This window comes from Phocoena sinus, chromosome 2 (genome assembly GCF_008692025.1).
Source record: "Phocoena sinus isolate mPhoSin1 chromosome 2, mPhoSin1.pri, whole genome shotgun sequence".
NCBI lineage: Eukaryota > Metazoa > Chordata > Mammalia > Artiodactyla > Phocoenidae > Phocoena > Phocoena sinus.
The window spans coordinates 13,086,380-13,230,558 of NC_045764.1; the positions used below are offsets into that span (position 1 = coordinate 13,086,380).

At 39.2% G+C, this 144,179-nt stretch overlaps 3 protein-coding genes across 9 annotated transcripts; all 3 read right to left on the reverse strand.

The window, feature by feature from the left end:
• Window positions 1-7,559: 7,559 nt before the first annotated feature.
• SPAG6 (sperm associated antigen 6) lies at window positions 7,560-83,485 on the reverse strand. Of its 2 annotated transcripts, XM_032623497.1 has the most exons (11): window positions 83,338-83,485; window positions 83,163-83,258; window positions 65,276-65,442; window positions 60,138-60,321; window positions 45,170-45,375; window positions 44,107-44,280; window positions 42,165-42,317; window positions 30,742-30,933; window positions 23,948-24,064; window positions 21,884-22,029; window positions 7,682-7,996 (listed from the first exon to the last, which is right to left on the reverse strand). In XM_032623497.1, exons 1-11 carry the CDS (start codon window positions 83,360-83,362, stop codon window positions 7,927-7,929), a joined length of 1,530 nt encoding a protein of 509 aa, XP_032479388.1. In that variant the 5' UTR covers window positions 83,363-83,485; the 3' UTR covers window positions 7,682-7,926. The 2 variants fall into 2 exon arrangements, with proteins under 2 accessions (XP_032479389.1, XP_032479388.1); XM_032623498.1 differs by lacking the exon at window positions 21,884-22,029 and having other exon boundaries at window positions 7,560-7,996; window positions 83,338-83,362.
• Window positions 83,486-97,543: 14,058 nt separating this feature from the next.
• Window positions 97,544-108,092, reverse strand: BMI1 (BMI1 proto-oncogene, polycomb ring finger). 5 transcript variants are annotated; one of them, XM_032623738.1, is made up of 10 exons: window positions 107,476-108,092; window positions 102,511-102,641; window positions 102,067-102,163; window positions 101,400-101,455; window positions 101,262-101,312; window positions 100,993-101,101; window positions 100,867-100,912; window positions 100,337-100,435; window positions 99,892-99,972; window positions 97,544-99,801 (listed from the first exon to the last, which is right to left on the reverse strand). In XM_032623738.1, the coding sequence occupies exons 2-10, from the start codon at window positions 102,620-102,622 to the stop codon at window positions 99,472-99,474; spliced, it is 981 nt and encodes a 326-aa protein (XP_032479629.1). In that variant the 5' UTR covers window positions 102,623-102,641; window positions 107,476-108,092; the 3' UTR covers window positions 97,544-99,471. The 5 variants fall into 5 exon arrangements, with proteins under 5 accessions (XP_032479629.1, XP_032479634.1, XP_032479630.1 ...); XM_032623743.1 differs by lacking the exon at window positions 107,476-108,092 and adding an exon at window positions 106,999-107,106 and having other exon boundaries at window positions 97,962-99,801; XM_032623739.1 differs by lacking the exon at window positions 107,476-108,092 and adding an exon at window positions 103,400-103,493 and having other exon boundaries at window positions 97,962-99,801.
• An 846-nt stretch (window positions 108,093-108,938) lies between these two features.
• COMMD3 (COMM domain containing 3) lies at window positions 108,939-112,943 on the reverse strand. 2 transcript variants are annotated; one of them, XM_032623744.1, is made up of 8 exons: window positions 112,750-112,943; window positions 111,313-111,424; window positions 111,143-111,206; window positions 111,017-111,051; window positions 110,596-110,656; window positions 110,444-110,500; window positions 110,292-110,351; window positions 108,939-109,310 (listed from the first exon to the last, which is right to left on the reverse strand). In XM_032623744.1, exons 1-8 carry the CDS (start codon window positions 112,886-112,888, stop codon window positions 109,251-109,253), a joined length of 588 nt encoding a protein of 195 aa, XP_032479635.1. In that variant the 5' UTR covers window positions 112,889-112,943; the 3' UTR covers window positions 108,939-109,250. The 2 variants fall into 2 exon arrangements, with proteins under 2 accessions (XP_032479635.1, XP_032479636.1); XM_032623745.1 differs by lacking the exons at window positions 111,017-111,051; window positions 111,143-111,206 and having other exon boundaries at window positions 112,750-112,914.
• Window positions 112,944-144,179: the final 31,236 nt, after the last annotated feature.

Genomic DNA, 144,179 nt, shown 5'->3' on the forward strand with positions numbered 1-144,179 from the left:
TCTCATTAAAATCAGGTATAAAGATGCCCGCTATCAGTACTATCCTTTAAAATTATGCTGAAATAATTCTGACAAGAAACAGAAATAGGTAAAATATTGAAGGCAGAAGAAAAGTTACCTTTATTTGCAGATGATACTTTTGCCTAGAAAACTCAAGACATAATTAAAGAGCTATTATAAAATAACAATTAAAAACCAGTAACTTGGGCTTCCCTGGTGGCGCAGTGGTTGAGAGTCCGCCTGCCGATGCAGGGGACACGGGTTCGTGCCCCGGTCTGGGAGGATCCCACATGCCGCGGAGCGGCTGGGCCCGTGAGCCATGGCCGCTGAGCCTGCGCGTCCGGAGCCTGTCCTCCGCAACGGGAGAGGCCACAACAGTGAGAGGCCCGCGTAACGCATAAAAAAAAAAAAAAAAAAAAAAACCAGTAACTTTTCCAGATCCAGTAATAACCTGTAGGGAAATATGTATTTTTTAAAGATTCTATTAAAATATAAATAATATTGGCAACACCTGGAAGGGATTGATACAAAAAAAGAGAGAAGAGAAAAAGCATGAAAGCAAAAAGATTTAAATAGATTGAGAAATCTGTTATGCTTCTAGATAAATGTATCTAGTCCTTTGTTTGTGATTTTAACCCAAATTCTAATAAGGTATTTTTTAAGTTGAAAAAAATTAATTTCTGTTTGGAATAAAAAGCAGGAGAGTAGCCAGAATACTTTTGAAAAGGAAGAATGATAATAGGAGAGTCACTGTACCAGATGTTAATACATGTTATAAAGCCACAATAATTACAATGATTTTGAACTACTGAGAAAAGCTTGACAAATAGATTAATAGTTCAGAAAAAGCCCTGAAAGAAAATTTAATATGCCAATAAATGAAGCATCACCAACGAGGAGGACATAGATTATTCAAAACTGGCCAGTAATTTAGTCGATTAGATGCTCACTTCATACAATTTACTGAAATACATCCCAGATGGGTCAAAGGGACAAATGTAAAAACGAAACTGTGAAAGAACTAAAAGAAAATATGAGTCCCTTAAATAAGGGATTTTGAGTGGGAAAAAAACTACGAAATACAAGATATATAGATGTATCTGCATAAACATTTAGACCATCTGTATGTAAAAATTACAAACAATATTAAATTAAAAGTCAAGAAGTAGAAAGATATTTGCCGTAAGAGTTAGTATTTACAACAAGGTCCTTAAAAGGTCCTTTTCAAAGAAGAAACCCCAACACCTTTTGGGTCAAAACAGCATCACTGTATTATGGGTTATGTCTTATATGAGTTCAGAGGGAACCACTCTGCAGAAGAGAGTTCATTCGGAAGAATCACTTGTCCCAGTTTTAGAATGCAAGGTTTTTGCTTTTGGTATGTTTTGTTTTGTTTGTTTGTTTCCACCTCATTTCATGCGTACGAAGTGATATTATTTGGATTACAAATGCTTTTTTTTCCATTTTCTTTTTCAAAAGCACCCCTGGAATATTGTGCTTCCCTCTCTACTCTGAAGGGGTTCACTTGATTTATCTCATTGCAAACGCAGGGGTAGCTACTCTTACTATCCCCATTTCCCAGATTAGGAAAGATGTATCTTTGTGGCTTTAAGTACAAATAGGCAGCAAACTGAAACATCGACATAAACAAGTCATTAGAGGAGAAGCGACACCGAGTGAACACGATTTAGAGAAAGAGAGGCAGTTGTTAAAAGTACCTGCCGATCCTCAAATGCGTGTGCTCGACCAGAAAGGATTCTTACGTTCTGCCCCGTCTTTGGCTGTCACAGACCACGCCCAAGGGATACAACCTAGCTTTCTGCAGTGCCTGAATTGAGGACAGGTCACAGAGGCCCCGCTGGAGAGAGGAGGCTGTGAGGAAGTTCACAGATGCCTGCACTTGTGCTAACACCTTCTGGGGGCTCAAAACAGAGACTGTTTTGAGCATGTACCGACTGCACAATATGCACGAATTGTCTCATGTAACCATCACCAAACAACCTCAGGACTTAGGTACTTTTACAGTCTCCATTTTCCACATTAGGAAACTGAGGCACGGAAAACGTTAAGCAGCTTGCTGAAGCTCACACAGCAAGGGAGTGGTCGAAACTGTATTTGAGCCAGGCAGCTGGGGCTGGAGCCCAAACCCCTTGGCCACAAGTAACCATGTATAAAGCCCTTTCGTCCACAGGAGCACATTTGTCCTCCCTCACAACTTTGTAAGGAGGTCAGGAAATATTCTCCCTGATTTACACCAAGGCAGTGGGAAGCCAGAAATGGGTTACTGGAATTAGTCATCTTTTTTTTTTATATATATACTCTGAAGAGCGAGCATGGATGGACATGTGATAAGGAATGACTGGAGGGAAAACAAAGACTTAGCAAGGCTTGGATCAGAGAAAGAAGTGCCCTAAACTTTAAGTAGATTAAACACAACGGAGGGGAAGCGAGCTGGGGAACAGGCAAGGGGAGGTTATCCTAGCATGGGGAGAATGAAAATCACTCTAGCTCACCAGCCATCAGGTCTGTCATGATGCTGGATGATAAACAGTGAAAGAAATCACACCCACAGCATTCTCATCATGTCGAACTCGTTTACCTTCCTGAAATACTAGCTCTACTCTATGTCACTATTTGTCTAAGAATACTGTTGTTAATTCATGTCCCTGTTTACTTACCTGGTCTTCGTTCGTTAACAAGACTAGAAGTTATGTCTAAACAGCCAAAATGAAGGTCCATTGCACGATAGGATTTCCATGTAGTTTTAAAATACAATCATGGTAATAGAGTTTATGCAAATACTTTTAGAATTTGCTCTCATAGAACTAAAACAGTATTAGTTAACCTCTGAACTTGTTGCTTGTTTTTTGATCACCTTATTTCCCAGTGTTGTGAATACAAAGGAACTTTGCAAGAAACTCTCATGTTCTGATAAACTTACATCTATAAAATGATCCATGTTAATTAAATGCACCGGAACTAACTCTATTTAAAAGTAGGAAAATAAAGAATCCTTTTACTATAAGACTGTTGCCCACTCATTTATCTGTTTTTGTTCATCTCAAATGATAGGTATCAGAAAATATATACTCTATACTCATTTCAAAATGTTCCTAAAATTGATACGTGTCATCAACTGCAAAGGGAATTCTTTAACCTATTGTAAATTACAGCATTAACCTCAAGTTGCATGTAATATCAGTATAAGATTTATCGTAAGAACATTGTCTAAGTACAAACGTTTTCATAAATAAATTTCCATCTAAATCCTCTCTCAAAAGTGAGTAAATTTCATGTAATAAGTCCTTCCTAACTTCCTTTTCCTGCTCCAAACCCACATTCTTTCGTTCTATAACTCTTGGCCATCAAAATCCTTCAGTGAGCTGTAGCCACCAAACAGGTTTCCAGGATTTGATCTCAAATAGTTTTTAAAAATGGGGGGATTGTTCAAACTGAAATATTTGGCTATGCCTCAGGGGAAAAAAATAAAAGGCACTCTTAATCCATGGTTCTGACAGCACTGTTCTGATTTTTTTTTTTTAATTGCCGGTGCTGGCATGAATGAAATATAGAATGATTAATCCAATGAGAATTTTTGAATGCTGGTAGAAAACTGTACAGAAAATCCAGGTGAGTTGAAGGAGAAAGAGATCAGGGACTTGTGAGGAAAATGCAATCAGAAAACAAAAAGAGAGGTTCTATGAACGCAGGCAAACAAACATAGCAGGTTTGAACTCTTAATATTTAAAGCCTGCTAAAGGCCAGTGACAGATGACACCAGGATGGGAGAAGAGCCAAGGGTGAGAAGTTTCTAAGCTGACTGTTAAATAGATGTAACTCACTGATGAGAGTGCCCATGTGGGATTTTAATTACTCAGACATCTGTTTAGCAAAGTGTATAGTAAATAGGGATCAAATACAGAGATCAAATTATGTGGGGAAGAGAGTGGAGATGACATTCATGACTCAGAAAGGAGAGCTATCAGTCAGGGGAAAATCAATCCCGGCTTTACATCTCACCAACAGAGAAGCAATTATTTTAGATGTGGGGCTGGTTAGCATCCTAGGTCATGAATTTAATTAAATAACCCTCGAGTGGCAGAAAACAGAACAAACCACTGTATTTAACTGTCAGTAAGACATGCTGCAAATCAATGGTCCAAATTCCTCCTCTTCTCCTTCCCTCCTTACAGCTGTCAGTGACAAACAAGGTAAAAGAAGCTAATAGTTGATGTAACAACATGGATGGACTTGGAGGGCATTATGCTATGTGAAATAAGTCAGACAGAGAAAGACAAATACTGTATGATATCACTTATATGTGGAATATTAAAAAAAATAAAGAAATAAATACAACAAAACAGAAACAGACTCACAGATATAGTGGTTACCAGTGGGAAGAGAGAAGGGAGGAGGGGCAAGTTAGGGGTAGAGAATTTAGAAGCACAAATTACCATGTATAAAACAAATAAGCTACAAGGATATATTGTACAGTCAGGGAAGATAGCCAATATTTTATAATAACTTTAAATGGAGTATAATCTATAAAATTATTGAATCGCTATGTTGTACACCTGAAACTAATATAACACTGTAAATCAACTATACAATTTAAAAAATAATTAAAATAAAAGCCAGTTTAAACCTAAAAAAAGTCAAAAGTGCCTTAACCAATGGGTAAATGTAATAGTTACAATTAAGATGTCATTTGATCCTTTTAATCTCTGAAACAGAAGAGCTACAAACCGGTATTTTCTATACAGTGAATTTTGTGGCAAAATAAGCCACAGTATACACAAGCCTCAACATTTGCTAGCACCTTACTTAAAGTTAGATGATTTGAAAACACAACAGACAAATCCTTCACGCTTTCAAGGTCAGTTTCTAAATTTGACATCTTAGATTGGAGATGGCCTTACCCAGGAATTTAAGGTCAGGGTTTATGAATTTAAGGAAAGGGCTGGAGATCTAAAAACACAACAGACAAATCCTTCATTCTTTCAAGGTTAGTTTCTAAACTTGACATCTTGGATTGGAGATGGCTTCACCCAGGAATTTAAGGTCAAGGTTTATGTTAAGCAGGACCTCAAATCAAGTTTAGAAACTAGCAAATCTTTAATCCTGTCTTTAAGGGGATAGTTTGAGAGAAAAGGTTAGAAAAACAGGTCAACCTCCTGTAACTATGAGGTTGTCATTTGTTTTTACATACTGAATGAAATATGCCTGTTTGGTGTTCAGTGTCTTGTGCCTATTTTATTCCCTGTGTCTGGGCAAATGTGTTTATATTAGAAAACTCCATGAGGGCAGGAAATTTAGCTTTTCTTTATAATAAATCATCTGGAATAAACTCTACTGATCTAAGAGTATGGGGCCTGGTGTGCCCAACTGCCGTCCAAAATGTGTAATCTGTCACTGGCTGTCAGATTGCCCAAAATCACGTATTGGTTTGCACAGAAGAGTTTACAAAATTGTTATATGCATCATTGCAAGTTATCTTCATAGGCATCTTATGAGTCTGCTGAGCAAGTATTATCACCTTTACTATTTAACAGACATGATCAGAACCCAAACTTTCACCATCTCCTTTCAGGTACCACTGATACACAACAGGTGAACTGAATGAATAATAATAAGGTTCAACCAATAATAAGATTCAACCATTCTATTCCTGAAATGATAAAAATAAACTGTTGTTCATGTAAGCTAAATGAGATATCCTAATGATAGTTGAATTTTAAATAAACTGCAGGGGGTGGGGAGGGGAAACAGAGGATTGGAATTGACAAAATCCAAACCAGGAGTGAAAATAACAAAGAATACCATCAGTGAGAGACACTATTTTTCCTCTAGCACAAATAGAAAATATTTTTTTTAAAGTCTCATAATAGACTTCGCAAAGAATAAAGAAAGTTTCATTTTGCTTTAAGTGTTTTATGTCAAGAAACATTTCATAGCATATATTTTCCAAATTGCATATGAACAACTTAAAGCACCCATTCAAATTCCTCTAAATATTTTTATTTTTCTTAGCTTAAAACTATTTGATAAGTATGAAATGATTTAAGAAGTGAAAAATTTCAAATACAACATACAATAGCAAGAAATACATAACAGGAAATTCACCATTCCCATAACATTTGAGGAGGTCTTATAGCAGATGGACTAATTTCTGTCATTATTAATGAAGAAAGATGGAAACCACCTTTATTTTCTCAGTTTGTTCAAAGGTTCATAAGAGAAGCTGGGCAGGCAGGAAGGAGAGAAAGGGAAGCTACAAAACTGAGGATAAAGATTACATTTCCTTATGCAATGGATCTAAGAGATTACTGCAAGGAAACAAAATAGGCCCTTTTCAAAAAAAAACTGCAGGCAATTCTAGACTGATACAAGGCAAAAAGAAATGGGGTAATCTTGGGTATGATGAAATTTTAAAATATACAACAAAGCTATGTACTGTTAGGAAATGATGACAGAGATGAATCCAGAAAATACCAAAAATAAATGGGTAGGTTTCTTTTGAGAGGGGAAAAAAAAAAGAGTCTGAGAAGGAAACCTGAAGGCCAACTAGACTGGAAACAGGGTGTCCAAGGGGCTCTCTGGTTACCATTTACTTCCTCTCCAGGCCTCCAGGGGAGATCACTGTAAAGAATGTCCTTTAGATTAAAAAAAAGACACAGTTGCCAACTAACCAAGACTCCTGAGTCTAATCACATATTCCCCAAGGTCAGAAACACTACATAGGAAAAATGAAAAGGACACTTCTAGTGCTGTTTTTATTTAAAATTTTATCACAACTCCCTCTTACCCTCCTTTCAGCTCCGTTTGTGAAAATGTAAATTCTGAGTCGGACAGTATTCTTTTCAAATTTTTCCTTAAATCCCTGAAAATCTGACTTTTGAAACCTGGGAATGTGAAGCTAGGACAAGGGAACACGGAGGACCCATTTTATTTGTTTGCTTCCTTGTTTATTCATGAGCAGGGCTAGACTAAGAAGAAACCTTTCAATGAAAATGGAAAGCATGCCTGCAATAGTATAGTGCTTAATACTGACTACTACCCCGTCCAGCCCCAGGAAAGGTAAGGAACAGTTTAGATAGGGTAAGAAGAGGTTTAGGAAGCTTAGGATGAAGAGGAGACTTCCTAAATTTTAGGAAAACCTGGCAGGTTATTGATAGATTCCATGTGTTCGGCTAACACATTTGTGTAACCAGCATCAGTATGTCTTTCAAATGCCCTGTACTTCGTCATCAGTGTCTTCTTTCAGCTAGTACTTCCCTTGGATATCCTACTGTGGAATTTGCAAGGCCAGCCTTCCTTGCCTGTGCCTGTGAGGAACTGGCAAAATAATTAAAAGGTGTTTTTTCTTTGCGGTACGCAGGCCTCTCACTGTTGTGGCCTCTCCCGCTGTGGAGCACAGGCTCCGGATGCGCAGGCTCAGCGGCCATGGCTCACGGGCCCAGCCACTCCGCGGCACGTGGGATCTTCCCAGACCGGGACATGAACCCGTGTGCCCTGCATCAGCAGGCGGACTCTCAACCACTGCACCACCAGGGAAGCCCATAATTAAGAGTTTTTGAACACCATCTTTCATCTGTATCTAGTTGGAAGGGTGTGTGTGTGTGTGTGTGTGTGTGTGTGTATGTGTGTGTGTGTGTGGTCTTGAATGGAACAATAACTAATACCTTAGATCCTTTAATGTCTTAAAAATTTACCTTTAGAGCATATCCTATGCAAATGACCATGAATAGTTCCTCATACATTCAAGCCACTAATTTTTAAAGTATTCCATAAATTTAGAAAATATCCAAAGGTTTTTCACAGTGATTAAATCTAGAATGTATTTAGTTCAAATATTTAGAAAGAGCTTTAACAACTATCATTCATAAATACTCTGCTGTGAACTCAAGTATAAAAATGTAACTTTTCTCAGTTAGTAAACGGTTGATAGCTGTCCACTCTCTGCAGAAGTGTATCTGAATATCCAGGGGAATAATACCTGAAAAAGAAAATTTTCTATTAGATCTTTGTGAAAAGATTCGGCACAGTAGGCAAAAAAGATTTAATATAAGGTATTTGTCTGAAATAATTCTCGAGTGAAACCTCTAATAATACACTGACCAGTTATGCTCCAGGAATGCTTTGTGCATGAGGGTAGAGATGATCAAGGAAGAGAACGACAGCTCACAAGACTGCCAGATAAACAGCAAACATTTAAGGGATATCAATGCAAAGGCAAAGGTGTATTTTCAAAGCCGGGAACTTGGATCAGTATTTTATTACAGTATTTTATTACAGAGACTCTGTTTTCATTATGTCAAGTGACTGATGTTGCTTTCATGATCGTAGCTAATAGGTTTTTTTTTAAGTTAGACAACACAGTCTATCATTACTAATCAACTTCCGCATTCTTACTACCTACAGATTATTCTCAACGTATGTTTTTTTTTTAATTAATTTATTTATTTTTGGCTGCGTTGGGTCTTCGTTGCTGCACGCAAACTTTCTCTAGTTGCGGCGAGCGGAGGCTACTCTTCATTTCGGTTCACGGGTTTCTCATTGCGGAGGCTTCTCTTGTTGCGGAGCACAGGCTCTAGGTGCATGGGTTTCAGCAGTTGTGGCACAAGGGCTCAGTAGGTGTGGCTTGCGGGCTCAGTAGTTGTGGCACATGGGCTTAGTTGCTCTGCGGCATGTGGGATCTTCCTGGACCAGAACTCAAACCCATGTCCCCTGCATTGGCAGGCGGATTCTCAACCACTGTGCCATCAGGGAAGCCCTCAACATATGTTTTAATCAGATCTGGCTACCCATAAAAACAAAAATTTCTGGGAGTATAATTCACATTAAACAGCTATTTAATAAATAGTTTACAAATACTTCATCATACTAACCTAGGAAATAAATCCTTTTCGTTGGTTTTGGGCATCTATAGTACTATAAATTTACATTTATAAATTTATCATTTTATAAAATATATAGCATAAAGGTATTATATATATTGATTAATGCATTGTGAGATGCTTCATATACCATGAAAAGAATCTATATGCATATAAAAGTATGTCAAATAAAATTTGTCAGACATTCTAGAATATGCTAAATGGATAAAAAATCTAGTAAGTATAATTGAAAATTTTCTAAAACATTCAAAATAATTAAACCTCCTAAGGTGTTTTCTCCAAATAAAACCTAATATTCAAGACTTGCTTTATCCTTTGTTAATAAGCTTTACCTATCCTCAGATGCTTGACTTAAAAACTCATAATTTTTATTAATTTCTTCCACAATTTGTCAAGCTAACATGGATAAAACTGTGTTTTCTCAACAGTGTGCTTATCGGCAGTCATAGATAAACAGACACACGCATACATAAAGAGCTACCTTAAAGAATGTATCTCCACCAAAGGCCTCCTACCCTTGAAAAAAATTGTCCCTCAACAGTGAGTCTCTTCAAAGTATTCCTAAATCAAGGGAGTTACAACTGTTTCTCTCTGAGTTAGTCACAAATTTTAAGCAGGCCTCACCTCCCTGGGTCTTATAAATGTGTTAGACATGAGATAGGTACTTTTTATAGAAATGGTAGAAAGTGGATTTAGAAAAACGAAAACTTTAAAAATTGTGCTGTTTCATATGGTAGCCACTAGCTACATGTAGTTCTCGAGTCCTAGAAATATGACTGAGGAACTGAATTTGTATATTTAAGTTTAATTAAAAATATTAATAACTGATATTCAATTAGTTATTAGAAAAATTTTAGGTGTGCTTGGAACAACTTGTGAATCTACTTTTTCAACTGTAAACTTTATATAATCTAAATACAGATCATGTATTTCCAATGAAATTTAATATCTGAACTGAGATGCACTATAAGTGATAAAATACCCACCAGATTTCAAAAACTTAGTACAAAAAATGTAAAATAGCTGATTGATAATTTTTATACTGATTACAAATTGAAATTATAAAGCTTAGATATATTGGGCTAACAAAAATATATCATTAATATTTATTTACCCTGTTTCATTTTACTTTTTAAAATGGGGCTACTAGAAAATTTTAAATGACATATGTGGCTAATATTATATTTCTGTTGGACAGTATTGCTTTAAAATAAAGGTCCCCAATAAATAAATTAGGACCTACCTATAATTCTTGAGGTTTTACCTGGCTAATTGCCAAGCTAATTGCCACTGTATACCTGTCTCTCCAGGGACCTCAGCGATGCCACATCTCCAGGATTCCCCACGGGGAAGGAAATGTGCTCAGGACTTATACTTCTCACCCTCTCAGCAGGGTGTACATTTATCACTACCTAACTTCTCATAAATGCATACAGACCACGTATGTATCTCAGTGTATGGACCCATAAATAAGTACATCAAGTTATCCATTAACTGTCAGAAATCTCATTCCAGCTAGAATCTGTCTGATGCTAAGGAATTCTTTTGGTTTTTTTTTTTTGGTCTATTTTTATTTAAGGAAACTTCATACTGTTTTCCATAGTGGCTCCACCAATTTACATACCCACCAACAGTACATGAGGGTTCCCTTTTCTCTACACCCGCTCTAGCATATATTATCGGTAGACTTTTTTTTTTTGATTCTTTGTACATTTGTCTTCAGAATGTACTCCAAAAATGGAATTATACTTAAAATATTGTGTTAAGTCACTTAAGATAATTACTTTTACAAACAATAAGAAAATAGTAAAATTGGCTTCTGTTTCTAAGTTCTTAGGAATTGCTGATTTTTTTTTCTATTTGATTTAATTTTATTTTTAATATTTTTAAATTTTTTAAAATTTAATTTTATTTTATTTATTTATTTATTTTTGCGATACGCAGGCCTCTCACTGTTGTGGCCTCTCCCATTGAGGAGCACAGGCTCCGGACGTGCAAGCTCAGCAGCCATGGCTCATGGGCCTAGCTGCTCTGCGGCATGTCGGATCTTCCTGGGCCGGGGCACGAACCTGTGTACCCTGCATCGGCAGGCATCGGCAGGCGGACTCTCAACCACTGCGCCACCAGGGAAGCCTTAATTTTATTTTTTTATACAGCAGGCTCTTATTAGTCATCAATTTAATACACATCAGTGTATACATGTCAATCCCAATCGCCCAATTCATCACACCACCACCACCACCCCCCCGCCACTTTCCCCGCTTGGTGTCCATACGTTTGTTCTCTACATCTATATCTCAATTTCTGCCCTGCAAACCGGTTTACCTGTACCATTATTCTAGGTCCCACATATATGCATTAATATACGATAGTTGTTTTTCTCTTTCTAACTTAACTTCACTCTGTATGACAGTCTCTAGATCCATCCATGTCTCAACAAATGACGCAATTTCGTTCCTTTTTATGGCTGAGTAATATTTCATTGTGTATATGTACCACTTCTTCTTTATCCATTCACCTGTCAATGGGCATTTAGGTTGCTTCCATGACCTGCTTATTGTAAATAGTGCTGCAGTGAACACTGGGGTGCATGTGTCTTTTTGAATTATGGTCTTCTCTGGGTATATGCCCAGTAGTGGGATTGCTGGATCATATGGTAATTCTATTTTTAGTTTTTTAAGGAACCTCCATACTGTTCTCCATAGTGGCTGTATCAATTTATATTCCCACCAATTCTTCAAGAGGGTTCCCTTTTCTCCACACCCTCTCCAGCATTTCTTGTTTGTAGATTATCTGATGATGCCCATTCTAACTGGTGTGAGGTGATACCTCATTGTAGTTTTGATTTGCATTTCTCTAATAATTAGTGATGCTGAGCAGTTTTTCATGTGCTTCTTGGCCATCTGTATGTCTTCTTTGGAGAAATGTCTATTTAGGTCTTCTGCCCATTTTTGGATTGGGTTGTTTGGTTTTTTAATATTGAGTTACATGAGCTGTTCATATATTTTGGAGATTAATCCTTTGTCCATTGATTCGTTTGCAAATATTTTCTCCCATTCTGAGGGTTGTCTTTTCATCTTGTTTATGGTATCCTTTGCTGTGCAAAAGCTTTGAAGTTTCATTAGGTCCCATTTGCTTATTTTTGTTTTTATTTCCATGACTCTAGGAGGTGGATCAAAAAAGATCTTGCTGTGATTTATGTCAAAGAGTGTTCTTCCTATGTTTTCCTCTAAGAGTTTTATAGTGTCTGGTATTACATTTAGGTCTCAAATCCATTTTGAGTTTATTTTTGTGTATGGTGTTAGGGAGTGTTCTAATTTCATTCTTTTACATGTAGCTGTCCAGTTTTCCCAGCACCACTTATTGAAGAGACAGTCTTTTCTCCATTGTATATCCTTGCCTCCTTCGTCATAGATTAGTTGACCATAGGTGCGTGGGTTTATCTCTGGGCTTTCTATCTTGTTCCATTGATCTGTTTCTGTTTTTGTGCCAGTGCCATATTGTCTTGATTACTGTAGCTTTACAGTATAGTCTGAAGTCAGGGAGTCTGATTCCTCCAGCTCTGTTGTTTTTCCTCAAGACTGCTTTGGTTATTTGGGGTCTTTTGTCTCCATACAAATTTTAAGATTTTTTCCTTCTAGTTCCATAAAAAATGCCATTGGTAATTTGATAGGGATTGCACGGAATCTGTAGATTGCCGTTGGTAGTATAGTCATTTTCACAATATTGATTCTTCCAATCCAAGAACATGGTATATCTCTCCATTGTTGGTATCATCTTTAATTTCTTTCATCAGTGTCTTATAGTTTTCTGCATACAGGTCTTTTGTCTCCCTAGGTAGGTTTATTCCTAGGTATTTTATTCTTTTTGTTGCAATGGTAAATGGGAGTGTTTCCTTAATTTCTCTTTCAGATTTTTCATCATTAGTGTATAGGAATGCAAGAGATTTCTGTGCATTAATTTTGTATCCTGAAACTTTACCAAATTCATTGATTAGCTCTAGTAGCTTTCTGGTGGCATCTTTAGGATTCTCTATGTATAGTATCATGTCATCTGCAAACAGTGACAGTTTTACTTCTTCTTTTCCAATTTGTATTCCTCTTATTTCTTTTTCTTCTCTGATTTCCGTGGCTAGGACTTCCAAAACTATGTTGAATAACAGTGAGAGTTGACATCCTTGTCTTGCTCCTGATCTTAGAGGAAATGCTTTCATTTTTTCACCACTGAGAATGATGTTTGTGGTGGGTTTGTCATATATGGCCTTTATTATGTTGAGGTAGGTTCCCTCTATGCCCAGTTTCTGGAGGATTTTTTATCATAAATGGGTGTTGAATTTTATCAAAAGCTTTTTCTGCATCTATTGAGATGATCATATGGTTTTCTGTTTTTGTTTTTTTTTTTGCAGTACGCGGGCCTCTCACTGTTGCGGCTTCTCCCGTTGCGAAGCGCAGGCTCTGGACGCACAGGCTCAGCAGCCATGGCTAATGGGCCCAGCCGCTCCGCGGCATGTGGGATCTTCCTGGACCGGGGCACAGACCCGTGTCCCCTGCATCGGCAGGCGGACTCTCAACCACTGCGCCACCAGGGAAGCCCCGATCATATGGTTTTTATTCTTCAATTTGTCAATATGGTGTATCACATTGATTGATTTGCATACACTGAAGAATGCTTGCATCCCTGGGATAAATCCCACTTGATCATGGTGTATGATACTTTTAACGTGCTGTTGCATTCTGTTTGCTAGTATTTTGTTGAGGATTTTTGCATCTATATTCATCAGTAATATTGGTCTGTAATTTTCTTTTTTTGTAGTATCTTTGTCTGGTTTTGGTATCAGGGTCATGGTGGCCTCATACAGAATGAGTTTGGGAGTGTTCCTTCCCCTGCAATTTTTTGGAAGAGTTTGAGAAGGATGGGTGTTAGCTCTTCTCTGAATGTTTGATAGAATTCACCTGTGAAACCATCTGGTCCTGGACTTTGTTTGTGGGAAGATTATTTATTTATTTATTTGTGGTACACGGGCCTCTCTCCGTCACAACCTCTCCCGTTGCGGAGCACAGGCTCTGGACACGGAGGCTCAGTGGCCATGGCTCACGGACCCAGCCGCTTGGCGGCATGTGGGATTCTCCCGGACCGGGACATGTACCTGTGTCCCCTGCATTGGCAGGCGGACTCTCAACCACTGCGCCACCAGGGAAGCACTGTTGGAAGATTTTTAATCACAGTTTCAATTTCATTACTTGTGATTGGTCTGTTCATATTTTCTATTTCTTCCTGGTTCAGTCTTGGAAGGTTATACCTTTCTAAGAATTTGTCCATTTCTTCCAGGTTGTCCATTTTATTGGCATAGAGTTGCTTGTCGTAGTCTCTTAGGATGCTTTATATTTCCACAGTGTCTGTTGTAACTTCTCCTTTTTCACTTCCAATTTTATTGAATTGAGTCCTGTCCCTCTTTTTCTTGGTGAGTCTGGCTAATGGTTTATCAATTTTGTTTATCTTCTCAAAGAACCAGCTTTTAGTTTTATTGATCTTTGCTATCTTTTTCTTTGTTTCTATTTCATTTATTTCTGCTCTGATCTTTATGATTTCTTTCCTTCTGCTAACTTTGGGTTTTGTTTGTTCTTCTTTCTCTAGTTCCTTTAGGTGTACGGTTAGATTGTTTATCTGATATTTTTCTTGTTTCTTGAGGTAGGCTTGTATAGCTATAAACTTGCTTCTTAGAACTGCTTTTGCTGCATCCCGTGGGTTTTGGATCATCGTGTTTTCATAGTCATTTGTCTCTAGGTATTTTTTGATTTCCTCTTTGATTTCTTCAGTGATCTCTTGGTTATTTAGTAATATATTGTTTAGCCTCCATGTGTTTGTGTTTTTTACGTTTTTTTCCCTGTAATGCATTTCTAATCTCATAGAGTTGTGGTCAGAAAAGATGCTTGATATGATTTCAATGTTCTTAAATTTACTGAGGCTTGATTTGTGACCCAAGATGTGATCTATCATGGAGAATGTTCCGTGTGCACTTGAGAAGAAAGTGTAATCTGCTGTTTTTGGATGGAATGTCCTATAAGTATCAATTAAATCTATCTGGTCTATTGTGTCATTTAAAGCTTCTGTTTCCTTATTTATTTTCATTTTGGATGATCTGTCCATTGGTGAAAGTGAGGTGTTAAAGTCCCCCACTATTATTGTGTTACTGTTGACTTCCTCTTTTAGAGCTGTTAGCAGTTGCCTTATGGACTGAGGTGCTCCTACGTTAGGTGCATATATATTTATAATTGTTATATCTTCTTCTTGGATTGATCCCTTGATCACTATGTAGTGTCTTTCTTTGTCTCTTATAACATTCTTTATTTTAAAGTCTATTTTATCTGATATGAGTATTGCTACTCCAGCTTTCTTTTGATTTCCGTTTGCGTGGAATATCTTTTTCCATCCCCTCACTTTCAGTCTGAATGTGTCCCTAGGTCTGAAGTGGGTCTCTTGTAGGCAGCATATATATGGGTCTTGTTTTTGTATCCATTCAGCAAGCCTGTGTCTTTTGGAGCATTTAATCCATTCACATTTAGGGTAATTATCAATATGTATGTTCCTATGACCATTTTCTTAATTGTTTTGGGTTTGTTTTTGTAGGTCCTTTTCTTCCCTTGTGTTTTCCACTTAGAGAAATTCCTTTAGCATTTGTTGTAGAGCTGGTTTGCTGGTGCTGAATTCTCTTAGCTTTTGCTTGTTTGTAAAGCTTTTGATTTCTCCATTGAATCTGAATGAGATCCTTGCCGGGTAGAGTAATCTTGGTTGTAGGTTCTTCCCTTTCATCACTTTAAGTATATCATGCCACTCCCTTTTGGCTTGTAGAGTTTCTGCTAGAAATCAGCCGTTAACCTTATGGGAGTTCCCTTGTATGTTATTTGTCATTTTTCCTTTGCTGCTTTCAATAATTTTTCTTCGTCTTTAATTTTTGCTAATTTGATTACTATGTGTTTTGGCGTGTTTCTCCTTGGGTGTATCCTGTATGGGACTCTCTGCGCTTCCTGGACTTGGGTGGCTATTTCCTTTCCCATGTTAGGGAAGTTTTCGACTATAGTCTCTTCAAATATTTTCTCTGGTCCTTTCTCTCTCTCTTCTCTTTCTGAGACCCCTATAATGCGAATGTTGTTGCGTTTAATGTTGTCCCAGAGGTTTCTTAGGCTATCTTCATTTCTTTTCATTCTTTTCTCTTTATTCTGTTCCACAGCAGTGAATTCCACCATTCCGTCTTCCAGGTCACTTATCCGTTCTTCTGCCTCAGTTATTCTGCTACTGATTCCTTCCAGTGTAGTTTTAATTTCAGTTATTGTATTGTTTATCTCTGTTTGTTTGTTCTTTAATTCTTCTAGGTCTTTGTTAAACATTTATTGCATCTTCTTGATCTTTGCTTCCGTTCTTTTTCCGAGGTCCTGGATCATCTTCACTATCATTATTCTGAATTCTTTTTCTGGAAGATTGCCTATCTCCACTTCATTTAGTTGTTTTTCTGGGGTTTTATCTTGTTCCTTCATCTGGTACATAGCCCTCTGATTTTTCATCTTGTCTATCTTTCTGTGAATGTGATTTTTGTTCCACAGGCTGCAGGATTGTAGTTCTTCTTGCTTATGCTGTCTGTCCTTTGGTCGCTAAGGAATTCAAAAGTAGCTTCTCATCAGGAAAAAGTTTGGAATTCCTCCCTTAGCAATTAAAAGCAATTTAAATCTACTCAGAACAATCTTTATTTATGTCTTTTATACTTGCAAAAATGAAACAAATATTTGCTTACTATGCATTTATCATCAAAACAAATAGTGAAAAAATAAGTGGCCATGTGCTGCTATATAAGTTTCTCCATTATTATTATAATGTTAAATTTGATCTAGCTAATAATGTGACAACATGGATAGAAAAAAGAACAAGAATAATATGCCTTGGTGTAGGTGTGTTTGGGTTTATCTTGTTTGGGACCCTCTTGTACCTGAATATCTGTCTCCTTGGTGTTGGGAAAGCTGGACAGCCACATGTAAATCAATAAAGTTAGAACACTCCCTCATATCATACATAAAAATAAACTGGAAATGGCTCAAAGACTTAAATATAAGACATGGCACCATAAAACTCCTAGAAGAGAACATAGGCAAAACATTTTCTGACATAAATTGTAGCAATGTTTTCTAAGGTCAGTCTCCCAAGGCAACAGAAATAAAAGCAACAATAAACAAATAGGACCTAATCAAACTTATAAGGTTCTGTAAGCAAAGGAAACCGTACACAAAATGAAAAGTCTATGGACTGGGGGAAAACATTTGCAAACGATGCGACCAACAAGGGCTTAATTTCCAAAATATACAAATAGCTTATATAACTCAATAACAAAAAAAACAAAAAATCCAATCAAAAAATGGGCAGAACACCTCAGTAGACATTTCTCCAAAGACGACACACAGATGTCCGACAGGCACATGAAGAGATGTTCAACATTGCTAATTATTAGAGAAATGCAACTAAAAACTACAGTGAGATATCACCTCATACTGGTCAGAATGGCCATCATTAAAAAGTCTACAAATAACAAATGCTGGAGAGAGTGTGGAGAAAAAATCCTCCTACATTGTTGATGGGAATGTAAATTGGTGCAGCCACTGTGGAAAACAGCATGGAGGTTCCTTAAAACCTAAAAATAGAATGCCATATGATCCAACAATAACACTCCTGGGCATATATCCAGACAAAACTATAATCTGAAAAGATACACACACCCCAATATTCATAGAAGCACTATTAACAGTAGCCAAGACATGGAAACAACCTAAATGTCCATTGACAGATGAACAGATAAATATTTAGTATACACACACACACACACACACACACACAATGGAATACAACTCAACCATATAAAAGAATGAAATGATGCCATTTGCAGCAACATGGATGGACCTAGAGATTATCATACTAAGTGAAGTAAGCCAGAAAGGGAAAGACAAATACCATTTGATATCATTTACATGTGGAATCTAAAATATGATACAAACTTATTTACGAAACAGAAACAGACTCACAGACATAGAAAACAAATTTATGGTTACCAGTGGGGGCAGGGGATGGGGAAGGGATAAATTCAGAGTTCGAGATTAGCAGACACAAACTACTATATATGAAATAGATAAACAACAAGGTCCTACTGTATAGCACAGGGAACTATATTCAATATCCTGTAATAAACCATAATGGAAAAGAATATGAAAAAGAATATATGAATATATCTGAATATATATATATATATATATATATATGAATCACTTGGCTGTACACCAGAAACTAACACAACATTGTAAATCAACTGTATTTCAACTTTAAAAAAAAGAAAAAAAGAACAAGAAGAGGGGTGCCCACTGAGGACAATAACAGATATTTACTGAATTGAATTCTTCCTATCTGTAAACCCTGTGGCTAATCCTAATAGCCTCTCACTTAATCCTAATAGCAACTCTGTGAAGTAGGTAATTATTCACATTTTACACATGAGAAAACTGGTTAAGAGGGTTAAGTAATATCTTCAAAGTCACAGTTAGCAAGTCGTTTGGACTGAGATAGGAACTTAGATCTGTTTGATACCTAAGTCCAAGCTTTTAGCCATACTCCTCATGAAAGAACCAAAATGAACCTCCAAAAAAGAACTGGAAATGCCTTTCCTCTGGCTATCACCCTACTTCTTCCTGGCCTTTAAGAATATAGGGGAGTTAACTCATCCTAGACCCATGTAGAATTTAGGTTACTGTAATACCTGTTATCACACCAGACATGTGCTGAACGGAAGACTGTATGCATGCCTTGCCCCCCGGTTTAGGCAGAGATCCAGAAGACAACAGCTGTGGAGTGGCCCAGGATTAGAACTTATGTCTTCTAACATCTCGTCCTGGGCGCCTTCCCTCTCATCATACCAACCACCTTTATTAAACATTTTTAAAGATTACTAAAATTAGAAGGCAATTGAAATAAATGTTCAGGCTAAAACCAGCAGAGAGAATGTATCCACTGATAATCTGTCTTACAAAGAATAATTCTAAAATAGTCACCAAGTCATTTTTGAGAATTATGACAGCAAAAATTAAACAATTTTGAGATTATATCTGTCTGCTTTCATAGGAAGGCAAATTTTCAGAGATTTCTATAAAACTCCTGTAAGTTCTATAGAGCCCAATGCTTTAAAAAAATATATGTCAGAAACTTGAAAAAATTAGCCAGCTAACCAAAATTCTTCATGATAATTAGCCAGATCCCAGAATATGAGAAGTGGAAATTTTACAATGGTATTTTGACAAAGAACCAGGTCAAATTCTAACACGACAGAGTTTTTTATTTCCCCTGGTGCCCTGTAAACTAATCCTAGAAATTAGTGGAAAGAAGACTTCTATTCAAGAAAGCACCTTACCATTGGTCAATTCTAATAGGTCACTCCATTTGGGGGACCAGTTAGTTCACTTCTTCCATTTTTCTATAATTCTGTTTATGTTAGAAAATTGCATAGAAAGTTATTTTAAACTTATGTAAAAAATAGCATTCTTCCTGAAGGGACATATATTCCATGCACAAAAATTAACTTTATTTTCTTCATAAAAGGTTTTCATATTTCCTTCATTTAGTGGGTTCACACATATTTATATGTTATACAACCTTTTTGGTATGTTATTTTATTTATATATTATACATAGTATATATACATGTTATGATATACTACTCCTTTGATGTACTTTATATGTATTAATATTTTCAAAGCTAATTTATTGGAACTCTTTTGGTCAAGAAGTTCTCATAAATCTCCCCAAAGTGAATGAACTTGTACACCTCTGGAAAGAACTTACTGGCAGAGTATATGTGAATATAAAACAAATTTCAATCTTAAAATTATTTTTGTGCTTTTAAAATCAATGTTACCATATGTATTAAAAACCACTGACATTAAATAGGAAGAATACTCCCAGAGTAATGGAAATAAAAACAAAAATAAACAAGTGGGACCTAATTAAACTCAAAAGCTTTTGCATATCAAAGGAAACCATAAACAAAATGAAAAGACAACCCACAGATTGGGAGAAAATATTTGCAAATGATGTGACCAACAAAGGATTAGTCTCCAAAACTTATAAACAGTTCATGTGGCTTAATATCATCAAAACAAACAACCCCAGTCAAAAAATGGGTGGAAGACCTAAATAGACATTTCTCCAGAGATGACATACAGATAGCCAAGAAGCACATGAAAAGATGTTCAACCTCACTAATTATGAGAGAAATGCAAATCAAAACTACAATGAGACATCACCTCACACCAGTCAGAGTGGCTATCATCAAAAAATCCACAAACAATATATGCTGTAGAGGGTGTGGAGAAAAGGCAACCCTCTTACACCATTGGTGGGAATGTAAACTGGTACAGCCACTATGGAGAACAGTCTGGAAGTTCCTTAAAAAACTAAAAATAGAACTACCATATGACCCAGCAATCCCACTCCTGACCGTATATCCAGAGAAAAACATGCTCCAAAAGGATATATGCACCCCAGTGTTCACTGCAGCACTGTTTACAACAGCCAAGACATGGAAGCAACCTAAATGTCCATCAACAGAGGAATGGATAAAGAAGATGTGGTACATAAATACAATGGAATATTACTCAGCCATTAAAAAGAATGAAATAACGCCATTTGCAGCAACATGGACCAAGCTAGAGATTGTCATACTGAGTGAAGTTAAGTCAGACAGAGAAAGAGAAATATCATATGATATCACTTATATGTGGAATCTAAGAAGAAATGACACAAATGAACTTATTTACAAAACAGAAACAGACTCACAGACTTAGAGAATGAACTTATGGTTACCAGGCGGGAAGGGTGAGGGGAAGGGATAGTTAGGGAGTTTGTGACTGACATGTAAACACTGCTGTATTTAAAATGGATAACCAACAAGGACCTACTGTATAGCACAGGGAACTCTGCTTAATATTATGTAACAACCTAAATGGGAAAAGAATTTGAAGAATAGATACATGTATATGTATAACTGAATCACTTTGCTGTACACCTGAAACTATCACAACACTGTTAATCAACTATATGCCAATAAAAAATAAAAAGTTTAAAAAATAAATAAATTGAAGAAAGATAAATAGGAAGAATAGTTTACATAACATATAAATTATAACAAATTTAAAAAATTGGAATTTGTAATCTCTAATATTAAGAGAAAATAAGAAATGAGTATAGTATTAGAAAAATATAGATAAATATAGCCTTTAATTCTGCATGTTTTGTGGACACTTTTCAAGATTCAGTTGCTTAATAATTCTATCTGTACTTGGTAACTTTGTTTTTATTTATTTGGGGTTTAGTGGTATAGTTCTCTTTTAGGCTTACAGGGACTGAGACTTAGGTTTAGTGCTCTGAAACCAACCTCATTAAAAAAATTAATCTTGAGAAAAGCTTCCTGCTGCATTACTATGAAGCATCTGCATTTCATAAAAAACATTATTCATTTAAATTTTTCAAATATAGATAGTAACTTTCTTTTTGCCATGCAACATCTCTTTCTTATTTGTAATACTCTCACCGATATGAATGGAGCTTAAGGCAGAGAAATAATATGCAGGGAACTATGAAAATCAGACTCTTTCTAAATCAGGTTAATATTAAAGATAGTTAATTTACTTTGAACTCTGTGTCTGGGTACTCTTTAGTAAAGCATGTATTAAATTAGTACAGAAATATCTCAAATGGCATTCCAGTTTGATGTGGAAATGTATGTGTCAATCAGAACATCATTTAATTTGAGGGATAAAAGAGATCAAGAGAGAAGTAGAAGTATACACTGGTCTTATGTGCTATTTCAAAGTCCACATTTTGACACAGTAGATATAAAATCTAGGTTTGAGAACTGAAAAACTACATTATAACTTTGACCTTCTCAAAGTCCATTTTTCCCACCTTACTACTTCTTCTGGGTAACAGTTGTTAATACTGTTGATGTATTCCTGAAGGAGAGATCCGGGTTCTGCTTTTATCTCTTGAATCTTTTTAAGTCCACCACTCGTTACAAAAAGTCGTCGAGCTTTGCTATCATGCGGCAGCACCTTGAAAAGTGAAGCACATAAAAATGTCAGCTTTTCTTTTCCAAGTTGGATTTTTACTACTGAAAAGCAATAATATATCTGAGGAAATGCATAAGAGAATTTATGTCCAATATACCTGCACCATAACGAGCCTAAATTTGCTGATCATTGAAAGTAAAATGCAGCCTTTTTAGAAATTTCTTAACTTTTTATGTTGTGGAGATGGAATAAAGGCAATGAACAGGAGCAAAGATAATGGAGAGCCACTCATATACATGCAAGGTAAAGCCGTATCCGTTCTTCTCTTATACAAACTGAAGGTCTCTCCAAGCTCCTTAACAAGGCACAGAGGGCCTTCTGTGACTCAGGTCCTAAACACCTCTCCAGCGTTCTTCCCTACCAACCTCTATGCTAAATTTTATTTCAATAATCTCAAAGGGTGTGTCCAAACCATTTCTTGCCTTTGCCTATGCTGTTTCCTCTTCCTAGAATACCCTTCCACCCTCCACACACCTCCCCCATTACCTGGCTCACTCTTGCTTATCTTTTTTTTTTTGGCCATGCCACGTGGCATGCAGTACCTTAGTTCCCCAACCAGGGGTCGAACCAGTCCCCCCTGCAGTGGAAACTGGACCATCAGGAAATTCCCACTCTTGCTTATGTTTTAAGACTCAGCTCAGATGTCACCTCCTTTAAGAAACTTTCTCTGGGATAGCCCTATTCTCTTTTCCCAGGATGAGTTGGGTACTTTTCTTCTCTCATGGAATTCTGTTAAACCCCTATCTGTGCACTTGCCACATAATTTTTTTTTTTTTTTTTTTTTTGTGGTACGCGGGCCTCTCACTGTTGTGGCCTCTCCCATTGTGGAGCACAGGCTCCAGACGCGCAGGCTCAGCGGCCACGGTTCACCGACCCAGTCGCTCCGCGGCATGTGGGATCCTCCCGGACCGGAGCACGAACCCGTGTCCCCTGCATCGGCAGGCGGACTCTCAACCACTGCGCCACCAGGGAAGCCCTAAGCTAAACTCTTTATATATAACATCTCATTAACCTTTACAGTGACCCTATAAATAGGTTCTTTTATTAACCCCATTTATGGGTAATCACACTAAGGTTTAGCGAGGTCAAGACTTGCTAAAGGTATTGCTGCTGGTAAATGGGGAATCCAGGCACCCCAGCTCCAGAGCCTGGGCTCACGGCCACAGTGGGATACTAATTCCAAAGACCCTGTTTTCTTAAACCCAACCTCCTGAACACAGTTGATAGTTTAGGGTCCCCCTCCTGGCCATCCACAGCTGTGAGAACGCACTCACTCTCTCTCAGCCTCTGCTTTCAGCAGTCAGTCCCACTGGCTGAGCCCCTTCCAGCAGCTTGACCTTTCTACCTCACTACCTTGAATCTGCAGTGGTCTAAGAAATATGACAGCCACGTTTGTTAAAACTGTTCACAGAATAAGTCAATACACTCCAAGTGACTGTCTCAAAGCAACTCCGGTAAAGTGCATGCACATTGCAAAAAATATTTCAGTGACTCAGAGACTTTTTCCTTTTCTTTATAAGATCTTCGCAGTGTTCCCAGATGAGTGAAACTAACAGACACTGGGAAAATTACCAAAAGTCACTTCTCAGTATAAATTATCTGTGCTATGAGGTTTTTATATGTTGACTCTTTACTCTCCAAGAACATAAAAAAGACAGTACAGAGGCTGTGAGGAAAATGTGAGGAAGAAGAAAGTGTGAATTATTTATGTGTGAATTTTATTAGCTTATGTTAATTTTATTAACTTATTTTACCTTCCGTGTCAATATGATAGGTGAAAGTTAAGTAGTAAAACCCTGCCCCATCTTACAGAAAAAAACATTGACCCAGCAGAAGCAACAAGTTAATACCCCATTTCAATTTTCTTCCCCCACTTCTAGGCTAAGAGAGCATGTCTTACCTTACTGAACTGTCCAACCACATACTTCAGAATATTGGGAGGAGCATCATACAGAAATGGCTCGAGAGCTGGTAAATAGGTGCATTTTTGTAGGATGTTCTTTATGGCTTTTTTACTCTATTGAAATACAAAGCAAAATACATACCAAAGTAAGTAATCAATGAAAGCTTGACAAGAATTCATGTCTTGTGTTCCTGGAATTTGAAAATGAAGTGAAGAGCTTGTGATGAACTTAACTGCTGTTGGTGACCAGGTCTACCAGCGGGATAGCGGAGATCACATCCACTGTACCATGCAGACAGCCTTACTCCAATTCTAACAGTTCCAAGTTGGTGATAGACTGCCAACTTATTAATCAAGAACTCTAATGACACTAGAAATCCACTGAGCTTCACTATCCTTCAACAAGAAATATACTTGATTTTTGACTATAAGCTTCTAGATCAGGATGTATATCATGATTAATAATCAGTTGTATTATCCAGCATGAAAGAAATATTAGTATATTAGTTAATTAAGATTTTGTTTACTTGTCAAGTTCTGGGTTTAAGATTTTTTTAACAACATTATTGAGATATAATTTACATACCATAAATTCACTCATTTTAAAATCCATGTATTTTTAGTAAATTTACAGAGCTGTGCAACCATCACCACAATCTAATTTTAGAACATTTTCATCATCCCCAAAGAAACCTTGTGACCGTTTATAGTTACATTCTTGTGGGTGTAAAGTAATATCTCATTATGGTTTTGATTTGCATTTCTATCGTCACTAATGATGTTGAACATCTTTTCATGTGCTGATTGATCTTTTGTTGGTGAAATGTCTATTCAGATCTTTTTTAGTTGGGTTGTCCTCTTATTATTGAGTTGTAAGAGTTCTTTATATATTTTGAATACAAGTCCTTGCTTGAATATATGATTTGCAAATAATTTTTCCAAGTCTGCGGCTTGTCTTTTCATTTTCTCAGTGATGTCTTCTGAAGCATACAAGTTTTTCATTTTGATGAAACCTAATTTATCAATGTTTTCTTTTATTACATGTGCTTTAAGCGTCACTTCTAAGAAATCAATGCCTAATCCAAGGTTAAAAAGATTTACTTCTATGTTTTCTTCTAAGAGTTTTATAGTCTAAATTCTTATATTTGAACAGAAAAATAAAATCCATTTTTAGTTAATTCTGGTATATTGTATGAGACATGGGTCCAAATTAATATTTTTGTCTGAGGATATAATAATTATCCTAGTACAGTTTGCTGAAAAGACTATCCTTTTAACATTAAATTGCCTTGGCACCTTTGTGAAAAATCAACTGACCATAAAAGGGTCTATTTCAGATTTTCAATTCAATTACTACATTGATACATATGTCTTTCTGTAAGCAAGTACCACACTATCTTGATTCCTGTAGCTTTATAATAAATTTTGAAGTTGGGCAGTGTAAGTCTTTCTTTTTCAAGATTGTTTTGGCCAGTCTGAGTCCTTTGCATTTCCATATGAATTTTAGGATCAGCTTCTCAACTTCTGGGGGGAAAAAAGCCAGCTGGGATTTTGACAGGAATTGTATTGAATATGTAGATGGTTTTCACAATATTGAATTGCCATTTTAACAATATTGAATCTTCCAATCTGTGAACATGGAATGTCTCTTCATTTATTCAGATCTTCTTTAATTTTTTTCAGCAATGTTTTATAGTTTTCAGTGTACAAGTCTTATACTTTTTTTTTTTTTTTTTTTTTTTTTTTGCAGTACGCGGGCCTCTCACTGTTGTGGCCTTTCCCGTTGCAGAGCACAGGCTCCGGACGCGCAGGCTCAGCGGCCACGGCTCATGGGCCCAGCCGCTCCGCGGCATGTGGGATCCTCCCAGACCAGGGCACGAACCCATGTCCCCTGCATCAGCAGGCGGACTCCCAACCACTGCACCACCAGGGAAGCCCTTACACTTCTTTTGTTAAATTTATTCCTAAGTATTTTATTCTTTTTGATGCTATTGTGAACGAAACTATTTTCTTAACTTCATATTTGAATTACTCATTACTAAGATATGGAAATACAATTGATTTTTATATTGATCTTATACCTAGTGATTTTGTTGAACTCTTATTAGTTCTAGTATTTGTGTATGTGTGTGTCTGTGTGTATTCCTTAGGATTTTCTACATATAAGATCACATCATATTTTGGATTTAAAATGTATAAGCCTTTAGAAAATGTGCCTTATATTTGGTTATTTATGGCTGTGAACGAAATAAAATTGTTCCTACAACTTCATTCTGTGAATTGTACAGAAATTACATGGGGTCAACAAACCCTTTTAGTTACCTAATTCAGGAAATCAAGTAATGTGTTACTTTGAAATAATGAATAAGAGATTATGAATTTTGCTAAACGTCAGACATTTAGTAGCTAGTGCTTATCCTTAAACATATATAATACCTGATGATGTGAGGGAAGGAGTCATGGGCTATCTACTTAGGGCAACTTGAGTTTGAGCCTGGTTTTCCTATGAACTAGCATAGCACCTACAGTTCTACATTCACTAATTTTTCTGATATTTCTAAAAACTGACTTCAGCCACACTGATCAAAGCTATTGTAAAAACCACAGTAAGTGACTAGCAATACTATTTTTTTTTTATCTCAACAACACACATAAGCGTAGTAATTAACAAAATACAACTGTCAATTCTAGGCAAACACTTGATGCCACTTCACTTGTTTTTCACAGAAAATGAAAGGAGTAACAAAAAATTATTCACTGTTGCTTTCCTTAATGAATGATCTCTAATGAAAACTGCTTAAAATGAAAAATGTTTCTTATTCAAAAGTTAATTTTATTCTGAAAGCATTCTGACCCAAAGAGCTATAGTTATTTAAATGAGGGGGGCACATAGGAGTGAATCTTCATGACCGTGTGTTAGGCAAAGTCTTCTCAGATATAGCTCCAAAAGCACAAGCAGCAAAAGAAGAAAAATAGACTGAACTTCGTTAAAACTTTTTTTTAAAATGTGCTCTAAACAATACCATCAATAAAGTGATAAGACAATCCACAGAATGGGAGAAAATATTTGTAAATCATACATCTGATAAGGATTTGTATCCAGGAGTATATAAAGAACACTTACAACTCAATAATAAAAAGATAAATAGCCCAATTTAAAAATGGGCAAAGGGTCTGATTAGACATTTCTCCAAAGATGATATACAAATGGCCAATAAGCACATGAAAAGATTTTCAGCATCATTAGCCATCAAGGAAATGCAAATTGAAACCAGAATGTGATACCAATTCACACCCACTAGGATGTCTATAATAAAAAACAAAGACGATAACAAGTGATGGCAAAGATGTGGAAAAATTAGAACCCTCATACATTGCTGGTGGGAATGTAAACTGGTACAGTCACATTGGAAACCAGTTTGGCAGTTCCTCAAAATGTCAAAAAGAGTTATCATATGACCTAACAAGTTCCATTCCTACCTAGGTACATACCCAAGAGAAATGGAAACACACGTCCACACAAAACTTGCATAATAATGTTCATAGCAGCATTATTTATAATAGTCAAAGAGTAGAAACAGCCCAATGTCTAAGCAGTGAACAGAAAAATAAAATGTGGTATGTATCCATACAATGGAATATTATTTGGCAATTAAAAGGAACAAAATATTGATATATGCTAGGACATGGATGAACCTTGAAACTTTTAAGTGAGAGAAGACAGGCACCAAAGGCCACATATATTGTATGGTTCCATTTAAATGAACTGTCCAGAAGAGGCAAATCCCCAAAGACAGATAGTAAATTAATGGTTGCCTGGGGCTAAACAGGAAGGATATGGAGTGACTGCTAATGGGAGAATGAAAATGTTCTAAAATTAGACTGTGGTGATGTTTGCACCTGTGAAGATACTAAAACCATTGAATTGTATAGTTTAATGGGTAAATTATACGGTATATGAGTTATATTTCAATAAAGCTGCTAAAAATAAAGGGGAACAACCAAGACAAGAAGAATACAATAATTAAATTAAATAATTATCTTAGAAATAGTTTTATAACTATTTGAATAGTTTTATAACCACCCAAATGCCAAACTAAGATGATACATTTCGATATGATACCTCTGAATCAAAACAAATGAAAATGTAGTTGCCTGAATATTATCAAAATATATGTAGGTAAGCTGATTATATAAAAGATATATATTCTTTTCAGTTTTTATAAGGTATTTGAAATTACATAGGTGTATAGACAGTAAGGCTATGTGAAAATGTGCAAGAAATTCCAAGGGGCTGCTCCTTGGCTCTCTCTCATGGATCAGAACCAATTAGAGAATGCTTACAGAAGCTGACATGCCTTTGGGACAAAATGAACTTCAACATGGACTTATAATTTGAAAGCTGCTAGAGAGTAACAAATGAGAAACACCATTAGACAGTTCCTAAAGTTCTTGGATACATTTTCCCTACTGAGATAGTGTCATATCAAACAGATTTGGACTTTCACTCTAAAGCCTTTAAAACAACAACTGATAGAATCCAAGAGACCTTGGGGAAGAAAAGAAAAGGAATGATTAAGTCCCTACAATAAGAAAATATCTGGATGGATTTAAAGCCTTGGAAAGATTATTGACAGGATAATGATTGATAAATCACTTTTAATTTAATACCCACTGTATTTCCTGAAAGTAAATATTATATTAAATAAGGGCAAAAGGAATCTTCTATTAGTAAACCTAAATGTTTTAATAAAACCACCTTTATTAAACTAATACAAGATAAAAATTATCTGACTTCAAAAAGTAAGGTTATCAAACTTATTTTACTCTGGTGATATTTATACAATATAATATCATAATAACTCATTAAAAACCAAGTTATATAAACTTGGTAGCATGTAAATAGTATATAGTGCTCCCTCAGAGACTATTTGCAAGGGTTTCTCAAACTATAATTACTACTGACTCCACTATTAATTATTCATGCTCTAGCTGATGTATTCTTTTATTTCCCTGGATTACTAGAGGTAAGGGTGGGAAGGATGAGAAGTGAGGAGGAGGGAGGAGGGAAGAGGAGGAAGTGGGGAAGGGGAGAGGGAAGAGGGAGGAAGAAAGACAATTATGATAATGGGTTAAAGAAATATGCCACAAAAAGAGAACTACATACACAGGTTAAAATTATATGTAGGGCTTCTGTGGTGGCGCAGTGGTTAAGAATCTGCCTGCCAATGCAGGGGACACGGGTTCGAGCCCTGGTCCAGGAAGATTCCACATGCTGTGGAGCAACTAAGCCCATGGGCCACAAGTACTGAGCCTGTGCTCTACAGCCCATGAGCCACAACTATTGAGCCCTCATGCCACAACTAATGAAGCCCGTGCACCTAGAGCCCACTCTCCACAACAAAGAGAAGGCACCATAGTGAGAAGCCCACCCACTGCAATGAAGAGTAGCCCCTGCTCACCACAACTAGAGAAAGCCTGCGCACAGCAATGAAGACCCAACGCGGCCAAAAATAAAATAAATACATTTTTAAAAATAAAATAAAATAAAAGTATATGTATGTAAATCAGATGTACCTGGACAACTCAAAACTGGAAATGGAGTTGTGGTTTCTCACCAGAAAGTCAAAGAATCACACAATTGTTAAACAGGAAAAGACCTTAGCACATTGTCAATCTTACTCTCTACCAAGCATTGCCAAGGAATGGAGTCAACATTGGAGACAAGTAAGGGAAAAGCCCTAAATCTATTAAATCATTCCTTTGATCTAGAAAGTCTTATAAAAACGGAAAAAGCGTTAATCTTAGAAATCAACTTCCCCCAATGAATCTAAAGAGAAAAAAACATGTAAACATAACCAAATCAACATAAACTCACTTTATAAAATTTATAAACCAAATAAATGACTCACGACATCGCTTTCAGAGTCTCTCAACTGTAAGTTCAAGCAGACTTCCTGCCTTGTTAGAGCATCTAAAGTTGTTCCAGCAAATATGTTTTCCTATTTGTTACTTTGGTGTTTTAATTAAAATTTAAAAGTAATTTAATTTACTGTTATATTGATTGTCTTTTCTGTGTACTTCTCTCAACTCAAGTCAATTCTGAAAGCTGCTTTCCAAAAGTTACATGTTTTCCTAATAGGGAGTATGCTGGGAAGCATTTTTCTTTCTTTGAAATTCTAAAATTATTTTACAAACCCATCCTACTTTATATTCATGTTTTATGAATCATTTCAGTAGCTAGTAACATTTTTTTTAGAAATCTTGATTTTTTTTTTTAAATGCATGATTTAAAAATGCTTAATTTAGTGAATCTTACAGTCATTTTTCCTTTAAGGAACAAATGTGAGACATAATTAAAAGATCAGGCAGACTTGGAGTTAGGAGAGGTAGCTCATGCTTCAGGAATACCTTGGGAAAGCAGCTTAAATTTCTTTAGACTCAATTTTTTAATGTAAAATGGACTAAAGTACTCTCTGGCCAATTCCACCTCCAAAATCCTATTATTCAATAACCTATTTCATAAGAAAAGTCAATAGAAATGTAGAAGGCAACAACCAGACATTCATTTTACAAACAACTTTGTACCTATAGAGAACTTTCATTAAAATATATCACTGATTTTTAGAGACAAGGGTAACTCATTTTCAAAGAGTCACCGCACTTCTTCTGATCAATTTATTTCTTGACTCAGAAAAGCGATATTGTCCATGATGAAAATTAAAACATTTTAAAGAATGAGTCAAAATCTAACAAACCCTCATTAAAACAGTCAAGAATTAAGCACTTACTTTCATTTGAAGATCCTCAGAACTTTCGGTCGACATGTACAAAGAAAGCAGGACGGGCAAAGTGTTTGTGACCGCGACAGCCCGGGCATGCTCCGGAGTGTGCCTCCCAATCTGTCCCAAGGCCCAGGCAGCAGCAGCCTTAATATGATCTTCTGGCTCTTCCGACAAGCAGACTGACAGCTGGGGCACACCCTGCAGCGTTATCAAAAGAGCAAGAGTTACGAATCCAGAGCAGGATTAAAGAGTCTTCCCTGTCTCTCAAACGTTAGAAGGAATCATTTTGGTCTTGATCCTTTTCTTAAACGGTTCAATAAATGAGCACTTCACAGGGGCTGTCATTTTTCAAGTCAATAAAATGACTAGAACTAATTTACCTTAATTATCTGTAACAATCCAACTAAACTAAATAACTCCACTAGCGTTTACTCCCCAAACAGAGGCATTTAACCAAAAAACAGATGCCGCAGACTAGTATTTAGGCAAAACCAGATTCCACTGTGACAAACTAAAAATGCGTAGGATTTTAAAACCTTTTGCTTGAGGAGAGGCCGGCTGGGGCCGGCACACACATCCCAGACGCAGCTGGGCTGGTGACTCAACTGCAGGTGGCACCCCAGAGTCTGGGGAAGTGGCGGGGGCGCAGGACGCTCTCTGAGGTCGCCCCCGGGGCAAAGGATTTCCAGATCTGATCAGGGAGCTGGACTCCTCGGTGTCACCACTTAGAACACGCATCCTTTCTTTGCTATCAACATCACGGATCATCAACCACCCCAGACATCTGCCTGTGTGACTTTAAAAAGTCAATGCAGCAGCATTTTGGTTGAAGGAGACCTTCAAGACGGCAGAAGAGTAAGACGCGGAGATCACCCCACAAAAACATCAGAAATACATCTACATGTGGAATAACCCCTACATAACATCTACTGAACGCTGGCAGAAGATCTCAGACTTCCCAAAAGGCAAGAAACTCCCCACATACCTGGGTAGGGCAAAAGAAAAAAGAAAAAACAGAGACAAAAGAATAGGGACGGGACCTGCACCAGTGGGAGGGAGCTGTGAAGGAGGAAAGCTTTCCACACACTAGGAAGCCCCTTCGCCGGCGGAGACTGCGGGTGGCGGAGGGGGGAAGCTTCGGAGCCACGGAGGAGAGCACAGCAACAGGGGTGCAGAGGGCAAAGCGGAGAGATTCCCGCACAGAGGATTGGTGCCGACCAGCACTCACCAGCCCGAGAGGCTTGTCTGCTCACCCGCCAGGGCGGGCAGGGCTGGGAGCTGAGGCTTGGGCTTCGGAGGTCGGAGCGCAGGGAGAGGACTGGCGTTGGTGGCGTGAACACAGCCTAAAGGGGCTAGTGCGCCAGAGCTAGACGGGAGGGAGTCCGGGAAAAAGTCTGGAGCTGATGAAGAGGCAAGAGACCATTGTTTCAGGGTGCGCGAGGAGAGGGAATTCAGAGCAACACCTAAACGAGCTCCAGAGGTGGGCGCGAACCGCAGCTACCAGCGCGGACCCCAGAGACAGGCATGAGATGCTAAGGCTGCTGCTGCCGCCACCAAGAAGCCTGTGTGCGAACACAGGCCACTGTCCACACCTCGCCGCCCGGGAGCCTGTGCAGCCCGCCACCGCCAGGGTCCCGTGATCCAGGGACAACTTCCCTGGGAGAACGCACAGCACGCCTCAGGCTGGTGCAACGTCACACTGGCCTCTGCCGCCGCAGGCTCGCCCCGCATCCGTACCCCTCCCTCCCCCCTGCCTGAGTAAGCCAGAGTCCCCGAATCAGCTGCTCCTTTAACCCCATCCTGTCTGAGCGAAGAACAGATGCCCTCAGGCAAACTGCACGCAGAGGTGGGTCCAAATCCAAAGCTGAACCCCAGGAGCTGTGCGAACAAAGAAGAGAAAGGGAAATCTCTCCCAGCAGCCTCAGGAGCAGCGGATTAAATCTCCACAGTCAACTTGACGTTCCCTGCATCTGTGGAATATCTGAATAGACAACGAATCATCCCAAATTGAGGAGGTGGACTTTGGGAGCAATGATATATATTTTTTTTTCCTTTTTCTCTTTTTGTGACTGTGTATGTGTGTGCTTCTTTGTGTGATTTCGTTTGTATAGCTTTGTATTTACCATTTGTCCTAGGGTTCTGTCTGTCCGTTTTTGTTTGTTTGTTTTTAAGCATAGTTTTTGGCGCTTGCTATCATTGGTGGATTTGTTTTTTGCTTTGGTTGCTCTCTTCTTTCTTTTTTTAAATTACTTTTTAATTTTTATCATTTTTTTGTATTTTTATTTTTTTTGCAATACACGGGCCGCTCACTGTTGTGGCCTCTCCCATTGTGGATCACAGGCTCCGGATGCACAGGCTCAGCAGCCATGGCTCACGGGCCTAGTCGCTCCGTGGCATGTGGGATCCTCCCGGACCGGGGCATGAACGTGTGTCCCCTGCATCGGCAGGCGGACTCTCAACCACTGAGCCACCAGGGAAGCCCAATTTTTTTATTTTTAATAATTATTTTTTATCGTAATAACTTTATTTTATTCTCTCCCTCCCTCTCTCCCTTCCTTCCCTTCTTTCTTTTTTTCTCCCTTTTCTTCTGAGCTGTGTGGCTGACAGGGTCTTGGTCCTCCAGCCGGGTGTCAGGCCTGTGCCTCTGAGGTGGGAAAGCCGAGTTCAGGACACCAATCCACCAGAGACCTCCCGGCTCCACATAATATCAAACGGTGAAAGGTCTCCCAGAGATCTCCATCTCAACGATAAGACCCAGCCCCACTCAATGACCAACAAGCTACAGTGCTGGATACCCTATGCCAAACAACTAGCAAGACAGGAACACAACCCCACCCATTAGCAGAGAGCCTGCCTAAAATCATAATAAGGTCACAGACGCCCCAAAACACACCACCAGACATGGTCCTGCCCACCAGAAAGACAAGATCCAGCCTCATCCACCAGAGCATAGCCACTAGCCCCCTCCACCAGGAAGCCTACACAGCCCACTGAACCAACTTTAGCCAGTGGGGGCAGACACCAAAAACAATGGGAACTACGAACCTGCAGGCTGCGAAAAGGAGACCCCAAACACAGTAAGTTAAGCCAAGTGAGAAGACAGAGAAACACACAGCAGATGAAGGAGCAAGGTAAAAACCCACCAGACCAAACAAATGAAGAGGAAATAGGCAGTCTACCTGAGAAAGGATTCAGAGTACTGATAGTAAAGATGATCCAAAATCTTGGAAATAGAATGGAGAAAATACAAGAAATGTTTAACAAGGACCTAGAAGAACTAAAGAGCAAACAAACAATGATGAATAACACAATAAATGAAATTAAATATTCTCTAGAAGGAATCAACAGCCGAAAAACTGAGGCAGAAGAACGGATAAGTGACCTGGAAGAGAAAATAGTGGAAATAACTACTGCAGAGCAGAATAAAGAAAAAAGAATGAAAAGAATTGAGGACAGTCTCAGAGACCTCTGGGACAACAGTAAATGCACAAATATTTAAATTATAGGGGTCCCAGAAGAAGAGAAAAAGAAAGGGACTGAGGGCTTCCCTGGTGGCGCAGTGGTTGAGAGTGTGTCTGCCAATGCAGGGGACACGGGTTTGTGCCCCAGTCTGGGAGGATCCCACATGCCGCGGAGCGGCTGGGCCTGTGAGCCATGGCCGCTGAGCCTGCGCATCTGGAGCCTGTGCTCCGCAACAGGAGAGGCCACAACAGTGAGAGGCCCATGTACCTCAAAAAAAAAAAAAAAAAAAGGGACTGAGAAAATATTTGAAGAGATTGAAGAGATTATAGTTAAAAACTTCCCTAATATGGGAAAGGAAATAGTCAATCAAGCCCAGGAAGCACAGAGAGTCCCGTACAGGATAAATCCAAGGAGAAACACGCCAAGGCACATATTAATCAAACTATCAAAAATTAAATACAAAGAAAAAATATTAAAAGCAGCAAGGGAAAAGCAACAAATAACACACAAGGGAATTCCCATAAGGTTAACAGCGGATCTTTCAGCAGAAACTCTGCAAGCCAGAAGGGAGTGGCAGGACATATTTAAAGTGATGAAAGGAAAAAACCTACAACCAAGATTACTCTACCCAGCAAGGATCGCATTCAGATTCGACAGAGAAATTAAAATCTTTACAGACAAGCAAAGCTAAGGGAACTCAGCACCACCAAACCAGCTTTACAACAAAGGGTAAAGGAACTTCTCTACGCAGGAAACCCAAGAGAAGGAAAAGACCTACAATAACAAACCCAAAACAATTAAGAAAATGGTCATAGGAACAAACATATCAATAATTACCTGAAATGTAAATGGATTAAATGCTCCAACCAAAAGACACAGACTGCCTGAATGGATACAAAAACAAGACCCATATATATGCTGTCTACAAGAGACCCACTTCAGACCTAGGGACACATACAGACTGAAAGTGAGGGGATGGAAAAAGATATTCCATGCAAATGGAAATGAAAAGAAAGCTGGAGTAGCAATTCTCATATCAGACAAAATAGACTTTAAAATAAAGATTATTACAAGAGACAAAGAAGGACACTACATAATGCTCAAAGGACCAATCCAAGAAGAAGATATAACAATTGTAAATATTTAAGCACCCAACACAGAAGCACCTCAATACATATGGCAAATGCTAACAGCCATAAACGGGGAAATCAACAGTAACACAATCATAGTAGGGGACTTTAACACCTCACTTTCACCAATGGACAGATCATCCAAAATGAAAATAAATAAGGAAACACAAGCTTTAAATGATACATTAAACAAGATGGACTTAATATTTATAGGACATTCCATCCAAAAAAAGAGAATACACTTTCTTCTCAAGGGCTCATGGAACATTCTTCAGGATTGATCATACCTTGGGTCACAAATCAAGCCTTGGTAAATTTAAGAAAATTTAAATTCTATCAAGTATCTTTTCTGACCACAACGCTATGAAACTAGATATCAATTACAGGAAAAAGTCTGTAAAAAAGACAAACACATGGAGGTTAAACGATACACTACTAAATAACCAAGAGATCACTGAAGAAATCAAAGAGGAAGAAATACCTAGAAACACATGACTATGAAAACACAATGACCTAAAACTTATGGGATGCAGCAAAAGCAGTTCTAAGAGGGAAGTTTATAGCAATACAATCCTACCTCAAGAAACAAGAAAAGTCTCAAATAAACAACCTAACCTTACGCCTGAAGCAATTAGAGAAAGAAGAACAAAAAATACCCCAAAGTTAGCAGAAGGAAAGAAATCATAAAGATCAGAGCAGAAATAAATGAAAAACCAATGAAGGAAACGATAGCAAAGATCAATAAAACTAAAATCTGGTTCTTTGAGAAGATAAACAAAATTGATAAACCATTAACCAGACTCATCAAGAAAAAAAGGGAGGAGACTCAAATCAGTAGAATCAAAAAAGAAAAAGGAGCAGTAACAACTGACACTGCAGAAATACAAAGGATCATGAGAGATTATTACAAGCAACTCTATGCCAATAAAATGGACAACCTGGAAAAAATGGACAAATTCTTAGAAAAGCACAACCTCCCGAGACTGAACCAGGAAGAAATACAAAACAGACCAATCACAAGCACTGAAATTGAAACTGTGATTAAAAATCTTCCAACAAATGAAAGCCCAGGACCAGATGGCTTCACAGGAGAATTCTATCAAATACTTAGAGAAGAGCTAACACCTATCCTTCTCAAACTCATCCAAAATATAGCAGAGGGAGGAACACTCCCAAACTCATTCTACAAGGCCACCATCACCCTGATACCAAAACCAGACGAAGATGTCACAGAGAAAACTACAGGCCAATATCACTGATGAACATAGATGCAAAAATCCAACAAAATACTAGCAAACAGAATCCAACAGCACATTAAACGGATCATACACCATGATCAAGTGGGATTTATCCCAGGGATGCAAGGATTCTTCAATATACACAAATCAATCAGTGTGATACACCATATTAACAAATTGAAGGATAAAAACCATATGATCATCTCAATAGATGCACAAAAAAGCTTTTGACAAAATTCAACACCCATTTATAATAAAAACCCTCCAGAAAGTAGGCACAGAGGGAACTTACCTCAACATAATAAAGGCCATATATGACAAACCCACCGCCAACATCATTCTCAATGGTGAAAAACTGAAACCATTTCCACTAAGATTGGGAACAAGACAAGGTTGCCCACTCTCACCACTATTATTCAACACAGTTTTGGAAGTTTTAGCCACAGCAAGCAGAGAAGAAAAAGAAATAAAAGGAATACAAATCGGAAAAGAAGAAGTAAAACTGCCACTGTTTACAGATGACATGATACTATACATAGGAATCCTAAAGACTCTACCAGAAAACTGCTAGAGCTAATCAGCGAACTTGGCAAAGTAGCAGCATACAATATTAATGCACAGAACTCTCTTTCATTCCTATACACTAATGATGAAAAATCTGAAAGAAATTAAGGAAATACTCCCATTTACCACTGCAACAAAAAGAATAAAATACCTAGGAATAAACCTACCTAAGAAGACAAAAGACCTGTATGCAGAAAACTGTAAGACACTGATGAAAGAAATTAAAGATGATACAAACAGATGGAGAGATAAACCATGTTTCTGGATTGGAAGAATCAACATTGTGAAAATGACTATACTACCCAAAGCAATCTACAGATGCAATGCAATCTCTATCAAACTATCAATGGCATTTTTCACAGAACTAGAACAAAAAATTTCACAATTTCTATGGAAACACAAAAGATTCCGAATAACCAAAGCAATCTTGAGAAAGAAAAATGGAGCTGGAGGAATCAGGCTCCTGGACTTGACTAAACTACAAAGCTACAGTAATCAAGACAGTATGGTACTGGCACAAAAACAGAAATATAGATCAATGGAACAGGATAGAAAGCCAAGAGATAAACCCATGCACATATGGTCACCTTATTTTTGATAAAGGAGGCAAGAATATACAATGGAGAAAAGACAGCCTCTTCAATAAGTGGTGCTGGGAAAACTGGACAGCTACATGTAAAAGAATGAAATTAGAGCACTCCCTAACACCATACACAAAAATCAACTCAAAATGGATTAAAGACCTAAATGTAAGGCCAGACACTATAAAACTCTTAGAGGAAAACACAGGCGGAACACTCTATGACATAAATCACAGCAAGATCCTTTTTGACCCACCTCCTATAGAAATGGAAATGAAAACAAAAATAAACAAATGGGACCTAATGAAACTTCAAAGCTTTTGCACAGCCAAGGAAACCATAAGCAAGACAAAAAGACGACCCTCAGAATGGGAGAAAATATTTGCAAATGAAGCAACTGACAAAGGATTAATCTCCAAAATTTACAAGCAGCTCATGCAGCTTAATATCAAAAAACAAACAACCCAATCCAAAAATGGGCAGAAGACCTAAACAGACATTTCTCCAAAGATGATATACAGACTGCCAACAAACACATGAAAGGATGCTCAAGAACACTAAACATTAGAGAAATGCAAATCAAAACTACAATGAGGTATCACCTCACACCAGTCAGAATGGCCATCATCAAAATATGTACAAACAATAAATGCTGGAGAGGGTGTGGAGAAAAGGGAACCCTACTGCACTCTTGGTGGGAATGTAAATTGATACAGCCACTATGGAGAACAGTGTGGAAGTTCCTTAAAAAACTAAAAATAGAATTACCATATGACCCAGCAATCCCACTACTGGGCATATACCCTGAGAAAACCATAATTCAGAAAGAGTCATGGGGCTTCCCTGGGGGCGCAGTGGTTGAGAGTCCGCCTGCCTTTGCAGGGGACACAGGTTCATGCCCCAGTCCGGGAAGATCCCACATGCTGCGGAGCGGCTGGGCCCGTGAGCCATGGCCGCTGAGCCTGCGCGTCTGGAGCCTGTGCTCCGCAACGGGAGAGGCCACAACAGTGAGAGGCCGGCATACCGCTTAAAAAAAAAAAAAAAGAGTCATGTACCACAATGTTCATTGCAGCTCTATTTACAACAGCCAGGACATGGAAGCAACCTAAGTGTCCATCAACAGATGAATGGATAAAGAAGATGTGGCACATATATACAATGGAATATTACTCAGACATAAAAAGAAACAAAATTGAGGCTTCCCTGGTGGCGCAGTGGTTGAGAGTCCGCCTGCCGATGCAGGGGACACGGGTTCGTGCCCCAGTCCGGGAGGATCCCACATGCTGCGAAGCGGCTGGGCCCGTGAGCCATGGCCGCTGGGCCTTCGCGTCTGGAGCCTGTGCTCCGCAATGGGAGAGGCCACAGCAGTGAGAGGACTGTGTACCACAGAAAAAAAAAAAAAGAAAAAGAAACAAAATTGACTTATTTCTAGTGAGGTGGATGGACCGAGAGTTTGTCATACAGAGTGAAGCAAGTCAGAAAGAGAAAAACAAATACTGTATGCTAACACATATATATATGGAGTCTAAAAAAAAAAAAAAAAGAAATGGTTCTGATAAACCTAAGGGCAGGACAGGAATAAAGATGCAGACATAGAGAATGGACTTGAGGACATGGGCAGGGGGAAGGGTAAGCTGGGACGAAGTGAGAGATTGGCATGGACTTACATATACTACCAAATGTAAAATAGATAGTGGGAAGCAGCCGCATAGCACAGGGAGATCAGCTCAGTGCTTTGTGACCACCTAGAGGGGTGGGATAGGGAGGGTGGGAGGGAGACGCAAGAGGAGGAGATATGGGGATATATGTATATGTATAGCTGATTCACTTTGTTATAAAGCAGAAACACACCACTGTAAAGCAATTATACTCCAATGAAGATGTTAAAAAAATAAAAATATAAATAAAACCTTTTGCTTTCCCTTGTTAAATAAGTTAATTTAGAATCCTTTTAAAAATTGACTTTTCACCAAGTATAACAGATCTGAGAACAAAATACCTACTATAGATCCAAAATCAAATGAATAATATGAGCAAGAATCCTATTTAAGTAAATTTTAGGTGAAATATAGTCACTAAAACCTTTTCTGAAATAGTAAATTTCCATTAATTTTGGTCAACATTTAAATGATAGTTTTGCCCATTTTAACATGATTGAATGTCAAAGGAAGATGAGTACTTTTGTTACACAGATGGCATATGCTTATATCTTGCACTTCAAACTTCAATTTTATCTAAATAATCAAAACAGAGTTAACTAAAGGGCCTCAAATGCATCACAGTTTATATACCCAAGGAAGAGTCAAATAACCAAATCAAATTATAATTAATTCTGTATAGGCATAATTTTCTAACTAACTTGAGACTAGAAGAATTATCACTTTAAATTTAATACCACAAAAGCCACTATCACATGGGTCATGCTACCACAGCAAAGGCCAAATGATCATATATACTTTTTTTCCCTCCACCTTTTTTTTTTTTTTTTTTTTTGCGGTACACGGGCCTCTCACTGTTGTGGCCTCTCCCATTGCTGAGCACAGGCTCCGGACGCGCAGGCTCAGCGGCCATGGCTCACAGGCCCAGCCGCTCCGCGGCATGTGGGATCTTCCCGGACTGGGGCACGAACCCGTGTCCCCTGCATCGGCAGGTGGACTCTCAACCACTGCGCCACCAGGGAAGCCCCCCTCCACCTTTAAATTAGGTTTTTAAGACCAATTTCTTAAAGAAGAGATCTGCCATATTTTTTTGACTTCCTTCTTACGACTAAAAATGTGTCTGCCCATACAAAAAGAAAAAAAAAAGGTCAGAATCTTTCTATCTTCAGAATGAGGCAACTCTCCAGAAAGTCCATACTTTTGAGACATACCAAGACTGAAGAAGCAGGAGGAAAAGAAGACAGCCCCCTTTACCCCATGCCCAACACTCTGACTTACTGGCCTCGGTTGTTTTGAACAGCAAATGAGACAAGGAGCGTTGAATGTGCTTTGAACATTAGGAAGTATTATTTAGACTGGAGGTGTTGTCAGTCCTGAGGGTACTACACGGAACGGGAAAGGATGAGGCAGTGTTGCGTGGTCTGCCTCAAACTGCTGCTTGCCCCCACCTTGATCTTCAGTTAAATGGAAGACAAACCAGATGGGAGAGGCCAGAAGCAGCCCCAGAACAAAGGCAGGGAGCACCTCCTGGTTAGTCTGGGGAAGAAACACAGGAAGCAAAAGCAATTGCTGCTTCCTTCCTCATCCTTCCTACAGTAGGCTTTCTGACTATCCACAAAAGAACCGAGAATCAAGAATCCTCATCGCATCCCCGTGGTGACCCTTCAGAAAGCAGCACTACTGCTCTAGTCACTGTCAGAGTCTTTGGTAATAGAAGAACAAAAGGAAAAGCTAGAGATAAAAAGGAGTGAAGTAAAGAATTATCAAGGAATAGGTAGAAAATAAAGATCTGAGGCTTTTTTTTTTTTTTTCGTGGTACGCAGGCCTCTCACTGCTGTGGCCTCTCCCATTGCGGAGCACAGGCTCCGGACGCACAGGCTCAGCGGCCATGGCTCACGGGCCCAGCCGCTCCGCGGCATGTGGGATCTTCCCGGACTGGGGCGCGAACCCACGTCCCCTGCATCGGCAGGCAGACTCCCAACCACTGTGCCACCAGGGAAGCCCTGAGGCTTATTTTTATTCTGAGGATTAGCAAAGGATTAAAAAAAAAATCCACACTTCTGTTTAACATACAGCAGCAGATTTTCCATGCTGATAAGAAATCCACATCCTAGAGGGTTGCTGGAGACACTGAGAGCACGCAGCCTTTGAAGCATGCTTCAGGAGATCAACATTTATTCATTCAACAAATATTTTTTGATCACCTACTATGAGCCAGGGCTACGTGATCTGGTGGGTTAATTCCAAGCCGTAAATTGAGATAAGGCCAAATCCCTAGAGCAAGGAAACAGCATGTCAGAAACATGCTATCCAACATGTGCTCTGAATTGCCCATGTCTAATAAGAGAAATTAGCTCATGGAAGCTGAAGGAGAGAGAGCCATCCATTGTCATATCCTGCCCAAATGGCAGGAAGGGGGAGAATGTACAGAATAATAAAAATGACCACTGGGCATGTCATTTATCATAGCTGTCTTTAATGCAAGTATGCTTTACATATTTGTAAAGCCAATCCTTCAAGATACAAATACATGGTATTTAGACATAGGTGATACTAACACTCAGAGGTGTTGACATTTTATTGATATTAAACACTGAGTAAAACTTTAAACTTCCTGCCAAGTAAACTTTACTTCAAGCATTGCTTTGGGAAACTTACTAATAAACCTTGAAGAAAGCTGGTAGTTCTTTGACTCTGGTCAGCTATATTTTACACTCTGTGGGATAGTATTAATCTGTGGTTCTGTCTTAGAGTATCTCACTGCAATAACCAGAGGAAAAGGAAGCAAGAACAAACCTTGGAGATGATGACCGCCATTGCCAGGTTCTCAGAATGAGCTGCCACGTAGCCAAGCATCATGATGCCCGGCAGCTTTATGTTTCCTTTGCAGGACCCAATGCAATCGATCACGGCAGCAACTCCCCCCGTGTTCACGATCAGCTGAGAAAGCTAAGAGGAAAGAAGGAGAGCTAGGTAACCATGGCCCTAAAGTGTAAGATGATCTTTAAATATTACTTTAGCATTGCCAAATTTTAAAATTTAGGACCTAAAAAACATCTGGTACTCGGGGCTTTGGGACAGCCTGGAGGGGTGGGATGGGGAGAGTGGGAGGGAGGGAGACGCAAGAGGGAGGACACATGGGAGCATATGTATAGCTGATTCACTTTGTTATAAAGCAGAAACTAACACACCATTGTAAAGCAATTATGCCCCAATAAAGATGTTAAAAAAAAAAATCTGGTAAAATCTGAAATATGATTTAGTGAAATTATTATATTTATCAAAGAAGTGTACAGGGGTAACAGTCCTGCTATTTCTAATGTACAGAATATGCTCACTGTGAGGACCCTCTCTGTGGTTCAATTTTTCTTGCACGACTCTATCCTTATCATAATGGATGTCCAAACTCCTCACCTAAACACTAAGCCTAGGGCTAGTTCATAACTAGCTAACTGCTGAAACCCCCCATCACAAGGCGTGAGTAAGAATTGGATTAATCACTGAATGCTGAAAGGTGAGATCAGAATTGAAATAGTCTAGCCCCATTATCCTTCCTTTGCTAGCAATGATCTCTAGCTGACTGCACTCCCGTCTTGAACAATCTCAACCAGATAAAGATGTTGGGTGAAATAATGAATGAGGACTTGGGACTTCCCTGGTGGTCCAGTGGCTACGACTCCGAGCTCCCAATGCAGGGGGCCCGGGTTCAATCCCTGGTCAGGGAACTAGATCCCATGTGCTGCAACTAAAGATCCCCCACGCCACAACGAAGATCCTGTGTGCTGCCACTAAGACCTGGTGCATCCAAATAAATAAATTTTTTTTTAAAAAAAGGAATAAAGACTTAAAAGTTTAGTGAAATGAAACTGATTAGCGAAAATATACACAGAAAAAGACATAACTTCAGAATCTACCCAGGTTCGCTTCGTCTCTATTCCTTTCCCACCTCACACCTCAGAGCAGGAACCACTGTGCAAGAGCAGCTGTTAGAGCAGTTACGCCAGGTCAGGGGGCCTGATGGTCTCTCCCAACCTGGAAGGGCACCATCTCTCACTACGCCCCGCTGACCTAGAGTGACAGGACAACAAAGGTCCACGGTCCCTACAATCTAGAAACGGAAAGCAGAAAATGATTAAAACCTCAGATTTCAGACTCAAACTCCATTGATATAATCCAGTGGTTCTCAAGTGGGGGCACTCTTGTCCCCTAGGAAACATTTAGTAATATGTGGGGACATTTTTGCTCGTCACAACTTGGGGGAGGGGTGCTACTGGCATCCAGTGGGCAGAGGCCAGGGATGCTGCTAAACATCCATCCTACAGTGTATACAGGACAGCCCCTCACAACAAAGAATGATCTGGTCCAAAATGTCAACAGTGCTGAGGATGAGAAACCCTCAGAACATGTGACACTGTCCCTGAGCCCTGTGAACAAATTGACGTTTTACTTAAAAACTAACTGCATACTGTTGGTTTGTTTTGTTTTGTTTTGTTTTTCTTTTTCGGTACGCAGGCCTCTCACTGTTGCGGCCTCTCCTGTTGTGGAGCACAGGCTCCGGACACGCAGGCTCAGCGGCCATGGCTCACGGGCCCAGCCGCTCCGCGGCATGTGGGATCTTCCCGGACCGGGGCACGAACCCATGTTCCCTGCATCGGCAGGTGGACTCTCAACCACTGCGCCACCAGGGAAGCCCCATACTGTTGTATTTTGAAGCTGGTTTTTTTTTCCCTTGTTTTACCTCAGGTGTATGTTTTGCAATCTCTCTAATTAAAGTGGAAGCATTTTTCTTCACGTATTCATCTTTGTCCTTCAGACAGGTAAGTACAGCTGGAAAAATCTCTGCTTCAACCACCATTTCTGCTAGATCCACAGAATGTTTCGCAATCTGACTGAGAGCTGAAAGGACCTGACGCTGTTGAGCAAAAACCAAACCCGAATGTTACACAGACTCCACTGTGGAGTTCAGACATAATTGAAACAGCTTCGCACACACTCAAATTCCTTTATAAAGAGGAGAAAACAATGACACGTCCAACATCATCTAGGAGTCTCGAGGCATTCACATCCTAGTCTTCTTATACCTAAATAGTCAATTTCTTAAATTCCCTAATTTCCAAGTTAAACATCTTAGTTCACACTATTGACTATTTAAATCTCTTATCAACTGAGGCTGGTCAAAGAATATAACCCTGGGATGAATACTATTTCTTAATTACACAATACTTAAATTGTTAATTGATGATAAACACAGTAATGTAGTACAGTAACAATCAAGTAGAACTAACATTTTGGGATATTGCCAATATCATTTGTAAAAACTTTACATTGCTTAATTAATATTAACAATTTTTAAATCTTACAGAATATAACTATTAGAATATAAAAGTATAATTGGTGACTATCAACTGAAAATTAGATTTTAGAAAGCTATAAAAAAGACTAATATAAATATGGCAATTTTTACAGGAAACTTAAATATAACAATGGGCTAGAAAACCTTTAGGTCCCTTCTAACCCTGAGATTTAATCATTACGTGATTCCTTACTTTAATTATTAGTATTAATTCTGATGCTACTTCTAGTTTTCAGCATTGCACATACTTTTTCCCAGTCACATCTTTATTGTCTAATCCTTACAGCACAGTTTTCACATATTAAAGGACCAAATACACAATATATTCATATCTGTTTTCCATGATAATTTACTAATTATTTAAAAATGTATAATATTAATCTGCACACATTTCCATCTTCTTAGATTATCGGAATCCTGGATTGTTTGTTTCTTTATTTTTAACTACCTTCAACTTAGCATCAGGGTTCAGGATCATCTGGGCTAAGTGAGCAATTGCTCCTGCGTCCACCACTGTCTGTGCCAACTCTGGAGAATGCTTTGCAATATCACTGAGGGCCGAAGCAGCAATCCTTTTCAAAGCAATTTCTGGCTCTTGGATACAGAGCACTAAAAGAGGAATGGCTCCCACGTCCACCACAGCTTGTGACAGCTCTGTGGGTCCAAGAAAAGTAATTAAGTGAGTATGGGTGACTGACCCTTGTACAAGCCACTTTTCACCCTGACAGATACAGCAAAGGGAAAAGGGGACGGTGTACTTCACTGTCTCGACATCTGCATTTCTAATCAGGCTTCCTGGTTTCATGAACCATGTGGACCAATCCTGAGCTGAAAAGAATACAGGTCAATAGATGGACCTCCATTTACATGAACACATTTGAGGTAGATTAAGCTGAAATGGCTTCCTATTCTTTTTTTTTTTTTAAGAGAGTAAGCAGATGTCAGCTGTTTAAGCTCTGACAATTCTGCACTTCTCAATAGGCAAGCATTTTATGCATGGTTTACAATAACAGAGAAAATTAAAGTACCAAAAATTTACCAACCACACTAATTAGGCAGTATTTTGTGCTATTTACATGAGTAAACATTAACATGAATCTTGTGCCAATAATGTCGATTTTTAAATTCCTTTCATCTTATTGTACTTTTAAAAGATTTTTTTTAAAACTTTGTACAATATTAAAAGGTGTATTTTCATTGTACATATAAAAACACTTTCAAAAATGAGAACTACAACTGAACAGGCTTTAATATATATAAATGTTAATGTAAGATAAAGAAATAAATTTATCTTAAGCATTTTACATGTCAGAAACAGTATCTTTTGTATATACATGTTGATTCACTTGTGTGCCCAAAAATAACAGCTATAAAAAATAACACATTTTAAAATTATAGAGAACAGGAGACAAGCAGGCAGACCCATATAATATACGTGTAAAAACTGTCTGTTGAGAAGCATAAAACAGTGCATAGTTACAGATTCTACTCTCATTGTACTCATGGCCTTTCTTGCTGAATCACATATACCCATTTCTATAATCTCTTCCTTTCAAATTATGCTCTCATTTTCTCAGATTTATAGCGCCTTGGCAATTTATATCTTAATAGTCAAGCTATCAATTCAGCATATCTCTTAGTCTTTAAAGAAAATACAGTCTTTAATTTTTCAAAAGATTGGTAATATCACATTTTCTAAAAGGAAATAATGTTAGAAAACACAGGTTAGTGTCCAACACTTGTTTTCCTTCAATTATTATAATTATCTTAAAAGTCCCGATCTTGCATAAACGATTCATTCATTCTTTCATTAAACAAGTATTAATGGAAGGTTATCATGTGTCAGACTCATTCAACACGGGTGCAGATGACACACTTCTACAAATTAACACTACACTGATTAGCAAATACGTTTCAATTAAAAAACCCAAGTGTGAAATATGAAATACAATGGGAAGTTCACCTATTTATGTATTTTCACTTTTATACAGTTTCTAAGAGTAAAGAATCTGCAGTAAACAACTGTTTAAAAAACAGTTAATATGGGCTTCCCTGGTGGCACAGTGGTTAAGAATCTGCCTGCCAATTCAGGGGACACGGGTTCGAGCCCTGGTCCAGGAAGATCCCAAATGCCGCGGAGCAACTAAGCCTGTGCGCCACAACTACTGAGCCTGTGCTCTAGAGCCTGTGCTCCGCAACAAGAGAAGCCACCAGAATGAGAAGCCCGCGCAACGCGAAGCCTTCGAAGAGTAGCCCCCGCTCTCCACAACTAGAGAAAGCCCGCACACAGCAACAAAGACCCAATGCAGCCAAAAATATAAAATAAATAAGTTTTTTGAAAGTTAATAAACTATTAATAAATAGTTAATAAAACTATTAATAAAAACAAAGTTCTTTTTAAAAAAATTTATCATCTTTGTAATTCCCATACATTTTATTCTTTCCTTGAGTAACTGAGTACCGTATCCTCCTTTTCCTGAACTCTATAATGTTAATAATAAAGCAAACTCAGTTCTTCTGACTTGTTACCCATTCCCATCCAAAGCTGTTTTCCATTCTTTCTGGATCAGTGATGCTAAACGAGGGGAAGGCTGGGGAGGGTACCAAAGAAAGGTTTGCCTGAAGGTAATGAAGCTTCCAGGGACCTGGATGGGGCCTAGCAATTTTGTACTTGCAGTTTCATATACCTGACATCTCCAATTTATATGGTCCTACAAAACCCAGCTCTGTTCTTGGGTGGCACACATTGTAATTCATAAATGATACTGTTCTACCACTTTCATTCATATACTGGGTATAAGACAGTGTATATAAAGGTAAGAGTATAATAGACCTAAATAATGCACACCATACTATATTACACATTCCACAGGCTATTTCATCCTGCCTCTGCCACTACTCTTTTTCCTGTGGTATATCCTTCTCCTCTTCCCTACCGTTGCTTCCTCTGGTATTTCTGTGCCAGTCGCTGTTGACATCTACCCCATAGCCTTTGTCGGTCAGGGCGTGGGCTTGTGAATCAATCCTGGTGAATGGGACCTGCGCAGAAGCCAGCTAGAAGCATCTCTGAGAGGTTTTCCTCTGTAATAAACAGAAATACACAAGAGGAAACACCGCCTCTTCTTTGCTGGACATGGGCACATCTGCCTGCAAATGACATCTGGAACTCCTACAGCCATCTTGCAACTATAACAGAAGAAATTGCCAATACGCTGAGGATGGCCGAGTACAAAAATGAAAAACATCTGGGTCCTCCAAGACACTGTTCAGCTGCATAACCAACCTTGGAACTGCCCTGACTCTTCACTTTGTGTCATGCGAAATAAAAAAATGTCCTCATTGCTTAAGCCACCTGTAGCTGATATTCTGTAACTTACAGCCCCAAACATATTGATACAATTCTGTCCTCTCTCAGGCTTGGTGTATATACTTATTTTCCTCTCCTTTCTGGTCACTGAGTGTTCATTACGTGCTTACTATGTGCTAGAAACTTGGCTAGATCTTGGGGAAGCAGAATAGAGTAAAAACGTTGTTCTGTTCTAGCAGACTCTGCTCAGGGTAAATATGTGAACAGACCACAGCACAGAGTGGAGCTGGGAGTTGGGTGCATGGAGAGTTTGGGGAAACACACATGGGGTGCCGTTTCAGGCAGTGCTTCCCATCCTCCTTCCTGCTCCCCTTTTCTTCTTCTCTCTACTTTTCCACTCTAAAAAAATTGGTAGTAACCAAAACACATACAAAAATCTGGTACACTTAAAAGTTACTCCCTATAGGAGAAATCTCAAAGAATTCTTTTTTAACTCTAATTTGGAAATGAGTCTGGGTTGTTTAATTAATTATTAAACTTAGGAAATCAAAGATTGATATGTACAGATGCTCATAAAAGGTTTGATCAAGAAAAAAAGAGCCAATTAATTTATCTTCAGTGCCTGAAAATATCTTAACCTCATTTTTTTCCTTAACCTCATTTTAAATTTTAAATGAATCTTCAAAAAACAAATTATTTAAAACTACATCTTCTTTTATGCAAGAACATGTGCCATAATCATATACTGTTAGGTAACCAGCAAAATTAGAAGTAGTTATGCAAAAAAAAAAATCAGAGAAAGAAGGCTTTATGTTATACTAACATACTAACAAGATTTAGATGGGGTTGATGGTACTATTGGTGATATATTTTCTTCTCTATTTGACAAATTTTCTTCAATGTGATTGTTTTTAAAAAATAAAAGAAATATGAACATGTCCTTTGACCACACATATAGCTATTGCAGTGGCTAACTATACTAACATTACTATTCTAAAGAAAAATAAACACTTTAGCTTATTTCTCACTATGGAAGAAAGTTTCTTATTTTTAGAAATGGTGGGAATATGTCTCCTTGAAACAAAGTATTAGGAAAGAATGCATAATTATTCTTTGAAGAATTACTAATATATACTAGAAATATTATCCATTTACTTTTTCACACTTTCCCTCATCTTAATTCATGCCTTTATTACAGTTAAAATGTTACATTTTTTTAAATGTTAAGGCTTATTCATTTTTAACAATTTTTTAAACTTCAAATTGTCAGTAGAAATAAAACTATACAATAGCACCTTCCTTATTCATAAATAATAATTAAAGCCATTGATTGCATGCATGTAGACAACTGGTATACAGTCCGCAAATCTGATGGTCAGCTGTTTTCAGTAAAGAAATAGCTAGTTCTCTTTGGCCTCCTGAATACCTCACTGCTGAGTGAAGGAACTGAGGCAGCCACCTCTATCGGACCATAACAAGCTCAGTACAACTTTAGATTTAATTTTTAAAACAAAAGGAGACACAGATAAAAGGGAGGACATTTAAGATCAACAACATTCATAAAATTACTAGTATCTAAAGCTGGACGAATGGAATATTAAGGGATGACTTTATGTTGACCAGAAGGGAAGAGCACAGAAAGGAAAGTCCATCAGCATATAACAGGCACGGCTGTAACACGTAAAACTAGGTGCGTCAGGCAAAAGTGATTTTGCTTTATTTTAACAGTGCTCACAATGGCCTTAACCCCTCCTCTTAATTGTTATGGCTAGTGGTTTGTTTAGATCAGGAGTGGTAAACACAGGGCCCAGGCAAGTAATTAAAATAAGTGAAGCCAGCAGGTGTAAGAAAAATAACTGAGTGGGAAGCACAGTAAACTGCAAGACTATATGCACCAGCTACAAGGAGCAGCAATTACTCAACTTCAGCCCAGCGCGGCCACACAGGAATACAGGCAACCGTTGTCAGATGCTTGGATTTTTCAAGAGAAGCCACACATCTGATTTTTGATGTGAAACTGCCTGGTTTTTAAGTGTTGGAAACTTAAAAACACACTGTGTAAGACAACACAGTGCAGGCTAAATAAAACACATCTATCATTTTACAACCCTAGGCTTAAACCTTACACCTTCTAAAACGAGCTGTGGGGACTTTCTGGATGTAGAAAGGTGACATTCTTTCTACATTTGATTCTTGAAGACACACTCTAGAGTCATAAAGGAAGAACCACTATAGTGATTACATAAGAAAATTCAGAGGTGAATTCCAAGAAATTGATGAAAACCTAAAAATTGGACTTCAAAAAAAGGATTAATCTAAACATATATTATGATACTCCACTAATTTTTCTGCTCATAATGGAGATGTAAGAGGGAAGAATGTGAGCAAAATTAAGTGATCCATCATGAGAACTCATAAAAAGGACTCAAAATGAAGAGGTTCTCCGAAAGGAAAAAAAGGAAGAAAAAAAATATATATATAATATATTATATATATAAAACATATATATTATATATATAAATATATTATATATATAATATATATATTTAGCATACTAATTCAAAAATAACTAGGCAAATCAAACACCTCAAAAACTCTAATTCCAGGGCTTTCCTGGTGGCGCAGTGGTTGAGAGTCCACCTGCCGATGCAGGGGACACGGGTTCGTGCCCCGGTCCGGGAAGATCCCACATGCCGCGGAGCAGCTGGGCCCGTGAGCCATGGCCGCTGAGCCTGAGCTCCACAACGGGAGAGGCCACAACAGTGAGAGGCCCGCGAATCAAAAAACAAAACACACAAAAAAAAACTCTAATTCCTTTTAACTTTATTGCTTTTTAATTTCGTTTTCCAAACACTGCTTTTAACTCACTGGTTTTAAGCCCTACAAAAATTTCTATTCTATTTTATCATTAAAAATAAAATAAAGTTATGAATCATCATTTCTTTGCATTTAGGTGGCCCTATTTCTTAAAGATAGGCTGGGGCTTCCCTGGTGGCGCAGTGGTTGGGAGTCCGCCTGCCGATGTGGGGGACGTGGGTTCGTGCCCCGGTCTGGGGGGATCCCGCGTGTGGCGGAGCGGCTGGGCCTGTGAGCCATGGCCGCTGGGCCTGCGCGTCCGGAGCCTGTGCTCCGCGATGGGAGGGGCCGCGGCAGTGAGAGGCCCGCGTACCGCAAAAAAAAAAAAAAAAAAAAAAAAAAAAAAAAGGCTGGTTTTGCATCTGGCTGTAAAACACAGCTGTATCACTTCAAAACCTTTGTGAAATAAAACGGGTTAAAAAATACATTTAAGATTTGGCTATCACTTACGATGTCAATCTTATGTTATATAATCATCCCATTCAACCAAATTTTTCATGAAATTACAGTAAAAACAAATATGGAGGTGTAATCGCCAAAACTGGTTTATATACCATACGCCAGTATGATTTTAGGAATGTCGCTTTTAAAGTGGAAGAAATTTGTCTAGAAATTTGTCTAACCCAGCTGTTTACAACTGGTTTAGTTACCTACTGCCACACCAAACTTAGCTGCTTAAAACAGGAAACGTTTATAATCTTACAGTTTCTGTACATCAGGAATCTGGGAGAGGCTCAGCTGGATGGTTCAGGCTGTGACCTCTCACTAGGCTGCAATCAAGCCATCAGCAGTAACCAGGGCTGCAGTTATCTGAGGCTTGACCGGGATACATTGGGTCTACAGGATCTTCTTCCCAGCGTACCCACGGGAGTTGGAAGAAGGCATCAATTCCTCCCCATTTCTGGGCTCTTTCATAGGTAGCTCATGATGAGGCTTCCCCCAGAGTGAGTGATCCAGAGGAGAGAACCCAAGACAAAAGCCATAGTCTTTTATAATCTAACCTCAGAAGTGACATGCCATCACTTCTGCTATATTTCATTGGTGCAACGTGGGCGGAGACTGCACAGGGATGTGACTAGGAAGAGGAAGGCATGGAAGCCAGCTACCAAAAAACCTTTATTCTACACCAACACATCTGAGAGAGGCAATATCCTTCTATAGGTAACGATGGCTCACTAGAGCTATAATTCTGAGCTGAGAAACTGATATCTCCAATCGCATGTTGGAGTGAGAAAAGGTGGCGGGAATTTGCATATTATTATGAAAAAATCTAATGTATGATTTTTATTTATCCCCCGCTCCCACAAATGTCATTTTTCCTACCCATTATCTCCACGCCACCTCTTTCCACCCCATCTCCAGAGCCATCGGTCTAATCCTTACTTATGGATTGAGTGTCTGAGAGATGTTAACACACATACATACATATGCTTTGAAGGTTAAGTAATTCTAGCTTCTTTAAAAAGTCAAGTGAGTCAAATAAGCCATTGATTTGGAGTTAACGGGGCCTTAGTAAGAAATTACAATCAGCTGGATGGTTGGCGCACTTACACAAGGCTCAAGTATAAAAAACAGCTTCAAAATACGGAAAGGAAAAGTCAAGAAGTGGAGACGAGAGAAAGAGAAGGTGGGAAGTGGTAGAGTTGGGTACGGCCTTGGAAGATCATAGGTAGCATAAGATACAAAGCCATTTTTAAAACCCTGATTTTAGCAGCTTTTAGTTTTATACTTTACTCAACAGCTGAGACTAAGCTGAATTGAAAAGGCAAAGTTACAGAGAGGGTCTGGAGTGCTCTTGTATGAAGAAAATAATAAATTACTTGGAATCAGCTTTTACAAAATACACTTTTTGTATCTAGACATGTTTCCATTCATTTCTACTTGCTTTATATAATATTGCAACAATCGTAGTTTCATTCCACCTACAATCTGCATTCTGCTGGGGGGAAAAAAAAATCCTTAGATGGCAAATGCAGATTTTATTATTCAAACTTTCGAACTTCACTGGCATTTGTTCTTTGTTCCAGCCCAGTTTTAGGCAAGTCCCTGCCTTCGAGGAGCTCAGGCTGACGGAGGAGGCTAAACAGTAAAGGGTTAGCAGTGCCCCAGTGGAATTCTCTACAAGAACACACAAAGGACAGAGGAAACAGAAACGAAGCACTGGATGGTGAGAAAGTTTACAGGATGTTTTTATACAAGTGGTCCCCGGTCAGCAGCTCTCGGGGTGACCACCTCTGGGTGGTTAATGAAGCTACCTGTGGGCCTCAACTGTCCACTTTTTTTTTTTTTTTTAGAAGCACTGACTTTTTTTTTTTTTTTTTTTGCGGTACGCGGGTCTCTCACTGCTGTGGCCTCTCCCATTGTGGAGCACAGTCTCCGGACGCGCAGGTTCAGCGGCCATGGCTCACGGGCCCAGCCACTCCGCGGCATGTGGGATCCTCCCGGACCGGGGCACGAACCCATGTCCCCTGTATTGGCAGGTGGACTCTCAACCACTGCGCCACCAGGGAAGCCACTGTCCACTTTTATTGCTGAGGATGAGCCAGCCCAACACTGTTAATAACTGCATGATATCCCACTGAGTAAATATTCCATAATTTATTTAACCTCTCCCCCCCACCCCAGCTACTCAGGACACTTAATTGTTTTGTTTGCTTTGGGGCTTTGCCATTCTTAAGTTCAGTACAGTGAACTTCTTTGTGCATTAAGATTACGTTTATTTATTAGTTATCCATTGCTACATACAAAATGACCCAAACTCAGCAGCTTAAAGCATCATTCCTTATCTCATATTTTCTGTGGGTCAGGAATCCACGAGCAGCCTAGCTGGGGGGTTCAGGCTTGGAGTTTCTCATGAAGTTGCTGTCACACTGTCTGCTGGGGATGCAGTCATCTGAAGGCACAACTGGGGTAGGATCTGCTTCCAAGCTCACTAGTGTAGCTGTAGGAAGCTCCGGTTTCTTGCTGGTTGTCGAAGACCTTAGCTCCTCATGACATGGGCCTTTCTACAGGCTGCCTGAGTGTGTCCTCATGTCACAGCACCTGGCTTCCCTCAGAATCAGTGATGAGAGAACCCCACAACAGAAGCCTCGATCCTGCAGAGCTGGTCACCTACTCTCAGAAGTGACAGACCATCACTTCTGTAGCATTCTGGTGGTAACACAGACCAATCCTGGTACGATGTGGGAGGGGACTGTACAAGGGTGAGAATGCCAGGACATGGGATCTCTGAGGGGCATTTGGGAGGCTGGCTACCACGGGTCCTAAGCACTGATACAAATATACTCTACAGGTTACACAAACATACACACATTCACACATATGTGTGTGCGTGTATGTGTTTACTTAAGATAGAGGCACAGAGGTGAAGGTCCTGAGGGGAAGAATGTTGACATTTTTTGAGGTTCTTGATATTTTTAGATTAAACCACATGAAACTGCTGTTTTTGTTAAGTCAAAACCAATCAAATATAGGTAATTTCATAAGGTCAACCTAATATGACTGCAATATTGTTTTCCAAAGGGGATTATCAGTATGTGGCCCCATCAACAATGTGCGAGCCTGGTAGTTTGGCCACTTATAAAGTACATTTCAGCCCTTACATCGGTAAGTGATTGCTCGAAGTTGACTCATCATTTACTTCTCCCCAAATGGTAAGTTTAGTTCCATATTCCTTAACTTACTACACATGTACTGCTCAGTTATACTGATTAATAAACATGAATATTAAGTGTGACTTTTTGAGACCACAGCATCACCACTACATTGCCTTTTAACAACAACAAACCCCCCCCCCACACACACACAAAACACAGAGTGCAGGCACAGGAGCTCTAAATCAGTGCTGTGAGATGGGATGTGAGCCACGTGTATAATTTAAAATTTTCTAGGGAATTCCCTTGTGGCGCAGTGGTTAAGAATCCACCTGCCAATGCAGGGGACACGGGTTCGAGCCCTGGTCCGGGAAGATCCCACATGCTGCGTAGCAACTAAGCCCATGCGCCACAACTACTGAGCCTACACTCTAGCCCGCAAGCCGTAACTACTGAAGCCTGTGGCCCTGGAGCCTACGTGCCACAACTGCTGAGCCTGCATACTGCAACTACTGACATACGACATAGAAAAGAATCAGGCCAGCCAGCTCTGTCTGGATTTCTTTCTTACAGTATCTATTTGGTAAACGGGTTGTAATCTACTCGACGTTTCTGTAGTATGAGAATGAGCCAATTCCTGCAAGCCCTGTTCATCTGTGGCTGCAGCTATCTCCTCTCCTGACTGCTACTGAGCTGGAAGGGAAATCTCTCACTTGATTTAGGATATAAATGATATCCCTGAGAGAAAGAATAGTCACACATGTGGAAACCAGTCATCAGGGATTAAAAACAGAGGTATCTGGCAAGGCTGCCAGATACTACAAGGAGCTTAAAATGAAGAACGATGAGCTTTCATACACTTGCCTTTCTCACATTATAAAAAGGAAGACTCTCTGAAGGGTTCTGAGTAATTGCCAAGCAGTTCTGCCATAAATGGCTGTCTGACCAGCATAAATCGTTTAACCTCTCTATTTCAGTTTCCTCACCTATATGTTAATATTATATATATATATATATATATATATATATAATGTGTTAATAATTAAAATGTCTTAGAACACCTAATCAAACGTATTCCTCTTTGCCAGGACTGAGAACAGCCAAAGTTTATTCTGAGACAGCAAAGGTTTACAGGAGGCAAAGTTTACGAGACAGAATTTTTAGCTAAAGCTCCTAAACAAACACTGAAAACGTAGTTTTCAGCCCAAATATGGAAGATCTTTCCTACAAAACACTTACGTGGCCCCTCCTTCCTCAGGCTGCGGCCAGGCCGCTGCTCTCACCTCTGTCCCAAGTACTCTGATGACTGCCACATGCCGCGCACAAGTTCGCTGGCGGCGCTCCTCCACGAAGCTGCTGTGCCACTGACAGGCGCAAGGCCAGAGCCAGGCTGCCAGGCGGAGCGAGGAAGGAGGGCCCTGAGCGCGAGGAAGCCCCCGCCTGGGCCCTACCGGTGGGAGCACCGAGGCTGCAGAGCCCACCACTCCTCCTGCCTCGCCCCCTGTAGCTCCAAAAGTAAGATCAGTCCTCGGAAAGAGTGAGAGATTTGACACCGATTAGGTAAAAATGTAACCAGAATAATTCTGCTGAGTGGGAGAATGTAGCAAGATGGAGGAAGAGGGACAACCAGTCTGAGAAGAATTCTACCTCAACCTTTATTAAGGAGCCCAGAGTAGAAAGAAGTAGCTTATTTATCTTCCGAGTAAGAGGTACATATTATCAATTGTATTCCGTACCTGCTGAGTCAAGCGTGGACATTTAATGAGACCATTTGCCCCAAGTTAAAACCACCACCACCACCATTTCTGGTGGATAGCCCCCAGTTTCCCTTGGTTATCTGTAAAATGCTTTAAAATCTATACATAGAAGTAACTTTTAGAAATTGCATTTTTCAAATAAGGAAAAGTCAGATGATGCCCATAGATTTCCCTCTTCTACTAATTGTATGCTTACTTTATTTTTGTTTCCTATACACAAACATTTTTCCTTAAAGGTTCCTTTCTTATTGTGCTTAAAGGTACATTTTTTTTTTGCACCTCCTTTAAGGTTTATATTTCTTAAACTATCTAATCAAACAACTTACCACGAATACCCAGAAGAAAACACTGAATGAATCCCTTTAATCTCAATATATTCCATTTTTAAGAGATCACCAAGAAAGAAATCAGGTTATTTGGAGGTAAATCTTCTATTTTCACTGATATTCAGGATGTGAATGATGACTTACTGCTTACTAGAGAACAATTCCCTTTCCTTCTGAGAAATCTATGCAGTAATCTCTTCTGGGAGCTTCTGGGTCCCAAGCCCCTAACTACTGTGAAATATTGAAATTACACTGGGAATTCCATGTGGGAGCGAGATTATAGCCAAAAATTGGAATAGAATCCCAAAGACAGAGCCTATTTATGAACTATAATCATTTAGCCTCAGGTTCAACAAAAGGGAGGTATGGAAAGGTTACTTATGGGCACCTGCCTCAGAGCGTATCTGCATGGTTGTCCTCAAAGCCCTTTTGCACCACTCTCTAAAATACTCATGTTACAATCTGTTTGCCGTAAAGTCCTCTGACAGTAAAAAAAAAAAAAAAAAATACTAAATATACTCATGTAGTTTCCCCCATGATAACCAGCTTCTAATTTAAAACATTGCTTTAGTTTTCTCAATCAACAAGTGTTAAACAATAGTCCTAAGGTGAAGCTACTTGGAAAACCAAAATCCAGATATTAAAGAAATAATTTTCATATACCAATTCTGAATCATTCTAAGCAAAACAATGGTTTTCTTTCTCAATTTACTTTTATATCATTTTATTATTTTGTCTCCAATAGTGTCATCACTTAAAAACCAAATTAAAGGACTTCCCTGGTGGCGTGGTGCTTAAGAATCCGCCTGCCAATGCAGCAGACACAGGTTCGAGCCCTGGTCTGGGAAGATCCCACATGCCACAGAGCAGCTAGGCCCGTGCGCCACAACCACTGAGCCTGTGCTCTACAGCCCGCGGGCTGCAACTACTGAGCCTGTGTGCCACAACTACTAGAGCCCACGCACCTAGAGCCTGCGCTCCACAACAATAGAAGCCACCACAATGAGAAGCCAGCGCACCGCAATGAATAGTGCCCGCGCACCACAGCCAAGAATAGCCCCCGCTCGCCACAACTAGAGAAAGCCCATGCGCAGCAATGAAGAACAAACACAGCCAAAAATAAATAAAATAAATAACTTAAAAAAAAAAAAAAATTAAACATAACCATGGGACAGCCACTTCCTGTTTCTGTTTTGAGTTTCTTCTTCAAAACTCTTTCAAGGAGTACTTAAAGAAACTGTATGGTACAGGGGTTGACATATGGTTTTGGAGTCAAGACAGATTTAGACTCAAATTTTAGTTCCACCGTTAACATGACTTCAGGTATCCTAAGTTCCACTTTCTTCCTCTTTTTAACAGCAAGAGTAATACCTGCCCTAAGTGTATCTGTAGCCAAAATGAGATAATATCCTAAAGCATACTGCACAGAGCCAGGCACACGGTAATTACTTGATAAACGGTAGCTATTATTTTATACATGCACACACACTGAAAAATCTGGAAAACAAATTAAAAACATCCTTAATTCTATCACCCTAGTAGCACAAACATGTACGTCCTTGTAATCTACGTCCACATATTTATTTTTATATTATTATAATTGTAATGTGCAATTTTGTCTTTTTTTTCACATTATCATCACTTTTCCATGTTATCATGTAGGATTCATAATTACCTTTCATTTGTTGAGTGAGATTCCATTAAGTAAATTACTATAATTTAACCACTAAATTCCTGCCAAATATTTGAGGGGTTTTGATATTAGAAATAATACTACAATAACATTTGCATGAATGCAGCTTCTTCGTTCTGTGGGATTCTTTCCTTAGGAAGAATTCCCAAATCAGGCTTTCTAGAGTAACCGTGAACTCTTTCATGGCTTAGATCAGTTTTGCCAAATGCCTTTGCACAAGTTTATACAATCTGGAGTGCCTCCATCAGTGGACAGAAACATCATCATGCCCTCTCAAACCTTCAGTATTAATACAGTATTCATACTTTGCATTTATTGATTACTTACCATGTGCCAAGCATTGGTCTATCTCATCATCCTCACGACAAATCTCTGAAGTAGTACTTCCTCTCTTGCAGATGAAGAAGTTAAGTTTCAAAAAGTTTAAAAGCCGTGTCCAAGGTTACACAGCAACTAAGGAGTAGAACTTGGACTCAAACTCAGATCCTGTCCTAAGGTCACAATGCTCTTAACCACTTGGTTATATTTCTGCTTTACTCTTTTTTCCCCCCAAATAATAATAGGTAGGAAAAGATACTTTCACTGATGTTTTAATACGCAGTTCTTTGATTACCAGCAAAGTTTACACTTTTACATACGTTTGTCTTAAAACTGTTATTTTCTTGTGTTATTTGTTCATACTATTTAGCAACTTCTGTAAAGTAGTGGGAGCAATTTTGTTCCCTATGTATTTTTTACTGAGCAGGTGTGTCAGCACAACCTTCACACAAGAGGCCCAGGCCCCTTCTTTTTCTTTTTTTTTTTTTTTTTTTTTGAGGTACGCGGGCCTTTCACTGTTGTGGCCTCTCCCGTTGCGGAGCACAGGCTCCAGACGTGCAGGCTCAGCGGCCATGGCTCACGGGCCCAGCCGCTCCGCGGCACGTGGGATCTTCCCGGACCGGGGCACGAACCCGTGTCCCCTGCACTGGCAGGCGGACTCTCAACCACTGCGCCACCAGGGAAGCCCCTGGCCCCTTCTTGATGGCTTCATTGAGCTCAGTTTATAAGAAAAGGTGCTCCTTCTCTTTCTCCTCCTTCCTGACGATTATAGGCTGAATACAAATATGTTCTAGCAAGTTACCACATCCATATCTTTTCAACAATATTCACTCATACAACATGGCTCCTGGCTGGCTTGGAACACCCTACCATAAGCGAGAGTGAAGACCCAATGTCCCCTGAGGGGTGACAAACTCAAACAATTTTGTAACGGAACCGATTTACCAAGGTCCTTGAATCTAATCAATATCTTATTCTCCCCACATCCCCCTGATTCCCTTTCTGTCTTCAAATTTTTCTTTTGCTAACTAACACAAAGACTGAAATGTATCGGTTTTTTGGTGAATTTGTGATCCAAACAACTTGGCCATCATTTGAAACTCATCTCCCATAATGTATAGAAATATCATTAAGACGTCATATCTGGGACTTCCCTGGTGGCACAGTGGTTGGGAATCTTCCTGCCAATGCAGGGGACACGGGTTCGAGCCCTGGTCCGGGAAGATCCCACATGGCGCGGAGCAACTAAGCCTGTGCGCCACCACTACTGAGCCTGCACTCTAGAGCCCTAGAGCCCACGAGCCACAACTACTGAGCCTGTGCTCTAGAGCCCATGCTCCGCAACAAGAGAAGCCACCGCGATGAGAAGCCCGAGCACCACAATGAAGAGTAGCTCCCGCTCGCCACAACTAGAGAAAGCCCGTGCACCACACCAAAGACCCAATGCAGCCAAAAATTAAAAATTAAAAAAAAAAGACCTCGCATACCTATGGTTTACTAAGCAAAACCAGATTTACCTAATTAATCTAAACTTTAACAATCCTATTTTATAATAAGGCCCATTACCTGCATTATGTCTTGCAATATAGCCAAGTGCCCAGGCTGCAGCCTCTTTGACTCCAGGGTCAAAATCTTCCAAGCATATCACCAGCGTATCCAGTGCTCCACAATCCACTATCGCCTGAGCTAGTTGGGGAGAATGTTTACCAACTGCTCGTAACACAAAAGCAGCTGCTTTCTTGTAAAAACGCTACAAGGATAAATAGACAAAACTCAAAGTGAATTGAGCTAAAAGTTAAAATAGACCAAAACCAACATTAAAATGACATTGATATATTAAAAAAAAAAAAAAGCTCAAAAAATAAATAAAATAAAAAATAAAACTAAGAAAAAAAGCTCAATAGCTATTAAATGTAAGAGATGAAAAACATCCTGCAATATCATTTTGATTTTTTGATGTTTCCCCCATTGCTTTTGTTCAGTAACTGAACTAAAAGGATTTAAGCCTTAAAATACATTTCAAATGTTTTACTCTGAAACATGCATTTGGAAATTGTATAAAATAAAATATAAACATTATATTTCCTACAAATTCATAAAATAATGAGATTTCATGTTTGTGCATTACAGTGAAAGATATTTGTTTGCCCTATGGGAACTCTTAGATTGTTAGCGCATGCAACTAAACTGTCACCTAACAAATTCGTTTCCTTTACTTGCCCTCAGTCTCTAAGCATGACCTCAACTAACCTTTCTGGTGTCCCACGTTATCCTGAAATAACAACTATGTTCTGAGGCTCCCTTAGCAATCATCAGATTAACATAAAGGCAAAATATTCATGATACATTTTTTTTTTTTTTTTTTTGCGGTACGCGGGCCTCTCACTGTTGTGGCCTCTCCCGTTGCGGAGCACAAGCTCTGGACGCGCAGGCTCAGCGGCCATGGCTCACGGGCCCAGCCGCTCCGCGGCACGTGGGATCCTCCCGGATCGGGGCACGAACCTGTGTGCCCTGCATCGGCAGGCGGACTCCCAACCACTGCGCCACCAGGGAAGCCCCATGATACATTTTTAAACTCCTCCTGGCAAATAAACCAGCCCGACAGTGCGTTGTTATTTATCCCTTCTTAGAACTGTTTTTTTACAAAGATATAAATGACTTACCATTATGTGAATTTCAAGTAATACTTCATACTTAAAATATGTTCTATGTGTAAATTTTTTTTTTTTTTTTTTTTTTTTTATGCGTTACGCGGGCCTCTCACTGTTGTGGCCTCTCCCGTTGCGGAGGACAGGCTCCGGACGCGCAGGCTCAGCGGCCATGGCTCACGGGCCCAGCCGCTCCGCGGCACGTGGGATCCTCCCAGACCGGGGCACGAACCCGCGTCCCCTGCATCGGCAGGCGGACTCCCAACCACTGCGCCACCAGGGAAGCCCCTCTATGTGTAAATTTTATCAAATTAAGAAATAAAACTGAAACACAAGACTAACCTGTTTTTCTTCATATTGCTAAAAAAAAAATTAGATGTAGAGGAAGTATTTGGCTATAACACTCCCTGTTTTATGGTTAGCATAATGACACAGTAAGTCTCCTAACTCTACCTTTCATTAATAGAGCCCAATTAATGCCCTATTTTAGATTCTAAGTTTCTATTTCTTTACAGTGACTACAAAAAAAAGCGACTAGATGACTATAGCATCTGTTTTGAAAGCATTCTATTTATGCAGGATAAAATATTAAGATTCAGTAAAAAATTATGTGAGAGAAAATACATCAAGTATACTTTAAAATATTATATCTCCAAAATCAGTATATATTGACAAGATAAGAAATATGCTATGTTAGTAATGATGTTTTGACTTGATATATTTCTTTAGTTTCTTAAATGTCAACATATACAGGCATTAAGATATTTGTTATAAAGTCTAATTTTACATGTCAGTAACCAAAAATCTCCTACTTCATTATAAAAATTAGAATAGTTTTAGAGTAGCTTCCCATAGATTATTTTCTCATAATTGTGGAAAAATAACGGTGACACATTTCTTGTCATTACCTTAAGCTAATTTGACTTTTTATATTGCGGAATTTTCAAATTCACACTTTACTGGGCATCAGTAGTCAATACTAACTACAGTGCCTAGAATATCACTCTCTGATCTCATTCCAAATCCCTAACTCTCTGGAGAAAAGGGAACACTCTTGCACTGCTGGTGGGAATGTGAATTGGTTCAGCCACTATGGAGAACAGTATGGAGGTTCCTTAAAAAACTACAAATAGAATTACCATATGACCCAGCAATCCCACTACTGGGCATATACCCTGAGAAAACCAAAAGTCAAAAAGAGTCATGTACCAAAATGTTCATTGCAGCTCTATTTAAAATAGCCCGGAGATGGAAACAACCTAAGCGCCCATCATCGGACGAATGGATAAAGAAGATGTGGCACATATACACAATGGAATATTACTCAGCCTTAAAAAGAAATGAAATTGAGCTATTTGTAATGAGATGGATAGACCTAGAGTCTGTCATACAGAGTGAAGTAAGTCAGAAAGAAAAAGACAAACACCGTATGCTAACACATATATATGGAATTTAAGGGGAAAAAATGTCATGAAGAACCTAGGGGTAAGACAGGAATAAAGACGCAGACCTACTGGAGAACAGACTTGAGGATATGGGGAGGGGGAAGGGTGAGCTTTGACAGGGCGAGAGAGAGTCATGGACATATACACACTAACAAACGTAGTAAGGTAGATAGCTAGGGGGAAGCAGCCGCAAGGCACAGGGATATTAGCTCGGTGCTTTGTGACAGCCTGGAGGGGTGGGATAGGGAGAGTGGGAGGGAGGGAGAGTGGGAGGGAGGGAGACGCAAGAGGGAAGACATATGGGAACATATGTATATGTATAACTGATTCACTTTGTTATAAAGCAGAAACTAACACACCATTGTAAAGCAATTATACGCCAATAAAGATGCTTAAAAAAAAAAAATCCCTAACTCTCTTCTCTCCCAGAATTCCTCACCAAAAGAATTACCCTTTAAAAAAAAAAGAAAAAAAAGAAAGGAAAAGCAAAACCAGAGGACTTTGTACCTCATAAAGAAGATATTAAATCTCCTGTGAAAAATGGGGTAAAGGCCTGGTAGGGGAAGGAGACAGAAGCCTGTGAATGATGCTTCACATTCTCATTTTCTCCTCACCTCTGCCCTAGTACTTTTTGTCTCTTTACAGCTAATGGGTACTCATTCACACTTAGAAAACTTCTGTTGAGAACCTTCTATGTGAGACACCAAACACAGACCCTGCCCTCAGAGAAGGAGGTGAGTCCAAGCATTTGATGATAGAAGGAATGCCTACAAGAAAAATAAAATTTCGGTAACTCCTCCTAGGGATAAGACAGTTATTAGCAAATTACTCTCCAATCTAAAAAAATAAGGCACATTTTTAAACAATTAGGATTTTTTTTGGTAAATACACATAACATAAAATTTACTATTTTAATCGTGTTAAAGTGTACAATTCAATGGCATTTAGCGCACTCACAATGTTGTGCAACCACACCTATCTAGTTCTAGAATATTCTCATCACTCCGACAAGAAACCTCCTACTTGCTAAGCAGCCACTTCTCACTCCCTCCTCGCCCCCAGCCTCTGGTAACCATTCATCTGCTTCCATCTCGATGGATCTGCGTATCCTGGCTATTTCATATAAACGGAATCATACAATATGTAGCTTTGCCTGGCTTCTTTCTGTTAGCACAAAGCTTTCAAGGTTCACCCATGTTGTAGAATAAATCATGATTTCATCCCTTGTTATGAACTGATAATATTCCATTGGATGGATACACAACATTTTGTTTATCTAGTCATTCTTTTGGCTATCGTGGATAATGCTGCTATGAACATTTGTGCACAAGTTTTGTTTGAACACCTGTTTTCAATTCCTTCAGAAACATAACTAGGAGTAGAACTGCTGGGTCATATGGTAATTATGTTTAACTTGCTGAGGAAGTGCCGAACTGTTTTCCATAGCAGCTGCACGATTTTACAAAACTTCTCCATACCTTCACTAACACTTTTATTATTATTTTCCTTTCTTTCTTTCTCTTATTTTTTATGGCCATCCTAGTAGGTAGAGTGCTATCTCATTATGTTTGGTGTGGTTTTTTTTAAGATTTGATTTTATTTATTTTTGGCTGCATTGGGTCTTCATCGCTGCATGCGGGCTTCCTCTAGTTGCGGCGAGCAGGGGCTACTCTTTACTGCGGTGCACAGGCTTCTCATTGCGGTGGCTTCTCTTGTTGCAGAGCATGGGCTCTAGGCGCACAGGGTCAGTAGTTGTGGCTCGCGGGCTCTAGAGCGCAGGCTCAGTAGTTGTGGCGCAGAGGTTTAGTTGCTCCTTGGCATGTGGGATCTTCCCGGACCAGGGCTCAAGCCCGTGTTCCCTGCATTGGCAGGTGGATTCTTAACCACTGCGCCACCAGGGAAACCCCACCCCCATTTTTTAAATTGTATTGTTTGTCCTTTGGTTACAACAAATAGGAATTTAATCTTAAAGACATGTCAAGAAAGATACATCCCTAGGTTATGATAAACTAGCAGGATGGAATGAACAGTCCAAGACCCTATGTAGAGGAAGATCCTTATCTATTGTTAGAAACATAGAGGGAACCAGACAGGATGAAAAAAACAATGGAGGCGCTCTTATATGGCCCTTAAAAGCGCTGACATGCTTGCATACTTGGAAAAAAATTCTTTGTCAAACCTTCCATTACACGTATTCTCCTTCCTTTTGGATGCTTCTCTCCCCCTTGCTTCAAAGCTGTCTCTTACATTGTCCATTAACCAGATTTCACCATTGTATATAACTTATTTGCCCAGGGCCCCATACACCTTTCTAAGACTGATCCTATAACTTGAATAAACCCATGCTGAGAAATACTGCTTTATGCATAATTCCATTAAAAATTATAATATGTTTTCTCCTTATATTAACAGTAATGGAGAAAAGCTGCCTATCAGCCCCAAAGTAAAATACCCTAAAAGTATTATTACATGCAGTTCAAAGAATTGAAGGTTGTATTAACATCCTAATAATTCTATGCCTACAAACTTGCAACTGTACCCAAACTACCAATTTTTTTAAAAATCCAAAACAAACAAAAAAACATATAACTTAGTTTTTAAAAATGCTTACATTCTGTTCTGCCAATGAATAAACAAGCTGTGGAAGAATGTTGCCCTTCACTACTGCTTCTGCTAGGTCATCATTATAATTAGCCAGTCTCCCCAGAGCCAAAGCAGCAGTCTGTTGAATTGTTGGGACCACATCCAGAAGAAGAGGCCTCAGCAAAGACATTACACCTATGTTATGAGAAAACAGAAATCAGCAAATTTTAAGTTAAAAGGCAAGCATACCATTCAGCATATACGCAGATAGGAAAATTCAGGAGAATATATCAGTAAAACAACAACAACAAAATCATCCACTAAAAACTAATGGGATATCAAGCAGCATCTAACTGGCTAAGGCACAGTATAATACAACCTGTAATTATCAAAGTAGCAGCTTAGCATGGAAATAAGAAAGGCTTTGGAGAACCAGAGTTTAAAGCCCTGATTTGGCAAACACTAGCTGCGTGACGTCATGAACGCAGAGAGAGGTTGTAAAGCACAGAGTATAATGCCTACCTAGCACATGGCAGGGAGGCAGGTGTTGGGGAGCTGGGTCCCTCCCACACAGCCTTTGCACATCCTATCTTTCAGGGCTCAGTTCAGTCCTTTCCTCTCAATCAAGTCTTCCGATGTTTTTTTCTCTGATTCCAACTGAACTTTACTTCAAGGCTAGGTGAGCTAGGAAGGCCATTTGGCTAGGGCCTCCCATTCATGAAGGGCTGCAAATCCAGATTTCTGACATTATCTCCAAATAAATAAATCACAATACTAGCTCTCATAATATTCATTCTAGGCTTGAATACATAGTAGGAATACCATCATAACAACAACAATAATAAAAGTAGCTTATATTATATGTTATTTTGTGCATGCACTGTTTTAAGAACTTATTTTCCATATTAATTCACTGAACTCTCATAACAAACCTAGGAAGTAAGCCCTATTATCATGTCTATTTTACAGATGTGGAAATGGAGGCTGAGAAAGGTCAGGGGAATCCTCACACAATGGTGGAGCAAGGTTAGCAATTCAGACATTCTTTTTTGATACTTACTAAATAAGTAATATGTATGGAAAATTGAGGAGGTGGGGAAAAATGATTGCATTGGGGCCATTTTACTGGACACTTCCAACTCTGTAGTAACTTCGCCTTACTATAAAACATGCAAAATAGTCAACCGCTATTTGTGCTTTAATGACGGTGTTTTAGTCTAAGATTACAAAAAAGGTAATGACGAGAGTTCAAACTAGAACAAGTTTAGAAATCTGACTTGCTAAACTTAATTTACAGCAGGCTATTCAACTTGATGTTATTACATCTTTTCTTGAAAAACATACCCCAGTGACCTATAAAAGCAAATACATATTACCAATATTCTTTTATAATGTTATATCCAGAAACATGTGAAATAGAAATAAAAGGAAAACATTTATAATAACATATAGGATTAGACCAAAATAAGATAAATGGTACTACCAAATAACATAAGCAGAGAATAATGATGTTTATCACAGAAACATTTAATGATGAGACCTGTGGCTTTTCGCAGTTCCCAATTTCCTTTAGTGATCATTTTTACGTCTAAGTTGGTTTGGTTAGATCATTTTACAGAAGGCCACCGTTGCAAGTCTGCATCCCACTCAGGCTGGTTAACTTTGCAGGCACACAAAGTGTGCCTAGGCCCCTCCTCAGGCCTAGGCCACAGCTCATGTTAAACAAATCAGCATGTCCATGTGCATAAGTGTTGCTTATATTATTCTCTATACTTTTGTATAGAGATAATTTCTGTAATATCTCACAACAAAAAGTTTAATGCACAGAATAAGGTATTAGAATGACTACCAAACGTTAACATGGGTTCCTTCTAGAAAGTTGAATCTAAAACAATTTGTTGATCTCTTCTTTGTAGTTGCTTTATTACTCAATTTAAGTTTTTTAACAGTGGTAAAATATACATAACATAAAAATTATCATTTTTACCATTTTGGGATATACAATTCAGAGGCATTAAATACATTTACAATGGTGTGTAATCATCACACCATTGAACCATTAAACTGCTTTCCACAGCGGCTACATCATTTTACACTCCCACCAGCAAAGTACAAGTGTTTAAATTTCTCCCCATCCTCACCAACGCTTGTTATTTATTTTTTTTAGAATAACCATCCTAATAGGTTTGAAGTGGTATGTCCTTGTGGTTTGATTTTTATTTCCCTATCACCAGTGATGGTGAATGTGCTTATTGGTCATTTGTACACCTTCTTTGTTGAACTGTCCATTTAAGTCCTTTGCCCATTTTTTAATTGGGTTGGTTTTTTTGTTTTTGTTCTTGAGTATAACTTAGTATTTTTTATAATGAATATGCACCATTTTAAATAAAACAAGTCAATACTCTAAAAAAGAAAAGCTAAATTTGTTAACATATATTTAAAGTTTCATAATAAATACATTAATGAGGATGCTCAGAATAGTTTTAAGAGAATCACAAATATGTTTCATGTTATTTTTCCCTGATGATTCGAGTATTTCCTTTTCTCCTCACTTGATATAATTATGTGAAGGCAGTGGCTTATTGTCTTTTGAAATATAAATGGAAAATCAATCCATACTGGGTTATTCAACCTAGAATTTTGAATTAAACTGCAAGAACTCTGAACTTTTATGTTATGAATTTGAAGAATGAATTTATCTAAGTTTATAATATTTCTTATTATATTATTATGTATTATTAGTTACTATATTTAGCTAACACACCACAAGTCTCTCAATGTTGGATATTTTCAGTTTGCCATTTTAGCAATAAGATATTCTACCCCCAAAGATGTATTTCACTTGTCCATATACTCAAAGGAATTTTCTGCTTTGTATATTTTCTCCTCCCTTTTTCTACTGCATCTGGCCCAGGAAAAATAAGGTCAAGAAAATGACACACAATTCCTTTCCTTCTACTCCAGTATTCAAAATCAAAGTTAGACTTCTATGCAGATGTTTCTGCTCTATCATATTCCTTTGTTCAGACAGTAAGAATTTTGAAAAATTTTAAATCTCTGAATATAAAAGTAAAAGTTTCCATTTAAAATATCTGTTTAAATAAGGTCATTCTGGGGCCTCCCTGGCGGTCCAGTGGTTAAGACTTTGCCTTCCAATGCAGGGGGTGCGGATTTGATCTCTGGTGGGGGAGCTAAGACCCCACATGCCTCGCAGCCAAAAAACCAAAACAAAACATAAGCAATATTGTAACAAATTCAATAAAGACTTTAAAAATGGTCCACGTCAGCAACTAAGCCCATGCGCCACAACTACTGAGCCCTCACGCCACAACTACTGAGCCCTCGTGCCACAACTACCAAAGCCCGTGCACCTAAAGCCCGTGCTCTGCAACAAGAGAAGCCACCTCAATGAGAAGCCCGCACACCACAACGAAGAGGAGCCCCTGCTCGCTGCAACTAGAGAAAGCCCACACCCAGCAACAAAGACGCAATGCAGCCAAAAATAAATAAATAAATTTACTTTTAAAAATAAACAAAATAAAAATGGTCCACATCAAAAAAAAAATCTTAAAAAAAAAATAATAAGGTCATTCTTATTAGAGAAAATATTGCCCCAAATTTCTAGTCCTTGAATTGCCTCTTAGTGCTTCATAGTCCTCAATCCCCAGGGACATGTTTTTATCTCTTACATAGGCTAAGCATACTTTATTACTCTAATTGCAGGTTTGTCCTAGATATACAGATAATGATGCAAAAGGAACTGAGGAAGCGAGGAAGGAAAGGAGGGAGGGAGAGAAGGAGGGAAAGAGAAGCATATATAACATAAAAAGAAAATTTTCCTTACTTGTCTGTCCATTAGGAATTCATGGTGATTGATCCTTGGTGAGTGAATGCATGAAAATGGAGAGTCCATAAGTTACAACAGTCGGAATTACCACTACAATATCTGATAGACAAGGTCTCTAGTGAGCAGCTAATGACTCATTAGGGTCTCCACTGAAGGAGCCAACACGTACTAGCTAATACTGGGTTGGCCAAAAAGTTCGTTTGCGTTTTTCCATAACATCTAACAGAAAAACCCAAACGAACTTTTTGGCCAATCCAATATTATATCTAATAGTAAAAATTATTCCTGTATTCTACTCTAATATCTATAAAACAATTCTGTTTTCTCTATATAAATTGATTAAATGGTGTGAAAATGTTTCTGAAATTTAACCTACAGGCTAAATCTTTACAATCTTCCCCACCCCCAACTTTATAGCTTTGAGTTTCTTTTCTGTATTTCTTGTTCTGTATTTCTTGTTCCAGTGCCATACTGGAGACACTGCTTCTAATACTTACATTGTAATCCAGTTTTGCAAAAAACAACCTCGTTAATCCTACCCTCGTTAATCCTACCCTCGCTAATCATTCATTCAAAAAATAGATCAAGGTTTACCGAGTGGCAAGAAATAGGACCTCATACATGAGTAAAGGCAGTTCATGCTCTCAAAAAACTAATAATCTAGTGGAAGAGATTATAGAATAGCCTCAAAATAATCACAACTCTTTCCCTTAATTCCTTTTAATAATACAACATAGGCCTAATCACTTTAATTTTGCATGCCAATTGCATATGTAAGTCAGGAAAAAAAGGTCAAACATTTCTAAAGACAAAAAAATAACTAACATTCTCACATTACATGTGTATAATTTATATAGATATTACTTCAATCTGAGGTGTTTTATAAAGGTATTTAACATCTCAACTTTGTTCCATTAAAAACAATTCTTTGGGCTCATTTAAGTCATAGTAAAGATTTCTGGTTGCCCTGGTTACTTTTTTGTTTTGTTTTGTTTTGTTTTAATTGTGGTAAAATATACATAGCATTAAATTGATCATTTTAACCATTTAAAGTGTACAATTCACTGGCATTAAGTACAGTCATAATGTTGTGCAACCATCACTACTGTCATTTCCAGAACTTATTCATCATTCCTAACAGACACTCTATACCAATTAAACAATAACTCCCCATTTCCCCCTACCCCCAGCCTGTGACAGTTTCTATTCTGTTTTCTGTCTCTATTATTTTGCCTATTTTAGATACTTCATATAAGTGGAATTATACAACATTTGCCCTTTTTCATCTGGCCTCTTTCACTTAGCATAATGTTTTTAAGGGTCATCTGTATTGCAGCATGTATCAAAATTTCATTCCTTTTTAAGACTGAATAATATTCCATTGTATGTATATACATTTTGTTTGTCTATTCATGTGTTGATGGACATTTGGGTTGTTTCCACCTTTAGGTTATTGTGAATAATGCTGCTGGGAACAGTGGTGTACACATATCCATTTGAGTCCCTGCTTTCAATTCTTTTGAGTATATACCTGGGAGCGGAATTGCCAGACTAAATGATAATTCTATGCTTAACTTTTTGAGGAACCACCAAACTGTTTCCACAGTGACAGCACCCTTTTACATTCCCACCAGCAAATTATAAGAGTTCCAATTTCCCCACATCCTCACCAATATTTTGTTGTTGTTTACAACAGCCATCCTGATGGGTGTGAAGGGGTATCTCACTATGGTTTAATTTGCATTTTCCAATGACCAGTGATATTGAGCTACTTTTCATGTGTTTATTGTCTATTTGTTTATCTTCTTTGAAGAAATATAATTGATTTAAATCTGCTGCACATTTTTTTTTTTTTTTTTTTTTTTTTTTTGCGGTACGCGGGCCCCTCACTGTTGTGGCCTCTCCTGTTGCAGAGCACAGGCTCCGGAGGCGCAGGCTCAGCAGCCATGGCTCACGGGCCCAGCTGCTCCACGGCATGTGGGATCTTCCTAGACCGGGGAACGAACCCGTGTCCCCTGAATCGGCAGGCGGACTCCCAACCACTGAGCCACCAGGGAAGCCCTCTTCTGCACATTTTTGAAGTGGATATTTTGTTGGTGGTGGTTATAGTTCTTTATATATTCTAAATATTAAGCTCTTATCAAATATATGCTTTGCAAACATTTTCTCCCATTCTGTGAGCTGTCTTTTCACTCTCTTGATAGTGTACTTTGAGGTCCCTCCTTGTTTCTTAGACTTAAAATGAATATTTTTTATTTTCCAATTTTATTCAAAATTATCACAAACATAAAATATATTAAAGATTTGTTATAAATTTTACAAAGCTTTAAAATTTTAAACTCAAACAATACGTTTTATTTTAATCTAAAACTACTTTCCATGTATCCACTTACTATGAAACTGCTACTACAGTTCATTCAAGTTTTGGAAGAAGCGATTTCTGCATACAGTTAACCAATACTCAGCAAAGGATTCACCCTTAACCGTCAACGTCAACGTTACTCAGACATTCTGTTGGGGCACAATTACAATATGAAAGAAACTTCATGCTTTAGAAATAGAAGGAATCTTGCCCTACTTGGTACATGACTGCCTATGCTGAGAGACAACAGATTGAGGTGGTTAATAGCATGTATCTGGAGGGAGATTGTTTGGGTTCAAATCTGAGCTCTGCCACTTCCTGGCTGTGGGGCCTCAGCGAGATTACTTAACCACTCTGTGTCTCAGTTTCCTCATTTGTAAAATGGTGACAAATTCTAGGACCACCTTATAAAGCTGTTGTGAGAATTAAAATGAGCTAAAATTTCTGAAGTGCTAGGAAGATTATCTAGGACAAAATAAACACCAGTTGGATGCTTGATAAATAAAAGTGCTCTAAAGAAATCAATTCCCTATGTTGACCATATTTTTCATCAACATTTTATTATTATTAACATAGATGACTCATTAATCAATCAGTACCCTACACTGTAATGGAGAAATATTTAAGGTTGCACGGCCCCACAAATTGAGCCTTTTCTACGATGTATTTTAGAATTACTATGGAATGAATAGCTCATTCACCATTCATTTAAGAAATATTAAGAATCTACAACGTGTTAAAACACAATTGTCCCTGACCTAAAGGAACTCATAAAGGGGTCATGAGAGATAAACAACACATTATGATGTGTGCAACTAAAGGAGTAGAGGATGCTTTGCAAAAACACAGTAGAGCATCTAACCCAGGCTTTGAGGGACAGAGGGAAGGTGCAAAGGCTAACTGACATCTAAATTGAGATCTGAAGGCTCTCAGGCAGATTGTCTGCTGAAAAAAATTGGAAGGCGTAAGGATTGGAGAGAACTCCAACCAGAAGTAACTGTATAAATGAAGCTCAGAACCAAAAAGAGTTTGATATGATGACAAAACTGAGAATACAGTTTGACTTTAGTACAAGAGAGGAGAGAGGAGTTGGAGAAAGAAGGCTGAGATGAACAGAGAGAGACAAAAGTCCTGAAGGGTCCAATGAACTGTTTCAAGTATTCTAAATTTAATCTGAGCATTAATGTCAGTGCAGTGACAGATCAGATTTGCACTTTGTAATGAAAGATCTCAGATTACACTGGGGAGAAAGGATGAAAAGAGAGAAGACCACTTAGGAAGCTATTATAGGAACCTAGGCCAGATGTGAAGATAGCCTGGAGTATAGTAATGGCAAAAGGGAAAGAGAAAAGTGAAAGGTCTAGGGAGATATTTAAAAGACAAACTGATTATTGTGAAGAAGACGGAGTAATCACTGATACTTCCCAGTTTCTGGCTTGGACAAGGGATGCATGATTGTTGCAGACTGTTGAAGAAGCCATGATAAATCTATACTGGTCTGAAATGTAAAGTGGGAGGGGTGACACAGCAAGGGATAAAGCTGGAGAGGTTGATTGGGGCCAGATACGTTTAGCTATACATTAAATCAAGATTTTTGTGATGCTGTTCTAAGAGAAATGGGAAGCTATGGGGAGCTTTATTGTTTGCACTACTCATTCTCAGGAAAGTAAATAAATGAAAATGAAGACTTTGAATAATTCCCAGGCCCACCATGTGTGGCTGGGCAGGCTGCATACTGCACAAATCCAGGGGACGCCATTCACATAGACCATGATATAAACGGCACTCCCGGAGTTGTGCAAAGCACAGTAGCCATCCTTGATATTTATGTAGTTCTCTATTTTATGCGAATAAATCTTACCTCCTCAGTATAATAATGAACATCTCTAGAGCAGTGCTTACGTTTTACACTTTTCTTCTATTTCTCAAATTACCTAGCACAGTTCTGAACACACACCTAACTCTTACTGAAACACTTTGTGGTCTTTACTCTAGAGACCACTATCCACTTGGATTTTATTATTACAAGCACTACCTACTCTCCTATCACAGAGTAATTCCAATTACACTCATCAGCTTTACTCTGATTTCAGTTTTTTTTATTTCTTTAACAAGTTATTACATTTACATGTCTATATTTTTACTGAAGCAAGTTTTATGACACTGATGAGTTTTAAAGCATGTTCTCATGTTCCTTCACTGGTCATTTTTCACTTGAAAATATTTGTGCTCCTCCCTTGCTTTTCTTCAGAGAAGAATTTTCAGGCCTTGATTTGATTTATTTCATCCTCTATGATTACATACCTCTGGCCACTATTCTTTCATTTGATTAAGAATTAGTAAATTTTGGTATCACGTATCTATTTGTCTTGCTTTCTGTGAAACACTTTTTCACTGCCATAACTACAAAGTCAATTATGATTTTAGGTGTTATATCCCTTACAACACAGAAAGATCCTTATAATTTATTTAAATGGTCAGAATGAATCACAAAATGTATATATAGTCTTTTTTACATAAAATTCAATTGTAATCATAAATGATTCAAGAAACTCTTATGATCAAGGGTAATATATTTTCTCCTTTTAAATTTATTCTCATTAATTTCAGTATCCTCTGAATTTTGTTTGGTGATTCACTGTCAATTCAGTCATTTGTGAGTGAAGGACTACCACACCTGACATGTCACTGTTGAGTGGGGAGGGGTGAGAGGAAGATGAGACAGAGATCACTGACCCTCTCACTGGCAGCCAGCAACTCTTCTAAGAGGGCAAGGAAGCACAGTATGTACTCACTTATTTAACATATACTTCTAGAGCATCTCCAGGCACTCCTCTAAAAAAATCTACAAATATTAACCCATTAATCCTCATTACAATCCTACCAGGTAGATGCTATGTATAGCTCAGGAGTCTATGCCCTCCTATTTCTCCAATGTCAGTCACCCCATTTACCAATGAAAACTGGCCTCTGTGCTAGGTTCAGAATGCATAGCATCTCTTGAATTCACATGATTCTGCCATTAACGTTACTGTAGGTCTCTTCCATGATTACTGTATTAAACCGAAATTCCATTGATTTGTCCAGTGCAACTGTGACTCTTGACTAGGTCACTGCTACCACCATCTATATGGGAGATTTATACTGAATGAGTATGTAGAGCATAAAAGTTATGGCAAGTTCAATTTACATGATACTTCAGATAAAAATGATTAGAACTTACGTGTTTATAGTTAACGTGAAGAAATATAAAATGGGCTTTTAACATAGTTTCCAAATGAACATGTAAGTTCCACATATCCAAGCCTTTATTTTCATTTCAGATCTCTCTCCTGAGCCCCAGAGCCCTATCTATCCAAACTGCTTACCAGAGTCACTGGCACATAGATCTCCCAGACACACTTCAACCTCAGCACTGTTATAGAGTGAAATCGCCATTTCCCCTGAGCTGTTTATATCCCTTCTCCGTTAATGAAGAGTGCTAATTTGCCTAAGTAACCAGAAGCCTTGGAGTCATTTTCTTTGTTTCTTTGTTTCTTTCTAAAAGTCATTTTATTGTGAAAGCATGAAGGACTGCCTTTCATCAGGCAACAAGTTTGCCATTCCAAAGCTGTTTCAACATTTATTGAGTGCCTATGTTGTACTGGACCCTCTGCCAGGTGGACGGCTGTAACAATTTTTAAAAACAATTTTATTGAACTATACTTAATTTACAATGTCGTGTTAGTTTCTAGTATACAGCAAAGTGATTCAGATGTGTGTGTGTGTGTGTGTGTGTGTGTGTATATCCCTGTGCTATACAGTAGGACCTTGTTGTTTATCTATTTTATATATAGTAGTTTGTATCTGTTAATCCCAAACTAATTTATCCCTCCTCCACCCTCTTTCTTCTTTGGTAACCATAAATTTGTTTTCTATGTCTGTGAGTGTTTCTGTTTTGTAGTTTTGTAAATGAGTTCATTTGTATCGTATTTTAGATTCCACATATAAGTGGTATCATATGGTATTTGTCTTTCTGTCTGGCTTACTTCACTTAGTATGATAATCTCCAGGTCCATCCATGTTGCTGCAAATGGCATTATTTCATTCTTTTTTTATGCCTGAGTAATATTCCATTGTATATATATACCACATCTTCTTTACCCATTCATCTGTCTATGGACATTTAGGTTACTTCCATGCGTTGGCTATTGTGAATAATGCTGCTATGAACACTAGGGTACATGTATCTTTTCGAATTACAGTTTTCCTTGGAGTCATTTTGAACTCCTCTCTCTCCTGACCTGCCCCTGCCAGCCCCCTTCTACTAAGTCACAAGTCCGACAGACCTCTTATCCAGCATGACTGCTATAGCAAAAATGGATACCTGGTCTTCCTGATCCTGTTTCGATCCCCTCCAATCTGTTCTCCACACTACTGTGAAAATCATCTCCCTAAAACACAAAATGAATCCCTCCATCCCTCTAGTTAAAACTTTTCAAAGGTTTTTCAAAGGTTTTAGGATAAATCCAAACTTCAGATGAGGTCCTTCATAATTAGGGCTGTTTTCCTCTCCAGCCACTGACTTGCCTCTCTCTTGTCCTATTACCCCAAGAAGTTCCAGCCATACCTAAACATCTGCCTTTTCTATCAAGTACCATCTTTTCTCTTGCCTATTTGCCTTTGCACATAATGTTCCCTCTACCCAAATGCAGTTTTCCTCTCCCATTTCTTCATCTAGCTAACTCCTAAGAAATCCAGCACAGATAACACCTCCTCCTAAAAGTCTCCCATGACCAGCACCCCTCATTCCTAAAACTTGGTTAGGTACCCTTCATATGTGTTCCATATGTCTATATATCAGACACTTATCAAAAAGTATGTATTTATATATCTCACCATTAGCAAATAAGCTCCTTACAGGCAGAGTCTATGCCTTCAATTTTTGCATGATCAGCATCTAAGCATGCATCTGGCACTTGGACACTCAGTAAATGTTTGTTGAATGATGAACGAACAAACTCTGAAAATTAATGTGCAATTTTCTCTTTGTAGGTAAATTTTAGTTAAAATAACAAAATGGATAAAGTGTTCATAGTTCTTTTGTTAGGTACACGAGGTCAGGTACATAAGTGTCATTATTATAAATTCATAAAGCTTTAAGGAACTCACATGAGTCATTTAAACTATCCCCTCACCTAAAACCACCCCACATACATATAATTATATTTTAATTTAAAGTCTTCTAGAGAGCTGCAAATTTTAAATTAGTTCTGTCTTCTTCTGTCAATGTGTTTTCTCTTTTACAATATATACCTATTACCCCCATCTTCCTGGAGAAGATTGGAATGTTTAGGAATGGGGTCAGTATAGAGAATAAAGAGGACAGTTCTAAAAGGACTGTCTGCTCCAAGAGGTTTCATGGGTAATATTTGAAGAGGAAACTTTTGGAAGGCAATCAGTTCAAAAATCTATCTTCAGATGAAATTCTTTGTTTTAATCATACTCTACCCAGTTTACTTCTTTTTGAGACAGTTTACTCTAAAAGATATGGATACAAAGTTAATAATTAAGAGCCATGGAGTGGAGACGGGGGCTGGTTATTTTTTAAATCAGAAATATAGTGATAGTTGCTACAGCTGAACTCTGAACATAGCACTGAGTTTTGTGGCAGCAAAAGTAGAACGAGAACCACTTTGTGAAATAAAAGGAAGCAGGAACAAATTTTTTTTTCCTGAAATCATACCTAGGCCTGACTTGAAACATAATAGTTAATAAAAGATTGGTTGAATAAAAGAGTATATCTTTGTATTAAAAAACTTAACAGCAAAATGGACATCTTCAGTGGTAGGTTTTTTAAGTTGTGGGAAAGTCTAAGTATCTATTTTTAAATAAGCCCTCAAAAAAAAAAAAAGAGGGACTTTTAGAATTATTAGACTAATTCTACAAAGACATTTTTATAGAAAACTAATGTAACCTAGTCTACTTACATAATATAATAGTGATTCTAACTTGACACAGAGATACAACTCAGAATATACGGAAAAGTGGAGAGAGATCATTTCCTTTGGAGACACATGCACACATACACAAGCACAAATATTATTTGTTTTCACCTAGATTTTTTAACAGAACTTGAATAAACAATAAATTTCAAATTGAGCCACCCTTATAATAGAAAACTGGGGTGTATGGCAAAACCAATGCTTCACTTTGAAAATTAGGGAAGTCTGACTTGTGTTCAAATGGGCCATTCCACCCACTACAAGACAAGGCCAATTTGTTTTCTCAAGGTATGGCCCTGGATTTCTCCTAGGGCCAGTAAATCTACTCAGTAGAAATCCCAAAGTTCTGCCCCCAATGAACATGGAAGAAAAGCCCTTCACACCAAGTGTGATTAAATAAAGAACAAAGGGAAGTGTTGAGTATACACTCACATCAACAAACCAACAAATATCAAGGGCCTCCCTCTTCACTGTACTCTACCTCACATGTTCTCAAAAAACCCAGGAGAGCAGGCAGCTGGCCTCCCTGGGCCCAGAGGAAGTCTCCTGGGCACTCTTCCTGATAACAGCAGGTCTCAGTCCAACAACTCTCTCAAGTACTCTATTGGTTCTCAACTTCCAGTGGATTACACACTTTCCCCAGGTGATTTTAAAGAGCTTCTGGTTTGATAAGACTTTCCTTAGAAGCCAGAGGAAACCAAAAGGTCTTCTAGAGCTCTGAGGCCAGTTTAAGCCCTAAATACAACTTCCACTCCCTCAAACCTCCAGGTAGTTACCAATTAAAGTTAGTCCTCTGCATCTGGGCCTCCACTCAAGATCCCATAATGGTACTCAACGAGACCTCAAAAGCAGTTATGCACAATTACTGGACAGTCACTGGTACCCAAAGGCCTAAATAGATGACTTGTTTTAACAGTTAACACTGAGGTTTATCTGGAACTCCTAGAACATCTAGGAATAGTTTCCTGATACCTCTGAGGTAACACAGAAAGAGCACAAGGTCAGACAACAATTAAGAAACAGGTCCTAGTCCCAGTTTGGCCACTAACTCACTTTGTGATGAGGGCAATTATCCAACCTTCTTTGGGCTTTAACCACAGTGAACAAGATACCTACTCTACCTACCTGAGCTGTTATAAGAATCTAATCTTCTAAGAGATGTGAAAACACTTAGAAAAATAATTACTTCTTCCTTCGTTCTATTTAAACATGTTGAACATCTGCTCTATGCTAAGCATTATGCTAGGCATGAAGTTTACATCTGGTAGAGAAAGCAGAAACTAAACCATTACAGTTGTGATAAGGACTATGAAAGAGAAATATTAGAAGCAGGGAAAGATAAATCAATAAACTCAACCCGCTGGGAGGGCTCAAGGAAGGTTTCCCTGAGGAATCTACATCTGAACAGAGCCATAAAGAATGAGTAGGAATTAAGCAGGCAAAGAAGTGTAGGAAAAGGTTCTAGTAGTCAGAGGAGCAAAGGTCTTGAAAAAACACTCAACGAATGTAAAGTGCTTTTAGGAAACACTAAAATAACTTTTCAAAAACACTTAATCTATGACATTGAAATGTAACCCCACAATCTGCCATTTCAAAAACCCACTCTTACAGGTTTATCTACAGCTTGGATTTTTTTCTTTTTAGTCATCAAACTTTTCCTAAGAAAACAGTGAGATCCCAGCCCTGGTTGCATTATTCTCTACTTATGTACCAATGCTTAGATAACAAAACAGATAAATGTCCATGTAGGAACAACGATTTGGGACACACAATAAAATTCTGAAAAATCTTGTTTTTAGGACATATTGGTAGGTGCATAAAAATTCAGAATTTTTATAGCTCCCTGGAACATTTTCCACTTAAGTATATGGAAAAAAAAAGAAAGAAAGAAAAAATAAAAGGCCTCTATCCCTACCCTATCCTTAAAGAAAAAGTCAGTGCTTTGAATTATCATACATTCAGAAGTATAAGGCTCCTTTTATATTGGCAAATACATCAAATTTAAATGGCATAATTGCTTAAGTTTTCTGAAGTTGCTTTACTAATTATCTTTTCAGTTCTAATATCCTTTGGAAAAATAGTTTTTGTAGGAGAATCACGGTATTGTACATGTACCTCCCAGGATGTGTTTTAAATACATTATAAATGTTTACTACAGGCTTTTCCTTCTCATAGCAAACTGAAGTTCTAGATCATTAATATGAAGATTTTCACCCTGCCCCAGACACATGCAATTTAAAATCATTTTATGTTAACATATATTACTTATTTTCTTGAATTATGAACCAAATAAATTGCCTCAATTTGGAAATTAGCTTCATACAGGTGCATATTTAAAGTGATAGGCAAACTTTTCTATTCCTACTCTTCTGAAAATGTGCATAACTATGATTTGCCATGTTTACTGTTTGGCTATATATAGGTTACAAGCAAAATATTACAAAGTATTATTTTAAACTTTACCCCCACTTTTCTTATATAAATAGCTGCTTCAGAAGAAGTTTATTTCGTGCAGCTAAGCAGTTTAAAAATCATGTTCTTCAGGCTTTTACTGGCTTATTTTAAAAGACCTTCTAAACAACCAAAGAGTGGCCTGGTACTCCAATATACCACAAAACACCTTTCTTACATTTTATAATTAAACAACCACCTCCAATTGCTGAGATTCCACAGCTGGTACAAGTAACGATGTATTATCACTACCATTGAAGTCATGTGCTATTATTCAAAGAGGTGAAATATCCAAATTCATTTTTAAATAGCTGCAAGATGTAATGGCTCAAACATACAGGGTTTGAGGGAGCATAAAGAGATTTTATAACAAACATTAAACTTTTTAATGTTTTCACGTATGTCCTTTTGATTTAGAAAGAACAAAATCTCAGTGAGGGAAAAAAAAAACTCTAGGTTATAGACACATTGTACACAGTTCTTTCTAGTAACAATTATGATTGGAACTCAAACTTATTTTTGTCCAAATACTCTGAAGAAGATATCTTGCAACACTTTGTTTTATAATTACTTTGGACATATTTAATAGAGCAGATTCTCTCATTAGCACATCAAAAACACAATGAGAAAGATCAGAGATTTTAAATGAAATAAAACTTCATTGATAACTTTCACCTTTAAGATTCCTTTCACACTGAATGAATTTAAAAATTCTAAACCAGTAAACTACTGATTTATCATGATACCTATATGGAAACTTTTTTTCACATTATTTTGGATCTATGACACATATGTATTTAAACAGTTTACTAGGGAAGACAAGTGAGAAAACAAAACCCTCCCAGGTATGTAGACAGTATGTCAAAGTCAGGAATAAAATGCACTGGTATCTTATGATACCAAAATGAAGTCACTTGACTGAAAAAAAAAAAAGCTTGATCAAAATATATACTTTATATACACATATTGTGGCTCATTCAAAAGCATTTTTAAATCCATGGTGATGTTTTAAAAATAAACCATTTAAATGGTTAAGTTGACTATTAAGAGAAGTTTTCATAACAAAGCTTACAGGGTTTTTTTTAATTAAAAGAATAAATATATTGGAATACTCATCTGTCCCTATTTAAAGTTATTAAAGGGGGGCTTAAATTGAATTTAGATAATATGAAATACATTAAAATAAGTTCCTCAGGAGAAAGAAAAATCTTACCATTCCATCAAGATATTAGGCAAGTGCAGATAACTTCAAAACATTAAGTTATATTCCTTTTGTATTCCATTCCTTCATAAGCCAGACCATAAGTGGAAATAGGTGGCTATTTAAGAATGCCATATCTAAGTCACTTATACTTTGGTGATGACTTAGCCTGTTTGGATTGATTAAATTCCACAATATATTCTACATTGTATACTTATGGGAAGAGATAATCTGTCACTATTACACTAAAACATGATATTCTGTATCTTAAGAGTTATCTGTACATCCATATTTCAGTATCAAATTTATAAAAGAATGTCAATCATTTTCCCTTTTTAAGAAATCATGTTTTAGTTTAGCTGTATACATACTGTCCAGAAAATTAAATATTTGTAAATAGCAAGTGTCCATTCACGAAGGCCATTAAGTAGGACTGAAAGGGAAAAAAAAATCCAAAAATAAGCGCATTCAAAAAATGTAATATGCTCTAATGAAGTTAACATGGTCAGTATATATGAAACTTTGTGTGTCCGGCACTGTTCTGGGCACTGTGAGGAGTATACGTGCATGCATACAAGCACACATACACGTGCAGAAGAAAGAAGATGAATTCACATGAAACAACGGTAGAGCAAAAGACTATCAACTTTGAAATTTTCAAAATGGAGAACAGATTAATGGTTGCCCAGCGTTAGGAACAAGAGGGAGATAGGTGTGGCTATAAAAAGGCATCACAAGGGATCCTTGTGGTGATGAAAGTATATCTTGACAACAGTGGTGATGGATACACACAGTATAAAATTGTATAGAACTAAAAGCACACATACCCTTAAAGTACAAGGAAAACTGAAAAACTGTTGGATTTTTATCAATGTCAATATTCTGGTTGCGATATACTACAGTTTTGAGGTACACTAGCTCTCTATATTATTTCTTACCACAGCATGTAAATCTACAAATATCTCAAAATTAAGTTTTTTTAAATGATTATAAAATACACTTTCCCTATTCTAAATACATCCCCCTCCCAAAATAAAAACACGCAATAATAAACACCAGAATCCCTCCCAGTGACAAAAGAAATTACCAGCTAGGTGCAGTAGTAATTCCCTTCAAAGAAACACAGAGTAAACAGTATGTCTAAACATTCTTGCCCCGAAATATGTTCTGAATTTTCTTCAAATCCGTGTTAATTTAATGAGTTTTAAAGATCACATCCCATAAATTGAAGATTTCTCATGACACAGTAGCAATAAAATTCTACCTTCAGATGGTGGTGGAATCATCCTTAATCAGAGACAGAGGCCGGCGGGGGGGGGGGGGGGGTACCACCATTTTCTTCTCTGTTTATGTTAAAAGATAAGAAGCAAATCACACACACAGGCACACACTCTTCCTCTCCCTGTAGAGTGTACATGAGTTCGGATCGAGACGTGGAATAACAGCACCACAAGGATTTCTCAAAGCTAGGTCTCTGCCTACTTGGAATCTCTTGGAAAATATTCAAGCATATCTTTGCTCTTTCGCTAATGCAAGACAAGAAATAACTGGTCAACTGCTCTGGAATTCCTTTGGTGTGAGAAAGCCAAGTCGAAGGTGATCAAAGGCAGGGCATCGATAAAATGGGTCTGATTAAGGTAGATTCAGACAACCTGACATTTGCTTGGTTGCGATAAAGATTGAAATAGGGACGTCGGGTCCCTCTCACACCAATCTGGAAACTTGACCCGCTAAAGAGACGGAACGCTTCTACAGCCTCCGCGGTGGATTGGAGGAATTTAGGGACGCTGTCCTCCTGTCCCCATCCTGCCGCTCCCCAACAGCTCAGCCGGCTGGGGAGCGGGACGACGGGGACCCAGGGCGAGGAGAAGCCCGGGGACACTGGGCGACGAGGGGCCGGGGATACGGGGTGAGGGATGAGGGGCGAGGCAGGGCCAAGGACCCAGGGAGACTAGGAATGGAGGTGCGGGGCGAAGCCGGGGCACCAAGGGACGCGGGGCCGGGGTGCGGGGAGACGGGCGAGGCGAGGTCAGGGGCGTGGAGCGACGCGAGTGCGAGGTGAGGGCTCACCCGCGTTTTGCAGTGTCTCGATGTTCTGCGGTCTGGTCGCCAGCTCCGCCACCATCTGCACGAACTGGGTCCGGGCTTTCTGGTACTGCTCGAACACTGCGGGGAGAGACACGCTGGAGCGCGCCGCCCGCGGCCCCCGGGCCCCGCCGCCCCCCGTCGGGGCGCCCGGACCTACCTTGCAGCACCTGCCTCTGACTCATGGCGTCCTCGCCACCAACTCGGCGGCGCCCGGCTCGTCCGTGCCCGGCCTGCGAGTCCGCGGAGGGGGCGACCGCGGCGACCGCTCGGACTCCGACGGGAGCCAGGTCTCTCCGTGTACCCGCGTCTCCCGGGCAACCGACCGGAACCGGAACGCAGCCCTCTCGCGGCAACGGCGGTCCCGGGCGTGACGTCAGGGCGCGGTGCTCGGGCGCCCCGTGCGCGGTCGCCGTCCACTGGGCAGCTCAGCCTGTGCTGTTTCCCCGACGTGCGGAGCTCGCCCGGCGGCCGCGGGAGCCGTGCGCCGTCGAGGGTCACGCCCTATAGGCACAGGAGTCCGCCAGGAGGTCAGGGAGTTTCACAGACCGAACCCGGAGGGAGCCCCACGCGCCCAGGAACCCGGTCCAAGTGCGGCGAGACAAGCAAACTGCTACGATGGAGTCGTCTGGGCTTCGACGGTGGAGAAAAATCTCATATAGGACACTGTGTAATCTGATAAATACATTACTGTCAGTACAACCTTAAAGTCAAATGTTTTCCCCTTTAGTCCAGCTTTTATATACCCGGCATTTCAGGTTTCAGGATTCCTGGAGGGTCAAGACAGCTATGTTCATACATTTAATTATACTGTATTGAAAGCATTTAATAAGCACTCATAGAGATTCAGTGAGAAAAGCAGACGAGGAAACAATATGATAAACGTCCTGTCTTCCTTGACTTTCTCCAAATTACTACCAACTTTGCTGTTTCCTCACTTTTATGTGATTTTTAAACATGTTGTCTTTGTCTTTTAAATTTAGGCTTCATTCTGTTGCTGAAGGACATTTCCAAAAGAAACTGAGAGAATCTTTACCTGGAAAGCCTTGATTGAAATTATCTTAACCAAACTTCCCTTGCTGACATAACTTTAATTCATTACCCAGTTTCTTTTGACAAAAGTTAGGTAGTCTATCACTGGTTTCTAGTTTGTCTGAAAACTGTATACCAAATGTTTCAGTGACAGGTTTCTACTTTAAATGTTCCTCCATCAGAAACTACAATTTCGCCAGATGTCAAGTGAGCAGATAGTCACAGCTGCTGCTGAGTAGTGCCAAGACAGGAAACTTCTTGATATCTCTTCTTTAATAGAAGGGAGCATGCAAACTTAGCTGGGGTGAGTCCTATATAATAATCTTTCAAATCTCACTCTGACTTGAGCTCTCTGATAAAGTCCTGGTATTTTGTGAAGCCCCAAATAGTTGTGGAATGGACTAGCAATCAGAGAGAGAAATAAGTATGTTCAGCCAGGTCCCTACCACCCCCAGAACAGGTGCATGTCTTTTGCTCCGGAGTTCAGAAGCCAATGATACCCACAATCCCTTTACTTAATTCTGAGGCATAAAGTTTAACAGGGATCTCCACATTTCCCTAAGGAAACAGGTCCTTTAGAATTAAAGTTTTTGTGTGTACTAATTTAGAGATTGGGGGGCGGGGGGAGGGACAAGTTGAACAAATAATTAAAATGCCAAATACACCTTCACTGTAATTTTATTTTCAGTTCCTTGTTGCATTGTGAAAAAAGAAATCCCCTTAAAACTAAAAGGTTCCATATTTGGTTTCAGTCCTTTAACAATTCAAACTCCGAAGTGACTACAGCTGCCATTTTTAGTAATTCTTTTTACTATGTATTTTCTACTTGAAACGTGTTGAGATAAGAGCTCAATAGTGAAAAAAAGGCTAAACCTATAAACATATCAGTCTACTTACGGAACCCTACAAAGTTTGAAAACTTAAGTTCAAGTGGTATATAAGTTATTTTTAACTATAGATTCTGAGTATTTGTCATTAACAGTGCCTGTGGGTTAAACTGTATTGTTCCTGATGAAACACAATATAGAATTCCTACTTTATATCTGAAACTGGACATACTAAAGAAGCTATATCTTTGCTCTTTATTCTAGCTTTCTTTTTTAAAATCCTTAAAATTAAATGGAGAACTGTAACAGATTAATTGTAAAACATAAATGAACTGTTAGTAATTCAAATATAAGATATGGCAAAACTGAAAGATTACTTTTACTGACAAAGCCAATCTATATTTTCTGACTCACTTTTCAACTTACTAACTATAAAACAAAATACCATTCTGTTTTACAAAGCTAGTTGAATGCCCCAAGATGACATACACACCTCTAACAGTTAAGCAGTGAGAAAGAAAACTATTCAAAGGGATATTTCAATTAAAAAAAAAAAGGAAGAAAAGGTGCTATTTAAGATTACTCTTCTTAAAGTACCAGCTGACTTTAATACAGATATACAGTGTACTTGACACATTAAACTATACATTTGATTGAGAATGAAATTTATTATCTGAATAACTTGCAAAAATGTTTCCAAGAAAGACTTGTGTGGAAGACTTTGTCCCCTTTTGTATAAAGCTAATCACATGTAATTTCAAAATCATTTCTGCATTTATCTTTTTATGAAAATGAGACTCAAAAAAGACATTATAAAGCCAGTTTAAAAATCCTGTTCTGTTTCTCTTTAAAAATCTGCTCTGGGAATTCAGAAAAACCCATTATCATGGGAATATATTCTGCACATGCCTAAAAGAAATTTTACTAATTTTAACAGACATGTTTTCTTTTCCTTCAGCTTCTAGAAGAATTTTAAAAGTTAAAGCTTTATATGTTCTAAGTAGATATTAATATCCACATTTTAAAAACTGCTGTTGAATGAATCAAGTATATATATATTCCTCTCCCAAGCCAAAAACATTAAATATCAGTGTGTGCCAGACACTACTACTAACAGAATGTGCTTGTCTTCTAGGACATGAAACCTAGTGGGAGATCGACATCTAAAGAAAGTTTAATTCATTAAATAAGCATATACTGCAGCCTGCCCTGTTTTAAGGGCTATTATTGCACTCAGCACTGTTAAGTGCCTTGGGAACAAAGAAGAGGGACTTAGGATAACCTAGGGGAAGAAGTGAGAATATCTAAAACATCACTTAACTAATAAAAGGTGTCTTGTTTTTAAGAAAAATTAGCTGACTTTTGCCTAGATATGAAATCTCCTTCCCTCCTCCCCCAAAGAATTAAAACATAATGGTAGTATTTAAATATGCATTCATTTGGCAACTGCATGTAATTATGCAAGTCATAAGAATACAATAATCATTTTGCCAACATCAAATCTAAAATTAATAATATTTACATACTTGAATGAAAAATAAAGGTATTGCATAACCAAGTTAGTGGACTCAAAATATTACCTATAATGATGAAGGCAAACATATTACATCTTAAATGTTGCACTGCTCCTCTTTTGAGTAAAAGCCTCAGGAGTTTACATTTGGGTTTTAGCAGACCAACCGGTTGTGCCATCAAGTTTGTCAGCAGAGCAGAAAAGACTCGGACACTTCCATCCAGAAAGAGAAGATTAACATTTCTATGCTGATGTTGTGTTTGTGTCTTGTTTCCTATTCTTTGCTTTTCAAGCCTTTTAAAGTCAACTCCTTATATTTCAGACTTTAAAGTGTTTACGTTTCTTTGTGTTAAGGCCAATAAAATGTTTAAATGACAGTGATTTTGCTGGCCCCAAAGTTCTCAAGATACGCCTGTACATGGCTTCCTTTTCCAGGAATTCAGTGGATGCATAGATTGAACTCATCCTTTCCACTTCCAAAGTAAACCGTGATTAGGGGGATTCCACACACGAATAAGTTCACCTCCAAAGCCACCATATAGCACAAAGTGATTGATACTAAAAATTGATGATTCTAATGTCCGAAATACAGCATAACATTTTCGAAGGCAGTGGGACATGCATAAAGTCCAATTTATTGCTGCTTGGTGTGCGTGTGTGTTATGTGAATATCTTCTTTTTAAAGACTTATGTGAGTATTCCTTTAAGACTGTACCCAAACCCCGCACCACCAGATACCCTCTAGGCACCCTGCCATAGAAGTCTGTCAGCCACTCCTTCTCAGCGCTCCCCAGGTCCCCCACCCCTTTAAAATCTTGGCCTTGGACTTCTCTGAGACAAGGTCGGTGCTATTCCTTTCCCACGTTTTTATTAGTACTGGACGCAAGAGACAAAAGATGGAAGGTGCCACATAGGAAAAAAAACCCGGAGCCCACCAAGCGCGCATCTAGGCCAAGACCCAGGAGGACGCGGCTCACGCATCCCCCATGTGCGGGTCCTGCCAGGGCTGCGCGGCGACCCCGCCCGCCGCCAGCGGAAGGTTCTGGGCCGACGCTGCGAAGCTAGACGTAGGCGGGTCTCCGCGCGCGCAATGGGCACGGGGTCCCCGGCTCGACGGCGCTAGCCTCGGGGCAGGCAACTGCGTTCAATGTGGACGGGGTGTCGGAGCCGCAGGAAAAAGGAAGAACACGATGCTCCTCCTATGTCCTCGGCTTTTCCTTTAGGCCAGAGTTTCTCAGACTCCAGCGGGCACCCCCGCGCACTCCGCGCAGTTCTCAGCGGGGAGGGGGCGCGGGAATCTGTTGGGGTTGGGGTCAGGCCATCGTTCGAATCAGAAAGCCGCTAAGCCCCTGCCGTGGGTCGCCGGGCTGGGCCGAAAAAGGGGCGCGGGGGCGGCAGCGCCGGGAGCGCCGGCTGGAGGAAGAGGCGGGGGCGTGCGGCCCGAGGGGTAGAGTGCGGAAGCGTGGCGCAGGCTACGCGCGGGCGGCCCCCCTCCAGCGGGGCCTCCGGGGGCGGCCGCGGGCCTGCGGGTGTGAGCGAGGGGGGAGGTCCCAGCTTCGGCTTGCTCGTAGCCCTGCGGGCCGCCGGCCTGGGGATCAGGAGGGAAGGGGCCGCAGATGCCGCAAGCCGGCGTCTGCTGGGGGCGGGTTGCAAGATGAAGAAGGCCTCTGTCCTTTCGCTTTGCTTCCCCCGGCCAGGCCTCCAGCAAGCACCGCACCGCCGCGCGAGCTCTCGCGGACGGGTCCCGGCCCGAGCCTCCCCGCGGCACGGCTGACCCGTGGGCCCGGGAATGGTGTGGCCAACTCGCAGGGGCGAGCCCGGAGCGGGCGGAAGCTGGAACCCCGGGAGCAAAGGCCCCGCAGCGTTGCGCAGCCAGAAAAGCTCGCGGCGGCCGCTCCGTTCGGCCCTGCTTCCCCTGACTTGCTCCTCCAGGGACTTAAAAAAAGAGAGCCCCGTTAGCGGGGGAGGGGGATCAGACTCTCTTGGCCGGGAGTGGGGTGTGGGAATCCTACACCACCTTACATCAGCCAGCTCCCTAGACTCCGGCGGCGCAGGCCGGATCCCAAAGGCTGAGTGAGGAGCCCAAAGCTTACTTTAAAAAAAGGAAAGAAAAAAAGCTGCATGTCACTGCGCATGTGCGAGCCTCGTGTTTTTGGTTTGTTTTTTTTTTTAATTTTTGACGTCATTTCGCTACATCAAATCTCAAGCCAAAACTTCATGCTCATTGATTACTCTGAAAAATAATTGACTGTATGCTCTGACTCCTAGGAGATACTGCAAAAGTACAGAGAGACAGTGTTCAAGGTTTCTGCTTTCACAAAAATAGCACAGGCTGTCTATCCACCCTGCACGTCGGTTCCCCCCACAGATTATCAGAGCCGAGAGAGAGCTCCGCTAAAACGTAGGCTAGACTTGGAAGACTCAGTAGCACAGCTTCCCATTTTTTAAGTGGAGATAACTTGCGCTATGATTTGCATCCTCCTTAGTCCAAGTAAGCTATACAACACAACTCCTGCCTTTTTTTTTTTTTTTTTGGTATTTCTGAGGAAACATCTGAATATTGCTAAAGCTGAACTACTTTACGTTCCACTCCAGTGTTACCTCATATTTATTTTTTAAAGCGAAGAATAAAGGTTTTCATATGGACAACATAAGAAAGACAACATAAGATTAATGACTACCAATATGAAGAAAATACTAATGCCTTTCCCATTAATAAAACAGGAAATGAATAGTAAAGAAATGCTTTTTATTCTAGGACTGCTTTATTTTTCCCGGTGAAATAATACGTAATTGCTTATCATTCTGATTATAAGTCAAGGGTAAAGATCTTGGAAGTTTACAGATAAAATTAGATGTATACAAGTAATGTCAGTATATTTATGGTCAAATCCCAGAGAACCAAACTTACTAAAAAACTTTTGGCTTAAAGATTGCCTTGCAATACTAAGGACACCAAATGGGGACAATTAAGATAGAGACTTCTTGTAGCACAATTGGATAGAAAAACCTTGATTTTTTTTTAATATGATGCTTACGCATAATGCTTTAAACGTATGGCAAACATCTAAGACTGATACCAATTAAGATATCAGTTATCTTTCTTGGAAAGTGTATTCTCAGAACCCAATGCAGACCATGATAATATAATAGACTTGGTTGCACTAAGGTCTGTCTTTAAGTTTAGAGAGCCTATACGAATTGTGTATATTAAGTTCATGAAAAAGGATTTCCTTAAGCCTATTTTAAAGGTTGCTTATATCATTCTGTTGTAAACTTACTTTATTCTAATGAATTTCCTTAGAAGTGGTCTCCAAAGTGATAATTTTAATTGGTGAATAATTTGAGCAGAATGATTATTTAGTAAAAGTGAGTGGAGTCCTTCAGATCCCGTAACCTCTTTCTCATTAGAAAATGATGGCATAGTTTGAAGAGAACCCAAATGAATATATTTTAAGATAATTGTCATGAGGCATATTTAGAAAGAAACAGCTGGTAAACACATTTTCCCAAGCTTACCCTGACTGACTTCTTCAGTTACACTAGAAAACAAACTGTAATATATCATGTTCAAAGGAAAAACACTCTTCTGAGTTAACTACTGGTAACATTAATTTTCTGATTCATGAACAGCTAGATGCTTTCTAAACAGCACTCCATTTTCCCAGTATCATTTATACTTAAGTATTTTGGATGAGTGTTTATTGAACTTAGGAGTCTTGTTCAGAAGGTTGGAAAGGAGTCAAAAATTGCATGGTAAGATTCTATAGAAATGTAACCAATTCCAGTAAAAAGTCCTTTGTATGGAAGTACATTATGGAAATGACGTGGTTGTCAGACCTAATTGCTTGGCTTTTGAGTCCTCAGAAGAAATTCTACAGCCTTAGGGGTGTAGACTCAAAAGCAGCAGCATTTCTGGTTTCGGTTTAAATAAAACAATGAAATCCATCATTATTCAAGTCAATAGCGATAATTCACATGAATATGAATGCACTTTGATCTTATCCTTCACTTCATTGAAAGACACAGTCGTAATGAAAAAGGGAGATAATCTCTTTAACTTGGTCCAAAGCAAGTTGTTGGAGCTTTTCTTTCCTGAAAGACCATAGAAAGGAACTTTTCACTAAAGCCTTGCTTTCGTGTTTTTCAGGTGGAGGTGGGGAGTGTTGGGCAAGCTACAGGTCATTATGTTGCCCCCAGGAACCAAATAGTGCTAACTTTCTTCTTTGAAGTAAACTGTCTTATTTAATGAACTTGACGTTTTGTGAAGCTTAAAGGTGAACCCCTTTCATAACATCATACCTAAGAAGCATTTTAGGACACATGTTGATTTGAGTTTACCATCAGATATGATTAAGACATATTAACTATTTTCAGTATGTTTTAAAGATTAAATTAAATAGGATATTTCAAGCTGCATTGTCTTAGATTTGCAGTATCCAATAGTAGTTCCTTAAGAGTTCCTGTTGAACTGTGAAGACAGTTAACACCCTGCCTGTGCTGTATGAAAGTCACTTTAAAATATCATCTTTTGCCTATTTAACCAATTTCCAGACACCTTTGGTGGGAAAATAACAAAGTTACAAGTTCTTATTCTTAGAATTCTGGAAACATCTGTCAGATATTTTTTAGTACAGTCACCACATTCGAAATATAATTAGGTAAAAATATGCACGAATGAGGATATCTGATTAGTGCCACTGGCTTGGAAAATCTTTACCTTTTCATTGAGTTCATTAAAGATATCCAAGCTTTATAGTAGTTATTAGTAAGTTTTATTTCTCATAAGGGCTGTTGAACTTCTGGAATCCTCTGGAAATTCAACAAATATTTGTTGAGTTATGTTAAAGGGACTCCAGAGCATACAAAGATAAATAAGACAGGTGCTTGTCCTCAAGGAGTTTTAAACTTAAAACTTTCAGCACATCTGTGATTTACATTAAATGTCAATCTAGGAAGAACACTCCACTAACTTAATAGCTGTTTAAAACCGGGTCAGTTGTTAAGAGCGATGAAACTTGGCAATGCATGTATTTCCCGGGGTGATCCTACTAGCTAATCAAAATATTTTGCTGGATACTTTTAAGATTTTTCTTCAATAAAAACTTGTTTAAAACATTAACAAGAGTTCTGTTAAAAATTAAATCAACGTCCTAGAGCCACAGACATTAGAAAAGGCAGAAAGATTCCTAAGGGTTAATGTCAATCATTTTCTTTATGCATCCCTACTGCTGAGGTCTGGTGTGGTTAATCACATGAGATGAGGGAGAAAAAAGTGCTCCATTCACTTATGTATAAGAACAAGTATCTGGAGGTAATGTTTGAGCTACACAAGCAGTTATATTATGAATTTCGTGTAAAATATTCGTGGTAGACAAAGAAGAGGGAAGGCTGTAGCGTTTGCCTGTGATAACCCAGAGGAAAGCCACCTTTACCAAGGGCAGACACAACCCTAAGCTCTTTGTGTCGATGTTACTAGAGAGGGAGTGGGCATCTTGACTTCTTTCTTTACCACCATCCTTATTGCTGATATCTAGGAAAGCTTTTTAATGGACTGGCCATTGACAAAGAATTTCGGCTCAAGTTGGAGACGAGGGCACCTGGGGCTGGGACGAAGCCGAGCGCCGGGATCTCGGGGGCTCAGGTGCCTGCGCGGCAGCGTGCGCTTGGAGCCTATTTATCTATTGTCTGCCATGGGGGCAGGGCCGAGCCGGGGGAACTAGCTTTTGAGTGGAGCTGAGGGTCTCGGAGGATGAGGACACGGAGGGGTGGAGGCGAGAGATGTCAACGAGGGCAACCCCTAGAGTTCTAAACGCTAGACACCGAGATGTACGAAGCGGCGGCGGTACCCGCGGCTGCAGCCCTGGCTGCAAATCGCCGTCGTGTGGTTGCTACTGGCAACCGAGCCTGTGCAGAGCGCGCAGCCCCGCAGCCCCTGGAAGGAAGGTGGCGAGGGGAAGCGGCGGCGCCGCGGCCGCCCCGGCTCGGCCGCCCGCAGGGCTCGCGCTCCCGCCCGCGCCCCGCGGCCCCTTCGGGCTGTGACCACTGCTGTGCGGCACGTAGGGCCCCGAAAGGCTCTCGGGTTAGGGGTGTCGCTGCTTCGGGAGCGTCAAATTACTGGCGTCCTCCGCGAATGCAACATGGCAGCTCTGGTTCAAAGACGACTCTTTAAGTCCGCCGGGGAGGCGGGGGCTGCGGACTCCGCTGCGCGCCCGCCGCCTCCCTTCCCGGCCGCGAGTCAGCCCTCCTGGCGCCCCCGCCTTCGAGTCGGGCCCAGCTAAGGGCAACCGCGCGCGCCGACTCGCCTTGCGGTCGCCCCTCGGCCCTTTGTTCTCCTCTCGATAGGCACCTCGCGCTTCGGGGGCTTTTAATGGAGACCGTGTAAGAAGGGTGACCCCGGGTGGGACGCCGACGTCCTGGCACTCCCCAGAGGTGTGTAGCTCCCTGGGTCTCCCAAGGGCTCCGGAGCGAGCTGAAAGCGCCAGTCCGGGATGCTAACCCGACACTACCCGAGGAGCCGCGTCTCGTCGGGTGGGTCCCTTTCCGCCAGGCCTGGCCAGCCTTTCTCTTCCTTGCTTCCGAGAGGTGTGAGGCGGGAGGCCAGGGCTGGCACGCGACCCCCGCAAAAAGACAATGCCCGTCACCGCCCCAAGGAAATGAGATTCTCCTTAGGGGAGAGGAAAGCTGCGGGCTCGCAATCTGGGAAAAACGGGGAGAAAAACACCCGTTAGTCCTGCGCTGGGCTCCACCCCGCATCACACTAGCCCTTGGGCGCGGGTGGAGCCCAGTGCAGCCCCGAGGTCCCCGCCCCGGGTCGAGGGGGAGCTGAGACGCGGCGCCCTCCACCGCGAGTGGGGGAGGGGTCGGCGCTCCGGGGAAGGGGGGAGGCCAGGGGGAAATTTGCATTTTTAAAAACGGCGGTTCCGAAACGACCTTGCCACGTAGACAAGCCAGTTGTGACGTTCAGCACAACGTGCTACTGAAAAACCGAAATCCGCCACCAAATGGCGGCTCCTGCAGTCTGCCGCGCCGATAAAGAGGACTCGCCGGGCGTCTCCCATTTTAGGCCGCTTTCATTTCTCTGCTGTTACCCCGGTCCCCTCCCCAAGCCGTCCCTTCCTCTCCCCGTTTTTGGGCGCACGTGGGACTCCTGGGTCAGAGAAGCTTTTCTGCCCCGGGGATCAGGCAGGCGCGGACTCTGCTGGAAACCGCTGCGTCCCGGCGGCTTTCAGAGGCGATATCCCAACCTCCAACAGCCCGATCCTCTGCCCCGCCGGGGTCTCAATGGCGCCGGAGTGCGAGAGCACCGGACCTTCCAGATTCGCCCTGCCCGGAGCCCCAGGCTTCGCATTTGGGTCCCAAAGTGTGGTCCTTTGCCCAGATCTTAAGATTCCTATCGCGCAGCCACCCCTTCCTCGACACTGTCACCTGGTCAGGTTTTCTTCCCAGGGGATTAAAGCCCGTTCTACCCATTAAACAAGTTCAACTGGAGGACCCTTCGGGTAGGCTGAAGCTCAGCCTTCGGGAAGCCTCAAATGGCAGTTTTATATTTTGTTAATAATTTGGCTTACAGTCTTTCCAACAAAACCCTAAACTCCAAGGACACCTTGTTATTGAAGGAGAAAGGGCACAGGATTTGAAGCAGCCGGAGGGAGGAGGGCAAAGCGAGGCGATAATCTGGAATGGCCCCGCAAGGAATCTCTTCTGAGGGCTTTGCAGGCGACGCCGCCGCCTCCCGGGACGTGGGACACTTTCCCGCCCGCGCTGAGCTCTCGCGGCCCAGGGGCCGGTTGCCGCGCCTCGGTGTCCCGCCGGAAGGTGAGGCTTTCGGCAGGACGGGGGCCGCCTTGTGAGATCACGCGCACCCGGCTGTCGCCGCCGCTTGCCACCGGGTCCGGCCTTGGAGACACGACTTCGTTTTCCCTCCTCCCCAGCCTGCCGAGGCCTGGGAATCTCGCTTTCAAAATTGGCGGGATCCGAGTCCGCCGAGCCGAGGGTGGCGCGCCGCGCACGCGCAAAATGGCCTCCCGGTGCCCCGCGGCCTGGGCTCGAGCGTTGGGCCGGGCCGAACCCCGCGGCGCAATCGGGGGCGGAGGTCTGGGCTGTCGCTCTTTGCGGTTCTCGGAGAGCTGCTGGGTAAAAAACAAAACAGGGATAAGGGCCGTTTTCTCTGTAACCGGTCCTTTTGGTAAAGGCTCCCTAATCGGGAAGGCAGCGCTGCCGGGAAACGAAGGTCATTTTCTCCAGCCGGGCGTCCTGTGCCCTTTCCACCGGGCACCCGAACATAGGAAGCCTTTCTTTCTCTCTTTTTTTTTAAGCCGCTGCTCTTTCCACCCTAATTACCCTCGCCCCCGCTTTATCTTGCGAGCCGCGCACTGCGCTCCTGTCTTCGGCTTTCTTTGAATATTTCCACTCGTGGGGGCACTTAGACCTAAGACTGGAGCTCCTGGACAGGCTTCGCTGTCTCCAGTAACTTCTTTATCCATCTCTGTAACGTTCTCATTCCTTCCATCCCAATTTTCGACGCGTTTCCCGAGTACCCTAGTCCGCAGCCTTCCGAGGGTCTGTTGGGTTCTAGCTAACTTACAAGGACAGAGTTGAAGAGCGCCGAATCCGCACGGAACTTGAAATCACGTTCACTTTGAAGTTTGGAGTTGATGACCACCCAACAATCAGAGCAAGAAGTAACTTTTTTTTTTTTTTAACTGAAATGTAGGTGACTCTGAGGGAACATCACTTGCTATTTTGGGAAATTCCCTTCTAATAGCCTCTGGAAGGGATATTTTAAGAAAACAGAAGAATGGGGATAATTTAACTCATCCATTGGAAGTTTTATTGAGTGCTTACTATTCATTTAGGGCGTTAAATGAGACTTCGGGTGAGTTTTCCACAGGCACTTGAACTTCTTCAGAAAACTCATAAGGATCCTGGAGTAGCCTTTCCAGTGATGAATAACTGTTGATGTCGTCGACTTGATGAAACAAAAAGTTGATGGTGAAGTCTTCATGTGAGACCTCTAGAAATTGCACACTCAGAAAAAGAAACTGGTGCAAATAAAGGAAATCCGTTTCAAGAACCAAAAGAAGAAAAAACGTTAAAAAAAATTAAGTGCGGAAACAGGAAACACTCGACTGTGTAAACATTTTCGGAGACTTTCATAATCAAAACTGGGAGATCTTGAGATTTGTAAGGAGATGGACAGGCTTCGCGGTGGCATTTCCCAAGTCTGATCTACTGGGAGGCTCTAATATGTGATACTTTCTCTTCCTTGTAAAGAACCCATCTATCTGAATTCTGTGGTCCCAGTTTAATTCAAGGTTTTATTTTGGAGGAATCCGGATTTTTTTTTAAGCGACCTTAGAAATAATCACCTGTTGTACTGTTCATTTTTTACTTGAAGAAACATCCTCAAGCGAAGTGACCTTATCTAACCCAAGAGCCCTTATGTTGGAGCTGCGTTCTGTGCTCTTTGAAACTTAGAAGTCTTAAAGGTATATACTTCTTTTTTTTAAGGGTCCTTTAAAATGTAATTTCATCAAGACCTTTTGTTTTGGATAAAAGGCGAGTAAAACTGTATGGAAGAAACAATCATTGTATTTCAAAATAACATGGAGCCTCCATTTCATGGAGCACCAAACTGAATCAGAATTTCCAACTGTCATTCCAGGGTAATGTCAGAAGGAAAAGATATATCTTTAAAACCTTTAAAATATAAAGAGAAATGAACAAAAATAACACTTCCTTCACCTCAGGATTCTAAAGGAGACTAGGTTCCATGTGCAAATTGTTTCTAAAATTAAAATCCCATCTCCTCCAAAGATTACCATTAAACTATTTTTCAAAAACCAAACATTTTCATTTCTTCTTGGCCAGTGCAAGTAGTATTTCACATGGATTCCTTTTACATTGCTATTAAGGTTTCATAACAAAACACTTTGATAGGCCTATACAACGAGTGTACGGAAAGACTTCACAAATGAACTGCAACTCCAATATTGGGAAAAGAATAAGAGGAAAGGATGAAGGAAAGCCCCTATCAGCTTACTCTGCCTGTTGCATTGTACCTCCAAAGGTCCTAACATTTGCACATATGCATAAGGAAACAAAGCAATATGGTCGGTAGGTTAAGTCAACTGAAGGGCAACTTTTTTTTTCAACTCAGAGCAATTAACGGCCGGCAATTTTAAAAGCAAAAAGGTATTTGTAAAGTGGTATGCATGTGTAAAGCAAGATAGATCACTATTTATACAACAGCAACAAGCCTCATTCTTTTTTTGCATTTAAGCTAAAATCTGTGAAATCAATTTAGGCATTTTCTGTGGAATATTTTTAGCTCTAACTTTGTGGTATAGAATCCCAGAATACTGTTCAGAAGCAAAAGCCAAACTTAAAGCCGACTTTTCACGCACCCTGCCTTGACTGCTAAGAGTTACAAAGTTAGCAGCTTTGATATGGGTTTTTGTAACATTGAAATTTTAAGTGGTAGTTCAGCAAAAGTTTTAAAGCCTAATTGTCAAACCCGTGATGGCTGCTTATAAAATACAAAACATTATACTCTCGTTTCATTAAAAGACAAATTTTAGCTGAAATAGCCTTTAAAGCTTAAGCAATTTTCAAATTGAGTAGGGGGGAAATTCCTCTTTCAAACAAAATAAATGGACATGTTTTCAAATATGGTGAAATAGTGTTAGGTAAGCCATAAATGCAACATCTGATACTTTACTAATTTCAAAAATAAGTCCATAAAAAGGTTGAGATGTAAAATCTTTGAGTTCTGTGTTGATCCTATGACTTGGTTTTGTGTAAGTCAAATGACAATCCACTAGCACTTTAAGTTTTTAGCCTTTGAAAAATATTTTTGCATTTTTTATATACAGTCATATCCAAAATAAAAACATCACTTGAAACTTCCATTAACTTTTTTTTCTTGTCTTAGATAACATCAAGAACAACTTGAGAAGAAAAGCCTAGAAAAATAAGTTAAATTCACCAAAATTGGCAAACATGGGTAACTTTTACTTCAAAGATTGTAGAGTAAATAAACAGATACATCTTTCAATTGGGCTTTCAAGCAATTATACAACAAAGCATGTACTCTCAGCAACATCACTAAGACAGCAATGGATGTTCTTCAGCTTTTACCTGTTGTAATCCACAATAGGGTTTCCAAAACTTCTGCACATTGTGCTTTTCATATCAAATTTTTATTAAAGTCTTAGCTATTTTCTAAATGAATATCCTTTTTATTGGATTTTTCCAATTACAAATGAAATTTAATTTTACATCTATCATTAGAAACAACACTTACAATGGGACTGTACAAATTTAGGTCAAAATAAAAATATATGTATTTTGTGGTTTCATAAAACTTCATTTACTGTATCTTTAAAGAAAGCAGAAGTAACAGCAATATATGTAAAAGTAATGATTTAATGACTATAAGCAAGACAGAGCAATAGAATTGTGCTTCTTTTGCAGACGGGGGACAATGAAATGTTTAACTACAATTTCCCCATACAAACATGAAACAATATTCATAGAGAATAAACACCCTCACAAATAACTGATGGGTGATGAACAAGTTCGACCAAAGCAAAACACAAACTGAAAATTGTTGGGGATATTCATACTTTAAATTCAACATGCTCACTGTATTTAAAAACTAATACCTGTAGAAGCTCACAATAAATTGCTTCTATTTCCAGACATTACAGAGAGGGCATATTCCACTGTTTATAACTGTAAAAGCAATTCTTAAGTTTGAAATTTCCACTATGCCACATATTAAAATAATTTTAGATAAAATGCCTTCTTCCAGCAATTTGCTGGTTTATTTAAAATATTTGTTTTAGAATTACAGCGATCAATATGCATTTTAAAAACACATTAATTCCATCATAAGCAATGGGAAATGAAGAAAGCATTTCCAATTTCCTTAGTGAAAAGTTTTTCTTTAATGCAACTATTAATTTTAAAAGTAAACAGGTATTACTAGAGAAAAGTCAGTATTACGATATGCCAATCGCTTCCAATGGAACAAAATTTAGAATTAAATATCCACATTAAAAATATCCTCTGGTGATAAGGCTCAAACATAGGTATCTGCAAAGGTCGAACCAGTTGGGAGAATTTTAACAACCATCTCTGAATGCATGAAACACAATATTTTCTTTATAGTATTTATAAATATATCATACAATACTGTTTCCTGTTATGTCGTATACCAATATGGCATTGTACAATAAGCATAATGCCATCTGATTCATACAAAAGCGAATCACTTAAACAAGTCAGTAAAATAAACGGTAGTACCCGCTTTTAGGCTTACAGATTGTAAAACTGAAGTTTACTTTCCTTTGATCGGTTTCGCGCAGCAACAGAGAAGTAAAAATCAAACAGGAATCAAAATGGCTAAATATGCAAGAAATTGTTATTCACAGTGACATGGCTACATAGAATGCATTATTCTATGCATATTCTTTCCATTTGTTGAATTTCAAGATAAAAAGCACTTGTTTTCTACAGGTTCACAAAACAGCATAATAACAAGAACAATCAGGGAGGATGTAATGTAGGCGTTAGTTGAGATTAACAAACTATGGCCCAATGTTTATATCCACTGCAGAAGATTTTCAAATCCAAACAATGGTTACAGAAACCATTTCACATCTGTCCTAACACACAGAAAAACATCTTGCCTGCTTTCTCAGAAATCAATTCTTTCGAGAAATAATCTTCCTTTTCATTAACGTCCATATGAATATCACACCTAGTCCACCTTTTATAGCCAAATTTAACGTCACTACAAAAGAAAGCAAATTGGACGATAGTCACATGTATTAGCATCTATAAAGCTGTAATGGCATGAAGATATCTATATAAATCAGGGGTTTAAAATTTTTTTCCTCAACAGTCTCAGGTATCAACCAGATGAAGTTGCTGACGACCCATTTACTGACGATTTTCGAGGTCTATTGGCAAAAGAAGATTGGTGGTTACCGCTGGGGCTGCTGCTGGTTCCATTCATAGTGCTGGAAATGTGAGGAAACTGAGGATGAGGAGACTGGACTGGAGTGCCGGGGCTGGGCAAACAAGAAGAGGTGGAGGGAATACCTCCTGCTGGGCTGTTGGCCTTGTCACTCCCAGAGTCACTTTCCAGTTCTCCAGCGTTTGTCAGTCCATCTCTCTGATGACTGATCTTCATTCTTTTACAAGTAGGTCGAACTCTGTATTTCAAAGGAAGCGGACCATTCTATAAAATTAAGAGGAAAAAAAAAATCAGTCTTAGATCTTTAAGTACAGTCTACAAAAATAACCTGCGAGCATCAGGTACGCTACTTACCCTTCTCCAGGTATAAATGTAGGCAATGTCCATTAGTGTATAGTAATCCTTTAAAGGTTCCTCTTCATACATGACGTCAATCTGTTGAAAAACAACACTTCAATTATTAAGCGTCACAAAGAATGATGGTAAATCTAGATTTTTTTGGCCATCTAAATAGAATCCAAAAATGCTTTTAAAAAACATTTTCTCCAAACATTTGGACAAAGAAAGAATCCCTCTGGAAACTTCAAATGAGGGAAAACATTTCTTGAAATTAAGGGATTTGTTTTCACAGCATAAAACAGAATCCATACCAAATATTTTAAGAGCTATTTCCAAATAAAGTACTAAATTAAAAAAAAATTCTGTTGCTTTTTTGGGTTTAGAATCCAAAAAGGAAAATGTCATTGAAATTTTTTTTTAAAGATTTACATAGAATGCATGAAGACTATAAAGTAGATACCTGGAAAGTATTAGGTATGTCCATTTTACTTCTGAGAAACTTTCTTAGGTGCATCACAGTCATTGCTGCTGGGCATCGTAAATACCTTTTATCATTCACCTAAGAGCATATTTAAGAAAAATAATTTTTTAAAGTTCCTAACTTTAAGATTTTTTTTAAAGTCAAAAAAAATAGATAGATGTCTGAGTATGACAAAAGGTACGAATACCAAAGCTGAGATTTGACTAAGTTCTCAGCTATACTTTGAGTTTGCTATTATTATAAATACTAAATGAACAGATTCCTTCAGTACATCAAAGCATTAAACATTAATTACTGAAAATATTTTGTAAGAATAGTAATCATATATAAGATAAATTCTATCTAGTAACTATTGAATACAGATCACACTTAAACAACAAACATGATGATTTTCTTCTACTTGATAGCAACATCTGACCCTAGGATATGCTAAAGGGCAACATACGCCCTCATAAAATCTAGAATCCAAACAATGCATCTTCTATGTGTTTCTGTAAGATGGAACATACCTCCTCCTTAGATTTCTCCTTGTCTTTATTTACTTTCCGATCCAATCTAAGAAACAGATAATTTATTAGGCAAATAATGTATCTAATAAATATATTAGCATAAAACACATTTCCTAAAGAATTTACCTGTTCTGGTCAAAGAATTCAATGGATAAACTTATTATTTCATCATCAGTTATAATTCTCTTATCTTCATCTGCAACTTCTCCTCTATCTTCATTAGAGCCATTGGCAGCTATAAAGACATTTTTTAATTCAATTTTTAAGAATTAAATATTTAATTAAATATTATACATATAGAAGAATGGAATTGGTACTTTTAAGCTTAATTTTAATAAATTACTGGATAAGTTCTCCCTCCAAATAAAATGTCTTTCCCCCTCTAAAGAGGTTACCATCAGCTGAAGGATGAGCTGCATAAAAATCCCTTCTTCTCTTCATTTCATCTAAAGAGGAGGGAAAAAAAGACTTAAACATAGCAGGTAAAACTGATAAATACTTTTTAAAAATTCATTTTTAAGCAAGTTACTCACTTTTGAAAAGCCCTGGAACTAATTTGTATACAATATCTTGAAGAGTTTTATCTGACCTGAAAAAGAGTAATTTAGAAAATAAACTATCAACTAATATGGCAAAAACTAAAAATGTTCATTAAGTTTTTAAACATTCTTTGTTTTCTCTGTTATAGTATTTTACTTGATTGTAACACTGTCTATAACTACATCAACATGATAATTATGATAAAACTTCTTTATGTAGTAGCACTGTTTTTTAATTAGTAGAATACTCTATTTTATATTCACTAATAAATTCTTCACATTTCACTAAGTCAAGAAAAGTGTGCCTTCCAAATTACTGAATTAGCTAATATGAAAGAGAACAAAGAGGAGAGAATAGAAGCAGTTTAAACACATGCACTCTTGCCTGTCACAAGTCAATAAAGCAATGCAAAAATGGAGAACTAATTCCATTTTTAAAAATGATTTAAAAAAATCTTAAAATCCCTTGAATAATACTGAACTCTGTTTAAAGTTAGTCATCATTAAAATGGCCAAGAAATTAAGGGCTATCCTCCTCTACAAAGTACATGCATTAGATGGTGACTGAAGGGTAAATTTTGTGTGAAGAAATAAACACTAAATTCAATAATTATGCAATTCCAATAACAATTACAAACAATGTTTTTAAACATTTTCCTACCTTATATTCAGTAGTGGTCTGGTCTTGTGAACTTGGACATCACAGATAGGACAATACTTGCTGGTCTCCAGGTAACGCACAATACACGTTTTACAGACTAGAAATAAAAACACAAATTTTTTAAAGTTCAGGAAGTAGATGCGAAGCAATAAAATTAGTGTCAGAAATAGAGAACTAGTAGTAACAAAATGGTAAATACCAAAAGGCATTTCTAATTAAATAAACAAACTCAGTTAATATCCTGAGAACACTTATACAATTTATATTTATACAATATTTTATTAAATATGCATTAACAAAAAGTCACTAAATGCAAGAGCGGAAAACAACTTCTTCATCTTGTACCAACATTCTTAAGGACAGTGGGAATTGTTAGTTTTCAAATTTCAGGACAAGATGTTAAATATACACGACACAAGAAAAGGTCTAAAACTGTGTACTTACAGGAATGTAGACATTCTATTATGGTTGTGGCATCAATGAAGTACCCTCCACAAAGCACACACATTAGGTGGGGATTTAGCTCAGTGATCTTGATTCTGGTTGTTCGATGCATTTCTGCTTGATAAAAGATCCTGCAAGACAAAGAAATATTGGCCATAATTCACAGAATGAGAATCGAGATTATCTCCAACTCCCAGTAACTATATGCTCTGAAATGCTGAAGGAGTTCATAAAACTCGTTTAACACTGTGCAGCTGGACTGTCCCAACGTCTTCTACAGAAAGAATTCACTGATCAGACCTCAATCAATTCTACTGAAAAGGTGAAAAAGGATCCAAGAAAAGTAATTCTCTGGTTCCTCAGGTCATTCCGGGAGGGAGAAGAAAAGGTCTGGGGTGGGGGCTGGGAGCTGAGAGCATTCGGGTCTCTTTCTTCCATTTGTCCTCCAGCCCAGCAGCCCCACGGCTGCTGCAGACGCTACACGCTCCCCGCAGATATTTACCAACCGCTAGGGCTTGTTCCAGGACTCCAAATTTAGGGTAAAACTTCCTTATGGGTCTTCGATCGAAAATCCAGGAGCATGCCCTGGCTTCCCAGGGGTTCTGGTTGTTTTAAGCGGTTCCAGCAACCAAAACCTGGCACGTTTTGACGCGATACAAAGGGAAAGCAAATTCTGCTCTATCTGCATCCCTGGCATTTCCGGAGCTGGGTGCTGGGGCCGCAGGAGAAGCACCTCGAGTCGGCCTCGGGCTGGGGCCTGAGCGCGCGGACGCCCGGGGGCCGGGGGGCCCGGGATGCGGAGGGGCGGATCCGGCGGCGCCCGGGGCTCCGTCTCGCTCCGGATTCGGAACTCGCCTCTGTCGGGGTTTCCATAGCAACTTACACTTACACTTGGCATCCGGCCACCGCTGCAACTCCGCGCGGAGCCGGGCCGAGCCCGTAGCTTCGGCGGGCGTGCGGGGCTGCCGGGCGGCGGCAGCGGCGGGCGCGGGGGAGGGGCCGGCACGGCGCGGGGGCGGGGCCGCGCGGGGGCGGGGTGGGGTGCGGGCGCGCAGCGCGGGGGTGGGGCGGCCCCACGAGGCCCGGCGCGCTGGGGAGCAGGATCCTGGCCCGAGGCGACCCGGCAGACAGCCTGGGGGACCCCGGAGCGTGCAGTGGTAAAGGAAAATGCAAACCGCACTCCGGCCATTTCGGACACTCTTGGGGGCCTCTTTCCACGTCGACTCGGCGCGAAGAGCTTCTTTCAGATCTTGACTCTTTCGGTCTCTCCTGTTAGCAATCACTAGGTCAAAAATTTCATGAAGGGATCTTTTGAGAATTGCCAACTGTGCACTTAGCCCGAAACCGTCAGGGCTCAAATTGCAGAGATGTTTATTGAACTGAAACTCTTTAAAGCTTTCTTCTCTAATAGGAAGTTCTTCTGCAGATTAGGATGAGCGATACAAAGTTTTGGAAAGGCTGAAAACTGAAATCTGTTTCATAGCAGACAAGGAGTGGGCAAAAGCCTTGTGTTTTACCTGAGCTATGCTGGATAGAGGCAAGAAAAACTACCTGAATCGATGGCAGTGACAATAAGTAAAGAACCATGTGACCAGCCCATTCCCAACGCTAAATCAACACCTTGTCAACCCAGAGCACCGAGAGCAGAGAAAAACAAATGTCATTTTCTCAGCCTCACCTCCATGCAAACCCCACACAATGAAATGCTATTCCCAACAGATATCGTATGTTACAGAAAAGTCACGGTGGGGAACTGTCAGCAACAATACAATAGCGGACAATCAGGGAAGTCAATTACTTCGTGCAGTATGCTTGAAAAATGCATTTCTTACTCCCACTTCATTCATTTCAGAATCTGAAATAAGACTAAGCTTCCAGACTTATCTGAAGCACATTCTCAAAGCTGCCTTGAACAGAAATCTAGGAACTTGTGAAACTTGAAGATGCATCTGAGGTTTTAATTCTCAGGGAATTTTAATGCAGAAGAGGGAAATACTAATCAACACAGCTCAATGGCTGAAACTAAAAGTTTTAGAGTACTAAAAAAAACACACACACACAACAACAAAAAAAACGGTAAAAACAAAACAAAGCCTCTTTTGTGAAAAGTGACCACAGTGGCAACCAGTGACTTCAACCAGAAAACGTCATGTGTGACTCCTCAGTTATCTTTGGATGACTTGTTTAGAGGAATATTGTCAACATATTGTTAATATAAATCTAAGTGGGATTACAGAGGAGTTGTGGATGGAGCAGTGTCCCTAAAGAGTAGCAATATTTAATTCTATTGTACTTGGTGATTAAAGACAAGCCTTCTTGGTTCTCAAAGAAAACTCTCCTTATGAAACAGCAGGACCTTTACTAGAAAGATAGTTAGCAAGGTGATACTTCTGTCCCCTTTCAAAAGCACATCACACTAATGCCTCGGATCATGAAGTTCAGGAAGGGGCATCAATAAAAACAGCTGCCTTTATTTCTCCTCTACTTTACATAAAATCAACACCAGACAAACAAAATATTAACACACAGAACAATCAGACCTCAGTGAAAGGTTATTTACTGGTTGGCTTTGAACGCTTAAGTCTCATGTACTTGACCAAAACCCTTTCAAATTCATTTTAAGTCTTAATTCACACAACTCCTCTACTTCAATTCATAAGAATTTGACCACAAGCCTATAACCATTTATAATGCTAGTACATACCACTTTGTTACTTGTATAAGAATCAGTTCTTTATCTTTTTATACCACTTGAAAGTACTGGGAACCTAATGAAGACTTCCAAAACATCTGACATGCTTGATAAGGTTTCAGAAACAATCTCTTGCACCTTAGAAAGGAAAACCTTCTAGGTTCCACCACAGAACTGCCAGTTAAGCAAGCAAAAATGCACCAAACATACAATGGAAAAAATACTCAATAGTTTAAACTTGCCATTATAACATACTCAGTTGGGGCTGTCACTTTAGTTGGAGGCCTAACACCAGTAATGTCAAAATGAAGGAAAACAGAAGCAAGTTCTTATGTTAACAATCAGCTTGACTATTGCAATCTAACAAATGCAAATGAACTCCATAACCCCAGTTGGGGCTCCCAGGCCAATACAAGTATGGGTAAAGTTGGGGTTAACTTGACTTCTAGGGAGCATTTTACCTTTGGGGGCACTTAATGCACATCCAAGGACTTGATGGTAGAACATTGATGGATTTTTCAAGTACAACTAAATGCTCACTTTTCTAACGGAAGCGTGTGTATATGTGTGTGTATACATACACACATGCATACACAGTGACTTATATGGCTTTAAAGATACTAGGTGTAAATTTACACAAGTAGGTTATTTCAAACACCTTTGCACTTTGGGGCAGATGTATGGGAATGAACTCAAATATTTTAAAAAAATATGTTTGCCCAGAAAATCAACCTCTAAGGGATTCTACTTAAAATAAAACTCAAATGTTAATATAGTCTCATAAGTTAGCATATGCTGTTAACAATTGGCATCCTTAAGTTTCAAGACTTTAGCGTGGCATATGTTTCCAGAACTTGGGGGTTAAGCTTCCTATAAAATATAGGTTGAACTACTCATAACATTCTAGGCATCACCAACCTACACTTGGATTTGAATAAATATGCCCAGAATTTTGCCTACTTTAAGGGAAGGGGTTAATACATGCTTGTATTTCAAATACTGAACCGTGACCACTAAGCCCACTAAATCCTTTTATTGCAATTGGGAATGATCAAAGTCTCTATACTTGTTTACTTCCAATTATTAACTGTAAATCTTTGGGAAAAAGATCATGCTATACGGCTGTCAAACCCAAAAGACTGCGTAAACATATGCCATCAACTTTTTAGTGCTCGTTTTCCAAAGCATCTCCTCACCACATGACCTAAGCTGACATTTAGCAAAACCTGTAAAACGTTGTGGACTTGAGTCATGGTTCTAAGTGCATCCCATACTAGAGGTTGAGAGAAAAACTGTAATCTCTGAGAGAGAAAAAAACAAAAAGAGGAAAAAAGAAAGAAAGAGAGGAAACCTCTTGCAAGACCAACGTCCACTCACCATCATCACTCCAAAAAAAGCTCCAAATTTGAAATGCCCACTTCCCAGTGAGCACGTCCCAAGTAATGTTTGAAGAACTTATCCAAGACTCCCAACAAATAACACCTTGAAAACTTTACCATTTTAAACACAAACGCAGGAGACCTTGGAAACAACTGGGAACCGCCATCTTACAAGCCATCCAATTTCTCACAAGTGTCCCTCCAACTTAAGTTAATAACATTTTTGTTCGGGCTCTCACCAGCCTAACATCCACCTTGGCGGGATCGCTGCCCCCCACGCAACCCGTCCCTATAAAATGGGGGCGTTCTCTGGCTGTTTAAACCCCTCCAAAGCCCTTTCTTCGGGAGAGGAGGGAAGCCACTTGACCCAAGTAGCTCCCGATTTCAGGCACCCGTCCCCGTTTCATCAAAATCTACCTCTCAACAAAAGGCGCCGTGGCCAGGAGAGCCGCAGAAGCTGCAAATAGAAGTGTTCTTCTCGGGGGCCATGTGCGTCGCGAGGGTGTAGAGGGGCGCTCGGGGGAGAAAGGAACTAAAACGTGGGGCCGCGCGCGGCGCGTCCGGGCTGGAGCGGGCGGCGGCTGGAGCGGCGCCGAGGCCGGCTGGCGGCGGCGGCGCGGGCTGCGGGTCGGTCCCGGCGCCGCGGGAGTCGGCGGGCGGCGGCGGGCGCGCGCTCGCGGGCGCGGGCGGCGCGCGGGGCCGGGCGGCGCGCGGGGCCGGCGGGCGGCGGGCGGCGGCGGCGCGGGGCTCGGCGCCCACGCTGTCAGCGCCCTCCCGGCCGGCGCAGGCGAGGCGCGGGGGGGCCGCTCCCAGTCCACCGGCGGTCGGTCCGAGCCCGGCGCGACCCCCGCCGCCCCCAGGCCCCGTCCCGGAGGCGCCTCGCCTCCTACGTACCCGGAAAAAGCAGCCGGTGAGAAGCGATCGCAGCGGGCGGAAAAGACAATGAAAGTTAAAAGTCGTTCAGCAGAAAATGAATGTGAGCCAAGCGGCCATCTTGAAGCGAGCTGCAGACGCTGCTGTCAATGGGCAACGAGCGCAGCCGAGAGGAGCCGCGGCCGCCGCGCTCGGCTCATGCTGCCTCCCGAGCCCGGCCTCCTCCTCCTCCTCCGCCTCGGCCTCCTCCTCCGCGGCCTCCTCCTCCTCCTCGGCCTCCAACGCCTCCTCCTCCTGGGCCTCCTCCTCCTCCTCCTCCTCGGCCGCCGCCGCCTCCTCCCGCTCGGCACTCGGGGGAGGGAGCGCGCGGAGGGGGCGCGATCAGTATTATTCTGCGGGGCTGGGAGGTGTTTCTAATCCCGATCGGGGCTCCCTCGCCAACATCCCCATTGTCTCGCCCCGATCTCTGCCTTTAATACTACGATTATTATTTCATAGTTGCCGTGGGGGGAGGAGGGGGGGTGGGGGGCGCCGTGTGTGTGCGTGCGGAGAGGCGGGGGGAGGGGAGGAAGGCTGAGGAGGGGGGAGGGGAGGGTGGAAAAAAAAAAAAAAGCACCGCTGAAGGCAGAGTGGAAACTGACACCGGCTCCAAAATGGCTCAGAGTCCGCCCGCCCCCTCCCCCCGCCGCCCCCCCACCGGGTCACGTGCTCCCCTCATTCCTTAAGGGCGGCCTGGGAATTAGTGTCGGTGTAGTCGGGCCCGCGGCCGCCCCCTCCCCTCGGAGCAGCGCGACCCGGCCCCCTCCCCCTCGCTCGGCGCGGCGGCGGCGCTGGCGCGGCTGCGGAGACATTTCTCCACAGCGTCACACGCGCCACCCTGCTCTCGGCGCGGGCATCGCTCCGGCCCCGCAAGCAGTTCACCCACCCCACCCCCCGTTATTTCTTTCTTGCCGCCGCCCGCCTCCGCCCCGCGGGCTCCAGCCGAGGAGATCGCCCGGCCGCCGCCCCCCTCTCGGCCCCACGGGCTGCGGCCCAGACTCCGGCGCCGCGGCGCGGAACCTGCGACCGAGTTGGGCTCGCGGAAACAACAGCGCCCGCCCCAGTCTTCCCGCGGCCGCGCCGGCCCCCTTCCCCGCCCGCCAGTGGCCGAGGCGGGGCGCGCGCGGGCAGCCGCTAGCTCCGGGCAGGGGCTCCGCGCGGGGCCGGCCGGGCCGGGCCTCCGGAGCCCCACGGGCGAGGGTCGGGCTGCGAGCGAGCCCTCGGGCACAGGTAACGGGACGGGCCAGCTCCCAGCGCGGGGCGACCGCGCCCTTTCCCCACGTCCCGAAGCTGGGGTCTTCAGGCAACCCCGAAGATCGCATCCTTTCCCACTACGCTTAACTTTAATCCTGAGAAGAGGCGATCGTTAAAAGTTAACGCCAATCGTGTCTGCGTTTTCAAAGTAATAATTAACAAACTCAAATCCAAACAAACTCTCAGCACTCTTTAGTGGGAACAACTTATTTATTCAGAATATAATACTGTCTGCTTCCTTTTGGAAGACTTGGAAAAGATCAAATATTATCAGTGTATGGATAATACTAAAGATGATTCAAATACTTAGGCAGACTTTCCCTCTTAACCCTTTCACAAGTGTAAAAAAAAAAGTGTCAAAATTGATGAGTGACAGAAATCCAAAAGAAAAAATTTGTTCTCCTGAAAAGGAAGACATCCAGCTCGCAGAAACGATGGTTCGGCGGACGGCAAGGCGTTCCTGGTCTTCCTCTAGACCGGGGCAGATCGTTAACGTCCCCAAGTTACAACTGAGTTGCTCTTTCCAGGCTTTTCGAAGCATCTTTAAGTTTCCCTACTAAGTCCTGAAGATGTATATGATGGATCGTTTTTAGGATAAAAACACAAGAAAGAAGTATCCAACTTTGAGAAAGATGCAAGAAAATAGTCGGGGGACACTTTCTAAACAAGTTTAAAATTCACAAAGATTTTAAACCTTTGACAAACCACTATCAAAAGGTTTTCCTCTAAAATATAAAAGATGTAAAAAATTAAAAGAAGGTCAATAGAAGGTTTTCCTCTAAAATATCTCATCTTCAAATGGGCTGCTTGCCCTCAGATGTGAGATATAGTTTCTAACTGAATCCTCTGAACAGGCAAAGTATATCAAAATTAAAATTTCTCAAGTTATCTAACAAATATTATGCTGTATTCACATCTTTTGAAAGTTTAAAGTTTGATTAATGGTTACATTAAAACGACTCTGCAGGAGATCCCTTTTGAAAAATTCAATCTCATCAAAATTTCAAGCAATGACCTTCATTTTTTTAAGTGGTAAGAAATAAATTCGTTGTCATGTCCATTAATCAATGTAATTTTTAATTTCCCCAGTCTTACACTGGCAATATAAACAGTTTTAGAATTTTTGTATACTTGCTCCTTTATAAAAAGTCATTTACAACTACTGTTTAAAAATCATGTTTTGAGAGTTTAATTCAATTTCTGAAAGCAAAGAAGACATTTTCAAAGCCAAGCTCTTCCTTTTGCTTTGTCCTATTGGCTCACACTTATCACAAATAGAAGGAATTTACACTCAACACTACACAAGTTTATTTTAATTGGAGGGAACAGCAAATGCAGACCAATTCTCTGTTAGTAACATCGTAATTTCAAAAGCGAAGCCTATGTTAAAATATTGCTTTTGAAGCCCCCTCACCATTAAATCCTTAACCAACCTTCATTATCTACTGACAGATGGTTAATTTTCTTTTGAACTTTACATAGGCATAATTCTCAATTAAAAATCTGTAAAAAGGTAGGCATATTCACAGATCCTAATACTGTACCTGTAATTGTTCCATGTTGCAACTAAACCTAATCTCTGGGTGGGATCGGGAATCAGTGTTCTAGGGAAGAAAAAAATGCTGTTTATTTAAATAAAGGAAATTTTAAATTTCATTACACATTTAATTTTTAGACAGGGCTTATGTATAAATACCTCTACATTTAAGGTCACCAAATATGCAGGTCTGTACATCTTATCAAGTTGATTGGTCTAAAACAACACAACACATTGATTTCAGTCTTTAACTCTTCTTTTTTTAAAAAAGTTCCCTAAGTTCCCCTAGAGAACAGTTTGTTAAACTTTACCTTTATCTGATATTCCAAATGCCAAGAAACATCAGTTATATGAGGGAAAGATCTGCCTATACTGAAAGATACAATGATAATTTTGTGTATAATAGCTACAGGAAAACTTTTAGTATTTATCTTCACCAACAATGGTGTCTACCACCTCCCCACCACACACACTATTTTAATCTATTCTGAATTTAAAACATTGTTAAACTTTATTTTCAAGTTCTGAAGAGTAAAGAGCATTTTAAAAATTATCTCCATAAACTTTATCTTTAAAAACATTAGCTTAACTGCAATTGTTTCACTTGCCCTTTAGCCCCTTTTCTTTTGGTCTAGATCCCGTTTTTTTGTCCTGTTTTGTTTCACACCAACACTCTCCATTCATACCTGCAAGTAAAAAGTAGCTCAGCTTGACACCTTATACAGGACCTACCTTCCCAGTAGGATTTCTAGGGAATTCCTATTATTCTGGGAGGAAAAAAAAGAAGAAAATATGTCTTTGCAAACAGAGTAGAAGAAAAATAGTAATTGTTAATTTTAAAAAATTTAAGTAAGTAACCTGATATTCCGTGCAAAACAATTCTATTCTCTCGCTATCAAATTTACAGTCTTCTAGATAAGTGCTAAAGAAAAAAAAAAAGCCTAAGTTTAGTCTCCATTTTAAAAACTGAAATTGGAATCATAAAGGTACTATTTGAAAACAAATGGATATTTAAGTAAATCCTGTACCTTAGAGTTGATTTGTCAGCTCTTTGCTTTCCAGCCTCCAGTATGTAAGTTGCAGCTGCTGCATGACAATGTTTTAAAACCACTGGATCGATATGTTTCAAGTCTGGGTGATCTAAAATAAATTAATTGCCAGTGACGCCTGTGACAATAAATTCTTTATAGTCCTGTTTCTAAAAAGGGATTTTAATTTGGGTAAAGAACCCTCTCTAACAAGATAACAAGAAGAATTCAACTATAAGGACTGGAAATTATAAGTAAATGAGATGTGCAACATGGTCAATGGCAAAACAATAAAGATCACACATCAATAATTATGCAATTACCTGGTCAAATTACCTTCTTTTACTTTACCTTAATACTCTTATTTATTTTTTAAAAAACATAGTCCTAGAGTAAAATATACAGTGGTCACTCTAAAGATGGAGTAAATTCCGAGGAAAATAAGAAGATATTTTATATGGTGTAAATTTAAGAATGAATAAACTTTCCTTCTAAAGATTAATTTTATGCTAACTGGCTCCAAGGACATTAACACATGGAGGTGGGGGCGAGGGAACGAGTTCAGAATATAAAATACAATTTTCAAAATATTTTCAGGTTTCGACAGCCATCCTTTCTTTTTTTTTTTTTTTGAGATTAACCAGGTGGCGGTTACTATTTTCGTTTAAAGAACTTCCACTTTCATACTTTTTGTACACGTGTTTAGCTCGTGAAACTACAGGAAAAAAATTTGAATTGTTGAGATATTTATATTTAAGAAAATCATGTAATAGCGATCTGTCTTAAAATATGCCTCCATCCATACTGACACCGCACTCCGCAATCACTGACCCGACCACTTATAAGAGACTCGCCTCCTGATAACTAGTGCAGAACAAAACATTATGCACCATATTTTAAGGGTCTAGGCGTGGAACCTGTGCAAAACATATTGAACTAGAGTGTTGGAATGATCAGAGGAACTTGAGGTATTCTCTAAGCTGAAAAATGTCAACACTATTTGACGTAGTAATTACTTTGGAAGCAGACCCTTTAAAACCTTCGTCAACCTAGCACTGAAAGCTTGAATTGCAGGGAGCTGCCCTGATGAAGTCCAAGTGTCAAACAGCCTTTGCCCCAGACCAGGCTGAAAACCTTAGATGTTTAGGCCACAAACAAGACTTGAACACCGGCTTTACAAAGGAACAAAGAGCCCGGGAGGGGAAATCAGGCCAGGAACGTGTAGCTGGCTGTGTGCAGGTGCCAACTGGGGAGAAAACAATGCTCAGGGTCCGATGTGGGTTCTGGCAGAGCCACATCCCCACACTCCGTCCGGAGCGAAGGGCAAACCCCGGAGACTTCCTCTTCCCGGGGCTTTCCCCTTCTCGCTCCATCTCGCTCCTCTTCTCCGAGCGCCCCTCCACCCAGGCCGATCCAGCTCAGACCCCAGCGGCTTACCTAACACGGCCTCGTCCGCCTGGGCGTCCAGCAGGCTCTGGAAAGCCGCCCGGAGGAGAAGCGTGAAGGCGTTGGAGTCGAAGGAGCCGGGATCGGCCAGCATCTGGAAGCCTTTCTGCACATACTCCGAGAGCTCCATTGTGAGCGCGCCGTGACCTTCGACACGCGCACCACGTGACACGCGCCGCGCGCTCAGCTGATGCGGCCGCGCGCGCACGCGGCTGGGGCGGCGGCGGAGGCGGCGGCGGCGGCGCGGGCTGCGGGCCTCCCAACCCGTGGGCTCCCCGCCGGCCTCCCCGGCCGCGCCCCGGCCCGCGACCCCGGCCACCCGCCAGCCGCCGCCGCCGCCGCCGCTTCCGTCCAGTCCTTCCTTCTGCGCCCGCCGCTAGGGCCGCCGCGCCTTAGCGCGAGGGGCGGCCCGGGCGCTTTGTGGACGCGCTCGGCGCTTTCTCTGCTCTCGGCGCTCACCTAGGACTGTCACCGGCTCCTGCGGGGCCCGCGGGAGCGTTCCCGAAAGACCCCTCGGGAGGTGGTGACGGTGACGGGATCCCGGCCCCCACCGGCCCCGAGAACTACGCCTTCCCCGCTCCTCGCTCAGCGCGAAAGCCTGCGGGAAGCTCCAATCGGAGGCAACTGGTTGGTTTTTGGTTGGGGGCTTTTTTTTTAACTCAACAGCTTAACCCCCAAGCACTGCCCTTCTGTGAATGAGACTGTAGACGTCTAATTATAATTCTTGCTTATTTTTCCTCTTTCATTGTCATTCCTGGAATACGGCAACTGATTCCTTCCTGCGTGGTGTGTGTGTGTGTGTGTGTGTATACACATGTATACATATAGTGCGCGTGTGTAGGTGCTGTACTTCGACAATTAAGGGATTAATATCTTATTCACGAACATATTGGACAGAATTATTAAAAATTTTAGATGCAGCTACAAATAAACACCTTTCAAAAGCAAACTGATAAAAATTTTGTGCTACTGTGCTCACAGCATCTATGGGTCCTGTTTTAATTAGTCAAGCTATCATTTTTATCAAATAGTTATCTTAGTAAAATGGCAAAACTAAAAACTATTTACTAAAAACTTAGTAAATAGTTAAGAATGGCAAAATCTTTATCAGAAGTGAGTACCCATCAGTTTAAAGGTTCAAATATTGTATAAAGTTTAACTTCCCCTTTATAGTTATACGAATTTGGAGAACAAGAGTGATTCTTAAAACAAAACAAAACAAAAAACTGCATCAAAGTAGATTATGCATTTTTTGATCAAAAGAATTTAAAAAGGAAACTCAAAGTGCAGTTCTTTCCGGGTGGAGGGGAGGAATAAAGAACGAGAAAGATGTTTTAGTCTTTCAAATAATGCCTCTTAGGAGGCATTATTTGAAACAGACTCACCATGAAACACTTTTTGAGGCATAATTTAGGTGTTTATTTGAAAAAAAAGTTTCTAACGAATACAGTCAACATTTAACCTTGCACCAATGCATAAAGAGCACCTGATTTCACAACAACAGGACGCAAATGGAATAATTTAGCATCAGTAAAGATTGAGTAACTATTCAAGTTCTCCTTTGAAGGCTTTGAAAGGCATGTGAACTAGCTCTCCACTTCGGTGAGCATATAGGAGCAGAGAAGGATTTAAAAGTCTCCCTAGAATCTTTATGAAACAAACACCTATTAATCATGTTCATCTTTTCTTCCCATCTCTCATTTTCTTTCTAAACTCCTTGTTTCTCCTCAGTAGTAAAACATCAGTTGAAAAATGTCCAGATATCTGATTTGCATAAGGGATATTTTACAGGGCAGAGCTGTGTAAAAGTTAAACAATATTAACAACACCCAAGCTCATTACATTTGTTACATATTTTATGACCTTGCATAATATTGATTGTTAATACTCTAATAGAATTTGAGTTGATAACTGTAATCATACTCAATTTAGTGTCAAAAAGGAAAGCAATAATGCTTGAGCATAGATTTTAAAATGCTGTTTTAAAAGAGGAAAGTAATTCAATTAAATGTGAGTTCCTGGGTGTAAAAGTTAGGAAATTCACAAGAATTGTTTCTGTAATAGCTGTCATGTTACTCTCCTGTACATATGTAAGTCCTTTCTCTTACAAGGCATTTGTCGTTTTCTACCTAAATGTGTTTATGTGTTAGGCCCAAGTGATGGGTATATTTCCAGTTCACACAAAAATTTTCACCATAATGTTTTCTGATACTAGAAAAACTGAATTTTTCTCCTGTAGCTACATTTATTTCAACTCCCTTTGAAGGAGGCACAGGATTAAGTACTTGTTTAAATGTAGATAATACATGTATTTCTTTGACAAGTAAGCCATTGAAATACATTGAAGTATAATTATTAAAAGGTATGATTACACAGATGTAGACTCTGTTGCAGCAATAAAATCAATATATTCTATATTATTAGAAAAACTAGGTATGAAAACATTCTGAAACTATGGGGGAAAACCTATTAAAAATTTTTGCTTTGATCACTGAAAACAGCATTGGAACTTTCACTAGACTTAAAACAATTCTGCAGCCTTAAAGCCAATCGACTAAATTTGCCCTGAAAGAACCTTTTAAAATAACAATTATGTGCAGCTGAAAACAGCAAAATAGATGTTCAATGATCTTCATGTTAATAATGTATTTTTCCTTTTAAACTGCAAATTTAAGATAGATAATGCTGCTAAATTTGTTTTTCTTTTTGAGAATGTACAAATTATTCAAAGGATGAGAAAGTATTTTTAAATGTTTTTAGAATGTTTTAAAATACATTGTATCCTTTGAGCTGGTTAGTTAACTTTTTCTTTTTTAGAAAACAATTTAATATTGGCCTCTGCACCATGAGTACAATTTAAATGTGCTGGGGCATTTACAGGATCTATGTGGTCAGCTTTTCCCAAAGGCCTCATTGGTACATTTGTTGGTTGCAAAAAACAATTTCTAGTATTTATTTTTTAGACTGTATAAGTACTTTTGCTTTTGTGCCGAGGAAGCTGAGGGAAAGTATTACTTTAGATTGAAGAGTTCCTTGAATATCCATGGGGAGGAAAAAAAAAAAAAAAAAAAGCCAATATGCTTAAATGTCCATGCATCCAAAAGTTTTTACTGGCATACATACTATGTTCTTGCAGGGTTCTATTCCACCCGTGCACGTGGAATACCTGCTCACTTTCCAGAAAGAAGAAAGTTTAAAATGCTTAAATATTACCTAAGCATCTTCTCTCTGCCCCCTCACAGGGATTCTTTGGTGGTTAGTGATCTTAAAGCCTTGAGATAAATATTAATAAAAATAGAATTTATTATTTTAAAGCTACTTTAACCACAAATGGACAGTTGGGAGGAATGCTTAACTGAGTTAACATACGGTATTTGAAAGTATAGGTCAAAACTATTTCAGTGAAGTTTATAAAATCTATACACATTCTTTTATTAAATATCTTAACTTGGCAAGGCATAGATTGGGTCTTGGAATTTGAATGGTCAAGTTTTTGCACATTTATGACTACAGAGTTCAGTGGTTTCAAATTGAGTCTTGTGTCACATGTTTTCAAAAAACCACATCAAGCATTCAGAGGGAACAACAAAGGTTTAATTTTCAAATTAAGTATTTAGTCCAATCTCTAATAATTTATAAATGGTCATTGCTACAGTAATTAATATAGGCAAATACAGCCTTTTCCCTCCCTTATTCATATAGCCTATCTTGTATATGAGGATTTTTTGATAAAACTCAAATTTATTTCAATGGAGCTAGTGCCTTAATATGTGAGAGAAAGTGAAATGCTAGTCACATTAAAGAAGTTGGAACCATAGGAATGAAAATCAATGATACAATGTTCTCTAAAATACTACAAAATTTATGCTTATGGTTTTGCACAAGTGTTTTGAATTTTTCCCCAAAAACTTTTATTCAAGACATTTAGACTAATTAGCACAACTTCTATTTAAGTAATAGTTTCATCATTTAGTACTATTTTTTAAATTTCATTTTTCAGATAGTTGCATCAGGAAAATATCAAATATAAAACTTCAAAATGTGGTATATGATAAATATTTCAAATCTAAGTTGTAACAGGTTAATTATCATGCTGCTAAGAAACTGAGTTTCTTAAAAAGATAAATATCAAAGCATTTCCTTTGAAACTAAGAAACTATAATTTTGTCAAACTTTGCAAATAGGAAATTCTATAGTCAAGATGTTTAAAAAGGAGAATACTCTTGAATTTTTAAAGTGAGATTTGGGAGCTATCATCAAGAGTGTCCTGCCTTGATTTTGTTAGCTACTTGAGTCAGAATGAAATAATTCTGTAATATTAAAAGAATGTACATAAGTATCAAATGATAATTTTTAATATTAAATCTTTGTATCTAAGCAGTCTATGGGTTTGAAAGGATTTTCTGCATATTGGAAAAGTCATGTCTGCTCTTCAGGGCTTCCTTTAGGAAGTTTGATCCCTTATTTTGAAGCCAAGCAACTAATGTCACATGGGAATATCTGAGTAGTACTGACTAAAATTGTGAAGTCTTCAGCTAGGAAGAAATGAGGAATTGGTTTCTTAAAAGGAAATAAAATTTTTAACATGCAGTTTGGCAAGAGATGAAGGCAAATTTTAATTTAAAGGTAAAGAAATTAGAAACAAGGAAGGCAATCATACTCCACAGTATATTTAATGAGAAAAGAACAGGTTGAATTGTGTGTCTTAGAATTTCTCTACATGGACAAATGAAAACTATTTACTTTTAAATTATTACAATGTACTTATCTTTTGTATGGATTTTAAAAAGTAAGTTTACTCCTTAAGTCACCAGTGAAGTGATATGAAAATTAGGAGCTGGCCAACCATCCAATAAAGTCTGTCAAATAGAGAATTTAGATAATAAACAGTTTTCCCCTCAACAACAGGTTGGTTTTATTCTCTACTTCACTTATAAAGATCACCTTCCTACTTCATTGATCTGGGATCAGCCAGAATGACCCATGGGTTAGCTAGAAGAGAATGAAAGTGAAGCATGGACATGTTGAAATAGGTTTACTTTGATGAATATATCTGATTAATTCTTCCATATGCATGCAGACTGTCCTTTAAATTGTTATTTTACATTTTTAGAGAGAGAGGGAGAGAGAGAGATTGAATATTTTTTGAAGGAAGGAAGGAAAGGAGAGAGGGAGGGAGGAAAGTTTTTCCCTTCCAGAGAAGAAATGTTACAGAAAACTTATTTACTGTTTATTTTCTCTGACACAGTCCATTACACCAAGATTCTCTTAGCTCCACTGAATTTAACTAAGCCTCACAGTCATGCTCAAAATGGACTAGAAGATCATCTGTCATGTCCAGAACCTAACCAGTTTTAACATGGCTTACATTTAGACTATAACAACAGAAAATATCTAAGGGATTCCCTTCCTTTTTGGTCCTGGTTTTGGAATCTATTCTAACACTGTATTTTCTCATACCTTAGAAACTGAAGTTTTGACCAGATCCGTGAATTCCAAGAACAACAACAAAAAGGAACAAATGGGCCTAGTCAATGGAATATTATTGTCTAAAGCCAACATTTTTTAAAAGTTTGTATTTTGAGAGCATGCTTTTTATATATTAAAATTTGAAATTTAAGTAATGTATAAGTATTCATATTTATTTTGTTTAAAGGAGTATAATTTAAAAAAAGAGGAAACAAAAAATAAAAGTATTTTATATACTAAACTCAGGTAACAATAATCTATACTTGCTTATAAAATGAAAGATTTGACCATCATTTATCAAATGAATTATTTCAGAAGAGAAGTTACATATATAAGAATGCATGATCTGAATTAAATACATTGCCAACACTAAAGAAACTATACAAAATGTGCTTTTAACTCATTTAAAGTAAACATTTAAACCAAAATTAATATATTAAGAGAGATTACTTTGTAAAGAAAGGCTTAGGTGAAAGTTTTAATATTTTGAAACACATGATATTTTAAATAATACTGGTTAAGAATTTAACATTTTAATTATGGTTGTTTTGAATGGTGTTTTCAAGAGAATACATATTTTTATGTCCCTTGTCAAAATAAAACATAGACTTGAAACAATTTTATGCAAAGTTCAGTCTAACAATACTTCAAAAAAAATCCTTAGAATAATTGTGTTCAATTCTCTCACATATTTTTTGCATATATAGAACTATTCAGAAAATACTTTATTAATTTATTTTTAATTAAAGTATAATTGACTTACAATATTATATTAGTTTCAGGTGTACAGCATAGTGATTCAATATTTTTATACATTATAAAATGATCACCATGATAACTCTTGTTACCATCTGTCCCCATACAAAGTTATTACAATATTATTGACTATATTTCCTATGCTGTACCTTACATCCTGGTGATTCGTTTATTTTATAACTGGCAGTTTGTATCTCTTAATCTCCCTCACCTGTTGCATTCATCCCCCTACAACCCCCTCGCCTCTGGTAAGAAAATAAATGGTTTATACATAACTGATTTTTACACCATGGTAAATGCTCAGAAAGTAATTTTATAGACTGTTGTGAAAACAAGTGCCTATGAAATAGATGAAAATTTCCATTTTTTTCTCCCTAAGTGTTTGATTATTTTCATTAAGTTTAAAACATAAATAACCACAGTTGTTCTAACTCTTTCAAGTGTAATTTTCAAAATTACATTCCTTTTTGTAAGCATTCTAATCTGTACTTTATGGAAAGGAATGGGGAGCAAGATTTATAAAATCATTTTAATGTCATAAAATACCAAGAAAATAATGAGTGGCAACAGGGTGAAAGGGAGAGTTGTATTAATATGGACAATTTAGTCCATGTTATTAGAAACTTGGACTTGAGTTACTAGTATCTGGGTAATTACTCAACTTTTTATTTTGTGCTAAAGTAAATAGTCCTGGATCATTTGGAGCAACAGTATTCTAAATCAAAATTAATCAGATAATTGGCAACTTTTATTTGACTTGCAGTGCTCTATAAATTATAGACCGAGAAATGAGGAGAAATTTGGTAAAGAATAATAACGTAGATGGTAATACATGGGCAAATGAGGCCTAAGGAAACTCTGAATTTTCATATGCTTTTCTTAAAATCTGAAGGTGACAGAAGATTTTTAGTGAGGCCCAACTACAGTATATAGGTGAGTAGTAGAGAGTTAAGAAAACTTGTTTTTGTTAAAAATAGTAATTGAATTAAAATATTTGTGAATTGAAAGGAAGAATTGTTTTATAAGACCAGTGGTGTCAATAAAGAGATACATATTTTGTTTTATAAATTTCTGTAGAGAATATTCGCTCTACAAAGAACTCTTTCCTTCAACAGTGTAAAATGGAAATATTGATTTTACATTTGCCAATTATAATAGAAGGAAAATAATATTCTACTATGTATGTTGTGGTTTTGAAGGTTGCCTTAATTTTGTAACAAGGTGGACATTAATAAAAATGTATAGTACAGAGGCTTGTGAGATACTTTAACCAATGATTAATGTGTTTTTAGAAACCTAAAAGCATTTTCAAACTAATACTTTTTTATTCATTTAAATTTCATTTTGCTTTTATTCTGTTTCTAAAAGTTGCTCTGATCAATATTTGTCTGTAGAGACTATGACATTCTATGATGACTAATGTTCAAGTTGAGTCATAATGATAGTCTGTTATTTTAAAATCAAGAGTGACTATAGGAAAATAGTCATTTTGCAAGCAAACATCCTGTCAAGTAATGGCCAGGGTAGCAGGGAGCATATGTCATAAAGTAACAGACTTAAACCTTTAGCTATGCCTTAAGTATCTGTCCATTGACATAAATGGCATAAAGACAATCTAAGTGTGTTTGTCTTAAGCTTTTTTTCTTAGCTGCCCTTTATTTTATTAAAGTTTTAGAAAATAGTGTAAAGAGAAAGACTTGGTTAGATTTGAACTCGACATAATTCCTAAGATGATAAAGAAAAAAAAAACCTTTCACTGAGATGTTATCAGAATCTCAGACATAGTTTTACATTATGCAAAAAGTTTAAATAATCATTTGATCATTCCAGCTAAATACAATAGTTGAAGAGTAAATAATGCTACTTTGTGTATTAGAATAATATTGTGCCATTCTTTGAATGAAAATAGTTGTTACTCTTTTTTTTTCCTTTAGGATATCTGAATAATTATATGAATAATATTTTGGAAATGTAAGAGTTTAAATGGAAAATTTAGGATTAGAATTTATCTCCAGTTTCAAGTGGAATGTCAATTTTTCAAATAATATACTTGATTAGGATAAAAAGATTTATTGAAAAGGCATAAAAAAAATCTTTTGTGGAGTACTTATCCAGAGATATATTCTGGATAGGGAGATTTTCATAACTCTGCTTTAAAAGTTTATTTTTATCTTAATTGTAAAGATCACTATGAAATTATATAAATAAGTTACAATGCCTTCTTAAAGTATACTGAAGCTCATGGAATTTAAACCTTTATGGGTGTTACTTCTTTACTTTTTTACTTTGCTGTCCTTAAAAAGAGTCCTTTTATTAGACGAGTACCAGGTACATGACAGACAGTCAATAATATTTATTGAATGAATGAAGGCAGTACAGAACGTGGAGTCAGAGAAAATTGGGTTCAAATTCCTTTCCTACCTGCTTCTAGTTCTTGACCTTATTTTCTCTTCTCATTTTTCTCAAATGTATGATGGAAGTAATAATGGCATCTCTTTCATATGGCTCTTGAAAAGCGTTCAGAGCCTAAGTATGTGCAAAGCATTCAGAGCCCAGCCTTAGCATGTGCTCCATGCATGCAATTATAACCAAATAATGTGATTATGTAATTTTGAATTTGGTTTTCACTGGCATAGATTTTTTCCATTCAGATTTACAGCTGTTGTGCACATGATACAACCATCTGAGGACCCCAAGCACATAAGCCCCTACTTAGAAAATTAAATAAAAACCTTCTGGGCTGCCTAGCACTTCTTTACAGTGAGTCTGACAGAGCTCTCTTTTAATAGCAACCGTCATAAGATACCCTCAAAGACCTTGATGACGATAATTATCTTACCCTTCATCTCTTGGTCCCCCAGGAATCTCAGAATCCAGGCCGGTGTCCGTTATGGTCAGCCATCCTGTAAACACCTCCCTCTTCTGAAGGCCTAGTGGGCCATTCCTTCTCTTCCCACTGGTTCTTACCCTAGTTTTTCTTAAACCATTTCCTTTGGTTAGCAACTCGTTAGAAAGTATCCAGGAGCAAAATCAATACATCTTCACGTTTTCCTCTGGAACATCTCTTATTTATTTTTCTCTTAACTGTAAGGATCATTATAAAGTTATATAAGTTACAGTGCCTTCATAAAGTATATCAAAGCTCATGGGATCTAAACCTTTCTGGTTGTTACAGCAACTGTCAGTGAGTTGCTGTCTCATCCTCTAGTTAGAGTAATGCATAACTTGTGGTCCTTTGGGCTCTGCTTGGAACATCTTTGCAATGCCACATGCTTCATAAGGCATTGAGAATATAAAGTAAACTTAAAACAATAAGGAAGGACTTCCCTGGTGGCACAGTGGTTAAGAATCCGCCTGCCAATGCAGGGGACACCGGTTCTATCCCTGGTCTGGGAAGATCCCACATGCCGTGGAGCAACTAAGCTCGTGAGCCACAACGACTGAGCCTGTGCTCTAGAGCCCGCAAGTCACAACTATTGAAGCCCGCGCACCTAGAGCCCGTGCTCTGCGACAAGAGAAGCCGCTGCAATGAGAAGCCCGCACACTGCAAGGAAGAGTGGGCCCCGCTCGCCGCAACTAGAGAAAGCCCATGAGCAGCAACGATAGACCCAATGCAGCCATAAATAAATAAATATATTAAAAAAGAAAAAAACGAACCCTTACCTACCGTGGAATGGAGGACAAACGGTTTAGAATATGGAGGTTTAAACTCGACAGTTCCGAAGTGTTGAACAATTCAATGGGTTTTGGCAAATGTATGCAGTCATGTAACCACACCACACTGAAGAAGCAGAGCCTTGTCATGATCCCAAGTTTTCCGTCTTCCCCTTTCCAGTCATTATACTTGCCCCACCCCTGATCCCAGGCAACCATTGATTTACTTTGTCTCACTACAGTTTTGTCTTTTCTGGAATGTCTCACAAATAGAATCATTCAGTTTGCAGTTTTTGCATCTGTCTTCTCTTACCAAGTAGAATATTTTTGGATTCACCTATGTTGATGCATGTATCAGTAGATCATTCCTTCTTATTGTCGAATGGTATTCCATTGTATGGATATACCAGAGTTTGTTTATTCATTCACCAGTTGGTGGACATTTAGATTGTTTCTAGTTTTTGGAGATTATGAATAAAGACATTTTAACAGGTGTGTAGTAGTATATCACTGTGGTTTTAATTTGCATTTCCCTAATGTCTAATGATATTAAGCATCTTATCATGTGCTATCTGCCATCTGTATACCTTTATTAGTGAAGTGTGAATTCAAATCTTTTGCCCATTTTTTATAGGGTTATTTTCTTATTGAGTTTTGAGAGTTCTTTATGTATTCTGTATACATGTCCTTAATCAGATATGTTTTTACAAATATTTCTGTGTATATTTTATGTATTGTCTTTTCATTTTCTTAAGAGTGTCTTTCAAAGAGCAGAAGATTTAATTTTTGATTAAGTCCCATTTTTTTCTTTTATGGATTGTACTTTTGGTGTTGTGGCTAAGAAACCTTTCCTTAACCAAGGTCACAAAGCTTTTTCACCTAGGTTTTCTTCTAGAAGTTTTACAGTTTTAGATGTCACATTTAGGAGTTTGTGATCCATTTTGAGTCAATTTTTATATATTGTGTGATATATGAATTAAGTTGGGGATTTCTTGCATGTGGATATTCAATTATTTTGTCCCATTTGTTGAAAAACTATCCTTCATTGAAGGATAGTCTTCATTGGCCTTTGATAGTCTTCAAAGGTCTTCATTGAATTACCTTTCCACTTTTGTGAAAATTCAGTTGACTATATATATGTGGGTCTATTTCTGTATTTTCTGACACATTGATCTGTGTGTCTATCCTTTTGCCAATACTGACACAGTATTAATTACTATAGCTTTATGCAAGTCTTAAAAGCAGGTAGTGTGAGTCTTCCAACTTCTTTTTTTTTTTTTCAAAATTGTTTTGGCAGTTCTATTTTGTTTGCATTCTCCACATAAATCTTAGAATCTGCTTGTTGACTTCTACAGAAAGGACTGCTGGGATTTTGGTTGGGATCACATCGAACGTGTAGATCAACTTAGAGAAGAAATGATAATATTGAGTTTTCCAATCCATGATAATGGTATGTCTCTACTTTTATATATATGTCTTCTTTGATTTCTCTCATCAGTGCTTCATAGTTGAGCATGCAGATTTTGTACATATTTTGTTAGATTAATGCCTAAATATTTTATGCTTTTGGTGCTATTTTAAATGATACCTTTTAAAATTTCATTTTTCTAAGTATCCATTGCAAGTATATAAAAATACGGGGCTTCCCTGGTGGCGCAGTGGTTGAGAGTCCGCCTGCCAATGCAGGGGACACGGGTTCGTGCCCTGGTCCAGGAGGATCCCACATGCCGCGGAGCAGCTGGGCCCGTGAGCCATGGCCACTGAGCCTGTGCTCCGCAACAGGAGAGGCCACAACAGTGAGAGGCCCGCGTACCACAAAAAAAAAAAAAAAAAAAATACAATTGGTTTTGTATATTGACCTTATAGCCTATGACCTTGCTAAACTCACTTATTAGTACTAGTAGCTTTTTATAGATTCCATTTGGGATTTTTTTCTGTGTAGACAAGCCTGTCTTCTGTTAATAGAGATAATTTTATTTCTTCCTTCCCAATCTGTATGTCTTTAATTTATTTTCGTGCCTTATGCACTGACTAGGACCTCCAGTATGATGTTGAATAGGATTGGTGAAAGTGGATATCCTTCCCTTGCTCTTCATCTTTAGGGAAAGCCTTTGGTCTTTCATCATTAACTATGATGTTAGTTGTAAGTTTTTTATAGGTATATTTTCTTAGGTTGAGGAACATAAGAACATCCCTTATAAACCAAGTTTGCTGAGAGGTTTTTTTTTTAAAATCATGAATAGATGCTGAATTTTTTCAAAACCTTTTTCTGTGTCTGTTGAGATAACCATACAGTCTTTCTTCTCTAGTCTTAATATGGTAAATTACATTGATTGATTTTTAAAATTTGAAACTAACTTTCATTTGTGGCGTAAAGCCCACTTGGTCTTGTTGTATTATCCCTTTTATATATTGCTGGGTATGACTTGCTAATATTTTGTTGAGGATTTTGTGTGTATGTTCATGAGACATATTGGTCTTTAGTTTTCTTTTTTTCTAATATCTTAGTCTCCTTTTGGTATCAGGGTAATACTGACTTCCATCCTCTTTTATTTCCTGGAAAAGTTTGTGTAGAATTAGTATTATTTTTTCCATAAATATGTAGTAGAATTCACCAGGGAAGCCATCTGGGCCTGCAGTTTTCTTTGTTTTAAGGTCTTTAGCTATACATTTATTTTTTAAGGTGATGTAATACTATTTAGTTTACCTATTTTTTTCTTGAGAGAATTGCCACTTGTCTTTTTCTTTTCTTAACATTGTTCTTCAAAGAGCAAAACATTTTACATTAGTTACAGTACTTAATACAATAGACAAGAGCAAGCAGCTGTAGCTCTTGAGCAGCAGAGAACAGTGAGACAGCAGTGTTTTAGGAAGATGAGTAGGATTCAGACAGGATCAAAAAAGGAGACTGGGCTTAAAGGGACTGTTTAGCAGATGACAGTCAGGGGAGGGGTGGTGGCAGTAAAAAGGAAGAGGAAAGGAGCACTTGGAAGTCACTTTAAAGAAGGAATTGACAGAACTTAGTCGTGTCTGGAAGTTGGTAAAGATGGAGAGGGGTACTCACAAATGAACCCAAGATTCTATCTGAAGAGATGAGAAGAATGTCAAGAGTGCAGACAGATGTGACATGATGGAAAAGGTAGCCCTTTTAGAGGTTAAGGTCATGCTTCATCTTGGGATATATTGAGTGTGAAGTGAATTGCTATGGGAATTGACAGCAGAAATATTATGAGAGGGTAGAACAGTAGAAGAGATTTTTGGATTAGTGAGATCAGGGTTCCTTAGAAGAATGGAGAATCAGAGAGGGTTGCCATACAAAATATAGGATGCTCAGTTAAATGAGAATTTCTGATGAATAAGGAATATTTTTGTTGTTGTTTTTGGGCATAAGTTTGTCTCAACAGCCTGGTATTCAGCCTATACTAATTGGAATTTATAGATCAGAGAGGATCACAATTATTTTGGAGGGATCTAAAAATTCTTATCAGTATAGGTTGAAGACCAGGCTGTTGGTGGCTAAATCATATACTAATTTTCAAGTTTGGGGCCATAAACATAAATGTTAACTGCATATGAGTTTTACTCTCAATAAAATTAAAAATCATTTCTATCCAGAGGAAAATGACATACAATTTTGAAATATATTTCAAGAAAATTAAATGTAATTTCTTTTTTAAAAAAGCAAATCATGGTAATTTCATCAAAAGAGGGTAATTTGAAATATAGAGGGAAATACTATAAAACTGGCATTAAAGGCCTTAAAATGATCTGTTTCATAAGATAAACCATCGACTACATACTAGATACTATGAACTATGCCTTGAGATACTCAGACTCACAACAACTCTCCCAGTTGTTACACTATCCCCAATTATTTCCTTTTCCCAAATGAGGAAACCGACGCTAAGGTGGTTTTACTTGAGGTAACATAGAATGGTGGCTTGATACTGTGTCAGTTTAGCTCAACTGCAATTAGGTTTCTCCAAATTCCTTGACTCGTAGCGTTCCTGTCTAAAGTTGGCCCCGGGAGAAATCTGTGCAACATTCGAAATGCAGGATGAAGCGGCAGCATTACCCTCAAAGCAGGCTGCTGCTGATGTCCTTGTTGGCTCACCTTGTTGGCTTGAGGCAGCAGCTCCCTCAGCATCGGCCAATCTCCTCCTTCAGGTGCTCTCGATCCTGGGCCAGATTAGATGCAGCGAGAGACATGTATAAAGCCAACACACTGTGTTACTACAAGCAGGTGTGCTTGTCTCCCACCAGTCTGCCTCCAGCTTTCCTTCCCCACAGCCTGTCTTGCCACTCTGCAGGCAGGTGACTTCGGGGCCAGCAGCAGAGGAGTTGGCCTTCCGGAGAGCCCTCGATAGGCTCCCATTCATGTTCACAGGTTAGTGGCTTTATCTGATCCTCCACCTACCCCGTCCTTCACAGACTTCTGCTATCACATCTTCTCCCACAGTCGTATAATGTCTAATCCCTGTAATGAACCCCTTAGTCCATATCACTCCTAGGGGTCCTGCTTTCCTGTTTGGACTATTAACTGGTACATAGAGCAAGCAAATTGCCGGGGAGCTTCTCAAGCCCAGGTCTGTCCGGCTCCTCTCTCTCACGTTGAAAAAAACAATTAAGACTTTTATTTGGATGACGCATTATCAAGCTTGGCTTATTGTTATAGATGGTACGATTGCTTAGTTGTTATCTTGCTGAAATTAGGTTTCACAGAAATTTGAACCCCTTTTATGTTTCCTAACATTTCATTTTGAATTACAGCCATTGTGTATGTGTCATCTCTAGTACTGAATGATAAAGTTCTTCAAGGACCACACGAAACTTCTCTTTATTCTTCAACAGCTGCTGCCACAGTAAGTAGTAGGTACTCAATAAATGTTTGTGACTTTTAATAGAGTAGCTAAATTCCTCAAAAATATGTAAAATAGTCCTACATCAAAATACAAACTTGCGTTTGGGGACACTAGGTGTATGTTATAAGATGCGGAAGAGATGTTGCCGCTAAATTGGGATGTATAGAAAGATGAACAGTTTTAAACAGGAATTGAACTAGTGTTCAAAGGATTGGAATGTTCTTGTTACAAGCTGAGGCTCCCTGGCAGAGTCCTGCCTTCCTTGAACACTGTAGGCTCATGGTAGAGATTTTTGTTACATGCTACTGAAAAGGTACTATCCTGTTACAGATAGTGTATTCATCAGTTTTCTTAGTCTCTAGAAACATACTCTGATTTCTTCAGAAAAAGATTTTTTTTAAAGGATAGTAGATTGCTCTCAGAATCTCTGGGAAGATCAGAGAATGAGGCTTTTGGGGAGTGAAACCAACTCTCTGGGAAAAAACATGTTTTCTTAATTTCTCTGTTATTTACAAGTAATGGTTATAAACATGACACACTTTTGATTTGTATTAACATTTTTCTATCACTTAAATTCTAGACAATCAAATTCTAGACAACAAAATAGCAAATCAAGCCTTGATTTCTGGTGCGTGCCAGTTTCCGTAGTGTAAATACTCCCAAGATGGCTGATGTCCAAGCTCCCAGTGTGATGTCAGTGAACATGGAATCGGGAAGAAATGTGTGATACAGATGCAATAGATGTAAATAAGCTTAAAGTCCATAGATAACAGTAAAATATAGTAAAATAATTAGAAAAGGATGAGTTTTGAGTTTATTATCTTTTTTATATATAATTTATTTAATTGTAAGTTTATATAATTTAATATTACATTTAATGACTGGCTTACAAAATTCCTGAAAATTTAGCAATCACCTTTTACAAGTGGGGAAAGCTGGCTTCAGCACACCACTGCATGGTGGCCACCCAGCCAGGAAACACCACCCCAAATCACCCACAGCACTGCTCCATGGAAGATAGCATTGCACACAGAATAGCTGATGGCACACAGGATAGCTGGGTGCAGATCCTGTCACTGACTGGGCACAGGAGGGTCCTGCTGGAACTAGTGCCTTTTGTTGGTTCAGGAAACAGCCACAGTTGGCATCTGTCACCAGAGCACCACGACCCTTGTGTCTTTTGTGTTGCTGGTTCCCAAGACTTTGAACTGGTAGATGCATCTGACTGATAGCTCTCACTTAGGTGCACAGAATCTGAAAAAAAGAAGTGTTTCACATTTTCAGCTTAAAAGGTGGTCATAAAGTGAAGGGTTCTACAAATACAGAGAAAGAGTTCAGATATTGAGTAGCAAAAAAGAGTAACAAACATCTGCCCAGTTGTGTGTTTCACCCCTTTTGTTGTGGGAGAGAATTGGTTGCTGGTTAAGAACATTTGCTGCATCCCATAAGAGAGCACACCAATCCGTCAAGAACACGTATCATTATTCCACCTTTCCATAAGGCCAGCTACTTCTGAGTGATGCATAAGTGAATCCCATGGATATCAGTTCACTGTCTACTTCTCCAAATTTTTGATTGAATTAAATTTTTGATAATATGCTGTCTTTTTCAAATGTCTATCATCTTCACTGACTGTACAGGTGACTTAAATGGTGATGTGAAAAGAATCATATCCCTGCATCTGTTAGGTTTGTTATGACGGCCTTTATCTCTGTGACCCCTCAGGTATGGGGAATTGCTCTTTGGTGACTTGTTGGTGTAGAGGGACAAACAGGGAATGCTCCAAGGGATCTGAATGTGGCCCTTCCTTCTTGCTATGAAAAGGAGTCACTCTTTCCGTCTTTCAGTTCATCTATTCCTTTATGCACTTAGCAACAGATGAATGAAATCAGGGTCCTACTGGGCTTATGTGAGACAAACACAGATCAAAACTTTATTTCTCATTTTAATTTATTCAATAACTGCATTGTAGGTGTCGATTCTATGCAAGGCATTGTTCTAGCTGCATGGGACACAGCAAGAAACAAAACAGACAAAAATCCTTGCCTTCATGGAGCTTATGTTCTAAAAGGAAGTAATAGACAATAAACTAACTAAATAATGTAGTACCTTAGAAGGCAACAAATTCTATGGAGCAAAATATAAGTCAAGGAAGGGGGATAGGGAGTTCTAGATGGGGAGGTGTTTGCACTCTTAAATAGGGTGGCCAGGGAAGGCTGTATTCCAGCTAAGATTAAAGGAAGTAAGGGAACAATCTCTTTCTATCCTGTAAACCATAATTTCATTCAAGGATTAGAGTTAGTTCTGAGCCAGTTTCCAATAATCCCCCAAACATCTAGGTATTTGCCTTTACAGTGTACTCTTCCCCTGATCAATGACCTGCAGGTACTTTTGGGAAAGTCCAGGAGGAAGATTAACAGTACGTATGTGTGTCGTTGTGGCACGTTTTTCCTCCATGGGTCCTCACTCCCCCTTCAGTGCAGACACTCTGGGTCACTGAACCAACTCAGGTTCAGGAATCAGGTGAGTGGCTCTGAAATCCCACCGCCAAGGCTCAGAGCATGTCTCTTACACCAGACTCGGAAGATGTTTGTTATTTAGATCAAATAGGCCCTTCATGGGCCAACTACCTATTTCGGTTCTAGGGACTGGATACTGAAATAGCCACTAACAAAAATCCTTGTAGGGTTCACTGTATTTACCACTCCCATTCTGCTGCCACACACACCTTGCCCTGGTGATACTACCCTGGGACCTTGGGACTCCCATTGTGAGTTCATCGGGGAATGAAATCAGGAGCCCATTTCAACCAACACATGCCCAGGCTACATCAGACAGCCAGTACAATGTTCATTCACTTGTTCTTCGATGTTGGTATCCCCCTCACCAAGGTGTATCTCTGGACCTGCTAAGGGGACACAGTTAGGTGTTATGAGAGCAGCCTCTGCGTGATTAATCCACCCCAACATTTTTCTCTCTCTGCTATTCGTATTTTTCCTTGACATTATATCAAGGAATTTCTGGTATCTCAACTTTACTTAGCCAGGTTTCAGTCAACCAACTGGGAAAACCATTAGACCCATTCCCGGCTGCTGGTGTCAATACACCCAATAAATTCAGTCTGACCTAAAATTCTGTCCCTTAGTCTTAGCCTAACACCCTCAGAATCCATTTCCAAAGTTTACCAATATAAATTAGCATAATCCTACAATTCTTTTGATGTATAGTTGGTATTTCTTTTATTGGATTTTGTTATTATAGCCTATCTCCTCCAAGGCATGATAGGATGTATATAATACATGTTATTACATACTATATATATTCTATATACTAATATATGTATTTCATATATGACATATATAGTTACTTATGTATATATGTGTATATAATTATATATGTTTACATAATTACATATAGTTACATATGTATATATGTGTGTAGTTATATATGTATGTGTGACTATATATAGTTATATATACACACCCATAAGCACACATACATATATATGTAACCATATAGCTAGATAGACATAGAGACAGACACAATGATGGGTGGAGGAGGTAAGGCATGAAGAAAATATTTCTCAGATCAGGTCTTTACAGAGTCTTCAAGCAAGGCAAGAAGAGTCATCATCTTCGCTCAGCAAGGGAAGCTCCATGGGGTTGGAGTTTCAGTTTATTCTGAGTTTTTCTAATCCTCCCATGTATTCATACTTCAGTTCTCAAGTCCTACACTTTCTTACTCAGCATCTTAACTTGAACATGAGGGATCTGGTGAGGCTGGTACTGAAATTAGACAACTCACAAGATCCAAGTGGATGTTCAATTTTCAGTAGTCTCAGCATTTGTTTTGAGGTCTATCAGCCCTGCTGCACAATAGATAAGAGATTCTTTAAGGAAAATCATAGAAAGTCCCTAGTCTGAGTCCTTGATAAAATCCATTTTCTTTCTTTAAGCTCTCCAATACCCTTAGAAGCACCTATCCTGCCCTGCAGTCTTTGAATCCTTCACATCTTTTATGCTGTTTATTGCGAATAGGCCTTGGGTTTCTCAGTGCCTTGTATGAAAGAGCACTTTATGCCAGGTGACCATAGTTACCTGCACCATGTAATACCAATGTCCCATCCTTCAAAACTGCTTGGAGTTTTACTCCATTCAGCACCAACCGGGCCGGATAACTGATCCTAGTTTCCCTAGCACTCTGGATACTTTGTCTCCTCCTACCCACCCCACCCCCAAAGCACTGTAGAAACACCAACAAATTCATATATGTCTATCTTTGTTGAAGATTCCGTTCATATTATGGCTCTTCTGTTATAACATTGCACATGCAGTTCTGCTGCAAGGAATTAAATCATAGGGAGAAGTCATTTTATATCATTTCTACTTTTGGTTTATAGTGGTTAAGATCACTGGCTTTGGAATCAGGAAGATCTGGGTTTCAACCCTAGATCTGTAATATACTTGTTGTATGATCTTGGGGAAAGTACTCAAGCCCTTTAAGACTCAGTTTCTTCATCTGTAAAAATGGGGATAATAATATTTACCTCATTGTTGGGTGATGTTCTCATGAGAATTAAATAAAATCTGTAAGATACTCAGTGGCACATATTAAGAATTCAGTAAACTCTGAGCTTCTATTTCCTAAGTGAACCTGATGAGGACTTGAAAAGCTCCCAGTTTCATCAGGAAGACATTTACAAATGATCATAAAATGCCTCAGCAGGTGTCTGGTCTCACCCATTATAAAACTGTCATGATTAAAAAGCAACACACAGACTGCATCAATTCTATGGAGACTCAGTGAGGAATTCAGAGATCCACTAGAATGCCCCTTAAGTGTAAGTAGTGTCTTGTTTATCAGTGTCTCTCCACACACTACCACACCTCACAGAGGGCATGGCCAAAATCAGCCACTGAACAAATATTAACTGAACACACATGTTTCTTCTGATCTTCTTAAATTCTAGATGTGTCCTTTCTTTTTCTTCAGCTTCCAAAGCCCTATGAACAGCACACTCCCAATCAAAATCCCAGTTAGCTTTGACTTTTTGCTTTGTAGAAATTGAGAAGCTGATCCTAAAATTAATATGGAAATGCAAAGGGTGAGCAATACCCAAGGCAATCTTAAAGAACAAGGTTGGAGGAGGAAGAAGGTTTCATTTTCAAATACTAGGATTTATATTACAAAGCTATAGTAATTAGGACAATGTGGTATTCCTGCATAGATAGGCAAACCACCACATAGAACAGAATGAAGAATCCAGAAAAAGACCCATACATGTACAATTACCTAATTTTTGACCAAGGTGGACACTGCAGGCCAGTAGGAAAAGGATTGGTGCTGGGTCAATTGGATATCTAAGTGGAAAAAAAAATATCTTAACCCTTGTCTCACACCTTCCACAAAGATAAGGTACAGGTAGATTGCATGTTAAAGGTAAAATTACAGAGATTTCAGAAGAAAGCACAGGAGAAATATTCATGACATTGGAGTAGGCAAAGATGGCTTAACCACAATACAAATAGGGATAACCACAAAAGAAAAAAATGACAAATAAGACTATATTAAATTAAGAATTTTGTTCACCAAAAGATACCCTTAAGAGAATGAGAAGGTAAACTATAGAGTGGGAGAAGATATAACAATACACATATTGACAAAGGACTCATCCAGAACATATAAAAACTACAAATCAAGAAAAGGACAGGGACTTCCCTGGTGGCACAGTGGTTAAGAATCCGCCTGCCAATACAGGGGACACGGGTTTGAGCCCTGGTCCAGGAAGATTTCCACATGCCGCCGAACAATTAAGCATGTGCACCACAACTACTGAGCCTGCACTCTGGAGCCCACGAGCCACAACTACTGAAGCCTGCATGCCACAACTACTGAAGCCCATGTGCCTAGAGCCCATGCTCCGCAATGAGAAGCCCGCGCACCACAACAAAGAGTAACCCCCCACTCGCCTCAACTAGAGAAAGCCCACACGCAGCAACGAAGACCCAACGCAACCAAAAATTAATTAATTAATTAATTAAAGAAAAGGACAGAATACCAACAGGAAAATGGACAAAAACCTTGACCAGACTTTCACAAAAGATGATGTAAAAATGGCCAATAGACCTATGAAAAGATGCTCAACATCTTTAAACAATAGGGAAATACAATTAAAACCACATTGTTTCTACCACACATTTAAAGAAATAATACCAATTGTTTTCAAACTCTTCTGAAAAATAGAAGAGGAAACATTTACTAACTCATACAATAAGCAAGTATTACTCTGATACTAAAGCCGCACAAAGATACCACAAAGAAAACTACAGACAAATATTCCTTATAAATATAGATTCAAAAATCCTCAACAAAATACTAGCAAACCAAATCCAACAGCATATTAAAAGGATTATACACTATGACAATGTGGGAAGTATCCCAGGAATGCAAGGGTGGTTCAACATAAGAAAATGAATCAACAAAACATACCACATTGGGGCTTCCCTGGTGGCGCAGTGATTGAGAGTCCGCCTGCCAATGCAGGGGACATGGGTTCGTGCCCCGGTCTGGGATGATCCCACATGCCGCGGAGCAGCTGGGCCCGTGAGCCATGGCCGCTGACCCTGCGCGTCCGGAGCCTGTGCTCTGCAACGGGAGAGGCCACAACAGTGAGAGGCCCGTGTACCACAAAATAAGAAAAAAAAAAAAAAAAAAAAAAAAAAAAAAAAAAAAAAAACATACCACATTAATAGGATGAAGGTAAAACTCTACATGATCATCTCAATTGATACAGAGAAGGCATTTGGCAAAATCTAAAACACTTTCATGATAAAAATACTCAAAAAACTAGGAACAGAAGGGAACTTTCTCAACATGATAAAGGGCACTTGTGAAGAACGCATTGCTAGCATCGTATTCAATGGTGAAAGACTGAAAACTTTCCCCAGAAGATCAGTAACAAAATGAGGATGACTGTTTTTTGTAAAAAATAAGTTTATTTATTTGAGGATGACTGTTTTAGCCACTACTATTCAACAATGTCCTGGAAGTTCTAGCCAGAGCAATTAGGCAAGAAAAAGAAAAAAAAGGCATCCAAGTTGGGAAGGAAGAAGTAAAACTACCTCTATTTACAATGACATGATCCTGTATATAAAAAATCTCAAAGACTGTACCAAAAAGAAAAGAAAAAAGAAACTAGAGCCAACAGACAAATTTCAGAAAAGTTGTAAAAGTGTGAGGTCAACACACACACACGTGCACACACACACACGAACAGTTGTGTTTCTATACATCAGCAATGAACAACTGGACAAGGAAATTGAGAAAACAGTTCCATTCTCAAGAGCATCCAAAAGGATAAAGTATTTAGAATAAACTTAACCAAGGAGGTGAAAAGACTTGTACACTGAAAACTACAGAGCATTGCTTAAAGAAGTTAAAGAAGTTGTAAATAAATGGAAAGAGAGCCCATGTTCATTGAGTGGAAGACTTAATATTGTTAAGATGGCAACACTGCCCAAAGTGATTTACAGATTCAATGCAATCTCTATCAACATTCCAATGATAATTTTTGCAGAAATGGGAAATCTGGTTCTCAAACTCATATGGAATTGCAAGGGGCTGTTAAAAGACAAAAATTATATATATATATATATATATACATATTTTAAAAGAACAGAGTTGAAGGACTCACACATCCCAATTTCAAAACTTACTACAAAGCTACAGTAACCAAAACAGAGAGGTACTGACATAAGGGTAGACATATAGACCAATGTAATAAAATTGAGAAATAAACCCATACATCTATGGTCAACTGATTTTTAACAAGGGTGCTCAGACCATTCAGTGGGGAAAGGACATGCTCTTCAACAAATGGCATAACTTCAACAAATGGCATATTCTTCTGTCATAACTGGTCCACATGCAAAGAAATAAAGCTGGATCCCTACTTCACACCATATATAAAAATTAATTCAAAATGGATCACTAATATAAATATAGAGCTAAGATCATAAAACTCTTAGAATAAAACATAATGGTAAGGGCTTCCCTGGTGGCGTAGTGGTTGAGAGTCCGCCTGCCGATGCAGGGGACTACTGGTTCGTGCCCCGGTCCGGGAAGATCCCACATGCCGCGGAGCGGCTGGGCCCGTGAGCCATGGCCGCTGAGCCTGCGCGTCCGGAGCCTGTGCTGCGCAACGGGAGAGGCTGCGACAGTGAGAGGCCCGCATACCACAGAAAAAAAGACAAAAAAACATAATGGTAAATCTCTATAGCCTTAGATTTAAAATAGATTCTTAGATATGACATGAAAAGTACAGGCAACAAAAGAAGAAAAATAAATTGGGCTTCATTAAAATTAAAAGCTTTTGTGCTAATGTCCAAGGACACTATCAAGAAAGTGAAAAGATAACCTATAGAATTGGAGAAAATTTCACAACTCATATATGTGATAAGGGCCTAATATCCAGAATATATAAAGAACTCTTACAACTCAACAACAAAAAGACAAAAAAATCCAATTAAAATATGGGCAGAGGGCTTGAATAGACACTTCTCCAAAGAAGATGTGTAAATGGAAATGGAGCACATGAAAAGATGCTCAACATCATTAATCATTAGGGAAATGTAAATCAAAACCACAATGAGGTACCACTTTATACCCACTAGGATGGCTATGGCTATAATAATAATTATTTTAAAAATCCAGAATATAAGAAGTGTTATTTTTCTGCCAAGGATGTGGAAAAATTGGAGCCCTGGTACATTACTGGTAGGAATCTAAAATGGAAAGTTTGGCAGTCCCCTAATAAGCTAAACAGAATTACCATGTGACACAGACATTCCACTCCTAGGTATTATATATACCTATCCAAAAGAACTGAAAAGTGGTATTCAACCAAATATATGTACATACATATTCATAGCAGCACTGTTCACAATTTGGGAAAAAAAACCAAATGTCCATCCATGGATGCATGGATAAACAAGTTGTGGTATATATATACAATGGAATATTGTTGCACTATAGAAAGAATGAAGTACTCATACAATGTGAACGAACCTTGAAAACATTATGCTAAGTGAAAGAAGCCAGAAGAAAAAGGTCACATATGGTATGACTCAATTTGTATGAAGTATTCAGGATATGTAAATCCGTAGAGACAGGATGCAGATTGGTGGCTGTCATGGACAACCATGTCAGGTGGGGAGGAATCAGGGAATAAGAGTGAATATTTAATGGGTACAGAATTTTCTTTTGGGGTAATGAAATGTTTTAGAGCTAGATAGAAATGGTGATTGCAGAACATTGTGAATGTACTAAATGCTACTTAATTGTTCACTTTTAAAAGGTTAATTTTATGTTATGTGAAGTTCACCTCAATTTAAAAAAATGTTAAACACACACACAGTAGTATAACCGCCAGAAGAGCAAAACTGAAAAAGACATAAGTACTAAGTCCTGTTAGGGATGTGGAGCAACAGGAACTCTCATAGAATGGTGGATATATACACTGGTTGCAATTATTTGAGAAAATTGGTGATACCTGCTAGAGCTGAACCATCTGCACACCCTATGACCCAGCAAATCTTCCTTTCAGTATACACCTCAAAGAAATGCATACACATGTTCATTAAAAGACACGCATTCAAATATCTGTAGGAATACTATTTATAATAGCCCAAATCTGGAAACTAGCCAAACGCCTATCAACAGTCATGTAGATAAATGGATTACTCTACAGCAGTGAGAATGCACATTCTAAAACTACATGCTGGGACTTCCCTGATGGCGCAGTGGTTAAGAATCCGCCTGCCATTGCAGGGGACACGGGTTCGAGCCCTGATCCGGAAAGATCCCACATGCCACAGAGCAACTAAGCCCGTGCACCACAACTACTGAGCCTGCACTCTAGAGTCTGCCAGCCACAACTACTGAGCCTGTGCACCACAACTACCGAAGCCCACGTACCTAGGGCCCATGCTCCGCAACGAGAGAAGCCACTGCAATGAGAAGCCTGCGCACCGCGACAAAGAGTAGCCCCTGCTCGCCACAACTAGAGAAAGCCCACGTGCAGCAACGAAGACCCAACATAGCCAAAAATAAATTAATAAAAAATAAATTTAAGTAAATAAAACTACCTTCAATAATATGGATGGATCTCATGGACATAATATTGAGTGAAAGAAGCCAGACACAAAAAGAGTGCTGTATGATTCCATTTAAATAAAGTTCAAAAGACAGTCAAAGCTAACCTATGTTGATAGAATTTCTCACAGTGGTTGGGGATGAGGAGGTAGTGACTGGAAGAGAGTGGTGCCTCATGGGCTGTGATGATGTTCTGTTTCTTGATCTGTTGCTGTTTTCACTGGTGTATTCAGTTCATGATGAAAGTTCATGAACCATACTTTTATGATACATGGCCTTTTCTGTTACATTATTCCTCAGTACAAAATTTTAAAATATATTTTACAGATATAGGAGTGTAATTTATTAAGAAATGTCCAGTGCATGAAAATCATTCAAACTTAATTTCTTAAGAATTGTTAAAAAAATTTTTTTTTAATTTTTTTTTTTTTTAACTTTTTGGCTGAGTAGCTGTGGTGCACGGGCTTAGTTGCTCCACGCCACGTGGGATCTTCCCAGACCAGGGATTGAACCCGTGTCCCCTGCAATGACAGGTGGATTCTTAACCACCGCACCACCAGGGAAGTCCCTAAAAAAATTTTAATGGAATGCATAAAGAAAAAAATAGTTTACAGGGTCATGTTTTGTTGAGTTCTTACTAATTGATGACCAGTTGATTTGGTTAAGAAGTGCTTTATAACCTGCAGCTGGTATTATTTAAAACCCTGGCTTGCAAACTGTTCCTCACTGAATTAGAGGTGTTTTCAGAGATTCTAAAACCATATAGTATGCTTTCTCAAACAACAGCATTTATTTTTATGGAGAAGTTTGGGATGATCAGGGAAACCCCTTTCTGAGGGTCTTTGAAAGAGTAAGGATGAATCTAGACTTCCTTGCCTCTAAAATGCTTAGGAATCCAGGGCAACTTGGTTTGTGTAGGGGAATCATTGTGCCCTCTTTTTGGGGTCATAACAGTCATAACAGCCACGAGGAGAAACTTCTACTCAAAATTTTGATTCCTGTTTCAAAAGAACAGCACCATTTCATTTGTTCCTATTAGAAACAGAGAATTTTGTAGCTGGAGAGGACCTGAGAGATGGTCTAGTCCGATTCCCTAATTTTATTACTTAGGAAAAAGCATAGAGAAGTAATACAGGCCACATGTTCCCTTCTCTGCTCGTGTGAGCCATCTAAGGGATTCTGAATCTCCTCTCCACCCATTTATGATTTGAATCATATAACTTTAGGATTTAAGATTTTGATATTAGTTTTAGAAAGAAAAACTTAAAACACCAAGATAGTATCCCCTCTGAATGATCTTTCCTATGTCAAAAACAAAGTAGAGTAGATCTCAGGCATTTTTGAGGTTTAACAGATGATTAAATTAGGAAATTCGATTTCATTGATCTGTTAGGATAAATTTCCTAAAGGATTATACGTGACATTGAAATTACAGAGCTGAATGCACTTAAAGAGTTTAATAGTATATGAGAAACTAATGAGCTACTTCTATCAGTGTCCAATTCTGTATTTCTTTAAGAGAAACTTTAAAAATCATGAAAACTTCTGGAGAAGTGGAAACATTTTCTGCTCGCAAAATGCCACCAAACCATTTCCTGCAAATGTCCAAGTGATTTTTATATTTATATTTTTACAAAAAAAATAAAAATAAATGGAAGCTTTCCTCAAAATCTGTCAATTCTCTGGAATTCCAGTCCATTTATATTAAACAAGGCATGAATTGACAAGCTCTTAACCATAAGCTTGGGACAGGGAATCATTTTGATCTTCTCAGTTGGAATTCCTGTTCTCAACACCTATACTTGATGCACATACATAGTCCCTTGGCTGTCATCCCTGGGCCCATCTGTTGGCATGGCTCTCTGCCAATTCACAAGTTTGGACTCCCGCCCTAGTGTGTAGGTGCCAGAGAATAACAGTTTACACGAGCAGCCTGTACCACGATGTAAATGTACTCTCTGCCCAATGTTTTAGACGTGGTGTCCACTAAACGTGGACACTGGGTGTGCCCCCCCCCCTTTACTGGATCACGTTTTTCATCCTATGTTCTTGATGGAGGTCAGGGAGAAGAGGCTGAGGAAAGTGGCCTTCATGGTTTTTAATGTTTTAAAACCTGCTGGTTAATTTCACCGGGGCAGCTCCCTCTACGAGGCATGATCATCACAGGAGTGTCAGCAAGGCTGTAGCACAACCAGAGGAAATATCTCCACCCCTTTGGCGAGATCAACCACAGCAGACAAGTGACTCACAAAAGACTGTACTTGCTCCTTTAAATTATCCAAAGGGCCAAAAGGCTAAATTTCTTTTGTTTACTTTTTTCCCCAAAAAGTTTTTGTTTGTGATGCCTCTTCATATCAGGTTTAGAAAAACAAGAGATTCTCTGGGTGTTTCTAAGCTTTAGAGAAACTACTTCTTGGTGTGGTTGAGATAGAAAAGATAAAAATCTACAGTATGTGCCAAATTCTTCGAAGGCTGTTGTTCATAGCTCAGTTAGAAACGTGACTATTTTCAAACATAAGGTCTTGGATATAAATATCATACTCTTTCCTATATTTTTATAGTTTGTAGTTTCTATGTGCTACCTAGAAAATGTTAGGAGTAGCAATGGAATGTTAAAGCATAAGATTTTAAACTCCTTTGTAAGCCAGTTTAAAGTCAAATCTCTCTGACCCTTCAAATACAGAAGAGGGGCTGGAATAGTATATACAGAAGGAAACACAAATTTTATAAGATCTGATGAGTTATTCTTTGGTTCAGAAGAAAATGACTCAGGTCATAAAATCCAAGCAATAATCTTGCAGAACTCCTGGGAGATTAATCAGGTGTCTGTTAGAAAGACAAATAGTAAATATGAATATCGATAGAAACCATGGGCCCATTACAGTAGCTTTTGTACCTTAGAAAAGTACTGAAACAATTTTTATAAAAGTTAGCAAGATTTGGGGGTTTGTTTACTTTCTGCTAAATGGTATGAATTATCTTTTTTCTATGACGGTTCTGGTAAGTCGGAGCAAAAGAATAAATATATTTTTTACCTTAAGCAATTAGTAAATATGGACTAAACACCTATCATATACCTAGCATGTGATAAACACTAGAAGGGATGCAAAACTCACTCATTAAATTCAGTGTTTGTCAATAGAGTGTTGTGGTGAAAGCAACCCTGAATTCCGTATCAGGGGATTCAGTTTGCTAGTCCTGGTTACACCAATTGCCATCTATGAAACCTCAAACAAATCACTTTTTCTCTTTGAATCTCACCTTCCTTATCTCCAAAATGAAGATAATAATGCCTGTCTCGGTTTCTTTTTTAATGTGGCCATGGTTATAAACAAGTCAGCTATGTAAAAGCTCTTTGAAAATCATATAGTGGTATAAAAATAGGAGGCATTATTTATCATCATACATTTCTGAAAAATTCCTTACCTTGTTCTTCGAAATCTTTTTGACTTTCAAGTTAAATTTTGGATACAAATTGTAAGCCTTGAATGCTAGAAGTTTGGATTTTATCATGGAGGTTGTAGTAGTTATTTATGGATTTTTCAGTTGGGGAGTGACATGCTATAATTTGCTTATTTGATCAAATTCATGGAACTTTTTTACATTTAAAAAGCTTAGGTGGTTTTAGCTCTTTCGGAATATTCTTATTTCATTTTGAGTTTCATAGGACCATCATCACCACCTTCATCTAATGGCTACTATGCTTTAAAAATATTTACTCATTTAATCCCGTATAAAATTACAGGCATATCTCACTTTATTGTGCTTCACTTTATTGCACTTAGTGAATACTGCGTTTTTCACAAAGTGAAGATTTGTAACAACCCTGCCTCAAGAAAGCCTATTGGCACCATTTTCCCAACAGCATTTGCTCACTTCATGTCTCTGTGTCACATTTTGGTAATTCTCGCAATATTTCAAACTTTTTCATCATTATTACATTTGTTATGGTGATCTGTCATCAGTGATCTTTGATGTTACTGCTATGACTTGCTTAAGGCTCAGATGATGGTTAGCCTTTTTTAGCCTTAAATTAAGACTTATAGTTTTAAATTAAGGCATGTACATTTTTTTAGACATAATGCTATTGCACACAATAGACTACAGTATAGTGTAAACATAACTTTTACAGGCACTGGGAAACCAAAAAATTCATGTGACTTTATTTTTTTTTTTTTAAGAAAGGTCGTGGTTTTCTTTTTTTTAATTAATTAATTTATTTTTGGCTGCATTGGGTCTTCGTTGCTGCGTGCGGGCTTTCTCTAGTTGCGGTGAGCGGGGCCTACTCTTCATTGGGATGCACGGGCTTCTCACTGTGGTGGCTTCTCTTGTTGCGGAGCATGGGCTCTAGGTGCGTGGGTTTCAGTACTTGTGGCACACGGGTTCAGTAGTTGTGGCTCACAGGCTCTAGAGTGCAGGCTCAGTAGTTGTGGTGCATGGGCTTAGTTGCTCCGGGGCATGTGAGATTTTCCCAGACCAGGGATTGAACCCATGTCCCCTGCATTGGCAGGTGGATTCTTAACCACTGTGCCACCAGGGAAGTCCCTCATGTGACTCACTTTATATTTGCTTTATTGCAGTGGTCTGGGACTAAACTTGCAGTATCTCTGAGATATGCCTGTACTATTATACTTATTATTCTTATTTTATGACGATACTAAGCACAGAGAAGTTAAATGCTTTTCCCTTGGTTACGGAGCTGGTAAGTTGAAGAGCTGGGATTTGAACACAGGCAATCCAGCTTCAGCCTGTGCTCTCTAATAAATATTCAGGTAGTATTTATGGAATACCTTTAATATAACAGACACTGTAAAGATACTGGGACCACAAAGAGGGGAAAGGCATGGTGGCTTCCCTTGAGTCTATCCTTCGTGAAAGCATCCTTGTTAATTATGCTTTTGCCCTAGCTAGCCATAAATGCTCACTGTTTACCTATTTATTCATTCAACTTTTATCTATTGAACACTTACTAGAAACTAGGCGTGGGGTACATCAACATTTAGAGCTCAGGGAGATAAGGAGGAAGCGATGGAGGAGACTGAGAAAAGCATCAGGAGGAAATTCAGTGGAAAATCACTGCCATTGTTTGGAAGAGGCACAAGAAAAGCTTATTTTGCTATAAATGAGATTCATGTGTTTCTCAAGACCATATTATACTTGTTTATCAAAACTTTGACAGCAGTGTATAAAGTGGTATTGTTTCTTTTTACAAACAAATAGCCCATTTAGTACCCTGTTTGAGTGCTAGTAAATATTCAGAAAATCAGTTGCAAAACGAGATGACTTTTAGGGAAGTCTTTGTAGCCCACTCTAGAAGGTCGAGTGGCTTTTAATAATAACAAATTGTTGCTTGAGAGTATGCAAATTAAACTCTCAACCCAATGAATTAGATGTTAATGTTTTGTTAAGTAAATATGCATAAAGTGAGATTGCTCTGTGGTCGGTTTTAGTGAGAAACCAACTGATATTTGGGGACAGGGAAGGTCTTTATTGAAGGAATAATGGGAATCAAGGGAAATGTCTGTGGTTTGTATAGTTTAAGAGTTGTCTGTTCTCTTTGCGTTGAAGTTTTCCAGCTAGTTGAGTTTGTTACTTGTCACATAAAGGAAATTAAGTATGTCAACACTGCAGCTGGATAATAGAAGGTTTGGAGCAAAAGTATGGCCAAGCCTGAAGTTTGAGTTTTAATTTCTACGGAAGAAGATACAAAGATAGCAAAGGGAATGAGGAAATGAGGATTATAGCATTCAGGGCTGAATATGAAAAGAGGATGGGTACCCAAAAGGGCAAAGCCAAGAATGGAAAATGTTGTGGTGTGCTCACACAATATGTTCTGCTCTTCCTCAGAAGATAAATTGTTCTTCTCGTCTCTCTCCATCTTGGTAACCTCATAACTCATCCATCATACTCTCCCACTTGAGCAACTTCTTTAATATGTTAGCCAGAACACTCCTGCTAAGGAATCACGTACTCCAAACCAGTTTGGGCAGCAGGACACACATATATTCTGGGTATTAGCCAGATGTCATCTTCCTGCTACAGTCTCTATACAAACCATGTATTGGCTCCAAAATCCATTCTCCCTGCTTTTCTACAGTAACTCCTGATTTTTAGCAGACGCAAGACCACCCAGGAAAAACATTGCCTTTCTGAGCCTCTCTTGCCATTTCTTCTGACAACATACTCATTTTGAGATTTACAACACATGTGGCCTCTTCTCATGAAAGCCACTCTGACTCATGTACCTGACAGGTGAATTCACCCTTCTGTGAACATTCACGGGATTTATCTGTACCTCTGACTGTTATGACATTTATTAAACTGTCTATGCACATTCCTTAACACTTCTACTATCTTGTAAACTTTTTGGTCACATGAATTGGATCTTACTGACGTTTGGCTGCTTCGTATCAAGTGTTTTGCAAGTAGGAGGCACTCAATCACTATATCTTGTTCGTATCGAATTGTGAAAGTAGCTGCTTCCTACTCTCTTCCCACCTGTTTTGGACTCACTCTCCTAATGTTTTC

Bases quoted from the DNA above. Each gene is read 5' to 3' on its own strand.
- SPAG6 (XM_032623497.1), bottom strand. From the start codon at position 83,362: ATGAGTCAGAGGCAGGTGCTGCAAG. The intron at 65,443-83,162 runs GTGAGCCCTCAC...CTCATAACATAG, and splicing joins CGAGACACTGCAAAACGCGG to GTGTAATGTCTTTGCTGAGG. The intron at 44,281-45,169 runs GTAGTTAAAAAT...TTTGCTCAACAG, and splicing joins ACCCTGATGCTAAGTTGAAG to CGTCAGGTCCTTTCAGCTCT.
- BMI1 (XM_032623738.1), bottom strand. From the start codon at position 102,622: ATGCATCGAACAACCAGAATCAAGATCACTGAGCTAAATCCCCACCTA. The intron at 101,102-101,261 runs GTAACCTCTTTA...ATGTCTTTATAG, and splicing joins AGCTCATCCTTCAGCTGATG to CTGCCAATGGCTCTAATGAA. The intron at 100,436-100,866 runs GTATGTTCCATC...ATATGCTCTTAG, and splicing joins AGGAGAAATCTAAGGAGGAG to GTGAATGATAAAAGGTATTT.
- COMMD3 (XM_032623744.1), bottom strand. From the start codon at position 112,888: ATGGAGCTCTCGGAGTATGTGCAGAAAGGCTTCCAGATGCTGGCCGAT. The intron at 111,425-112,749 runs GTAAGCCGCTGG...AATTTATTTTAG, and splicing joins GGCGGACGAGGCCGTGTTAG to ATCACCCAGACTTGAAACAT. The intron at 111,207-111,312 runs GTACAGGATTTA...TTTTTTCTTTAG, and splicing joins GCTGACAAATCAACTCTAAG to CACTTATCTAGAAGACTGTA.